We start from the raw sequence: 133,020 nt of genomic DNA on the forward strand, positions 1-133,020 counted from the left end.
GTCTAGGTTCCTTCAGCCAATACAGCCTTCTGGTTACCTGGGACCTGGAGGGAGTGTCTGCAGTTCCCATTCCTTAGGGCAGTGCAGCGACTGTCTTCAATTACCAGTGAGGTATGAGCCAACAACCAGAGACTGTGTGTCCCTGGGGTGTCCTTGGATGAGCAGTCAGTACATAGTAACTCCAGCAAGACTGTCATTTCTCTCTACTGGGTAATCACTTTGCTTGCAAATGTGAAAAGTTCCACTCAAGGTCAAACTCGTCCCTCGGCTGGAGGAAAAGATTCACAGTCCAGTGGCTCACCGTTTCCTTCCAGATAATTCTCAACAGATTCTGAGTTCTTTCCTCTTTAGACTCTCAGGTGTCTTGAGTGGCACAATATACACAGCCAATGCCTCTTAGACTTGAGCAAATGGTTGAGGGAAATGCCAATCTGTAATAGAGATGGGACATAATCAACCAGACACCTGAGCAACTAACCATGAAGCAAAATGAAAACAAGGAACAAAATGAAACAAAAATTAAGGTATGATCATGTGACCTTTTATAACTTGGCTGATGGCCAGTTGTGAGACCTGGTTTCTCCCATCCTGCCTACATGGGGCTGTGAGTGGTTTGCATTTAACTTTTACTCACGTTGATAATTCCCTTAGTTAATACTGAAGATTCGGGTTCCTTGTTATCCTCATTACTCTTTTTTTTTTAAATATTTTTTTTATTTATTTGACAGAGAGAAATCACAACTAGGCAGAGAGGCAGGCAGAGAGAGAGGAGGAAGCAGGCTCCCTGCAGAGCAGAGAGCCTGATGCGGGGCTCGATCCCAGGACTCTGGGATCATGACCTGAGCCGAAGGCAGAGGCTTTAACCCACTGAGCCACCCAGACGCCCCTCCTCATTACTCTTTTCAGGGCTAACGTTAAACATATTTAGACCCTTTTTCTCTTAGAAGGTTTAGAATAGGCATCTTCTCCACCTGGAGTAGCCCTCCTTCTAAGCAGTAATCATCCCACTACCTACCCAGGTGTTCTCCTGAGGTACGTTTTTGTCCTTTGTGTTTCTCTTGTTAGCGTACCTCCTCCGAATTTGATGTTTATAGCCTAGGCCTACAGCATGAACTCTGGTTTGGATTAAATTGTTTTCCAAAATGATTATGTTGACATCCTCATCCCTGATACCTGTGACTGTGACCTTAGGTGGAAAAAGGTCTTTGCAGATGTAATTAGTAAGATGAGGTCACATTAGATCAGGGAAGCCCTGATGTCTGGGGTCCCTCAGCCTGTGTAGCCTTCTGGTCACCTGGTAGGCCCTAAATCTGATGACTGGTTTCCTTACAAGGAGGAGTTTTGGAGACACACCGAGGGAAGATGGTCATGGGAAGACAGAGGCAAAAACCAGTGATGTGGCTGTAAGCCAAGGAATGACATGGATGGCCAGCAACCTCTAGAAGCTAGGAAGAGGCCAGGAAGGATTATTCTTTCCCCAGAGTCTTCAGAGGGAGCATGACCCCGCTAACATCTTGATTTCAAACTTCTGGCCTCTAGAACTGTGAGAAAACAAATTTCGATTGTTTAAATTCACCCTGTTTGTGGAAGTTTGTCACAACAGCCTTGGGAAACTAACACAAACCCTTTGTCTCAGCTTATTTAAGGAAACATATAAGGCAGACTCCTGGGAATGGCTGCATGAGTTATCTAGGTAAGAAACATGCTTAATCAGAACTGGTAGTCATTTATAAAATCACTTGCCTAATAAGCAAACACATGTCTTGCCCCTCAAACACATGTCTTCTTTATACTGTTTCTGAATAAAACAAAGGTATGATTTTTAGAAACCTGAGGGACTCAAATTATTTAGTCACAAAAGAAAAAGTCAAATAAGAAATTAGGGCCACCTGGTGGTTTGGTCGGTTAAGCATCTGCCTTCAGCTCAGGTCATGATCCCAGGGTCCTGGATTCAAGCCCCATGTCGGGCTCCCGGTTTAGGAGAGAGCCTGCTTCTCCCTCTCCTTCTGACCGCCCCCCCCCCCACCATACACACCTCATGCTTGCTCTCAATCTCTCTCTAGTGCTTTCTCTCAAATAAATAAATACAACCTTTAAAATAAATAAAATATTTAAAAAATAAGAAGAAACAATTTCATTTTTCTTTTCTAAGAGATATTGTCAATGTAAATTCTATACCTGAAAGATTTTCTTATAGTTTTCTTGCTAAAGCTGCAATGAAAATCAATAAAGAAGGCTGTTAATTAACAAGGGAACACTGCATATAAATTTAGATCAAACAGGCTGGAATTACAAAGTTTAGAAAGTGTTTGCTCTTTTATCTCCTGAGGTTGGTTCTGGAAACGAGCAAATGCTACCTTCTTATCATTTTCTTTCTTTCTTTTTTTTTTTTTACCTTGGTGGCAATGTTTTGAGGACTAAAGAGTGAAGTGATTGCTGTCCAAAAGTGGAAAGACACAGATTTGAGACCAGAGACACTGGAAAACTGAAAAAATGGTCAGCCTTTATTGACTTGGGAAAGAAAACGGTACCTGAAAATGAGGGATTCATCAATGGGACTGCTAAAACAGGACCAACTAGAAAGAAGGGCTCACTGACTTTTTTTTTTTTTAATATTTTATTCATTCATTTGACAGAGAGAGAGGTCACAAGTAGGCAGAGAGAGAGGGAGAAACAGGCTCCCCACTGAGCAGAGAGCCCGATGCGGGGCTCAATCCCAGGACCCTGAGATCATGACCTGAGCCGAAGGCAGAGACTTAAACCACTGAGCCACCCAGGCGCCCAGGGCTCACTGACTTCTGAGTCAAAGACAGAAGAGGAGGCAAGGCTCAAACTCAGTCTATTCTCTCTCTGGCTCGCTCTCTATCAAATAAATAAAGCTTTTTTTAAAAAACTAGAATTTTAAAAAAAAAGATATCACATATCAAATCTTCTGGGAGGCAGCTGAGAAGTGAATTCATGGCCTTAAATGTGTATTTTAGAAAAGGAAAAGAAATTCAAAATTAACGAGCTGACCATCCAATTTAAGAAGTTAGAAAAAGGAACAGTAAAATAAACCTACAAGAAAAACGAAAGCCAAGAGCAGAAATGAATTTTTTAAAAAGAAAATACAAAATAACTATACAGTAGATCAACAAAACCAAAAGTTGATTTTACAAAAAAAAAAAAAAAAAGACTAATAAAGTAAAAGAGCTCTGGCAAAATCTAAAGAGAGAGAGAGAGAGACAGAGAATGCCCAGAGCCCTATTAAGAAAGAAAAGAGAGACATAACACAAATCCTAAAATCCTTAGAGAATACTACGACGATCTTTATACTGATACATTAAAACCTTAGATTATATATAACATATATAACTTGTAAAATACATAGTATAATTTCCTACAGAATTGCAATTTACCAAAACTAATTGACAAACACTATCCATTTGTTGTCTCTTCAAACAACCATATTTACACACACAGGACTCCAATTTAATTAAGTAGCAGATGAAGATTCCTTGATCGCAGAAAAGATCAGTCCCAAGGCTGGCTGCTGACCCAAATGAAAAGACAAATTCTCCCAGCTTGTCCCTGTTTGGATCCACATGATGCCTAGAGGTGCTGTAGTCAACTTGGGAACATGAAGTGACAAGCCAGCCACTGAAGATAAGGGAGTGAGGATGCTGAAGGAGCCTGTGTCCTTGAGTATCTACTCTGGCCTTGAAATATACCTCCTCTTCACTCTGGGTCTGTGAGGCAGGAAGATGAGAGAACTTCTTACTTACGCCACTGTTACATTTTTGGTCACTTCCTGCCAATAGTATCCTAATACTCTGACACAACAGGAAACAGAAAATTTGAATAGACCTACAACCAAGAAAATCAAATCAGTTATTAAATAGCTATACACACACACCCAGTAGTCACAAATGGGTTAATAAATCATTTCTTTCAAGCATTTAAAGAACATAACATTTTATTCTAATACAAATATAGAAACTCTTCCAGAGAAGAGAGAGAGAAAGCATGCCAGAGAGAAACTCCCAAAATCATTTTATAGATTAAAATAAACTTGCGATTAATCCAATAAAGCTAGTGGGAGAGAGGATAATGGCACACCAGACTCACTGATAAACATAGTACCTGTGCATGCGTGCGTGTGTGTGTGTGTGTGTGTTATGACCAAGAAAGATTTACCAAGGGAATCTAACCTTGGAAAATCTGTTAATATGGATAGCATAGCATATTAACAAACTTGAAGGGGAAAAAATGCATGAAAGCTTTCACAGAAAAAGCAAAAATCAATACAGTTTAACACTCTTATGCAATTTTTTTCAAAAACTGGTAAATTAGGAAAAGCTAACTCCCTTAACCTGATAAAGTGTATGTACTAAAAATTGATAAACATTTATACTTAATCACAACATTGTTTTTGAAGCACTTCCTTGAAAAGAAAGCGAAGTTACATACTTTCTCCACTTCCACTTGACGTTGTATTAGGCTGTTGGAACCGAAGTGCAGGGAGAGGTGACAAGGGGAAGTAGCGGTCATAGTAGGATAAGTGAGAGAACAGCAATCTGAGTTTTGCTTTGTCTTCTCAATTGTCTGAGGACTTTTGCCAATCACAAGATGACTGGAGGCCATTGCTCAGTTGGTATAATTTTTTTTTTAATTCAATTTCATTCCTTCTTCTTTCATCTTCAATACTCTTTTAAGTCTATCTGGTAAATTTTTCACTTTAGATACTATGCTTTTTAATTCTAGAATTACCATTTGATTCCTTCCTAATTTCTCATTCTCTGTTGAATTTGCCCATCTGTTCATTCACTACAATTGTGTTTTTTTAACCCACTTCGAAGTCTTCACCTACTAATTAAATAATCTGAGTTATTCCAGAACTGATTTCTATGAACTGCCTTTCTTCTGGCTATGGATCACATTTGCCTGCCTGTTTGCAAGTTTAGTGGATTTTTTTTTAAGATTTTATTTATTTATTTGGCAGAGAGAGATCACAAGTAGACAGAGAGGCAGGCAGAGAGAGAGAGAGAGAGGGAAGCAGGCTCGCTGCTGAGCAGAGAGCCCGATGCGGGACTCGATCCCAGGACCCTGAGATCATGACCTGAGCCGAAGGCAGCAGCTTAACCCACTGAGCCACCCAGGTGCCCTAGTGGATTTTTTAAAAAATGTTTAATACTGGGCTTTGTAGATGAGATATTGTAGAAAATCGAGATTCTGGTATCTTCCTCTAAAGAGTGTTTATTTTTAGTAGGCACTTAACTTGGCAGGCATAAAATTCCAAATGCTGTGTTCTCTGAGATGGACAGCACCGAAACTTCTGCCTTGTTCTTTCAGCCTCCAGTTGTTTTTTTTTTTTTCCCTCATTGTTTCCTGCTGGGTTTCTTAGCAGGATCCCTGCACAGGTCCAAGTCAGAAATCAGCCAAGGGTTTAGTCAAAGTTTATATAAACCTTGAAAAGGCCTCTCTCAGGGGCACCTGGCTAGCTCAGTTTGTACAGCACGTGATTCTTGATCTTGGGGTCATGAGTTCAAGCCCCACGTTGAACCTCCAGCTTCCTTAAATAAATAAATAAGCAAATAAATAGCAAGCTTCTGTGAACCCTCCCTTTCTTGGATTTCTCTTCTTTCCCATTCTCTGACTTGTCAAACCAGTAAGACCAGCAGATTTATACTTGAATACTGGCCATCACATGCTACATATTCTGCATAGTGCCTTCAGGCAAAAATTTTTATAATCACAAATCTTACCCACTGCCCCTCCCTTCTGCCAATAGTTGACTCTCCACCACTTGCTGCCTTTTTTGTTCTCTCTAGTTTCTTTAAATTGTGTGTGTGTGTTAAGATTTTATTTATTTATTTGACAGAGAGAGAGCACCCATGAGTGGGGGCGGGGGGCATGGGGCAAAGGGAGAAGGAGAAGCAGACTCCCCACTGAGCAGGGTGCCAGATATGGGGCTCAACCCCAGGACCCTGGGACCACTACCTGAGCCAAAGGCAGCCACTTAACCGACTGAGCCACCCAGGTGCCCCAAATTGTGTGTTTATAAATTATGGACTCTGGACAAAATTTTTTTCTCCAGTAGTGATTGAGTAGCCTGTATTGTATTTATAAATTATGGACTCTGGACAAAATTTTTACAAATACAATACAGGCTACTCAATCACTACTGGAGAAAAAAAACCTCCAATTTTTGTTTTAAAACACTCAAGTGAAAATGTTGATTTGTCTGAAATTCAAAGGAAAGACCAAAGCCAGCAATAGCCCTATGGTATTCATTGACATAGTGATGCTGGTTAAAGCCATGAGAAGAGACCAACTAACAGGTGAACATAAACAGAAAAGGATCTAAGAAGGGGCATCTGGGTGGCTCAGTCAGTTAAGCATCTGCCTTCAACTCAGTTCATGATCCCAGGGCCCCCCGGATCTCTGTTCAGCGAAGAGCCAGCTTCTCCCTTTCCCTCTGCCTGCTGCTCCCCCTGCTTGTGCTCTCTCACTCTCTCTGTGTCAAATAAATAAATAATAATAATAAAATCTTTTAAGAAAGAAAGAAAGATCCAAGAATAGAAAGAGAGAGGTTTTTATTAAGTTAATGTAATTCTCTTGAAAGGAACAGTCATTACAGATACCACTTATCGAACCTGGTGTGGGGACACTCCACCCATCTCACTGAGTTTATCCAGCAGGATTGCAAGATGGACACAGGCCCACATCAAGTGGCTTGCCCATGGTCACAAGGAAAGTGAATGCAAAGAGGAACTTTAGGAAGAGATGGGAAGAGAGGAACTAGTGAAGGAGACTACTGAGAAGGAACACAGTTTACAGGTAGAGGAAATCTTAGGGAGATTTTTCAACTCTCAGATACTCAGTTTCCATGTCTGTAAAATGGGAATAATAATTACCTTTCATTAGTGTCAAGATTAGAAATCATATTTTTATGGTACCGAAAACAGTGCCCCTAGAAAACTTGCGGTAGGAGGAGAGCTATGATGCCTATGAATGTTATTGATTGTATTGAGTCCTTTTTGTCATGCAAATAGAATGAAGGTTCCCCCCAAAATCCTTACTAGGCGTGGGTGGACATAGGACTGGAAAAGATTAAGAGGAGCCATAAGGGCAAAGACGGATGAGAGAGGAAGGGCCTTCAGGATGTCCATCCAAGGTGGATTTTGTGGGTGACCGGTATCCAAATGGAAGAAGTGAAAAATGTTTCTCACAGCCCCATGCAATTGTTTGTGCAACTGATGAGTGGGCTGTCCTCCTGGCTGTGGGCAACATCCCCAGATCCTTTCAAAGATCTGGGCTCTATCCCCATGAAAGGAAGAAAACCTACAAATCAAGTCAAAGGTAAAGCTTTTATTATTTATGATTAATTATTTTTATTTTATTACTTTATTTATTATGTGAAGTATAAAAATAAACCAATGAGACCATGCTAATGTAGATAAATGGCTGAAGACGTCTCGCATACAGAACTCTAAATCATTTTGTTAGATACTCTCTCCTCAAGGAAGTGGAGCATACTTCCCCTCCTTAACTGTGGGCTGTATTTAGTGACTTGCTTCCAAAAGGAATAGGAAAAGGGGGTACCTGTCATGTTGCAGTGGGAAATCTGGCAAACACAACCACAGCTAGGCAATCAAGGTTGACTTCAACAGTGATAAATCATGCTGATAGTATGTATGTTGATTTCATGTAGTAAGAACAGCATTTTAGCCCTGTGGCCTTCATCCCCAAGACACATTATCCCATTAGAAAAACATCAGGCAAACCCCAATTGAGAGACATTTACAAACCCCCAGTATTCTTCCAAGTCACTGAAAACAAGAAAAGTTTGAGAAACTGCTGCAGCCAAGAGGAGCCTCAGGAGACGCATGGACATCCTGGCTCGGGCCCCAGAACAGCAAAGAACATTAGGTAAAAACTAAGGGAACCTGAATAAAGTACAGACTTCAGTTAAGAATAATATACCAGTATTAGGGGTGCCTGGCTGGCTCAACTGGAACAGCATGCAACACTTGATCTTGGTGTTATAAGTTCGAGTCCCATGTGGGGTGTAGAGCTTACTTAAAAAGTAAAAATTCTTCAAAAAAAAAAAAGAATTAGATATCAATATTGGTTGATGAGTTGTAACAAAGGTACCATACTAATGTAAGATAATAGGAAAAGTGGATTCCAGGTATATGGGGATTCTCTGTGCAGCTTTTTTTGGAAATCTAAAACTCTTCTGTTATTAAAAGTTTATTTTATAATTATGTATATACATATTTGTATAGGTAAAATACATGTATAGAGAGATACAACACAGACACACAGACACACAGACACACACACACACACACACACACATATATATATATATATTTTTTTTTCCCCCCTCCCCAGCTACAGCTTGATACTGGACACAGAGAATGTTTTTTGGAATCCTTTTATTCCTGAATCTGAAGGAGGTGGCTGAAGTCATAGTTTCACTGTCAAAAAACACAGGAAACAGTGGGGAACAAGCATGGACAAAGGCACATGGATTACCTGGACAAGCAGAGGAGGGTCCAATTAGTGGGAACAAAGGAAAGGTGTCAGAGAGAGGTAGAGAGATCCATAACTCATGCCACCTACTTTTATTTACTTTTAAAGATTTATTTAATTGACAGAGAGAGAGACAAAGCAAGAGAGGGATCACAAGCAGGGGGAGTGAGAGAGAGAGAAGCAGGCTTTCCACTGAGAAGGGAGCCTGATGCGGGGCTCGATCCCAGGACCTGAGCTGAAGGCAGACGCTTAACCAACTGGACCACCCAGGCACCCCCATCCCATGTACTTTTTAAAACTCATGCCTAGCCTGAACATACTAGAAGAAGTAGTGGAACAGTGGGCAGCACTAACTTAAAAAATGCTGGAAGGAAGGGATGGAGAGGAGAAAAATCAAGAAAAAGGAGAGAGGGAGAAAGAGCAAGAGAGAGAAAGAATTTCCTTTTTAAAAATAACTCTCACTTAAAACAACTTTCTGGAATGTTAGCAGTATTTCACAACGCAGAACTCTCAGTTTGGCAGCTTGATTGATTTCCTGATTTCCAGGAAAACTGAGCTGTCATCTGGTTCCTACTGGGCTGTGTAGCCTCATGAATATGCAGTTCTTACCAAATGTGAAACGGTTGCTGAAGAAGAGAAATTTAATGCTTTCTGACGTATTGCTCCAAGCCCTCCACTGTCCTCAAAGATGAAGAAAACCAGTGGGAAAACTTTCCTCCTTTCCACAGAAAGAAGAGAGTGAAGAATTCCTCAAGATCCATTTCTTGGGCAATGTTTACATGCATTGAAGGTTCTGGATCCTTCCATTGGGTGAGGAGTCAAATGGGCACAGTGCAGCTCCATGGTCTTGTGAGATACCTACGCAACCTACCTACTGACATACCTACTGTGGCCTGTGGTTCCTCGTATCCCCAAGAGTACTGCCATCATCATCACCCAATTTTGAGACCCTCCTGGTACAACCATGACCATAGTGGAAAAGACTAACATTAAGGTGCTCCCTGTATGCACTTACCCAACTTGGGCAGGCTATGTGCTCAGTTGTTTGTTTAAACACTAGTCTAGATGATGCTATGAAGAATTTATATTTTTTAAATTAAATTTTTATTTGTTTGTTTTTTAAGTAGTCTGTCTACCCAGTGTGGGGCTCAAACTCACAACCCCGAGATCAAGAGTCCCATGCTCTCCTGACTGAGCCATCCAGGTGCCCCTGCTTTGAAGACTTTTTTTTTTAAGATTTTATTTATTTATTTGAGAGAGACCAAAAAAAGAGAGGAAGAACATAGAGAGAGAGTGAGAGGGAGAAGAAGATTCCCCACTGAGCAGGGAGCCTGATGTGGGACTCAATTCCAGGACCCTGAGATCATACCTGAGCTGAAGGCAGAGGCTTAACCAACTGAGCCACCCAGGCGCACTCAAAGAATTTTTAGATGTGATTAACATTTACAATCAGTTGTCTTTAAGTAAAGCAGATTAGCCTCCCTGGTGTGGGTGGTCCTCATCCAATCAGTTGATGGTCTTCAGAGCAAAGACTGAGGTGTCCCAGAGAAAAAGGAATTCTGCCTCAAGACTGATCCAGAAATCCTACCTGGATTTCCAGCTTGCCAGCCTGCCCTACAGATTTCAAACTTGCCAACACCACCCCCCTCCTCATCAAGTGAGCCAATTCCTGAAATGCTGTTCTCTTTCTTTTAACCCTGGGGCTTTTTGTATGCAAAGCCCCTCTTTTCACCTCCACAGCCAGGAACCACTGGGACCTAGGCTCTTGAGGACCTACTAAGGGAAAAATGAATGCGAAGGAGAGTATGTGAGCCCAGAAAAGTGCTACTTAGGAGGAAGGGAAGATGTCAGGAAGGTGGGGTCAGCAAGGCGGAAGGAGAATGTGGTAGAAAAAATACTAAAAATAATAGTTAATGTTCAGTGATGGATCGGCACTGTTCCGAATGCTTTCCTTATATTAACTTCATTTTACAGGTGAGGAAACTGAGGCCCAAGGTCACATGGCTGGTTCGTGGCAGAGCAGCAGGCAGTGTGCCTCCAGAGCCCAGGGTTTAACCCATGTCACATGCAGGGAAAGGGCAGCATTAGGAACAGGTCCTGCTCTTCTGAGGACAAAAAGGAGATGCTGGACGAAGCTGGATCTTCTATTCTATTGGGCTGGGGGAAATTTCAACTGCAGTCTTCACTGGGCTCTTCCTTAGAACTACACAAAACTTCTGGGACCTTATGGGTCCCACAACACAAGGAAAATGCCTCTGATAACCTGTACCTAAAACCACGGAGATGCTGCATTAGTTAAAAACGTGTGACTTACACATAGGGGAATCTTTGAGTGATGATGCCTTCAGCTATTTTACATAAGAAGAATCCTGGAGGCGGGCAGTCCCCGGAGGGGTTTCACAGCTTTCTGATGTCTCCAAAAAATCGAGATCTTGTTATCCCTATATTTTACCATCCTCAGTGTATGGACTTTTTATCCTTGGGCTTGTTTCCTCATTGTCACAGAATGGCTGCCAGAGCTCCAGAGCTCACAAAACTATCTTTAGGGCAGAGAACAGGAACAGACCACCTGGATCTCCTTCCCAGACTTTCCCTAGGTCCTCTTAGTCAGAAATGGGTCCTAAACCAGTATGTAGCAAAGAGAACATTAGCTCACTTGGTATAGAACAATCATGGGTCGCCATCTGGGGCTGGAGGAGAGGCCCACTTTCCTGTGCAAATTGCAGCCTGAACAAAATATGGGTTCTTTAAGGAAGAAGGGTGTAGAGCTGGAGTGTAGAAAACCAACTGTGTCTGTCACAGAAGCCCTCTGTCCCAGTCCACCGGGCTCTTTCAGGTCCGTGGTTCTCATGCCACATGACACACTTGGGACATAGGAATTTCCGCCAAAACTAGGAGCCCTGTGTCTGGGGTCAAGGCTCCCTGAGCACATTCAGCAGCCTCCTCCTGATTTTAGCCGGGGTGTTGACAGGGAGCTGGTCACAGTCTCACAAGACTATGGGGCTAACAGGCCTTTGCCTCTTTCTGTCCAGGAGAAGCCATACCACTTCTCAAATGTACTTCCCTCCCAACATTTTCTCTTCCCAGAATCCTAGCAAAATATTCCCAAAGATGAGACCTTTGGGGGAAAAAAGATTTTTAAAAAATGTTTTTTTCTGGTAGCTTCTTCTCTTGGCTAGTTAATACAAACTTGTCTCTAGGCCTGGCTCTCTTTATGCCTGTGGTGGCTGGGGGGACAGAGCTGGCCCTGCAGATCTCAAAACATCCTCATGCCATGGTTGGAGCTGGGTAGGAGTTGTGGTGGTAAATAGGAGGCCTGGGCCCCAATCTCTACTCTGGGTCCCAATGTCTTCGTCAATAAAACGGTTTAGAGGAAATGCTGGGGAATGGGAATGGGAGAAGGTTCAAGCAGTTCACAAACTAGATAGACTTCAGCCAAATCCCTAGCAAAATGCCCCAGTCAGACCCATTCCTACCTGGACAGTGAGGGGGGGGAGACACAGGGAAAATGGGGGCTAATACGTGTTGTAGGCTTCCAGGTGCAGACATTATGTGTTTCCATCCTGCCTCTGTGATTATACAAGATGGAAGACAGGGTGCAGGGGAGGGTTCTGGATGGTGGCGGGGTGGAAGGGGTCAGTTAAGAAATAACAGAGGGTACCCACAGTCACATTTTAGGGTTCTTAACTGGGGTGCACAAACCACAGACCACATGTGGTAATTCAGAGTCCATGAACTTGGCTTGAAAGGTATTATCACTTTCCTTCCACTGGCATCCATGCCCTCGGTTCTGAAGACTATGGTTGTTGTAGCGATGTTGGTAGGAAGCACAGAGCTTTCCATCTCCCTTTATAGTTGCTGTAGTTCTCTTGAAACACCACAAAAAAAAAAAAAAAAGAAACACCACATATGCCCATTTCTATTTCAAATTTGTAGTTTATCAGGGTCCCAGCCAGATCTTGTTATTTAATGCGTCCATAAAGAAACCCATGAATTACAACATCACACACTTAAATGTTTTCACAACTATATTTCAACATAACCAGCTTTCCTTTGTAATCCTGTGTATTTCATTTTAGGCATACAAAAATATTGTTTTGAGGCAGGATCCGGGGCACAGAAAATGGTCATGAGTCTCCCCCACATTCCTACCCCTTGCCCAGAGTGGCCTCATGGACCCTGGCCCAGAGCAAGGGCAGAGGTTCAGTTCCTGTGGAGGAACCAGATCAGAATTCCAGCAGGCACTGTCCCTGCTCCAGGAAATCTCCGGGTAGGGGGAGCAGGGGTGAGGCCTCCCTGGGGACGTCTCCCTGAGAGCTTCGATCTGATGGAATGGTGTTGGGCCTCTGCTGCCCACTGTGGAAAAGGAGAAAGTCATGAGCTTCCTATTTAAGTCACAAGAGGATTCAGGGGGGATGAGGACAGAGCCCCAAACATCCCAGCATTGGTTCTTAGGGAATTGTTTCCACTGAATTTAAGGACACAAAAAGCCAAGTGGGGAGAAGAGGTGGGAAGGTCCTTTCGTCCTCAGAAACAAGTCTCCCACACCCTGGTGGAGAACAAAAGCCATGTCTTTGGGCCCCGGACGAAAGCTGAGCCATTCCCCCTTGCAAACAAGGCTCTGGGCTTGCAGGCACTGGGGCACGGATGCACCCCGGACTCTTCCCTGCAAGGATGGTTCCTCCATCTCTACCTCCCATGAGCTGCCACACCTAACATGCCAGGCAAGCCCTGCTGTGGGGGACACAGCGACCAGGCCCCAGCTGAGGCCCCCGTGGTCTTAGGAGAAGAGCAGCATTATCGTACAAGGACTCGGAGGAAATCCAGGACAGAGATTCTCTTACTCAACTGTCCCCTATCCCTGAATTTAGCTTCCTGATCTCTGTCAAGACCTTCTAAGCTTCCCTACCTGCCACAGGGTGGATCCCACCCTTGTCCCCCATCGGGAGCGGGGGATCCTGTCAGAGGTCCTGCAGGCCAACTCCGAGAGTAACTGAGCCCAGATCCCCCAGTCAGCCTAGAGTTAGACTCACTTCCTGTGACTCTGCCCATGTGCGCATAGGGTGAGGCCCGAACCCAGGAACTCCTTCCCACTGCTCAGCAACTCGCCTCCCTACAGGGAACCCTCCCAGGTTTGAGATCATTGTAGGGAAGTGACGTAAAAGATTAATTCCGGGATGGGGGATGGACTGGAGGGACACTGAGGGATGATGAGGGAAAGACCTGGGAGTCTGAAACCCTAGAAATTTTCAGGGGAGCCCCTCAAAGAGACAGGCCAGGACTACTCACTTCTGCTTCCTGCTATGTTCTTCGCTACCCGTGATAGCATGCGTGCGGTCTGGTCAGGGCAGAGAAATGATCGACAGGACCCTGGGACATCATCCATTTATTCATGCATTCATTCATTCATAGATATTTGTTCCAGGCTTGCAGTGTGCAATGGGGATGGGAGGCAGAACCACACATAAAGTAAATGCTGTCCACAGGAGCTTGGGGCAGAGGGAAGGAAATACCCATTCTCGAGGGAGGATTGTGGAGAACTACTTCCTGGATGGCAGCCTGAAGCAAAGCCTTGAAGGACAGGGAGAATTTTGCTGGGAGGAGGGGAATGAAGAGCCTCCCAGGCAGATGCTCTGAAGGAAGCTCCAGGCCCACCTGGAGAGTACTGGAACCTGTGCACTGGGCTGCACTGAGCAAAGAGGACTTGGTGTGTGATGGCTCTCAGGAGCACATGGGGTCCTAGGGTTAGGTACATTTGGGAAGTTCTGGATTAAACAATGTTGGGCAGACCTCTTTGCTGCAGGACTTGTCAGAACCTCTAACCTATTCATATGCAGGGTGAGCCTCATGGTGTGTCCCAGGACGGCGTTCTGGCTGTCTTCACTGGGATAAGGAACATGGGAGGCAGTGGGATCATATGATGTTAGAGAGGAGGCAAGGGGCTTTGAAGGCCAGGCCGACAAGAATGGAATTTGTTCTTGGGACCAGTGTGGTGTCTAAGGAGGCTAAAGGATTTAACTGAGGGATCCTGGCTTGGGACTTGGGGCAGTTTAGTAACCTCGGGAGGACAGGCAGGACATGGCCAGCCCCTCCCTCCTTGACAGCAGGGTCACTGTGTGGGAGACGAAGCAGATTCTATGGACACAGGCAGTGAAGGAGCTCAGAGAGGCAGGCCAGAAGGAATGGAAGGCTGGGCCACCGTTGAATCCAAGCATGGGTTAAGACCACAGTGGTCAAGGCTGCTGGCTTCAAATCCTGTCTACAACCCCTTTCCAGCTGCGGGTAAGTGACCCATCCTCCTGGGGCCTCAAGCTCCTTTTTTTTTTTTAATAAACATTATTATTTAGAGCGATTTTAGGTTTGCAGAACACTGTCAAAGTACAGAAAGTTCCATATACTCCCTCCCAACACGGCTCGTACCCCGCGCCTCACAGTTCCCCCATTATTCACAACTTGCATCAGTGTGGGATATCTGTTACAAGAGCTGAACCAATATGGATATGTTGTTACTAAGGGCGGCAGTTTACTTGGGGGTTCTCTCTGTGGTGGACGGGTCCACTGGTTGTCACTAACGTGTATGTCACGTGTCCACCAGGACAGTATCATACAGCAACAGTCTCACTGTCCTAAAAGTGCTGTGTGGGCCTCAGTTTTACCATCTGTAAAATGAGTGTGAAGCCCATGTGAGCCCCAGACTCCCACTGTCCGCTGCTGATTTAGGCCTCTTGACAAATGGGATGGACGACTAAATGTTTTCCTAAATATGGTCTGATATACATCAGAATCCCTGGGCTTGGGGGAGGGGGTCTTCATTCAAATGTTCTCCAGCCTCGGTCCCATACCCTGCCAAGTCAGAATCTCTGGGGTAGCGCCCAGGAAGCTGGATTTTAACCAGGCCCCTGGCACCCAGGGCCAGAACTACAGGTACCTGGGAGTTGGTTCTACCAAAGCTTTTCACATGAAAACAGAAAAATCCTAGCCATTATCAGGTTAAAGCTCAGGAGAGATGCACCATTCCTGAGGAGGCAGGAGTAGAATTGTTTTTCCATAAAGTCTGGAAAAAGCCCATTTCTGCCTTCTGCAGCTCCCAGCCCACAAGCCCGCTATTGTTTCATATCTTGATTGCTTATCACTCACCCAAAATAACCTGCGTGCCACGGCTCACCAGCTGCAGCTCTCTCTGCAACTCCCTTAATTTAGCAGCCAGACACGTTTGGCTCTGCAACAGAGCCCAGGGCCCAGGAAAGGGGCCCCTCCCTCATGGCCATCTGTAGAGGGTTAAATGGTGTCCTCCCAAAATCTGTGTCAGCCGGGAACCTCAGAATGTCGCCTCATTTGAAAACAGGGTCTTTGCGGATATAATGATTAAGGACGGAGATGAGGTCCTGTTGGAGGAAGGCGAGTCCTCCGTTCAATCTCTGGTGTTCCTATAAGGACAGACGAGATAGACAGAGCTCCATGGAAGGCAAGGGGCCCTGTGAGAACAGAGGCCGAGACTAGAGGGAGGGGGCGACAAGGCCAGGCACACCAAAGAGGCCGGCAGCCATCAGAAGCTGAAAAGAAATGAGGAAGGATTCTGCTCTAGAACCTTCAGAGGAAACATGGCCCTTCCAACACCTTGATTTCAGACTTCTGGCCTTCAGAACTTTGGGAGAATATGATTCTGTTGTTCCAAGCCTAGTTTGTGGTGATTTGTCCCAGCAGCCTCCGCAAACCAATACACCATCACCACACGGTCCCCTGCCCCGGCTCGGCCCACCCCCCCAGCCCCACTCCAGCCCCAAGGAAGGACCTGACATGTGGGCGAGTCTCCAGATGGACGATTTAATGTGGCTGGTTGTGATCAGAGCTATTTTCTCTCAACCAACATCTCTGAATTCTGCAGCTACAAGATCTGTTTCTTACAGCAGGACCAGGCCCCTCTCTCCTCCACCCCGGAAGGGGATCATCCCAGTAGGGCTGGACCTGTCCTAGGTACCAGCAGGCATCAGTCCTAGCGGCAGGATCCCCAGCAGGTGGTGCCACGGGTGGTCCCTGGGCTCAGCCAGGGGTCCGGCTAGACGGGTCACTGCAGCTTCATGCCGCTGCGGCGCCGTGAGTCCCTCCGGGCAATGGGACTGAAGTTCACGATCTCCTTGTAGATGTGTTCTGCAAAACACACAGACTGGCTCAAGGTGCGTTCGGGAGGCCAAGGGCGAGAGAAAGCCCCTCTCCCCCGACGAAATGCAGAGCAGAGGTTAGCTCAGGGAGCAAGCAGTGGGCACAGGAGACAGTATCTGCTCAGAGAGGGGGTGGCAGCAGGGATCTGGCAGGCCAGTGGGCCAGCTGAGGCCAGGTCTGGAGACAGAGGGGGGCAAAGCAGAGACAGACCAGACCCCCAAGGTCCCCTGCTCTTACGCTTCCATTCATCCACCGTGAGTTTCTCGTGTTCTAAGGAATCATCAAATGGCTGTGGGGCCTCTGTCTCCTCCTCGGGGTCTCGGAAGGGCTCAAAGAAGGGGTGGGCAAGGGCCTGCGAGGCCGTCAGGCGCTTGTCCACATCCAATTCCAGAATCTTCTCCAGCAGGTCAATGGCTGCGGCGACAGAGGAGGAAGCTCACACCCCAGGCCTGGGGGAGCCCAGCGGCTGGGCCAGGCCACAGCTGGCCCCCATCATACCAGGCCCCAGCACTCACCCTGGGGGCTGGCACGCGGGAAGAGCTGAGAGAAATCCTTCTTGGGGCTCTGTGGCAGGGCCTGGATGTAGGATTTGGCCTGGAAGACAGGAGCAGTGAGTAATCCCCCAAGGTCAGCCTCTTAGGGGTTAGGCCTTGGGGTAAAGGGCAGGGACTCCAGAAAAGCCCCAGAGCTGGGCCAAAGGCTCACGGCAAAGTCCAAAGTGGGGAGAAGGCAAGAGCACCTGCTGGGGCAAAAGGAGGGGGCCAGTGAGGCCTCCTTCCCATTGGCCTAGAGCCCCACATGACCCCCCAGCTGGCCAAGTGCAGAAGCCTAGGCCAACTTAGACCCATCTGCCACTCACCGCTTTGTCGTTCAGCTTCTGCACAAACTCGGCCCCCGGCACCCCGGTCACTTTTAGGATCTGGGACAGCTGGTCCAGGTCTTGGCAGCAGGTTAAGGCTCGGCCTCACTCTCTGCTGGTGGCTCTCCGGCTGTCCTTCCCGCAAGCCTTCCATCACTCCCCACCCCCACCCCCAGGCACCCAGAGCGCTTTCAGGAGAAGGTGCAGGTCTCTGGGAGGCTTCCCACCCTCCAGGCTGGGTTAAGGGTCCTTCCCCACAGATGCTCCTGGAGGCGCCGCCTTCCAGGCTCCCATCCCTGCCAGTCAGCCACCCTCACATCAGTCTCTTGGTCACCGTCCCCCACCCTCACGCTGAGTTCGGTGCCACAGACCCACATGTTCTCAACACCCGCCCGGCGCACAGGGCTGCTCCGTCAGCACGCACCGTGCCAACACGCGAAGTCTTCCCGACACGGCGGTGGAACAGCAGGTGGCTGCTTTCCAGCAATCCCCTCGGCTGCATTTTAAACCGGTTCTATGGTCGGTCCATGGGGCGGCCAACCCTTGATCTCAGCCCAGATCGTGAGCTCAGAGTTGTGGGTTCAAGCCTCATGTTGGGCTCCAAAAACCGAACAAACAAACAAAATTGTTCTACAGGGAGCGTGTATCACTTTCGCATTAACCAAAAACAAAATAGAGAGAGAGATTTAATCAAGTGTCTGTTGAAGGCGTGCATCCCTGGGTGGAGTTTGGCTTTGCCAGCAAAGGATACAATCTTTCCCCTTGAACAGAGTTTTCCCCGTCAGCATCTCCGCCATGATACAGCCCACAGACCAGATGTCCACTGCAGACAGAGGAGAGGAAGCGTCACCCAAACCAGCGGAGCCGGGGGTCAGTCCACCCAGAGTAGCCAGAACGGTGCTGGAGGGGCAGCCAGAGAAGCCCCCCGGCCCCTCCCTGGGCAGTGGGCCACTGACCAGTCTGATTGTAGTGCATCCAGCTGAGGATCACCTCAGGGGCCCGGTACCAGCGGGTCACCACATAGCCCGTCATCTCGGCGTCCGCATGTCGGGCCAGCCCGAAATCCAAGATCTACGGCTCAGGAGACACAGGGAGAAAGAGTTGCCGCACACAGGAGGCTCCCACCCCAACGCCAGGCTGCTCCTGCCCCCACCCGCTCACCTTCAGCTCGCAATCCTCGTTCACGGCCAGGTTGCCCGGCTTCAGGTCCTAGACGAGAGGAGAGAGCGAGCGCTGGGCTGAGAGGCAGAGCCGGGAGCTGGTCTCCCTTCCTCTCTCTGGGTGTCCGTCTCCTCAAGTGTAAAGTAGGCGGCTGGCCTAGGTGTCCTCTCGGGCCCAGCCAGCTCTAAGATACTCTTGATTCCCGGAGCCTAAGAACCCCAGCTCAAGGCTCGCTTTGTCTGCAGCATCCAGAAAGTTCCCCAGAACACAGCATTCTTCTGAGCAGGCCTTCCTGGGCCAAGGCCGGGTCTGCAAAATCCACATTCCAGGCTCCAGAGGACTTTCACCTCCCCACTCCTTCCTCCTTCCCAGCTATGGAGAATCTCTCCGGGGCGGAGGGCCCTCTGAGGACCACAGCAGAGAAAGTACTCACCCTGTGCACAACTCCAGCTGAGTGGATATACTGCAAGAGAGACAGAGAGAGAGCAGGGTGAAGCCAGTGCCCAGCTTCCATCCCAGGCGCTTCAGGCTAGCTCCAAACCTCTCCCGCCCTGTCCCACTGTGCTCTTCCAGCCCTGACAGCCGGGCATTCCCCCAACCTCAGGGTCTCACCACCAATGCCCCCCTCCCTCCCCGGCCCCCTCCCCTCCCTTTCAGCCCCCTCCTTCTCCTCACACACACACACACACCTTGAGACCCTTGAGCATTTGATACACCAGGTACTGGATCTTGTCCTCACTGAATTCCATCCCCATGATCTTCTGCAGGTCCGTCTGCATGAAGGGCATCACCAGGTAGCTGCAAAGCATGAGAGCTTCTTGCCAGCCCTGGCCCCACCACAGCCAGCCAGACCCCCCACACGGGCTTCCGGGCTTCTGGCTCCCAGCCTGCTACAGTGGACCCCCACTGGCAGAGTTCAGGATCAGCATTTTAGCTGGAGCATGCTCAGGAAAACCAAATAGAGCTGTGTTCCCTCTCTTCAAAGGCACCCCCTCCTTGCCCTCCTCTGCTGCACCCCCTGACCCCAGGAAGCCACAGCTGTGACTTCGGAGCACCTGCCAGCATTTCCTTCTGCTTCTGTCCAACTATTTTCTCCCCCAGAGGGTTATGCCCGGCTGGGAGAGCTCCACAAACCACCAAGAACGTCTGCCCTTCCAAGAAGGAAGTAATTCCACAGCCTCCAGGAGAGCAGAAGAAGGAAGAAGGGGTAGCTGAGCCACAGCACCCTCCGATGGGATTGCAAAACAGGTCAAGGTCAGCAAAATATGGCTGTTGCTCAAGGTAGTAACGGCAAAGTCCAGAACAACAGATGATAGGTTTAAAAAGGAATATTTACCAAAAAAAAAAAAAAAAAAAAAAAAAGGATGTGGTGGAGGCCGTCTCTTTGAGCTTATGATTTTTTTTAAGATTCATTTGAGAGAGAGAGAGACTGAGAGCGTACATGTGAGAGAGAGCACAAGCAGGGCGGAGGGGCAGAAGGAGAGGGAGAAGTAGGCTCCCCACGGAGCAGGGAGCCTGATGATTCAGGGTTCAATCCCAGGACCCTGGGATCATGACCTGAGCTGAAGGTGCCCCAAGCCTGTGATTTTCTGAAGCTTTCTTCTACCTCATCATCCCCTCTCCCCGACGGGGGCCCTGCTCCATGCACGGTCCCCTCCCCAATGCTGTCCTTCACCTCCGCATGGACCCAGGTTCTCTCCTCTTGGCTGACAAACTTGCTAAAGTCTTACTGTGCTTGTATCGCCTTCTCTTGACTTGATTCTTCAAAGAGCCACCCCTTCTCCCTCTTTACCTCCCCCAACCAAACTTCTAGAAAGAGTGGTTCAACCTCTCGACTCTCTGCCTTAACTTCCATCCCCTGACAACCTGACATCTATTCCCACCCCCCCCCCCCCGAAACTGCTCGGACCACTCTCACCAAGGGCTGCCCAGCAGGTGCTCCCACCGCTCCCTTCTTCCTGTTGGACCTTTTGCAAAGTCTGACCCTCCCTCAAGATTTCTCTGTTGATCTCTTCATCAACAGTGTTGCATCGTGTTCTAGCTGAGCCCAGAGCTTCCTGAGTTTCCAGATTTATTTGCAACTGCTGATTAAACATCTGAACATTTACAGCTTCTCAAAAGTTGTGTCCAAAACAGAGCTCATCATCTTTCTCCCAAAATCTGTTCTTCCTTCTCCTTGTATTCCAAGCAGGAGCCTGGCATCCTGACTTTCAGTCCCTCTCCCGGCCACTCCATCTCCCAACAGATATGACCCTTTGACAGTCCTGTCTCCTGATGGTTCTCAGGTCCACTCTCAGCCTCCCATCACCTCCGCCTTAGTTAGATCCAGGTCTGGTATGCTGTTCTCCAGGCTTTCTCTGCTTCTAGAGCTGCTCCCTGTTTCCCCGCCCCCCGCTAAAGTGCACCCCCAAATCTGATCTGACTACTCACCACAATGTTCAAATCCTCTGTGGACTTGAGGCTGCCTATGGGATCGAGTCTGGACTCCTCCCTTGACCAAACCAGCCGTTGGCCTTCACTAGTCACACTGAACTTACCCATATTCCCCTCACAGTCCATTCCCAGGCAACGTGGTCGTTCCTTTGTCCACTCAGTTCCTCCTGCCTGGGATGCCTTCAGCACCCTCCACCTCAGGCGAACCTCTACTCATCCTTCCGGGCTGAGTTTGAGCCTTGCCTCCTCTGTGAAGCCCCAAGGCAGCATGCAGTCCCCCGCACCCGACCATACTTAAGAGCACCCACCACACCTCTGTGAGTCTTCCTGTAGGAACTGTACCCCAACCCTGCCAGGGGGTGGGGGAAACTGGTCCACTTTAAATGCCCAATGCTAAGCCCAGCAGCTAGCTTTATGGGGGGAGGGGGAACCCTCTTCAGAATCACTGCATTAAATTTAAAACAAAAGCATCCTAACAAAGGGACCTTCAGCTGCATCTGAAATAGAGGTTGAGAGAAAAAAACGAGACAAAAAAAGTCCACCTTCCCAAAGGTTCCTACATTTTAGACCAGGCACTGCAGTAGCAAAGCAGTGCATTAAACAACTACATTTGCTGGTTCTGTGTGACTGTCAAACACCCCATCAGCCAGAGGCGGCCAAGGCTTCCTGCTACGAAGACCCCCAAGGTCCAGACCCACACCTGGGCCCCCACGGAATGGCGAGGTAAGTTGGTGCAGATCCTGTGAAGACTGCCAATGAGGTCTTGGTGGTATTAAAGTGCATAATAAGAGAAGCAGAGAAGCAGACGTCTCTTGACAGGCCAGCACCCCACAGAGCCCCTCCCACCTCTTCCTGCCAGCCTCCCCCACCAACTCCCGCCTAGAAACTCCACAATCACACGGGGTGAGGAGTGGACAGCCCAGCACAGGAAGCCTACTGCCCAGAAGAGCGAATCTGGACTCTCCCCCAGCTGGCTCCGGAGCGACAAGTAATGCCTGCAAATGCCCTGGAACCCAGCGCATCCCGACTCACAAGTCATGGAAACTGCGCAGGGAGGAGGCTGAGGTGAAGACATCCAGGAGCCCGATGACCTGGGGAAAAGGTTGCCAGTGAGGCTGGGCAGCCGCCACAGCCCTCTCCCCACTTCGCTTGGGGCCCCAGCCACGCACACAACCACCCCCCCTTTCCTGGTACACCATCTCTGGCAGGAGGCATGTCCCCCGCCTTCTCGGGAACAGTTAAAAGGGCAGAGGCAAAAGAGAGAGCCCCTTAATTGGGAGCGAGCTTGCAGTACACAGTGATTGTCCCCCAAGTCTGGGGTTCAGGGCAAGCGTGCAAACTCACTCTCAATTCAAGGAGGCAACCATAAGTGAGGAAGGGAATCAAGGAGGGAAAAGGGAAGGGGCCTTCCAGCCAGCAGGCTCCCTGCCCTTGACCTTGGGTCTCCCACCACATCCATCCTTGCCTGCCAAAGGGCTGGTTCAGAGACAGGGGAAACGTCACCCTGGGGGAGGCGTCTGCTGAAGAGGAATGGGGCTTAAGATTTGTGCACAATATTTTGAAATCATTATTTTACCAATCTAGGTATCCCAGAGCAAAGACTGGTTGTTCAGCTCAGCACTGGGTGGCTAGTCTTCCCAGCTGTTTCTATCAGATGGGATATTCTAATGGTTATGCACCGAGGCCTGGGGCCAGGCTGCCTGGGTTCAAATCCCCAGCTGGGCCACTGACTAACCATATAACTTATTGGTCTTTCTGTGCCTTGGTTTCCCCTTCTGTCCTTGGGAATAATACAACTCAACTCCTGTGATGTTGTGAGGAGTAACACGCTCGTTTCTGCAAAGCTCTGAGGATAGCACTTGGCACAGAGAAAGTGCCCAAGTACCTAGAGTTATTATTCTTATTATTGGGACCACGTGCGGAAGCTACATCAGCCAGGATGCTGGGCGTCCTAGCTCCGAGATCTAGAACAAATCACAAGTACCTCCACGCCCACTGCTTCATAACAGAGAGGAAACAGTAAGTTTGCCCCTCCCAAAGTTCATTTTGCTCCACCGCCAAAAAAAACCCCTCCTTTGCACCCTTCCTGGGAAGTAGGCAGGGCAGGTCCTGGCTCCTCATTTTAATGAGGTGAGGAAAAGGGCGGGAGGGGCAGGAGGCGATTCCCCTTCCCCTGGCCCTGTCCTGAGCTCTCTGTACCCTCTCAGGCCATCTCTCCCACACATGGGGGTGGCGGGGGGGAAGCTAGTCCGGAGCCTTACGGGGCCCCTCCCCCGCCCGCCCACCTGCTCCACAGTGGCCCCCACAGCCCCCGGGGCCCAGCCTACGTTCTCATGCTGCATGTGCTTCAGCAGCCGCAGCTCTCGGTAGGCCCGCTTGGCAAAGATCTCGGACTGGAAGGGCCGGCTCAGCTTCTTGATGGCCACCTTCTCCCCTGACCGCTTGTCGATGGCAGAGCTGGGGGACACGCACAGGTTGGCAGGCTGTGGCTTTCTTGCCGCCCCAGCAGCCCCCACGCCACATCCCGAGTGCTATCTCCCAGGCCACTCTGGGGGAGCTCAGGCCATCCTCACCAAAATCCCTCCTGGCCAGCGGGCTGGGCTGGGAGGAAGGGAACCCACCACCTGGGAGGTAAGGGAGCAGCTTCAAACGCAGTGAGGGATGGGGGGGCGGGGGTGGTTGCCCGGGTAAAGGGGGCAGTTCTGCATGGGGTCAGACAAAGTTCAGGCCAACAAGATCCAGAGCCTGGCACTGTGTACCTTGGCAAGTCACACTTCCTCCTCTTTGGGCCTCAGGGTACCCGCTTGTAACAACGGGGATTTGCCTGGATGAACTCTGGGGTCCCTTGCAAGGTTCAAGTCCTGGGGAACCAGACCCAGTCCTAACTCAAACTACAAAGCCGGTGAGGACAGTGAGGTGGCTCCCGCCGTGGCCGCAGGCCAGCCTCTGCCACAGCCTGAGGCTTCTGGCTCCCACTCCGCTGTCCCGTCACGGCCTCCCAGCTCCAAGCACTCAGTTCAGAAAAGCCTCGGCCAGAGTCTTCTGAGCCCGTGGGACTCGGAGCTTTGGGGTCCTCGCTCAAGGGGGTGGGGGCGCAGCCCCGAGCGCCCCCCAGGACATGGGGATCCCCCCAACCCCGAGGCGGATCCGGGAAGAGGTGCACTGGCTGGGCCCGGGTCGTCCGGAGGCTCCACCTGCGTCCCGGTGCCCGCGCGCCCGCCGTAGGTCCCGCACGATGCCCCGCGCGCTCCCGGCGCCCCCCAGCGGCGCGCTGTCCCGGGGGTCTCACCACACGGCGCCATACGCCCCGCTGCCTACGTGCGTCGGGGACAAGTAGGTCTTGGGCAGCTCCCAGGCGGTCTTGTTGACGTCCTGCTTGTAGAAGCCCTTTTTCCGCGTGAAGCTCATCCCGGGCGCCCACTCTCGGCGGCCCCAGCACGGCGCCTGCGTTCGCGGCCAGCCGGGCTCCCAGCACCCGGCCCCCAGTCCGCCGGTCGGCCCGCCCAGCCGCCCGCTCCTCCCCCGCGCGAGGGCGGGGTCCCGGGCCCGCGGCGCGTCCCACCTGCCGGCTCGCCCAGGTGCGCCGGGTGCGGCCACGCCCAGACCTGCCCCGACAGCTCTGGCGGTGTGGGGCCCGGGACCGGAGTCGCGGCCCGGGCGTCAGGTGCGCTGCCCCGCAGGAGGGGGTGCTGCGGGCGTTGCCCGCGGCTGGGTAGAGCCCGGGGGCTCCCGCGGGGGTCGTGGCGGGGGTGAGGGTGGGAAGACAGGGCCGCCCCGATCCTTCCGGCCCGGGACTCGGTGGGAAGATCTGCGTGGAGGATCGTGGTGCGGCTAGTGGAGACAATACTGGAGAAACAAAACGAAACCCCACAACGTTTTGCTTACGGGAAGTTTCAAAAGTACCAAAGTAGACAAAACAGCCCGATGTTGCTCACCACTGAAGGTGCCCGCTCCCGGGCTCAGGGGCTCTCTGGACCACATTTTGATAGTGAGGTTCTAGGGAATCTGCGTGACCCCAGTCCCTCAGCTTCAACGATTATAGCAACCCTTAGCCAATTTTGTTTCCATCATTTTGATGCAACACCAGGCATCATGTAATTTCATCCAATATTTTTGCATCGCTTAAAGATTAGGGACTACTTTTAAAACATAACCACAATATTTTTATATCTAAAATTACCAGAAGTGATTCTATCGAATCTGAGTCCAGGCTCAGATTTCCAGTTTTGCACGGTTTTTTGCTGGCTTTCTGATGCCGCATGAGGGCAATGACAAGCCAGGGCCTTCTGCCACCTGTGTCTGGCGGCTGGTGCAGCCCAAGGGAGAGTCTGTGCTCAGATTAAATCACGGAGGCCTCCCAGAAGGGGGTTGGGACAGAGAATGGCCATAAGGGATCCACATGACTGGTCTGACTTATCTGACCCTTCACTGGTGTGGGGAAGGGGTTGTGGAAGGGGCGGGGACCATTGGCTTCACTTAATCAAAAGGAGAGAGAGTGTCTTGAAGAAGGAAAGGAACTTGCTTGTGGCCTACACCAAGGGGGGACCTCACTAGGGAGTCTGCAGGCCCCACACCCTGGGCCCCAGTCCCCCCACACAGTCTGGAAGACCACCACAGGGTGAGGGCAGCAGGGCGATCCCTCAGTAATGCCCAACAGGCGTCTCTTTCAGAGAATCTGCCTTATTCATATCTGGCGCACAGTAGGGTATCAAAAGCTGTATTCTGAATGAATGGAAGAATCAGCCCATTCAAAGTGAAAAAACCTTTCCGGAACACTTGTGTGTGCCATGGACCAGTCATTATTATGAGGGTTTTACATATACAACTCCCTTAGTCCTGGTGAGAGGTCTCTGAGTCAGTGTTACGATTATGCCTAATTTAGGGATGAGGAACCCGAGGTACAGAGAGGTTAAGTAACTTGCTGAAGGTTGCACAGTGGCTAAGGGGCAGAGCTGGGTTGAAGAAGTGAGCAGACTGTGGTTCTAGAGGCGATGTTCTCGGCTCAAAGTCTGTACAATGTCTCTGAGTTGAAAGGCCTTGCCTCTTAAAGGCAATGGTCTGCATTTCACACTGTCCCCCTCACTCACATCATGAGGACATATCTACTGATCAAATTGGGTCTCCCTCTGCACATCCTACATGAGGGTATCTGGAATATTCTCCACCCTCTTCCCTGCCCCTCCCCTGCCTCTAGCCTTGAGACACTGCAGGAGGAAGAGGGAAAAAGGCTGTGAGCCGCGGGGGGGGGGGGGGGGGGGCGCTCTAGGAGTTTGGGACCTTTGAGGTTGGTGGTGCCAGAGGAGGGCATCCTGATTCTGAAGCTGGGGTGAGGTTCTGGGGGCTGGAGGTCAGGCCCTGGGCACAGGCAAGACAGAATTGTCCAAGAGACTCAGGGCTTCCTTCTGGGATGAGGATCACAGTCCTCAGGACAAGGACAAAGCTGAGTTTGGCAGAGGTGAACCCAGAAAGGTGGGGGTACCAGGGAAATGGTCCTGCCCAAGTGGATATAATCCCGCGAGGGCATGAGCTGGCCACTCAGGCTGTGGCTCTGGATGCTTCTTAAGCAATGGTCAGGAAGTGACTCAGGCCTCAGTCCGATGACACTGCCCCCCACCCCCACTCCCACCCCTGCTCCCTCAGGCCTCAGCTGACCCGTGTTTACTCAGTAGCCAGGTGGCCTCGGCCTCAGGAGAGAAATACCTTGGAGGAACTGAGGCTGCCTGGCTACTCGCACATGGGAGAGGAAGCACAGTGGGTCACTGAGGCCCCAGGCTCTTCTTCTTTCAGCTCCAGTCTCCTCCGCACTCCTCCCAGATGCTGGCTCAACGTTGTCATGTTGGTTTCTGCCCTATCAAGGCTGAATCAGGAGATTAGGAAACCCACTTTGGAAGGGGACCTGAGCTGCCACCCTGACTCTGTGCTCCCAGCTGTGTGGCCCCGGGCAAAGCTGCTGCCCCTCTCTATAGAGGTCTCAGCATCCCCGTTGTGAAGTGAGAGTGATAGCATGGCAAATATATCTGAAGAGTCCTGGGAGTATATCATTCCGAGCAAGGCTGATCTGGATTAGATGCTGTCAGGAAGTAGAGGTGATTCTATGCGGGGGATCATAAATCTTACCTAGAGGGAGAGCCAACTGGAAAGAGGCAAGAGCTGTAATTGGTAGAGAAGCAGCCTTTCCTCAGATTAGCTACACGAGGGATGTTTGGTCATTTCTGTGGTCTGGACGGTATTCCTGTTTTGTCTGTTTTCAGGCGTGATTATGGAGCGGTCTTGTTTTTGTCTTGACCCAGCACGGTCACAGATGGCCTTGTCGGCGCTCGGAGGAGTCCAGCAGGAGGGAGCTGTGCCAGGCCTGCTGTGAGCACCACCAAGGTCTGGCTGATGGGACCAGGCATCTCCCGGATGTCAGGGCTGCTCTGCTCTGTCCAGATGGAGAGATCAAGGCCCAGACGTGTTAAGCAATTGGCCCAAAGTCACACATGACCAAAAAGCTGGTGGATGTGGTCTTCCAGAGGCTATGCAGTCAACTACCAAGTAGACAGCCCAACACTCAGCAAGCCCCTGAGAAGAGGCTGTTGTACTGTTGTCTCCCTAGTGATGCCACAGGTGGGGGGCAAGGGCATGGGTTTTGGGGGGATTGATGACTCGTTTCTTACAACAGAGATAAATGCCTCACAGGACAATGAGTCTGGCTGCCCATGTCCTCCATCCTGGCCACCTGGACTCCATCTTGCCTCAGGAATCCAGCCATGCCTCAAACACCACAGACCTCTCTGTCCCAAATACAGGGTCAGCCACTCAAATCCTCACCACAGTTGGCCAGGAGACCTCTACAAAATGAGAAACCGTGATGGGTCTGGGGTCCCGCCGGGATGAAACAGCAAGGGAGCCCCCAAGAACTCGGGCTCCAGCTCTGAGAGTTTCTCTGCTCCTAAGGGGCTTTCAAAACTCCACGAAACAATCAAAATCAAGAGGAGGTAGGGGGAAAAAAGGGGGGGGGGTAGGGAAATGCAGAGGGAAAGCCGCACATGTGTCTTGTTGACTTAGCTAGCCCTGGGCGAGTTAGCCTGCCTGAGCCTCAGTTTCCTCGTCTGTAAACCAGGAGTGGCAATAATACCCACCTCATGGGGCATCACGAGGACTGAGGGAGACGGCAGGAGAGGCGTGTTATTCAGTGGCTGGCACATGGGAGATGCTGTCCAGATGTTCTTCCCCTCCCCCGCCCCCAGTGTTGTCCAGCTTTGCCTCCCAGCACCAGACCCCCCCACTGCTCTGCCCCAGCCCCCACCCCCACCCCTTGCTCCCAGTCCTGCCCCGGAAGCCGCTTCCTGGGCGGCTCCCACTCACATCCAACTCTGTTATCAAGCTTTTAAAAATTTTTTGAAGTTTTCATTTAACTTCCACTTAGTTAACATAGATTATAATATTAGTTGCAGGTGTGCAATAGTGTGTTTCATCACTTCCACACACCACCTGGTACTCATCACGACACACGTGCCCTCCTGAATCCCCATCACCTGTTTCACCCATCCCCCACCCCCTCCCCTCTGGTCATCATCCGTGTGTCCTCTGGAGTCAAGAGTCTGTTTCGGGGTTTGCCCCCTCTCCCCAACCTCTCTTTACCCCAGCCCACAGATTCATTCAGTCAATGTGAATGTGACTCACTCGGTGTTTACTGAGGGTTTACTGAGTGCCCCGGACTGACCCAGGCACCGGGGATGTCACTGAAATGTAACAGATAAAGATGCCCCCCGCTTCACCCCCGCATGGAGCTGACATTCCAACTGTGGAGGCAGATGGAAAACCAGTGAACAAATACGTAGCCTTAGGCTGAGCCACACGAAATTGCTGCTATTTGACCATTTCAGATGATTCGAGCAAATGTCATGTCAGGCAGTATTAAGGCCTAGGAAGAAAATCCCGCTGAGTAAGGCTGTGAAGAAGGACCGGGAGAGCTCTTTTAGACAGGCTGTCAGGGAAGGTTGGTCTGGGAGGCCCTATGTGAGCAATATCTCACTGCACAGGGCAGTGAGCCAAGCAGATCTCCAGGGCAGGAGCAGGTGTCTGCCTTTCCAACTTTTCCACTGAGTTCTGGGCCTGCCCCCCCCACCCCCTCCGGCCCCACCCCCACCTCCCTCCCCACCCCACCAACCCTCCCACCTCCCACCCCCTCCCACCCCCTTCCCCAGCCTCGTTCCTCACTTCAACCTGGCTCTGCTCTGTCCCTCAAGGGACCAGCTCACCACACCTGGGGCCAGGTCAGTGGCCTCAGGGTCCTGGACCATCTTCCCCAGCACCTCTTCCCCTTCTAGGGGGCTGAGGCTGGACAACAGCCTCAGGGCCTGAGCGGAACATCCATCCCAAGACCAGAGAATCTGGCTCCCTCTTCTCACAGGTGCCCCTCGACTATATGAGCTTTTCTCTCTCCGCCCTCCTGGTCCTCTCCCTGCCCTCAGTTTGAGCACCCCCTGGTGGAGGACTGGGTTGGGGACAGCTCTGCGGGAGCGGCCCCTCCCAGCCAACGTTCTTGGGACCCAGAAGGTAAACTTGCCTACTCACATCAAACACAGTTCTCTTCCTTGCTCCCCTCCCACTGCACCCAAACACCCACTTCTCTCTGCCCACCCTTCGTGAGACGGGCCCCTTGACCAAGTCCAAGTCCTGTGAGGATGTGGTCTGTGGTCGATCTGGTGAGATATTCCCATGATGGGGCAAACTCTGCTCCATTTGATCTGCTTTGTCCTCTGTGGCATTCATTGTAATTGTAGTTTTTTTTTTAATATTTATTTATTTGACAGCGAGAGAGGGAGCACAAGTAGGGGTAGTGGGAGAGGGAGAAGCAGGCTCCCCACTGAGCAGGAAGCCCAATGCAGGGCTCCATCCCAGGACCCTGGGATCATGACCTGAGCCGAAGGCAGATGCTTAACGACGGAGCCACCCAGGCGCCCTCATAACTGTGATGAATCGGCACTGTCCTCCATGAAATGTCTACCTCTACCACTGGACAAATGACTCGGTGAGAGCGAGGGCAGTGTCTTGATCACCACCAAGTGACCGGCACTGTGCCTGGCCCACAGGAAGTGCTCAATAAATAGTGAATGAATGAATCAAAGACCTTTGTCTCTTGTTGGTTCAAGAGGCAATGAGAGGAATGAGGTTTGAAGACCCAGAAGGTGGAATGGAGGAAGCGACAGTTGGGGAGTCATGCATGAAGTCGGGTCCATTGTGAGGTGTCTGGGACACGTGGTCCCTGTGGGGTTGGACACGCTCTATCCTGAAGGGTGTTTGGCTTTGCACTATTACTTCACTGCTCTCTGAACCAGGGCCTATGGGGGTCCCCCTCTTGTGGCCTTCCAGCTCCCATGTGTGGTGGTAAAGGACTTTTAATTAAGAACCAAGGGACATAGGGGGCACCTGGGTGGCTCAGTTGGTTAAGCGATTGTCTTCGGCTCAGGTCATGATCCTGGAGTCCCAGAATTGAATCCCACATTTGGGCTCTCTGCTCAGTGGGGAGTCTGCTTCTCCCTCTGACCTCTCCCACTCATGCTCTCTCTTTCTCATTCTCTCTCTCTCTCTCTTAACTAAATAAAAAAAAAATACAAATACAAATAAAAAAGAACCAGGGCACACAACCCAAATTTGGGGGTCTCTTCTTCCTTCACCACGAATTTGCAGCAAACTTGCATGGTAAAGCAAGCCCCTCCCTGCCTTCCCTGCTCCCGCTGGCACTGCAGGTAAGCCAGACCCTCCACCCTTTGGAACTGCCCTTCCTTCCTGATCTTGAAAGTTCAGCTCCAAACCCACCTCTTCAAGGAAGTGTTCCAGAGTGACCTCCAGGCCCGCTTACCTCTGTACCCCAGTATCTACCCTCCCAACCCCACGACCCTGGCTGTTCCCCCACCGCACACACACCCAGGCTTTGTGACAACTGTAGAGTCGTTGTACACTCTGGGGAGCAGGTGGAGAGTAACGAGGACAGGGAGGAAGAGCTGGGTTTGAATCTCTGGCCGACACTTACAGGCAGTGTGACCTTGAGTAGGTGAACGCGTGTCTCTGAGCTTCCTCATCAGCAAGGTGGGAGAACAACACCCACACAGTCGGGCGAGCAGCAGGATTTAATGAGATCCTGGAGGCATGGGTGCTCCCTCACATCCTTCAGGATTGCTCACCTGTCACCTCCTCTGAGTGTCCTCCCTGACCCCATCGCCGGCCACGCCCCACCTGCTTCTCCTGGCCCCATTTTCCTTTAAGAGCTTATATATCTCTCAGTGCACCCATTGATCAGCTACCTGCCTGCCCCCACTAGATCATCTGGTCTGCAGGAAGAGCAGCTTCGACTACTTTGTTCATTGCTGAATCCCAAGTACCTAGAACAGTGCCCTCCCCCCAACCCCGCCACAGTGACTGGCCAGGAGTGGGGGCTCTCAGCAGAAGCTGCTGTTATTACTGTGCCTCTCTGTCCTCTTGGTTTGCAGCTGATAGGTTGGCCCACTCACCTTCCGGCCTAGGGCCATCCCAGCTCAACGACCTGCCAAAGCTTGAGACAAGGCCAGTGTCCCGCCTGGGGTCCTGTGTGCCCTGCCCTGGGCTGAGGAGGCTGTGCACCCCAGAGGACATCTCAACAAGCTGTCTTTCCAGGCCAGAGGCCACCGGGGCTGCCCGTTCTGCCCTTCTGATGTAAAGCTCCAAGGCCAGGACACATGAATCATTCCCGGGAGCCCCACAACCCTTGTCAGGGCCAAAGGAAGCCAGATAAGACTAGCAGGACTGCCTGCCATGGCAGAAGTTTGGGCTCTGATCCCAGCTCTGCTTCACATTTCCTGTGGGACCTGAGGTAAGTCACTCTGCCTCTCTGGGTACTTCGGTTTTCTATTTTGTGTATTTAACAAATACTCATAGAGCATTAATTCGTGGCCAAAAATTGTTCTAAGAGCTTTACGCACATGTAACTCATTTCATCCTCTTAGGAATCCTATGAGATGAGTTCATAGTACCCTCTATTTTTCATACGACAAACCTGAGGCACAGAGAGGCAAAGTGACTTGCCCAAGGTCACACAGCTCACAAGGGTCAGAGCCCAATTCAGGCCCTGGCAGTCTCAACTGCGGTTAGTGCTGGTAACCACTATGCTCACCTGCTCTGCACAGCACCCCTGGGTGCCCAGCCTTTGCCTTTGAGCAATCTGAATTCCTCCTGATGGTGCCCCCATTATTTGGCCACACATTTATCTTCCTAAACGTTCCATTTAGTTTCCTTAAACACCTGTGTGGCTCAGTGGGTTAAGCCTCTCCCTTTGGCTCAGGTCATGATCTCAGGGTCCTGGCATCGAGCCCCACATCGCATCGGGCTCTCTGCTCAGCAGGGAGCCTGCTCCCCATCCTCTCTCTCTCTCTCTCTCTGCCTGCCTCTCTGCCTACTTGTGATCTCTGCCTGTCAAATAAATAAGTAAAATCTTAAAAAAAAAAAAAAAAAAAGACTCTCCCTTCCCATGCTTCTCCACATCTAATCACAGGATCCTCCTTATTTCTAGAAGGAAACAGTCAGTGTTGTCTTGGAAAACTGGCATTAGGTGGGGCAGGGGTGGGATCGGGAGTCCCAGTGCGTAGCACTTAGTGATTTCCGTGGTGTGAATACTTCCGCCAGGCCAAATTCAAGCTATCAACTTGATGTCATCGAACATGGAGTTGAGAAGAGCGACACAAAGTCAGCGGTCAAGAGCCACAGCGCGTGGGCTCTGGGGCTGTCGGCCTAGGCAGAGACGTGACAAGAGGGATCTTTGGGATACTGGGTACAAACCAGGAGCAGGGCCTCTGGGCCCTGGGCACAGTGCCTCTCCCTGCCTCACGGGCCTTCTAGGATCTCCACTCGCTCACACTTCTGTGCTCCTGCTGGGCAGCTGGCCAGAAACTCAGGGCAGGTATGACCGCAGCCCAGCTGTGACTACTCTTCTTGGTTAGGGCAGCCTTTCCCCCTTGGTGCTCCCTGCCCCTGTGAGCTCCCTTTTGCCTCCAGGATAAAAGTTTAGACTTCTTAGCCTGTTGGACAAGGCTTGCCCCCCACCCGGCGCTGCCTCCCTTTCTTGCTAATCAGATCCTCCGCAGTGTCAATGCCCAGATGACCTCCATTCTAACTATCTCACAAACGGGACTTACTCAGCCCTGGCACCACACCTTTGCATGAGCTGTTGTTGCCTTTCTGGAATGCCATTCCTCTGCTTTTCCAAGGATGGGGAGGACCCTTGTGCCTCCAGGCCCGGCTCAGGAGCCCTTCCTGGGGCCAGCTGTGCCTGGCCACTCCTGCCCAACTGCCCCCTTCCCCCTCTGACTTGGATTGTTGGTTAACATTCGAATGAAATGAAACTGACTTTCTTGAGGCTATGAATGTCTTATCTCTGTCCTCTGAATCGACTTAGCAACGTGTCATAAAGCCTTAACCCATGCGAAAAAATTTTAGGATGAAGCACCTAGCGAGACATTAAAGACACATGGACACATGTCACTCAAGAAACTCATACCCTAGTGAAGGAGGCAGAGAGAAAGAAGAAAAGACAACTGTCACCCGCGGGTGGGAATGTAAATTGGTACAAGCTTTTAGGAGAGCCGTTTTAACATGTTATCACAGTAGTGAAAATGTGCACCTTGTTTATCCTGAGGATATTCCTGTGGAATATCCTTATATTCCACAGCTATCAGTGTAGTCGACATGAAACAGACAAGGGCCCTTACACTCATCACTACTGTTCTTCATCTATATCAATAAAGAGACTTTTCCAGCATCGTGAGAAGAAAGTAAAAGGGAAAAAAAAAAAATGCCAGGATGGATTGTTCCAGATTTGCTGAGTGGGTGTGCATTATTCCCATATGTGATTTTTACTTGTGCTATGTATGTATCTGTAAAAATATCAAATCAGTCTGCAACTTCCTTTTCCACTCAGGATTGCTGTCGGGATCTGCCCTTGTTGATTCGAGCTCGCGCGAGACTTCTCAAACTCAGCACCAGCGACACTCGGGGCCTGCTAATTATGGGCGGGGGCTGTCCTGTGTATCATAGCAGCAGCCCTGGCTTCTACCCATTAGATGCTCACCCCTTGCCCCAAGTCGTGACAACCAAAAATGCCTCCAGACATTGCCATTTGTTCCTGGGACGCAGACAGAACCTGGGGGGAGGCAGAGTCCTAGATCATGTGTCCTCATTGCAGGGTAGGATTTTGTCGCAGGGACGCGCTTCAGCTATTTTCCTATCCGCCTATTGATAGACTTTGAGGTTTGCTCCAGTTTTTCTTTTCTTTTCAAGGTTTGTTTTTTGGGTTTTTTTTTATTTTTAAGCGAGCTCTGCACCCAGTGCGGGGCTCGATCTCAACCCTGAGATCAAGAGTCGCACGTGTTACCAATGGAGCCAGCCAAGCGCCCAAGTGTCTTTCCATTACAAATAATTCTGAGTGAAAATTCCCCTGTATTGATTTCCTTGAGCCCAGTGGTAAAGTTTCTCCAAAACGTGGTGTCATGAGGTGTTTATGACGTCTTCTAACGAATGAAAGTTCTACGGCCTCTGCATGATCCAATTCGTTAGCCTTTTTCTTGACGGTTTCTGGCTTTTGTGACATGCTTCAAAAGCCCTTCCCCTTTTAAACGTTTGCTTCGTCTGGAAGTGATCCTGGCTAAAGGAGGAAGGTAACTGTCTATTTGTCTCAATGCCATTTATTGACACAGACTGAATAATCTGCATCCATTTTTATAGAAGTCATGTATTTTTACAGATTGAGAAAAATCTAGAGCTTAAAGCACCCTGTCAAGAACTATTATTTCTGGGGCGTGGGATAATGGAGGTTACCTAGCTCCACTGAAAACGTTTTCAACAATCAACACGTTCTGTGTCATGGAAGACTAAGAGTAGTTAGAGAAAGTAATGTGGTCAGTGCTTTGATGCCGGCAAGCTCGGTGCGGGTTACAAACACCTGCAGTGGGGGGTGTCTGGGCGCTCAGTGTGTGAAGAGTCGGCCTTGGCTCGTCCTGGGATCGAGTCCCGCTCCCCTGGGGAGTCTGCTTCTCCCTCTCCCTTTGTGCTTCTCCCTGCTCATGATCTCTCTGTCTCTCTCTCAAATAAATAAATAAAATTTTAAATTAAAAAAAGAAAAACAGAACACCAGCAGTGGGCACCTGAGTGGCGGCCGGGGAGAGGCTCGGTGGGGTGGGGTGTTTCTAGCTGGGGAGCGAGTAGGGCTTTTCAGTGACAAAATAGCCTCCGGATGAGAACACACCACCACACGCATTTGTCAGCGGCCATGATCAGAGAGTCAGGGCCGTGTCATCCCTGAACAATGGAGTCGTGGGGTCGTGGGGGTGAGTTTTCGGGACAAGGGCCCCGATCACCAGCTGTGTCATCCCTGAACAAGGGCCGAGGGGAAACGGCTCTTCGGGTAATGGCAGCAGGGATGATGACTTGACATCTCCCAACCAGAAGCAGATGACTACCCTGGCAGCCCTGCAAGGGAGGCCAGCTGATCAGGTCACGGACACCCAAGCCTTGGACTCCCGTGACAAAATCCCAATGTCTGTCAGCTGGGTGCCAGGGAGGGGGACCAAAGGCATCCCTGGTCCAGAAATGGCCCCCAGCAATGAGCACTCAGCCGTCCTGTCCTAGGGGTGCCAGGGAAATAGTACACTGTTTGTGACCATCTTCCCCATTAAGAACATCAACTCCGAGAGGGCAGGAATCTTTTATTTTTTTCCCACGTTCCCAGTGGCCTGACACACAGAGGTTACCCAACAGGTGCACGTGGAACGGCCGAACGAGGGCGCAAGACATCATAATGACTTCCGATTTCCCCTTCTTTTCCCCTGGTATTTTCATTCTAAAGTGGCAGATGGATGGGGAAATGGTAGGAATCACCTGGATCACGGCCATCAGCCACCGTCACTAATCTTTTGATTCTTGTTCCAAGTCATTAAAGTGCTGGGCATCCAACTCAAACGACATAGCAAGAGGCAGCCAAGAGAATCGGGATCCAATGGTTCTAACGCTTGTCGCTTCTTAAACCGGAAATTTCCACACAGCACCGATTCTTCGGGTAGATAATTGGTCCATATTTGGTTTCTTTCTTTAGATGGCCTTTGCTTTTTAAGATCGTTGATTATAAGAACAGGAAGCAGTGGACAAGCAGATGGTGTGCGAGTGATTAAAAGAGGAGAGTCACTTACTGACTCAGCCGCCGGGGGTTGGCTGCCCACTGTGTGCCGGGTACCAGGAACACGGTCCTGAACAAGACAGTCTGTGCCCTTGAGGACATACAGTCCTGAACTGACAGGTACTGAGTGATGTATGCCAAGGGTTTACATGCTTCAGCTCAGATAATCCCCACAACAACACTATGAGGTAGATTCAGAAAGATTAAGTAATTTGCTCAAGATTGGACCCCTCCCTGGGAGCTGGAGGGGCTAGGACTTGGACCCACTCAGACTGTTTCCAGAGCCTGTGTCCTTAACGTTTGTATGTTTCTCCTCTGGAGCAGGTGAGACAAACCCCAGGCAATGACAAAACAGTGATGGCAACGGGCAGATGGCATCACCATCGATCAGCGCAGACAAGAACAACAGCACACAGAAGGGATCTCTCATCCAAGCTTGGGGTGGGGAGGGAAGGCTTACAGAGGGAGTGACAGGGATCCGTAGCCTGGCGAGCGAAAAGAAGGTAGGGGCTTCTGCATAGAGGGAATGCCACGCATAAGACCAGAAGAGAGAAGGCTGAAGCCCACGGTAGCCTTCTACATATGGAGCATGGCCCTAGAGAGCGAGAGGCACCGATGGCGGCAAAGGTAGCTGCTGTGGCCCCCCTCAGCCCCACTTCCCTCCTGAGGGCCGGGGGTGCATCTCCAGTCCAGGTAAGCAAGAAGGCCAGGTGTGGCGCCATGGACATTGGTGTCCTTTTCGCTCCTCTCCTCTTTGGTCCAAAACAGCCGGCAAGTCTTTGGGGGAAACTATGCAGACCGAACACATTTTTTTCTTGATTTTCTTTCAAAAACCAAGAGAGGCATGTCTCCTGTCAATGCTGTAAAACTCTGTGAAGCTAGGAGTCCCTCAATGTCGACTCCAGGCTGGTCGGTGGATTCCGGCCTCGGGTGTTCTGTGACTCTGGATGAGAACTTGAGACATGACTTGTAGAGCATACAGTAGGGGTTCAATAAAATAACTACTTTTTAGTAGGGAAGGAGGGAAAGAGAGGGAAGGAGAGGGAGAAGAGGAAAGCAGACCTGTCCTTCAGCGTGGAAGTCTCACTCCACAGCCCCCCGAGCCAGGCCTGTCTATGTCAGCAGTTTCCTGAGGGTGAACTTGGGAAGTCTTGGAGTCATGTACGGTCGTTGCCATGACCGGGGCTTCTGATAATTCGCACACAGGAGGCGTTATGCAGAGTGAGATTCTCAGCAAGAATTGCTTCGTGTGGGGCTCCTGGGTGGCTCAGTGGGTTAAGGCCTCTGCCTTCGGCTTGGGTCATGATCTCAGGGTCCTGGGATCGAGCCCCACATCGGACTCTCTGCTCCACGGGGAGCCTGCTTCCTCCTCTCTCTCTGCCTGCCTCTCTGCCTACTTGCAATCTCTGTCAAGTAAATAAATAAATAAATCTTTAAAAAAAAAAAAAAAAAGAATTGCTTCGTGTAACAAAATACACCCTGCTGGACATTCATGGAAGTGGAAAACCCTATTTATTGTTATCTGAGCCTAGACTGTAACTTGATTTTAAAGATTTTTATTTATTTATTTATTACAGAGAGCACGCACAAGCAAGCAGAGTGACTGGCAAAGGCAGAGGGAGAAGCAGGCTCCCCACTGAGCAGGGAGCCCGACGCAGGACTTGATCCCAGCACCCTTAGATCATGACCTGAGCCGAAGGCAGACGTCCAACCAACTGAGCCACCCAGGAGCCAAGAGTTGAGAGCTTTATCAGAGCTCTTTGTCAAGGGGCTAAGCTACATTTTTTTTTTTACATTTTCACACGCAAAAGTGGTGCTGTATATAGATTTTCTTCACTGCAAAACTGGATTTAAGGTTACTTCCTCATTTAACTTCTTAGAGACTTCTAAATAAAGCACATTCTCTGAACTGAATGAATCAAGAAGGTCGGGAGTATAACAGTGTCCCTCTGGCTATGCGTACTCACACCACAGCCTCTGGCCTCCATAATGGGAATTTTCCAGAAACTACACTGGAGTTAGGCCCTGGACTGTCTCATCCTGGGAGCTCTCCTCCCATGTGATTTCAGGTCACACGATAGGGAGGACACTCCCACACTGCCTCTGATAGAACCACCTCAACACCCAAGGTCAGCTCAAGTGACAAACTAACCAGGGCCTCAAGTGTCCCCAAGATGCAGGGCACAGAGAGGGTTGCTATTTCATTTAACCTTTACAATCACTTGAAAACTGAAAACTATGATCCCAGTGTCACATGCCTGACGAAAGTTTGAGTCGGGATTGAACCTGGGATTTCTGGCTTCAAAACCCAGTATTCTTTCCACGGTAACCCATCACCTGCCTAAGAAAATCCTGTAGCCATACCCCAGTTGAAATAAATGTTCTGGCTGTGGCAATGGCCAACATGCTTCCGAACAAAGAATAACTTCATCCACTCGACACCCATATCCTTTTTCTTTTTTTGAAAAATAGGAGAGCCTCAATCCAGTAATCAAGCATACTTTTTTCTTAAACTGACATCGTCCTTTTCTCTAAAAAAAAGATATACCCCACTCTTCAAAAAGGCCTTTCCCATATCTTTGAGTGAGAACAGGTTAGGTGTTAACCTTCGATTATTACTTCAAAAAAAGTCTTCGTTATTCTGCAAGACTAGAGGTGTCCCAGCTTTATTATTTAAACACCACACACACACACATTTTTAAAAAAGAAAGCTCTAGGCCCAATGTGGCACTTGAACTCACGACCCTGAGATAATAGTCAACTGCTCTACTGACCAAGCCTGTGGGACACTGTGAGAGGTGTCAGCTTTAGACCAGTGGTTCTCAACCAGGGGTGATTTTGCCCCAGGGGACAGTTGGCAGTATGTGGAGACATTTTTGGCTGTCAGAGCTGGGAGAAGGGAGCATGTACGCCACAGTCATCTTGTGAGTAGAAATCAGGGATGCTACTTAACCACCTACAACATACAGGTCAGCCTCCACAAGTACCAGTCCAACTCAAGATGTCAAGAGTGCCCAGAAGTTGAAAAATTTGGCTTCAGATCCATAAAATACATCTTCTGTTGGGGAAGAAACTGCCAGGCGCTCCTAGCTGGGGAGGAGACCATGCTACAATGGAGTGGTGGTGTTCTGCTTGTCAGAGGCCCAACAGCCGGGTGCGACTCCTTCCCAGCAAGTGTTCTTCCGTCTTAGGAAGTTGGGCTCTGATCCAGGCAAAACTGAAATTGGGGAATGGTTCCCCAGGTCACACACACCAAAAACAAAAACAAACAAACAAACAAAGCAAAAAAGCAAAAAACCCAAAAACCTTTCTCATCAGAAAATTTTTTTAAAGTTTTCGGATTCCAAAACAAATTATTGAGAGTTTCATAATAAAACATAACAAATTGCACAAAGTTAGAGCCTCCTATAATCCCACTACCCAGAGATGGTTGTTGAGTTTTGTGTGTGTTCCTCTAGGCTCTTCCTAGCCATATCTTTCTATCTGTTAAAAGAGAGGACAACAGGGACACCTGGGTGGCTCAGTTGTTAATCATCTGCCTTCAGCTCAGGTCATGATCTCAGGGTCCTGGGATTGAGCCCCTCATGGGGCTCCCTGCTCAGTGGGGAGCCTGCTTCCCCCTCTGCCTGTGCTCCCCCTGCTTGTGCTCTCTTGCTCTGTCAAATAAATAAATAAAATCTTAAAAAGTAAAACAAGTAAAAAAAAGAAAAGAGAGAGACTTTTTTCTCTCTGCCACTTTCCTTTTTTTTTTTTTTTAATATTTTATTTATTTGACAGAGAGAAATCACAACTAGGCAGAGAGGCAGGCAGAGAGAGAGGAGGAAGCAGGCTCCCCGTGGAGCAGAGAGCCCGATGCGGGCTGGATCCCAGGACCCTGAGATCATGACCTGAGCCAAAGGCAGAGGCTTTAACCCACTGAGCCACCCAGGTGCCCCTGCCACTTTCCTTTTAATGTATTTTGCACATGTATCCATACCTACATATATGGTGTTTCACTGTAAGATAACCATGAAGTCCTCTTGATAGGTACGTGGGTTACTTCCAATATTTTGCTATTAATAAAGAACAAGACCTTGGAGTGCCTGGGTGGCAAAGTTGGTTAATTAACCAACTCTTGATTTTGGCTCAGGTCATGATCTCAGGGTCATGGAGTTGACCCCCGTGTTGGGCTCTGTGCTCCGCGCTTGAGTCTGCTTATTTCTCGCCCTCTGCCCCTCCCTCCCCTCTCTCTCTCTTTAATAAATAAATAAAGCCTTTTTTAAAAAGACCCTGAATAACCTTTTACTTTTTCATTTGTGCACTTGTGATGCCTCTAAGTCCTGAGAAGTGTAAATGCTAAGTTCAAAGTATATGTATATTAAAGTGTATCTGTATCATAAAATAAAAAAGGTCTTCATTTGCGTGTTTGTGGTCCAAGTCCTTGTAGCTATCAGATTGTACAGAAAAGTGAAAGTTGTCATACACAAACATTCACTAATGAATGGACTACTTATAACATTAGTCCCTCCTTGCTTCATAAGTATCAGAACCTGGAGTGTCTATCTTACCCATTCTAATCTTCTGTTTGTCTCTAACTATAAGCATATGATCAATAACAGGTTAACTGCGATAACTGCAAATCTTGCAAAAGATGGTAGATTTGATAAACTTGACAAATAATGCTAGAAAACTGTTAAGATCTAAAAAATGTGGCTCTGGCAGACTCAGACCAGACAACAATAAAAAGGGAAAGGTGATAAAGTGATCACCAATAGATACTTATAAAAAAGAACAGTGTGGCTCGGATGGTTGGGCGTCTGCCTTTGGCTCCAGTCGTGACCTCCAGGTCCTAGAATCGAGCCCCATGTAAGGCTCCTGGCTCAGTGGGGAGTCTGCTTCTCCCTCTCCTTCTGCCTCTCCTCCTGCTCGTGCTCTGTCTGTCTCAAATGAATGAATAATATCTTTTTTAAAAAAAGAACAATATGAATATTAAAGATTAAGGCCCTTAGGAAAACTGAGAACGACCTCAAATATTTTTGCAAAATTTTCTTCTATGATTATGCCACAAAAATCGGAACGGGAAGGATACTGCAGCCTGAGACACGCTGTCTCTTGAGAAACACTTCATTTGTTCTTTGTTCACTGCAAAAGTGTATCTGAAATTAGGAATATGCTCTTATGCTTTTGTTCAGTTTTCATGACAGTCCCAATCAGACGTCTTCTCTCCTCCAATCCCCAGCACACACTATGCAATTCTGGTCCCCATTTTAAGTGGATGCACTTGAGGTGAGCTTTTTCTGGTGTCAATTCTCCTTAAGCTGATAAGCAGGGCCTCCACCCAGAAGCCCAGGAGGAAGGCTGTGTCACAGCACTCATGCCTGGTATGTGAAGCAAAATATTTCCTACAACTGTCTGATTCTTACAGGGGCTGATACACCACATGTGACAACTGGGTCCCTTTTCTTTTACCCTCTTATGAAGCTAATGAGCACAGGATGAAGAAAAGAGTCTGTGCTTAGTTTGCCTTGTGCCATTATTCCCAGCTGCCAGCCTGGGCCCAGAAACCACAGGACAAAACACCCAGCTGCACGCTCTGGATACCCTCACAAGCCGGGCCTCACAATCCACCCCGGGTCACCGGTCAGCATTCCTAGGCCACCGAGGAAGGAAGCGTACCACCACGGGCCCTGAAAACAGCCATGAGACCTTGCGGCTCTTTAATCCTATGGTACAGAGTAGTTTTGAAGAATATTGTCAAGGGCCGTAAGATAAAAGTCATAAAACACATTTGGTTCGAAGTCTATAAACAATGTACATATATATGTACACATACAACCTTCTCTCAGGCAATTTTCAAATAAAAATATACTTTCTACAGATAGTCTTAGAATGTCAAAGCTGAGAAGAACCCAAACAACCATCTAAACAAACCGCATCTTACACACGAGGAAACTGAAGGCCTGGGCCAGGGGTCGGCAAACTTCTTCTGTAATGGGCCAGAGGGAATAGTGTCGATTTTGTAAACCCTCTGGTCTCTGCTGCAACTGCTCAACTTTGTGTCGCACAAAAGCAGCCACAGACAATACATAAACAAACGTGTGGTTGTGTTCCGATACAACTTTATTTATAGACATTGAAATTTGAATTTTACATTATTTTTCACACACTACAAAAATACTGTCCTCTTGATTTCAGCCATTTAAAAATGTAAAAACCATTTTTAGCGGGCCATACAAAAACAGACGGTAGACCAGATCTGGCTCTTGGGCCGTAGTTTGCTGACCCCTGTCCTAGGCCACTCTGACACCCAAGTGCAGTAACACTCTGCCTGCCGTGTTATACCTTCTTTGCTATTTGCTCTACCCATCTACATCAAAGACTCAGATCTGCTTCACCAGAAAGTGTACCATCTGTTAAAGAGTTTTCTAAATTTTAGGAGTAAATATTAAGATCTATCAGAAACATATGCCAGGCCACAATTGAAAGAACATCAATACAATGCCATATTGTGCACTAAATTAAAAACAGTCGACATAAAAATACAATAAATTTGAGAAACTCACTAAATTTGAAAAATAGGCTTTATTTTAACCAGTGGTATTGTATGACATCCTATATGGTATAACTGATTACAGCCAAGTTCATGAATACAAATAAAATAGCAGTGTCCCTCATTCTCTCTTTTGCTTTCTGTTCAGAGAAATCAGGAGATGGGAGCATGATGCTCAGAAACCAAGGAGCTCTTCCATGGGCTCCAGCTGAGTCCAGGCTCCTGGAACATTCAGCTTCCTAATGCATATACAATCACATGTGCAAAGACCTTTATGAAAAAATATTCAGAGCAGTATTTCTGTAGGAAATCACACTAGCATTTACAACCAAACATGGCTGATAAAATTCATCTTGCTGTGGATTGTGAGGATTTGAACTGTATATAAAGGAGATGAGGCCTTTGCGTTCATCTTCCTTTAAAGAGGGGGAGAATCCCAGGCGAGGCGCCATCACAGTCAGCCTGCCTCCTTCCTTCTTGCTCCAGTTGACTCGGAGGTCCTACCCTGTCCCTCCGGAGCGCACGTACCACTGCGCTGTGATAGAGAAATGGAGACACCTTGTCCAAATACAAGATTCTGTCACACAGCCAATAGTGGAAGTGGCTCTACACATTCTTATTTCACAAGCGGTTTAGATACATAGGCCCTTATGTAGCACAAGATGCCTGCAATTCAGGAAATTATGAAAAAACAACTCTTCTCCACCCCTGAGGATATTTCATCTTTATAAAGTTGAAAATATAAAATATTAGAATAATTTGCCCTTTCTCCCCATCAAAAGGAATCACATTCTCAAAGGATTCCTGCAATATACAAAATTCTGAAACAAAATTATTTCTCCCCAAGCCAAGACCAAGAAGTCAATGTTAAGCTGCCACGAAGACCCTCTTCCAAAGAAGGGTGGAAAAGACACTTCATTACTTTCTTTTTTAATAACCATTTTTAGACAAAGATAGCAAAAGGAGTTTCTGGCCTCATGAGCTTTTATTGTTCACTTTGATTTTCAGCATTTCTTAGCATTGGCTATTGGGAGTGAAGAGAACAATTGTTTTTCAAAGTCTGAGATATTCCCGGGAAAAGCCCTGATCTTTCCCATGACGGCTCCCCAAAAAGAGTTTGTGGAAAACCAGATGGCAAGAATGAAAACGCTGGAGACCCATCTGTTCCATTTCTTCATAGTTTTCACATCAAAAGCACCTGGAGTATCAATTGTGTTCAACACAAAATAGTACTGGGGCTGGAGAGAGGATGATGTCACCTGCCCTTGGCATCAGCCGAGGCGACATGGGCTCTGAACTACCCATGAAGTCTTCACTGGCAAACCTGCCTGGCACCAGGGCCTCCCGAAGGGAACAGACAAGCAGCTGTGCATGCTCAAATAGCAAGACGTGCAAAACACATCGTCACTCTGCTGGGAATAAAGAGTACACAGGAAGTACACTGACAGCAAGAACCGGCTTCTGCCTGCTGGGGCTAATGCGCAAGAAACCTCTGCGCTGGAGGGGGGCAGGGGACGGCGAGCAGAGAAATGGCAGCCCCCGGAGCGGGGGCAAAGAGAGAGAGAGAGAGAAAAGCACGCACACGCATGCGCACACATGCACACACGACGCCTCCGAGGGCTCTCTGGTCACTTCTGGTTCGCCAGCGGCCGTGGGACAAGCCGACTGCTTGCCAGGCTGGGCACGTGGTCGACCGCGCTGCCTGAACTATCTACACTTTCTTCTCTCCTCTTAAGGCACAAACATATTTACAGTTTCGCACATACCTGCTGAGTTCTGAGAATCACACTAAGCAAATCAATCACAGACTAGCGCACAGAAGGCAGTTGGTCCTTCTTGGCCGCGCGCCGTCGCTGAGGACCGGCTTCCGCGGAAGCCCGAAAGTGTGCGCCCCCTCTCTGGGCCACTACGGGCTGTAAGTGAGACTACCCCCACCTCCAGACAGGGCCATGGGAGAGGCCAAAATGGCAAAAGCATGACTGGGATCTGGGCCCTTTAGTATCTTTATTTTGCACGTAACAAACCCGAACAAGACGGCAGCCCTTGCCTGCCTGAGCTGACTCTCCCAAGGGGCAAGCAGAGGCCGCCTCTGAGCTTCTGGGACTGCCGGTGAAGCCACTGTGATCATACCTTCTCCTATTCTCTTACCCTCCCACAGAGACAGACACACACATGCACACGCACAGGAGCACACACACATACATATACATACACACGCGCGTGTGCGCGCACACACACCCCTTCCACCATGGAGGAAATCTTTGCAACAAGAGGCACTTGAATGATATTTGGAGAGTTCCCATGGAAAAGGCCTTCCCCTCACAGTGAAGTGGGATCAACAGAACAGAAACCAGGTTCTCAGGATTCCATCTCTTCTTGGTCAAGGGGTGGCGGCACAAAGCTGATGACTTCATCGTAGGTCAGGCCTAAAACCCGGGAAGGAAAGGTGGGATGTGAGAGTTTAGACTATTCTCTTCGCTGGTAGGTACTCTAACTTCTAGGCTCAAAATCTTTCCTTCCTGTCCAGGCTAGTGGTTTGATGGACTACTTCAAATAACCCCCTCACTGCTTATGTGTGATAGCCTAATGGAACATGTGACCACAGAAGTTCAAGGATACACAAAAAAAGAGCTACTTTTACTTATTTGTTTCACTCAGCAGGGCCTCCTTTCTTAAAGTTCTCTGGAGAAGGTTCTCAAGAATAACAGCTCTTCCACAAGCTACAGCAACAGGTAATTCTGGTTTTGGGGATCCATCTGGAGTTTTGAATGTGTGTTTTATGCAAAGAATCTGAAGCTGGACATACAGGAGACATGGGTTCCATGGATGGCTGTGTCCCTAACTAGGTCTAAGGTAACAGACACGAAATAAACTACCAATCGTAAAAATAAATTCTAGAGTTCTAGCGATTGTAAAACTATAAAAATACCTTATTTCCTACTTATCTCAGACAGATATTGTAAATGCAAATTCTGACTTAAAAACCTCAAAGCTCTATATGGCTGTAAGAGGCTGCGTGCAAAATCATACCAGACATGAGCACCTCAAAGGTCCAGACAGTGTCCTCATGTACATCAGAGGAACATACCCGCTCTGCATCAGAGACACTAGTTACCAGTTTTAACAAGTTGGTTATAACCAGAAATTCTGTTTTCTCACAGCTTTTGGACAGTGGCTCACCTAAGAAAGATTTCTAAATTTAAGTCCTCGCACTAGATGTTAATCCTGCTCTTATGACTTACTTTTCCATTCATCTATAAGGAGGTCCCTGCTTTCAAAGGACTGGTCATAAGGGTCAGCTACTGGTTCATCATCAGGATCATGGTACTGAGCAAAGTAGGCGTGTGCGAGGGCTTGGGCTGCCGTAATTCTCTTGTCTGAGTCCAATACAAGCATCTTCTCCAGCAAGTCGACAGCTTTCAGTCCCACGGATTGGAAGGAAAAAAAGAGTTTTTAGCAAGTTAGTAAAAAATTAGGCCTTATGAAGCAAACACACAGTTTTAAATCTTCATACTGAACAAAGAATACACACATTCTTCCCCCATGTGTCTGCTCTAGGAAATGTTACTCCTTTTCTTCTTTATGTGTGTGTGGATGTGTTTTGTATTAAGAATACATTACTAAAGAGGAATTTTTAAAAATACCTGAGACTGAACAAGCTTTTGTGGAACATCAATGTCAAAGCGTTACCACGTAGTCAAACTGTGTCAAAAGGAAAGCCTACAGGCTCCTGGGTGGCTCAGTCAGTTGGGCTTGGGTCATGGTCTGGGGTCCTGGGATAGAGTGGGTGTCGGCGTCAGGCTCTCTGCTCAGCGGGAAGTCTGCTTCTCCCTCTCCCTCCGCCCCTCCCCCCCACTCATACACACTCTCTCTCTCTCTCAAATGGATAAAAATCTTTAAAAAAAAGGAAGAAAGAAAGAAAGCCTATTACCAAAGTAATCGAGAAAAGGTAAGCAGGGTGGCTTTTTAATTTTTTTACTTTTTTGTCTCCCTGTGCTATTTATTTACTAACATAAGGCAATGAATATTCATCAAACAGATCTCCTGACAATGAACAAATTGAGGGTCTTACATGGGTGTGTGGGCAAGGCATGGTATTTGGATAAAAGAAATATAAAATTTTCACTATGAAAAACTTCAATATACAGAACAGTACAGTGACTACTCATATGCCCACTATCCATATCCAACAATAAACATTATTTATTTCCCTATCTATCTAACTCTGGTTTTTTTTTTGCTGGGCCATTTTAAAATAAAATGATAGACATGATACTTTACCCCTAAATATTTCAGCATAAAGACATCTTTCTACATAATCACAAAACCATCTTATCTGACAACTAAATAATTTTCAAATATCATCTAAAATCCAGTTTATGTTAAAATTTCTCCAGTTATCCCAAAGTTCTCTTTTATACCTGGCTTCTTCAAGCCAGGATCCAATCAAGGGCCACACATTGCATCTGATTGGGCTTCCTAGGGTGAAAAGTACTATGTGCAATAACCAATACCTTGGTGAGGAATAAGGCCGGGGTAAGGACAAGATTCCTCTAAGATCTTGACAGCTAGAAAGACACACACTACATCAAAGGGCAATTCAAGTGCTCGCTTCGGCAGCACATATACAAAGGACAATTCAAGTTTTAATTCATGTTTTGAGAATAATAGTCAAACATGAAGTCGGTGACTGACAAAATACAGCTGTCGTTGTTTACATCGTTGGTGTGTTCCTGCTCAGTTAATATGCTGGGCACAAGTTCGTGGTCAGTAACACCATGTTCTGTCTGCAAGAAGAAACTCTTTGTATGACGTCACTGTTTGGCAGTGAGCTATTAGGCACGTTTAAATTCTGAGAACTGCAGTGCTGAGCACCAGATGGCCCAAAGCCTCCATTCAACTCACTGGCAGTCTGTATTGCTAAGTAGTATCCAGTTCTTTTGAATGTTTAAATGTCATGATTCCAGAGAAGGATGGATGTGACCTAAATAAGCTACTGGGACACATACATGCCCCCCCCGCTGCCCCCCCCCCGAAAAAAGTGAGTTAACAAATCTCTTGGAGTTGGTTAACAGGAAGTCAAACAGTGAGCACTGCCAGGTCTGAAACATGAACTGGCACGATGAAAATACATTCGGAACAGAATGATAGACAAGAAAGCTACCAGCATGCAGCATAATTTCCCAACATCCTAGAGTATTAAATAGAGCTTGTCACAGATCCTTAAACTAGGTAATAGAGTTCAAATAAACCCTACAGAGCCAATGGGAGCATACCAGGGCAAATGCAGACCTAAACCAACTGCCTAAAACTCTGTATATACCCCTGATGAGTCTGTGGACTCATTTTTGGATGTGAGAGTGGCCCAGCTGAGATCTGGCCTACTTACAATCTCCAAGGCTGACACAGACTCACCCGGGGCTGCCCACCATCTCAAAGAATGTGAGCATCTCTGCCATTGTAAGAATTACCACAGTAATACTGAAATCGTTCTCAACGGTCACTGTGAATGAGGTATTTAAAAAGGGAAAACCACTGAGCTCTCACTACAACTTCTGAAGAAGGCATCATGACTATCCGATCTCAAAGGAGAACTAAACCTTTGTTACTAGTTTTTGGGACCCAGCAGAGGGATGACCCACTGAGAGAGTGGAGCACATACCAGTATAACACGATCTTCAGGGAAGGGAGAAGGTTGATTAGACCATTATCATACCATGGCTCCCCTCCCTGTCTCATAGGAAGGCCTGGTCTGATTTTTCCATGTCTGCTATTAAATGGCATGGTCTACCGCACAATCCTTGAATCTGGGAAGTAGGGTCTCAGCAATGCCACTTCTAGGGGCCAACCAAAGCACATGTTAGACCCCAACTTTAAGGAATAAATCAATTCCCTTTTTAGCCAAGGCAGTACATATCCTGCCGCCACTACTGTCCCATCCCTCTTGCCGAGGATCCCAGAAGTGATGGTGGGAGGAAGGAGTATGGAGCCATTCCTTAAAGTCTGCGGTGGCAAATTCACTCCACGAAGAACACAGAATGGTTAACTCCCTGGGGGAAGGGTGGAAAAAGAGGAGAAAGGAAAAATGCACGAAGATGGCGGGATCTGTGGGACTGGGAAGCTACAGGCAGCACAGGGCGCACGGCAGGGAACTCCTGGGGGCGGGTCCTCTAAACACCCATCTGTTCTTCGATTGTTTCTTCCCTTGGCTTGGGACACCACAAAACACCAGCAGTTGTGAAGTCACAGGCTTTCCTCCGTACCTCCTTCTTCCTATGCCCTTCGATCTTTTCTCCCAACATCCCCACCATTTGCTCTCCTTTCTTCACCATAAAATGTCATTTCCTCTACCAAATTCTAGGACCATAGAAATATATTATAAGCATATCAGGTGATTAAAAAACCCAACAACACAAACACAGATAACAAATGGCATTACTTACCACCTTCCAGGACTTAATTAATGGTACCCTATCTAATCAAAAGGAAAAACTCTTCTTTAAATCCCTAATTTATGTCATTAACAATTCAATATTCACACGGTGAGGATATGATCAACTTACCCAAGGGATTGGCACCAATAAATACATTTGCAAAGTTCATTTTCGGCATCTGGGTCAAAGACTGAATGTAGTTTCTTGCCTGCAAAAATAAAACGTTTTCAAATGGCTTTTTTAAATCATGTTACTGCTCCCAGAGAGTCTCGGTCCTGCCAGGGAACAAGCGTTCACTGACAAGGTCTGCTAGCTTCAATGTTTATGACCATGTTTGATATTCAACTAAAAGTTTTCTCTCTTATTGCCATTCTAACTACCTCATGTATGATCAGCACTTTTGTTTATTCTGGCTATCTCTCACGGCGATATTTTAAGTGAACAAGAATGCTAAGCAATTAAGTTCCTTTTCATTAGCTTTCTGATCCAGGGATCAGAAGTTTAAAAAAAAAAAAAATGAGGCCAAGCTATCTAAGAAGTTCCTTTCTGAGACAGCCTTCCTAGAAAGCTAGGGATTGGGACTCCTAAAGAGAGTCTAGGACCAGCAGTTCTGACAGACTGATCTCAATAGGTACTCTCAGTTTGTAAAAAGGGTATCAGTGTTAAACCTTGTTAACAAAGTAATCTTGGTAATAAGAAAGTAAACATAAGCCTAGTATGTTATCCTAAAAGTCTTGAACACATTTTAAAAATACTAAAGCAACTTAGTCAGAGTGACAAAGAATAATGGATTTTTAAGTTACGTGGCGTATGCAGAAATCTTTCCCCTACCACTTAGGAGGTATGTCTTACGCAAGTCTCAACGGACTTATCAGTGACCTCATCTGCAAAATATTAGTATTAGATATTAGTATTTGGCTTGCCTGTGTCATATGGTTATCATATTCAAATAAGACAAGGGTCATGAAAAAGCTTCAAACTAAAATTTTGATACAAACAACATTTATATTACCAGTATAGTTGTTACAAGTTTGGTCCCTATGGTGGAACAGGCTTGAGTTTGAATCTTGACTTGATCACTTTGGGCAAGTTACTTATTCTCGTTAAGGCTTGAGTTCCTCTTCGATAAAATGAGATTCACAATGCCTACTCACGGGGCTGCAGTGAGGACTGTAGATAACAAACCAGTACTTCCTTAGCACAGTACTTGGTGCAGAGTGAGAACTCAACAAACATTAGTTGCTTTCCCTGTTGCCTTAAGAAAGTTTGCTCTCACTCTCTAAGGGTGTTTCAACTTCACAATTTCTAAACTCTACTCAAAGGAACTTAAGGTATCAAATATTTTTAAGGACTGATAGCTCTACCAAGGCAAACCCAAAAACTTGACCAAAAACTAGTCTTGAGAATAATCATATAAATACAAATATAACGTATAAATGTGTACTTCAGATATTAGGTATTAAACTGTTGCTATGACCTTCCCTGTTTCAAAACATAAATCCCACTATCAGTCCATCTGAGTAGTTGAGATAAAACTTCTCTGAATCTGTCTTAACCACTTAAAATTCCTGTTTTAATACAGCTCAACAGTAAAAGTGTGTGTATGTGTGCGCGCATGTGTGTGTGCGTGTGCGTGTGCACACAAAAGCCTAGAAAAATCTCTTGCTACTAGGGCAACTTCACCTTCTTAGTCCTTCTATGTGTAGCAAGAAGGGGAGGTTGCTTTGGTTGAGAATCTCTCCAATTTGAAAAAAAAGTTCTAAGGAATTGAATATCCACATGTCTGTAATCCTTTCCTCCTTGAGCATGTAGATAAAAGGATCAAGGGAAGATAAAGGTAAGAGAGACCTGTCTCATGCAGAGAACAGTCATCCCTCCAATAAGATAAATAAAGGTAAATTTAAAAATTACCTGAATATAGCTGAAGCAGAAACAACACTGCTGGGAAGGGCCTCTGTGAGGACAGTCTGACTCCCAAAAAGATTAAGGGCACTGTGGAAAGAAGTGCCCCAACCATCTCTGATAATAAAACTAGTGTCAGATTAATTAGGAAGAACTGATAAAGATGACGAATAGCCCTATGTAAGTCGTTTGCATTATTCCATATTATTTGTGTATTTTCTTTTAGATACAGTACTTATCAGTGTTGGATCTGTTTTTTAGCTTAAAGGAAGAATCCTCTTTGGGTCATCATTATAAAAACTTGATGACTAGGAAAGCAACGAACGGCCCTCAGTTCAATACCCTTCTACCCTACAGTCATCAGATGCTAACCTACCCTCACTAGAAAACACAACAGCCTCTTGAGCACTAAATTCATAAAACCCAAATATATGTCACTAGGAAAACACAACAGACTCTTGAGCTCTAAATTCGTAAGACCCAAATATAAAAATCATATCACTTTCTATTTACAAGCCTATAAATTATATTCTCAATCCAGAGGACGGGATGACATTTTCTCCCAAATGTCAGCATCCTGCCACAGCACAGAGGTGCTCATCCCCCTTAAGCCCTCAAGGCACGTGCAAGCGCTCAGTGATATTAAAAACCGTGTTGCTTATACAGTGGCAACAGAATGAGGATGTGGCCTTCTGAATTGGATATCCCTATCCAGTCTGTTTGTTCTCACCTCATGGCTTGGCATCCTGTTAATGAGATAAGCAGGGGGGGTCCCCGTCAGACGCATAATCTGCTGAAGCTGGTTAATATCTTAGATGCCTAGTCAAGGGCATTGTTAAACATACAGTGCAAAAAAATAACTTTCAACTCAAGTTCTTAAGAAGGCCACAAAAGCCACCCCAAAACGAACAAAAGAAACCCACTCCCCAGCCCCCGTCCCCCACCCCAGGCCAGAGCCCAAGGCTGCGTGTGAAAGCCTGCTTCTGTGGAATGGCATGAGGGTATTAGGCATGCAGCCCGTAACTGGCCATGCAGATAAGGAAAATTACTTTCCTTTAGTTTTAGCATCATCTTTAATGTTAAATATTTTAGGCTCCCTGGAAAGAGACTGCCCCTTGATCCAGGATGCCAGCCAGAGAATTGTTTTCAAGTACTGATGGCCAAAACCCGCTTGCTTAGGGCAGGGGGTGGTGGTAAATGGAGATGATTCAGAAAATTTTGATTCGGTTTCAGACAAAACAAAATTTTCACTATATCCATTCAAGGAAGAGGTTACATTTTCATGGCACGGGTTCTGGTAACTCCCCAAGGCACCACCCCTTCAAATGTAAGACATGGGTGCGTGTGGGAGCTGATAAGCAATGCCAAGTTTCAAGGACATTAGTAGTGGTACATTTATAAAACATGCCACAAACGCACAGTGGTGATGAAGAAAGGAGACACGGGGCAAAGTCAAAAGCTAACAGCAAAGACAAAATAGGCTGCTGATGGTAGCATAGCATGCCACAGTGATTTCCTCCACAAGTCTCTAACAGGGGACCAGGCCGATTTCACTTAATAAACAGCTGAGAGGAAGTCTGCAAAACGCTCTGCAGTGATCTGACCAGGAGAAAAGTGCTAGATCTTCCGTATGTACAAGCACGTAAGGAAACGGTATTCCATACTTCTCTCTTCTTGCTGCCCCACCAAGTTGAACGCAATCCCCCCTCCCCCAAAATGTTAAATGAACTGTTGGTTTATCATAAGTTCCTATTAAAGGAGCACTGATGCGATTTTTTTTAAATCAATGCAATTCAATTAAAATCTTTCTATATTCCCTTTCTTCTTAAACTATTAATTCCCTCCTCCGGTGGTAGCAGCATCTTCAAGGAGCACCCCGGTCAGGCAATCACACTTCTTTGTGGCTTCCTTCAGTAATTTTTCATGTTAACTCATTCCCTTGACCTCAAATTCTCTCATGGTCAGAGGACGACAAATATACCTGGCCGGCTGGCCGGCAGGACAGAGCTAGGACCACGCGCTCCATCCTGCCTTTCCCAGTCCTTATGCCCAAAGACAGGCAGCAAATTCAAAAGGTGGCATGAAGCCCTTTTAACATTCTCTCAACAAAGTTTAGATTTACCTCGAAACAAATTACATAAAAAAAAGTACTTTAAATGCCAATACAACAAAAGGGGCTCACTAAGTAAACCAGCAATAGCAGAATACCAGTTGGGTTTTAAAATCTTAGAATCCAGCCACCTCTCTCCTCTCTCTTAGGAATAATACTTGGCCGGTGCATTTTTCTATTTTTGTCTCCATTAGTCAAATAGGTTATTATATCCCCTTCCTATTAGGAAGTTAGGAAAAATATATTTCTAGAGAAAAATGGGAGTCAGTGAAAGGGCTTTTGCTGGCTTAATATGATTTTTTTTTGTTGTTCTCTTATGGATTACTATAGGTTCTGGGTCCCTAACTCAAACAGGCCTCTCTCCTTAGCTGCCACGACCTATTTATCCCCTTTCTCGCAGCACGTCCCAACTTGTTCTCAATCAGTGCATCCATTGTTGCATTTCCTTACAATGTCCTACTGTTTATTGATTTGATTTCTAGATAAATGATGGCATCTGTATGTTAACTAGCTAGAATTTAAATAGAAATTTGAAAAGAAAAAGAATGATGGCATCACTACCTTACTACTTTTCAGGAGTAATGAAAATAGCGATTGGCTTGCTTTTATTCCTTTCCTTCGCTAATGAATTTTCTTTTGATTTTTAAAATCCTTAAACAATTTTACTCACCTGGCTTTGTTATTTACACACCATGTGTCCCACACACACCATGTGCTTTTAAGATAAACTGGTACTTGGGCAGTATTACTACCACCAAACTAATCTTGTCTACCATTTAAACCCCTTTTATCCACTTGCCATAACCATGTAGAGGGAAAAAAAACAAAAACCCTTTCTTATTCCTATATTCATTGTTGGAGTACATTCTGTATTCTGATAGTCCATTTTATTATGCCCAACTCTAGAGCTGTTTAAATGTATGATGTGCCCTATATCACATAAGATAACGGTATCTCATTAGGTTGGGCACCTGATGTGGTTTCTTTCTTAAAAATAAATGATGGGGGGCACCTGGATGGCTCAGTGGGTTAAAGCCTCTGACTTCAGCTCGGGTCATGATCCCAGAGTCCTGGGATCAAGCCCCGCATCAGGCTCTCTGCTCAGCAGGAAGCCTGCTTTGCCCCCTCTCTCTGCCTACTTGTGATCTCTACCGGTCAAATAAATAAATAAAAAATCTTTAAAAAAAAATAAATGATGGCTTAATAATAGGTAAATACCATATTATCCATGCTTTTCCTCTTAGAACTTCTTGTGACTAACAGCGCATATCTATAGGGCCAATGGTTGGGTGTGGGAGAGGGGACTGAGAAGGAGCTACTAGTGGCCATTCCCAGAAAGGGAATGAATTTACTGTCTTAGTCTCATTCGTACTATTGGTAAATAAACTGAACCTCCTTTCACCCCCACTGCCTTGCCTCCGTGTGTTCTGTATTGCCAGTCTTTCTCATCAGCACATGCATTTAAAACAAGAAAGTACCATCTTCTCTAAGTAGCATTCCTTATCTTCTTTGATTCATTCTACCCAGCTTCTGCATTTCATAAAGCAAAAGAAAACACTCCTTTGGGTTGACACAGTGGTAACACCGACAATGGCTTTCAAAATAGTGTGCAATCGCATGAGATTAAAGTTTAGAGATCACGTTATCAGAACATCTGAGATGCTCAGCTCTCTCTGCCAAGTGACTCAGTGCATGCCTCAGGCAAGTCACAGCTTTTCTGTGCTTTTCCTTCTTCATCTTAAATAAATAAATGACACAAAATAATAGAGCCAGCACAGTCTCTTACATCCCTCCAAGTGGAAATTCATAAATACACTGGGCCTTGTGGTCTTTTAATGCGTGTTCTTTCAATGTACCAGAAACATGCCAGATGACAATATTCTTTATGTTATAAGGGAGATGATGAACCATTCAAACTCACCTGCTCAAGCCTGCCTCAAGCCACCCAGCAGTCCTTCCGACTGGGCAAAGGGACCCCTTCGGTCAGAATGGTGGGAGGAGAATTCAGGAAGGCACAACTGGAGCGTGGCTCCACAGCTCTTTTTCCCTTTTAGTCAACTGCCTGGCAGCAGACAGAAGGGAAAAGGGAGAAAGGCTGAGCTTTCATGATTTCTCTCTTGTCTCTGGCTCCAGAAAATGACCAACAGCGGGAAATTGGAGCCAAAGTAAGCCAGAGTCACATTCCCATGGCTTCTCTCTAGATCCCTGCTTACAGGCAGGAAAGCATTAGCTCCAAAGCTTTTTCTCAGGTTATTCAACTTGTAATGACAAAGGCAGGCTGTGGGAGGAAGGATTTACAACAAGTCTACTCCAATGGATGTGAGGTATCAGGACTGGTCTGGAGATAGGGTGGAGATGTGGCCCTGTTGGGAACAGACAACTTTTACAAGATGTTGTGCGTTGTCTATTCTAAAACGGTAAAAAGCAGTAACTTCTGGAAAGGGGCAGTAGCGTGGACACAATGCACACTTCATTCTTGTAGTGAAGCTAGACTAATACGTGGTAAAGTTCATGCTCTGAGAACACACACTAACTGAAAACTAAAAAGAACTCAAGTATATGTGAAACTTCTGAGAAAGATGATGTCAGGGCTTGATAACAGAGGCATATTTTCCTTTAATCTCTTGGAATGAGTTAGAATTGCAAATCATTTACTGGGATACTACTGCCCAATACAAGCTCTCATGATCTAAGTACATACTCCAACAGAGAACAAAACACACTCATGCATGGGGGCAGACGAGTGCACATGTACACACACACACACACACAACCCTCATCCGGGAAGTCAGCACAAAAGGGCACACATGCTTACAAACATACCCGGGGCAAAGTACAGATTGATGGAAGGCAAGTGGCAGAGGCTCCCAACAGGGCAGATAATTACAATCAAAGCATCAACTCACAGACTCTGAGGAGATTTTCTTCAAAAGATCAGCCCCTGGGGTTCCAACGAGTCTTAAAATGAGCTTCAACTGATCAATATCTAATGGTGGACTATAAAGGAAAATGTTGGGACAAAATAAAAATAAAAAACAAATGACAACAAACAAAACAAAACAAACAAAATACCCCAATAACAAAAAGTAAAAACCCCAAACCAGGCCAAAACGGTGAATTCGTCTAGATCAAGGCTTCTGCAGGACGGTCACTCCAAGTGGAACACGCTCCTCCTGTACAAAGACTCAGAACGGCGCCACACACGTATCCAATTTATATTCATTTTGTGGATCTGTCAACGTCACTGGTCAGTAAAGCGAAGTGGCTTTAGCTGGGTACTTAGCTGCCGAAGACAGCGGGTGCAAACACAAAAGCTTCACTCAGTCCACACCGACCTCCTCACCTTCCACCAAAGCATTAGTAAGTAGCCAGTTAAGCAAAGAGCACTGGTAAGCAGAGTGCTACAGACAAGAAAAAAGCAGCAGAGCACAGGAGTGAGGGCCAGCCAGGGCCACCTGTGTATACTCCCCGACGGCTTAAGCTAAGGAGCTCCTAATATGACAGGAGCCTTGACTATCCCAGAGCCTAACCACTTGAGCGAGCCCTCTAGAAAACCTCTCTCTCTACACGGCTTCCCTGGGCCGAGAAGAGCGGTGAGCGACGGTCGGCCAGCAGAGGGCGCCACGCCCCCACCGCACGGGCACGTGTTCCGGGAGCGCCATGATGAAGCAGGACTCCAGAGGTTTCCACCTCACAAGTGCGGTGACAAAGCTCACACGACCCCGAGGCTCTGAGCAACAGGCTACAATGTCCAAACCTTTATTCTGGTAGCCGGCTCTTCCATGCACACTCACAGTGTATGCGCATGTATTAACCAGAGGCCAAAAGCTTTGCATTTGTTCTTACTGCCTTAGCCTTGCCTAAAAAGGAAGTTAAAAGGGGAGAGAGAAAAAAAAGTCGTATAAAATAGCTTTTCGTATTCCCTATGAAAATGCGAGTAGTTTATCTCCATGTCTATACTGACATTCAGAGGAAAAGGAGGGGAGGAGGGCTGTCTTCTGATGCCCGTCACAAATCCTGTCAGCAATCCTGTCAGCTTCTTCACCTATCAGGTCCTTCTCAACTTTAGGTCTCAGCTTAAACTTCACTTCTTCAGACAGACCTCGCCCAACACTCTAAATACGGAAGCCCCCTCTTCCCGGTATTCTCTACCACAACACAATGTTTTCCAACATCAAAGCGCTTCTCACAATCTAGAGTTACTTTGTTTGCTTTCTGTTACCTCTGTAGATCTGTAGCTCCCCAGGGCAGGGGCCACCTATCCCCAGCGCTTTGCTGGCCATCTGCTACATGGTGGGCGCTCGGAAGGCTTGAGAAGGTGGAGCAGGATGGAAGGGAAGATAGAAGAAAAGATTTCTGCTTATGATTACACATATAAAGGTAATATGGTGTAACTTAAAAATAATGGCCTCCGCAAACCATAGTTGCTTAAGTTACAGGAATTACTTATGCAATATCGCTGGCGTCTTGCCCTGTTCTTTTTTTCCCCCGGATGAAACTGACTGAAATGGAAGAAAATTCTAGACAGGAGTCAGCAAACCCCAGCCTGCTGCCCGTTTTGAAAATAATGTTTTATTGGAACACAGCCATGCCCATTCGTTCACGCGCTGCTTTCACCCTACACAGCAGAACTGAGCAGTTAAAACAGAAATCACAGGGTCGCCAAACCCTAGAAGATTTACTATCTGGCCCTTTTAAGAAAAGGGTTGTCCAACCCCATCCTAGACCCAGGTAACTTGTGCTCTATAGAAAACAAGGATAAATTAGAAACAAGTCCACTCACACAAATTATTTCTAAATTAAGAATAGTAGAGGGGGTGCCTGGGTGGCTCAGTGGGTTAAGGCCTCTGCCTTCGGCTCAGGTCATGATCCCAGGGTCCTGGGATCGAACCCCACATCGGGCTCTCTGCTCAGCAGGGAGCCTGCTTCCCTTCCTCTCTCTCTCTGCCTGCCTCTCTGCCTACTTGTGATCTCTGTCAAATAAATAAATAAACTCTTTAAAAAAAAAAGAATAGTAGAGAATTTCGTCATCTGCAAATGGCAAAAATCAATGTGTTCTGGAGGTTAAAATCTCAATACTGATTCTTAGTTCAAACTTCTGACAAGAAAAAAAATTTAAATCATGCATTAATGCAGACAGAGTGGAGAGGGCAGATGATTACTGTCTTGCTCTAAAATAATCAAATTAACTATACAACAGTAGAATTTAGTACAGGATCCCCTTTGCCCACTTAAAATGATTCAATAAGTGTTAAGTCCCCTATGCTCTTCAGGAACAAACTGAAGTGGGTAGCTATCCCACATCACAACGCATATCATATATGAAAACCGACTACTGACTACTGAAACCAAAAACTGACTACTTCAACTCTCAAACAGGTATTCTGACAATCAAAAGTAGTTTCTAGAAATAAAGCTGTTGAGATGGGTACCCTCATTCAGGAGACTCCTAGCTACTGAGACTAGAGTCAAGTTTTACTTGACAGGGATGACCGAAGACTCTGGGCTGAGTTTCTTTATTGCCCCAACTTCACTTCAACATACCTGAAGAGTGGGCCACGCCCACTACTCACAGAGCTCTTTACAGCAATGAGCTGGGGGCCCCACATCTCTCTCCTGCTTCTGCCAGCACGAGACAATCACAGGTCTGAAGAATAAAGCTGCAATTTCTCAGCCCCTCAAGGCCCTCCTGGCTTTGGCTTCAAGCTTCTTTTCTGACTCTGACTCTGCCTCAGACTGTTACTTCTTAATGCACTCAATGCTTCAATCCACACCAAATATTCTAGGCACTGCTCAGCTTCCAGCTTCTTATACACCCAAGTCATAAACAGAAATACTGTCCACTCTCCCCTCCTACCAAGCCTTTTCTTATTTATTTTTCAAAGTCCTACTCAACAAGGACACTGCCATGAAGTCTTTCTAGATATCTTAGGTTTGAATTAATCTCTACTTCTTCTCAATAACTTATCTATACCTCTATTCTAGCATTGTTATCACTCTGTCTTATTTTGTAACCAGAGGGGAGGTATTTGTTCCTACCTAGGAGTTCCTAACTCCTAGAACTCACTTTCCACTGAGTATGATCATTCTGTTTTGGGGGACAGCTGCTATTTTATCTCTAGAACCTTCCACAGAGTAGTTTGATAAACACTGGTTGGCCTGAAAAGACCTGCTGTAATATGCTTTCTAACTCCACTCCACCCCTCTGTCTTGCCCTCAAAACCTATAATGACCATACTCTATGGAAAGTCTAACCAGAAAAAAAGATAAGAAAAGTTGTTTCATTTAATATCAGGCCTAACAAAGTTTTGAACACGCCATCTGAAGTGTTTACGTCATAGAGAGTACACAAACACAGGGCCACGAGTGTGTAAGGGCCATGGACAAAGACAGCTGCTTCAGCATGATAGCCAATACTTAGGAGATTAGTGAACACACAATGCAAAATCGAAATCTACTCAGGAGCTAAAAGCACTTGCACGAAGGAAGTCAAAGCATGCAGACCTCGGAAGAAATCACCATAGGTTCTCCAAGAGCTAGCAAATCCACTGAAATACAGGTCAGTCTTCCAATAGTACCGAATACTTTAAGGCCACTACCATTGGTCCAGGCGGTTAAGGCCAGAAGGCACTTCAAGAAGCTGCATCAGCAGAGCAAAGCAAAATTCACGTTATGACAATTAGTTATTTTCACAAGTCATCCCTCATAATTGGTTTAACCCCTTTTCTTCCCTAGACAGAAGAAATTTTCATTATTAGGTAAAAATGTGTTTTATTGGTCATCATCGAACTGTTAAGACTTTAAATCCCAGATCTCCTGGTCCTTTCTGAAACAACCACTGATGCCTAAGCCTACTCTTGGGCTCTCTGTCACAAAAGTAAAAGGGAGAACGAACAGTTAGGGAAATCAACCTACGGGGACTAGGGTAATCACAGGGAAAATGAGAGAGGACTATTCTCTTCACTTCTAAGTGTTCTAGGCAACTCTGAGAAAGCGTCCACAGGCCGGAGAGTCGAAGATGAGGAAGAGGACCAGTGGCAGGACCTCCCTGCAGCGACCACTGTGTGTGAGCTGCGATTTTTAATGAGACAAGACCCATACAAAGCCAGAACATCTGTGTTTGGAGGGTGGGAGATCCTCCTGGTGACAGGATGGACTAGAAGACTCAGCCTACTTTTTTCTCTTCTTGGGTGTCAACATAGTCACTTTCACTGTCACACACAAATTCTTAAGACACTCTAGGTACCTTAAGAAAATTCCAACCTTTTCTGGGAAAAAAAATTTCTGTATTTTCAAGTTGGGACAAGAAAAGGCAAATAATCTAGCGAAATATCTCTCTTCTTCAACATTTATTAGGACACTTGCTTTTAGTGTCTAAAGTGAAACTACTTTTTTTTTTTTTTTTGTGAAACTACTTTTTTTAAACGAGAGAGAACAGGGGCGCCTGGGTGGCTCAGCTGGATGAGCGCTGACTCTTGGCTTCAGCTCAGGTCATGATCTCAGGGTCTTGGGATCAAGCCCTGCGTCAGGCTCTGTGCTTGATGGGGAGTCTGATTGAGGTTCTCTCTCTCCCTCTGCCCCTCCCCCGCTAAAATAAGTAAATAAATAAAGAGAAAACAAGGATGCCTCAGTGGCTCCCTGGTGGAGCATGCAACTCTTGATCTCAGGATTGTGAGTTTGAGCCCCATGCTGGAAGTAGAGCCTACTTAAAAATAAATAAACAAATAAAAAGTCTTTTTTTTTTTTTAAAGATTTTATTTATTTATTTGACAGACAGAGATCACAAGTAGGCAGAGAGGCAGGCAGAGAAAGAGAGGAAGGGAAGCAGGCTCCCTTGCTAAGCAGAGAGCCCGATGTGGGGCTCAATCGCAGGACCCTGGGATCATGACCTGAGCTGAAGGCAGAGGCTTTAATCCACTGAGCCACCCAGGCGCCCCACCCCCAAAAAATGTTATTAAAAAAAAAATGAGATAATATTTGAAACCAGTGACCACAAGTATGGGGTCGATGTGATAGGAAGGAGTACACCAGAAGTTTTTAGCTCTATTGGCATGTTTTATCTCATGAACTGAGAGCTATGAACACTGGTGTTCATTACATTATTCTTTGTCTTTTTATAAGTATTTCATAAAATGTTTGCAAAAATCGAAAGAAGAAATGAATAAAGCAGAATTAAGAAGCAAATTTAACACACTAATGAAATTCATATGGCATAGGCAGCAGCCAATGACAAGTGGATTACCACTGTCCTTTAATTAATATCTTAAGAATACCACTTCTATTAAAATGACAGAAGGAAAAAAAGTTTTACACATTTAGGAAATTCATGTGATCACCTAGAAAGGAAAACCATAGCAAGCAAATGCTGTGATCTCTGGAAGAGAAAACATTATTTGGTGGGTAACAGAGCTGGCTGTGAAATTCATTTTCTCTCTTCCTTTAGGCTACAGACTATTAAGTGTTAGTTAAACTATTTTCTAACTGGTCATGCTTCTCAAAACAATGGCGTCTGAAATAAGTTAGCACTAGACCTGAAGAGAGATTCTGTATCCTCACTCTCTTCTAAATAAGAACTTCTGCCAGCCGTGTCCACTTGCTAGACCTAGTCAATGAGACTTACAAGGCAGGGCTTCATTCTTTAAATAAAAAATACTGTTTTTGAGCTACATGGAAGAAGGGTTCTACACAGTCATGAACGAAAACAGTTTCTAACCTAATAATATATAATGAGCTTTAAGACAAAAATTTGTATTTCTTACACATTTAGGGGAACTCTAAGGATTAATAACAACTTACTAGAACAACCTACTAGAACAAGATTCTACTAAAAGAATCTCTCAAGGAGGAGACTAATCACACAAAAAAAGAAAGAAAATTAGAAAAAGGCAGAATAGAAACAAGACTAGTAGAGATCTAAAACTGCACTATCTAATTCAATACCAATCACATGTGATTGATTAAATTTACATGTAATCTAAATAAAATCTAATAAATTTGAAGCTCAGATTTAAAACATTCATAAAACTATAAATACAAAGGAACTTCTCTGAGCTCTGATACCTCCTCAACATGATAAAGAGCATTTGTGAAAAATACACAGCTAAAATCATAGACAGTGGAGAAAGATGGAAAGCTTTCCCTTTAAAATAAGAAGAAAACAAGGATGCCCACTTCATCAATGCTATTCAACACTCTACTGGAAGTTCCAGCCCGAAAAACTGGAAAGGGAGAAGGAAAACCATCTCTATTTGCAGAGGACACAATCCTATGTATAGAAAATATCAAAGAATCTACAAGAAACCTTCTAGAGCTAGTAAACAAATTGAGTAAAGATGCAGTGCACAAAATCAACAAAAATTAGTTGTGTTGCTATACACCAACAATAAACAGCCTGAAAAGGAAATTAAGAAAACAATTTCAAGGGGGCCTCAGTGGTTCAGTTAGTTAACTACCTGCCTTCAGCTCGGGTCATGATCACAGGGTCCTAGATCGAGCTCTGCATCGGGTTCCCTGCTCAGCGGGAAGTCTGTTTCTCCCTCTCCCTCTACCCCCTCCACCCACTTCTGCCTGCTTTCTCTTTCTCTCAAATAAATAAAATCTTTAAAAAAAACACACACAAAAAGTGAAAAACAAAAAGAAAAAAGAAAGCAATTTCATTTACAACCTTTTATTCTAGAAGAATAAAATAATAAAATATCTAGGAATAAATTAAACATGAAGGTGAAAGATTTGTCCAGTGAAAATTATAAAACATTACTGAAGGAAATTCGGAACTAATAAATGGGAAGACATCTGGTGTTCATGGATAGGAAGACTTAATATTGTTAACATTAATATTGACAGCATATACAAAAATTAACTTGAAATGGATCAAAGACCTAAATAAAGGGGCTAATTCTAAGCAGAAAATATTTTTAGTTTATCTTAGTAGAAAATCATACAATTCTTAGTAGGAAACATAGCAAATATTCACAACCTTCAATTTGGTAATCTATTCTTAGATAGGACATGAGCAACAAAAGAAAAAATAAATTCAAACTTCAAAAAAACCAAAACCTTAGTACATCAAAGGACATTATCAAGAAAGTGCACAGAGAGTCCACAGAAGGGGAGAAAATATATCCATATCTATCTATCATATATCTAATATATCTAATGAAGGTTTAATATCCAGAATATATAAAGAACTAAAAACTCAACAATAAAAAGACCACCCAATTAAAAGATGGGTAATGGGCTTGAGCAGATATTCCTCCACAGAAGATATACAAATGGACAATGAACACAGGAAAAGATGCTCAACATTACTAGTCCTTAGGGAAATACAAATTAAATTCACAAAGAGATACCACTTTGTACCTATGAGGATGGCTATAATTTAAAGAAAGGGAGGAGGAGGAGGAGTAGAGGGAGGAGGAGGAAGAGGGGGAGGGGAGGCAGAAGAAGAGGGAACAAGTGTTGGTGAAGATGTGGAGAAATTGCTCATACTTCATTGGTGGGCAAAAATGGTGCAACTACTGTGGAAAATAGTTTGGTTGCTCCTCAAAAAACTAAATACAGGATTACCACACAACCCAACAATTCCACTCCTAGACACATATCGCAAAGAATTGAAAGCAGAGGCTCAAACAACTGTATGCCAATGTTCACTATAGCACTAATATCAATTGCCAAAGGTGGGAAGAACCCAGGCGTCAATGAACAGATGAGTACATAAACAAAATGTGGTATACACATACAATGGAATAGTATTCAGCCATAAAAAGGAATGAAGTTCTGATAACATGCTACAACATGGATGAACCTTGAAAACATTATGGTTAAGGAGAATGATCAAGAAACAAAATAACAAATATTGTGTGATTCCACTTATAAGAAATATCTAGAATAAGCAAATTCAGGAAATAAAAGAAAGGAAACCAGAGGTTGTGGGAAAGAAGAATGGGGGAGTTATTGTCCAATGGGTACCAAGTTTTGGTTTGGGGGGACAGAACCATTCTGGAAATACGATAGTGGTGATGGCTGCACAACTTTGTGAATGTAATTAGTGCGAGTGGACTGTATATTTAAAAATGGTTAAAATGGTAAATTTTGTGTTAGCCATATTTTACCACAGTAAGAAAAAGTTAAAATGGCAAATTTTATGTTAATACATTTTACTGCAGAGATATTTTTAATCAGTTCCTAAGTTTCACTAGTCACATTTTTTAAGTGCTCACTAGCCACATGTGGTTGGCGGCTACCAACCACCATAGTGTAGCACAAATATAAAACATTTGCAACACCACAGAAAATTCTAATAGCTAGTGCTCATCTAGAAGCTAAAGCCACTAGCTCTAAATGCAAGATGATTGGGGCGCCTGGGTGGCTCAGTGGGTTAAAGCCTCTGCCTTCGGCTCAGGTCATGATCCCAGGGTTTTGGGATCGAGCCCCACATCGGGCTCTCTGCTCCGTGGGGAGCCTGCTTCCTCCTCTCTCTCTGCCTGCCTCTCTGCCTAGTTGTGATTTCTCTCTGTCAAATAAATAAAATATTAAAAAAAATAAATGCAAGGTGATTAATAAATGAGAAGAATGGGGAGAAAACTGCCCTCAAACAAAGAGCATGCTCTAGAGGTTCCCTCGGCATTCAGTTGCACTTAAAAATCATAAACAAGCAGTTGCTCCATGCTTTTGTGGGCAAAAGCAGCATGGTGGGGCCAGCACACTCTCCAGAGGTTTTAAGAAGAGAAGTTCTGGAAATCAGGGGAATAGGGTAACAAATAAAATAATGGAAAGAAACTGTGACCTGAGTTATAAATAACAGTTTGGGATCTATCTTCTCTGGGTCTTGGCTTCCTCACATCTATAAAAAACAGGGGGTTCAGTTAGAGGTTTTCTAACATCCTTCTAGGCTGCCAAGTAGATAAGTCTAAATTCTTAACTTTCTGATCTCATTGGTATCTTAAAAAAAAAAATGAAGAAAGACTGCCTAACTAAATAACTTTTTATGATCAGCCTAAAAGGTTAAAAGTCAAGGTCAACGGGGTTAAACTCTAGTACCTGCTACCCTCCAGAACCAACTGGGACTTAAAAAATATGCCAAAGCCTGTGCTTTGACCCCCACGCTGAATGAAGCTGAGTCTCTGGGGTAGTGCCCAGGCATTTGGAGTTTTTAAAAGCTCTCTAAAGTATTCTGATGAAAAACGGGAGTTGAGAACCACTCTGCTAGTCTATAAGCAATTGCACACTTCAGGCGAGGAAAAATAATAATAGCACTTTCCTCTTGGCAGGCCTAAAGCTACATCCCAACAGATGACAACTGACAAAACGGGGGTTATGTATATTACAAATACAAATCCTTTGAATTTGATTTTTATGATCCAGGAGAATATCTGTTTCAAAAAGAGCCAAGCAGAAAAGAAATGGTGTATTACTAATATAAAATTTTTGAAAAGAATTTGCATGCATTAAAAAAAAAAGTTCATGGTAAAAAATCTAAATGATAGGTTTTCTTTTCTTCTTTTTTTATTAACATATAATGTATAATTTGCTTCAGAGGTACAGGCCTGTGAATCATCAGTCTTACACAATTCACAGCACTCATAATGGCACATAATCTCCCCAATGTCCATCACCCAGCCACCCCATCCCTTCCTCCCGCCCCCTCCCCCCAGCAACCCTGGGTTTGTTTCCTGAGATTAAGAGTCTCTTATGGTTTATCTCCCTTCCTGGTCCCATCTTGTTTCATTTCTCCCTACCTTCCCCGCATCACCCCCCACCTTGCCTCTTAAATTCCTCATATGAGAAAGATCATACAATAATTCTTTCTCTGATTGACTTATTTCACTCAGCATAATACCCTCTAGTTCCATCCATGTCATTATAAATGGCAGAATTTCATTTCTTTTGATGGCTGCGTAGCATTCCATTGTGTATATACAGCACACCTTCTTTATCCATTCATCTGTTGATGGACATCTAGGCTCTTTCCATAGTTTGGCTATTGTGGATAATGCTGCTATAAACATTGGGGTGCACGTGCCCCTTCAGATCACTACATTTGTATCTTTAGGGTAAACACCTAGTAGTGCGGTTGCTGGGTCGTTGGGTAATACTAGGTTTTCCATCTAAAGCTCATAGAAGGAAAAGAAGTATGCACAGCAAGGGAAGACTTCTTAGAAAGTTACCCTTCCTTTATTTTAAGAGTGTGCATGCGTGTGCAAGAGCAGGAAGGTGGGGGACAGTGGGCAGGGGGAGAGGGAAAGAGAATCTCTAATAAGCTCCACGCCAACATAGAGCCTGATATGGGCCTCGATCTCACAGACCTGGGATCATAACCTGAGCTGAAATCAACACTCAGATGCTTAACTGACTGAGCCACCCAGGTCAGGTGTGCATGAAAGTTAGCAATTTCTAAAAGAGTCAAGGCATCAGGGGGCAGGCAGCCATCTGTAGATAAAACCACAGGGCACAACTGCTTTGAAACCTTTCTATCAGTAGCCTGCCAAGGGGATCCATCCTTCGCTACCTGTCATGAAATATAAATAAAACAAACAAACAAAAATTAACCTTTAATGATTCATAGGTAAACAACAGAGTGGGAAGGTAAAGGGAAAAACTTCCCAAAAGTCACTAATGAAGATGATGGCTAACATTTCCTGGCAGGCTCTAAGAACCTTCCAGACACTATCTCACCGGATTCTCACAGCCACCTTGCAAGGTATATACATTTAACATTTTATGGTTAAGGAAACCAGGAGACAGAGGTTAGAAGATGTGCTCACAATCATGCAGCTGGGGGCAAAAGAGGCAGGATCTACACCCGGGAAGTCTCATTCCCGAGTATGTGCTCTCAACTAGTACACCCTGCTGTCTCTCTTGCTTTCCACCACTCTGGTTATCTATGTAGGCAGAAGAGTCTGCAGCCAACTGAAGACAGACAGAGACAGAGATAATAAAGAAGATGAGGGGAGAGGGCAATAGAGCAATGCATCACAGTAGGACTCTTGGCAAGACAGGCTAAAGGATGGGGACTCTGAGATAGGTACCTGAGGAAAGGGGGAATTACAAATTTTCCGTAATTCTCTTAGCCTGGACTGTAACGTATATACCACAATTCTAAGACGAAGACATAAGGTGAATGAAGCAAAGGACAAAAGAGAAACACTAGGTATTTAAAAAACTAAGACTCTGGGAATGAGAAGCAGTAAGTATAGGGAGACAGAGCCCTGTATCAAAGCAGAAATATTCAGAGGGATATAAACAGCTTTGCCTGAGGGGGCAGAAGTGTTTCAGTTCCTTAGGAAAGTACATTTCCTCTAGCAGAAGATAGTTAGAACACATAGATAGATGACATGAACATCACAGTCACCACAGAAGTATATCCCAAACCGTAAGCAAGTAAACTGACGTTCTGGTTTATAAACTCAATGAGTTTGCTAAGGTCTCTACGCTTTCAGGTCTCTAAGCATGAGAGATCATATTCATAGCTTAACTGCAGCATCTTTAAAGCTCTACCCAACCCACTCCCGGGCTACTCAGATGAATTTTACAAAAATCTTCAAGCCTCGTTCGAGACACATAAGTCAACATTCTTTCTCACCTGAATGCTTTCCCCAATAAAAGTAATAGGAGTTCCAACAAACCACATTTTGCTGACATTATTTCTAAACCATGAAATGGACACACAGCAGATAGGAAAGGACCTAAAATAAAAGGGCCATGAAAAACTATAAACTAGATAATAAATCTGGAAGTAAATTAAGGTTTGGTTACACTTTAGATTAAAAACAAAATTGGCTGGGAAAAAAAAAAAGGCACACGGATAAGGTCGGACGACCTTATCACTTCTTGTTTTTATTATTTATTGTTAAACAACAAACATAAAGAGAGTCAGCAGATACATCATCATAGGGACCAAATAATAATCTTTTTAACATGTAAGCCAAACATAAAAGCTAAAGATATCCCTGATTTGTAAATAGGTACCTTGTGCTCATTAAGTGTTGTACAAGCATACTAAACCAGTCATTGAGATCTGGAGCTTCTCAGGAATACGCTCAGGTTGCAGAACTGCTTTTAGAAGATTAATACAATAAGCGACTCACTGCAAAAAGATGACATGTGAGAGATGTAAAGAGTTCTCCGGCTTATGAGGAATTTTTCCAACGCACACAAGTAAATTGAAGCCTCTTTCTTGACAAGGCGAAATACTCAGCCAGAGGGCAGATCTCATAACACATATCTGAACTATTTAAACAAGTAACTGAGAGCCTTCCCTAGAGATAGGTAAAAGCAATATACTCCCATGGACACTGGAATACAGATAAGAAACAAGAATCCAAAACTTTTAAAAGGATACGGTCTGTACCAGGAAACAATGTTCTTCCAGTCAACAGCTCGGCCATTATGCATCCCACTGACCAAATATCAACTGGCAAAAGTAAGGAGAAAAGGGTATACGACGTCACTGTTATCATACTTGACCACAAAGAGAACTGTAACTAGAGGCGAAATGCTGAAATTAGTATATAATACATTCAAGGTTCAACAGTCATACTCTTCTTTCCAGCAGTAAGCTTATTAGCCCCACTAAAGAGCTACATAGGTGGGACGTCAAAACATACTTAAGGCAAGAGAAACTGTTCACAAAGGGGCAGAGATTCTTACTGGCAGAAATGGCAGATTCTCCAAAATAGTGTTGCGAGGTTAAAATTATGACCCCACTGTCTTCAGGTAGAAGTATTCACAGAGTATGTTGGAAATCTAAATAAATAAAAACCCAGCTGCTAAATCACAAAGTTTAAAAGCTGTGTATAAAAACCCCACTTTCTCTATCTGAAATATTTCCTGTCAACTTTAAAAGGACCACTGAGGGGGGAGAAAAAGACGTTTTCTCCCACTTCCATCATCTCCACTTCGGAGAATCCCAGATACACCCAACATGGTGCTAATAAGGTCTTAAGTAACTAACAAAAGCCAATACCTGTCTGGTTGTAATGCATCCAGTTCAGCATGATCTCAGGAGCCCTGTACCACCTGGTGGCCACATAACCTGTCATTTCATCATCTGTATGTCGGGCCAGTCCAAAATCCAAGATCTAAGGGAGAGAAGACAAATTAGGCACTGGAACAGTCAAGCTCCTAAGACTCACAAAGCAGGAGGGGAGAACGCTCTAGTGTCTTGGAAAAGGAAGAACAAGATAGCACTTTCATAAACATACTTCCTCGTCCATGCTTAAAACACATGTTAAACACAGCAAGAATTTTAAAAAATAAAATTACAAAAAGCTAAGCAAAAAATGCTACTCCTAGGGATTTATCCAAGAGCAATGGAAGCATACATCCACCCAAAGGCTTAAGCATGAATATTCATAGCAGCTGCGCACAGCCCCAAACTAGAATTGAAGCAGATGTCTAACAGGTGGGTGGATAAACCAATTGTGGCAAATTCATAAAATGAATACTACTCAGCAATAAAAAGGAATGAACTACTGATACAACACAGAGAGACTTCAAAAATATTATACTAAGCCTAAGTTAGACACACACACACAAATACTGTATGATTCCACTTATATGAAATTCCAGAAAAAATATATCTATTCTGTAGTGTCAGCAAGCAGATCAGTGGTTGTCTGAAGCCAGGGTTAGGTGTAGTGGAGGGCTGGGCGGGGGAGGGTGCTGGCTAGGAAGGAGCACAAGGCGACTATCTGAAGTGACAAACTGTTCTTTATTTTAATTGTGTTGGTGGTTGAATGGATATCAAAATTTTGTCAAACATACACTTAAAATGATGCATTTTATTATATTTAATTATGTTTAAAAAGTAAAGATAAGAAAAAAAAAATTCCAGAGCTGCTTGCTCTCTATAGATTACCTATCTCCTCCTATCTGAATTATTTTGATGAGTGTTTTTGCACTTTTTCTCTCAGGAAACTGATCTAGTAATTATCTCTCCAGGATTGCTTACTTGATATTCAGACTATAATCTTCCTTTACTATAGCTAATATATTAATTTCTAACAACTTTATTTTAGAATGAAAACAAGACACCAGATGCCATCTTCAATGTCCTGTAAATTAAAATTTACTAAGTTTGTGGTTCAAACTTCAGAATCTGATATTCCTAAGGAATGAATTTTCAGATAAAAAGTCATGGTTTTATAAACCCATCTGTTCCATTAGTCTGCCTGGTTAGTCAAACACATAATTACATGCTGAAACAAACAATTACCAGTGTCTCTTCATCTCACCTTCAGCTCACAGTCTTCGTTCACAGCTAGATTACTAGGTTTTAGGTCCTAGGAAGCAAGTACAGAGAGGACATGATCAACTTTATGATATATGGTAGGTTTTTTTCCTACAGGTAATGATGAAGATCCAAACATAAATGTAAGACTACCTAGCTATCATTGATCTCCATCTATAATCACTGGATAGACCTAATCAGCCTTAAGTAACTAAAAACAATACATTTTCTTTCTTTAATCGGTTTAAACCTAGAGCCAAATTACAATCAATCAATACTTGGCTAAATTAAGTTTGGATTAGGATCTTGGCTGAATGCCAGTCCTCTCCACTGCAGTACCCCCCTCCTCCCCAAATAATTTAATCAAAATCACAATACATTACCCTGTGAATTATGTCCGCTGAATGTATATACTGTGAAAGAGAAAAAAGTCAGTTAATCAAAAAGTTATCTCCAACCTCTTACAGTCATATGACATAGTTGAAGTATATTTTCATGAACCAGTAAGAACTGCTAGTATTAAATAATGGGATTAGAAATGAGAAAAAGGGGGCGCCCAGGGTGGCTCAGTGGGTTAAAGCCTCTGCCTTTTGCTCAGGTCATGATCCCAGGGTCCTGGGATCGAGCCCCACATCGGGCTCTCTGCTTGGCAGGGGGCCTTCTTCCTCCTCTCTCTCTCTCTGCCTGCCTCTCTCCCTACTTGTGATCTCTATCTGTCAAATGAATAAATAAAATCTTAAAAAAAAAAAAAAAGAAATGAGAAAAAGTTAATTAACAGTAATCTGTACATTTATCATAACTATGATTTTTATACCATCAACTCTACTCACATGAGTTAAACAGAATTTTCAACCTGTTTTCTGGTGGGTGCTGTGGAGCTCAATTAGGATTCAAAGCTGCTAAAAGTCAAAAATGGCTTAATTTTAAAACATTACTTCCCTGCCCCTCCCACAAATAAACGTGAGGAGGTTTTTAAAGTTTCAACAATACTGACCAGATATTAGATTATATCAAGAAATTATTACTACTCTTTAGATAAAAGAATGAAGTCCTGAGCTCTTGGACATACATACTGAAATATCTATTGGTGGAATGACATTATGTCTGGACTTGCCTTAAACTAATCCAGGGATTGGGGAATACAAAAGAAACAAGATTGACCATATGTTGGTAACTGTGGTCACTGAGTAAATACAGGGGTTCATTACACTAGGATTGTACTTGTGATTTTGTGAGTGTTTGAAATTTTCCATAGGAAAGTTTTTTTTTTTTCTTCCTTTTCTTAAGCCTTGGAATGAAGAAGGGAAGACTCTACCTTGAGACCTCGGAGAATCTGGTAGATGAGGAACTGAACATGGTCATCCGTAAGCTTCTGACATTTCACAATGTTGTTCAGATCTGCTCCCATGAGATGGGTCACCAGATACCTAGAAATTAATGGAGAGTTACACAATAATCCAGAACCCCTATGAAAGCTCTTAGCTTCATAAGACTTCTAAAAGTTTTTTTAATTTTTTTTTTTTATTTCTTTTCAGCGTAACAGTATGCATTGTTTTTGCACCACACCCAGTGCTCCATGCAATACGTGCCCTTCCTATTACCCACCACCTGGTTCCCCCAAGACTTCTAAAAGTTTTTAAGAAAAGGCCATTCCTATATGGCAACCTACTGAGTAGAAGATATTTGGAAATGACATATCTGATATAGGGTCAGTATCTAAAATATATAAACTGAGGGCCACCTGGGTGGCTTAGCCGTTAAGCGTCTGCCTTCAGCTCAGTCATGACCCCAGGTCCTGGGATCGAGGCCCGAATCGGGCTCCCTGCTCATCGGGAAGCCTGCTTCTTGTGTTCCATCTCTCACTGTGTCTCTCTCTGTCAAATAAATAAATAAAATCTTTAAAAAATAAAATATATAAACTGATACAACTCAATACCCAAAAAAACAAGTAATCCAATTAAGAAATTGACAGAAGACATGAACAAGACATTTCTCCAAAGAAGACATACAGTGGCCAACAGACACATGAAAAGATGCTTAACATTACTCATCATCAGAAAAATGCAAAATCAAAAGTACAATTTTTGTATTGTCAGAATGGCTACAATTAAAAACACAAGTGGGCGCCTGGGTGTCTCCATCGGTTGAACATCTGCCTTAGGCTCAGGTTGTGATCCTGGAGTCCTGGGATTAAGATCCGCACTGGGCCCTCTGCTCAGCAGGGAGTCTGCACGTTCTCCCTCTCAAATAAATAAATATCTTTTAAAAAATAAAAAATAAATAAAATAAAAACACAAGAAACAACCAACGTTGGCAAGGATGTGGAGAAAAAGGAACCTTCTTGCACTGCTGGCAGGAATGCAAAATGGTGCAGCTGCTGTGGAAAATGGTATGAAGGTTCCTCAAAAAATTAAAAATAGAACTGCTCTACAACCCAGTAATCACACTATTGGGTATTTATCACCAAAGTACAACACTAATTCAAAGGGATACATGCACCCTTATGTTTACTGAAGCACTATTTACAATAGCCAAACTATGGAAGAAGCCCAAGTGTCCACTGACAGATGAATGAAGATGTTTATATATATATATATATATATATATATATATATATATATATATATGTTGTTTATATATCTAAAATATCTAAAAATAGATGTTTATATATATATATAATATGGAATATTACTCAGCCATAAAAAAGAACGAAATCTTGGCATTTGAACAACATGGATAGAGCTAGAGAGTCTAATGCTAAGCAAAATAAGTCAAAGACAAATACCATATGATCTCACTCATATGTAGAACACAAGAAAGAAAACAAATGAACAAAGAGGGGAAAATAAAGAAAGAGAGAGGCAAACCAAGAAAGAGACTGTTAACTATAGAGAACAAACCGAACTACACAAATCAGACAAGAGGTGAGTGGAGTGATGGGTGAAACAGGTAATGGGGATTAAAGAGTACAGTTATCATGATGAATAAAATAAAATAAAATTAGATAGCCACCTACTAAGTAGCACAGTGAGAGCTAAAAACATAATAACTACTCATGGGGGGGGGCTCGTTTTTAACACCCCTATTCTAACTTTACCACTTACCATCTATTTTCCTAAAAACTTCTATACTCCCTCCTACTTATGTTAGTTAAAAAGAAAAGAAAAAAGCAAAGATGAAAATTAGAACGATGTATGTGTTATTATCAGTATAAGTTTTTCTTTGAGACCTATACAGTGCTACTAAATGCACTGCCATGATAAAGTATCTTGGATTTTGAAATCTATCATTATATTATCACCTCTTTATAAACCAAGTTGTAGATTCTAAGGTACTACCTTTAAATTTTCAAATTGTAATTCTCCTTTTTCAGGATTCACTGGAAAAGGATATTGTTCACTGACAATATTCCTGCATTTACTTTAAAGGAAGGAGGAACATTATCTATAAGCAAGATGGGGCATTCCAGAATCTCTCCTCACAGGTGTGGTGCTTGTTATTAATCCTACGTGGTCAGATTAGGGAACAATTATATTCAAGTCCAACAGGTTCACCACAGATATTCTAGATGCAATACCTTACCCACTTATTACTGTATTACACAGCTATGGGAACATAAAAACCAGATCAGTACTAAAATGGCTGAATTTTTAAAAAGCAGGTTAGGTTTTATCTGTTGTTTAAGAATCACTGCTCATTCCTGAGGCTGAATTATAATGTATGCCAGTTGAGCTATGAAAAAATGTTGATTTCATTTCATTTCTATTTTGATTTTTTATAAATTTGGAGGAAAAGAAACCAGGCTAGTAAATTTAAATCTACTATTAATGTGTTGTATAAATAAAAATGTGTATGACCTCTACACACACACACACACACACACACACACACACACACACCGTAGTATTACTTTCTTTCCTCAGAGAGGAACTGAATTTTTTTTTTCTGTTTCATAATTTCCCTGTTGGGATGATAGGGTCAGTTCCCAATTTCACAAAGATCAACAGAACTTAGCCTAAATGTAAAACTAAGATTTTAGCATTTCATATTTTTAAAGCTTGTACAATTATACTACCTTGAGGAAAGAGCAGACTCCAAACGTAACAAGGAAAAAACTGGACTTTCTGAAATGTTTCATAAAGGCAATTCTCTTGCAAGAAATGTTCCACGCTGAGCAAACCGTAAGCAGATATAGTCAGTGCTTATTCCGTGCAGAGCACTCTTCCTGATGCCTGTGTTTCATGGTCCCTTCCTGACAACTCTGTAAGGTTAAGTCCATTAGCTTTCCCATTTCATTGACGAGGAAAGAGAGACTGAACAAGGATATGTAACCTGCTCAAGGTTAAGAGTGGTAATGTCAAGGATTGAATCGAAAACTGTCTGCTCTCAGGACCGTGCATGATCTTAATCACAGCACATACTGCCTCCAAATTCTTCCAGGTGACTCCAAGTTTAAATCAAGAGAATGATCTTTTCTAAAAAAGTTTTATAAGTATCACCATAATCTGGGAAGCGGTATCTCCAGATAATTTCCATAGTAATTCTCAATACCTACTATCAAAGTTCACCTTTTTTTTTTAAGATTTTATTTATTTATTTGACAGAGGGAGATCACAAGTAGGCAGAGAGGCAGGCAGGGAAACAGGCTCCCTGCTGAGCAGAGAGCCCGATGCGGGCTCGATCCCAGGACCCTGAGATCATGACCTGAGCTGAAGGCAGAGGCTTAACCCACTAAGCCACCCAGGCACCCCTCAAAGTTAATCTTTAACAAAAGAAGAAAGCTGGCAAAAACCTAGCAATGTTCCATTGATCACAGTCACTGAAGTTTTTAACCCCAACTGACACATAAATCTGACAAATATGAGACTGTTGCCAATAATTGGCTAATATTTTGCAATCACGACTTCTCCCAGAAGATCTAGTGTCTGGTCGCCATAACCATAACATCAATTATGACAAATTGCAAGGCTCAAGCTGAGGAAGAGAGAATACAACTTCTATTTTATAAGTGTGCTTTACAAATGATTACATTTTATGACTTTGGATAGTAAAGAATTATTCTCTCAACCTTAAAAAATGATTTTAGAGAGAAAAGGAAAACATTCTAGATGACTCCACTTACAATCTATCTTAATTTGTCTAGAAATAAAACCTAAAAATCTTAACTAATATGTTTGGGCTAGTTCACAAAGATGTGAAGCAGTATTACCAATGTAACCACAGTAATTTCTAATATAACTGCTGTGTTTAAATGGTTACCAGTAGGAGGGCCTGGATGGCTCAGCACGTTAAGCGTCTGCCTTCAGCTCACGTCATGATCCCAGGGTCCTGGGATCAAGCTGTGTCAACCTGTGTCAGGCTTCCTGCTCAGAGGGGAGCCTTTTCTTTTCCTCCCCACCCACCCTCCAACCCATGATCTCTCCCTCTCCCTCTCTCTCAAATAAATAAATAAATAAAATCTTAAAAAAAAAACACACAAAAAAAAACTTGTTACCAGTGACTTAAATCCTACACAGCCAGAAGACCACTGAATGCATAGCCTGAGAAAAAAGAGCATGATTTAATTACAATATTCCATCACTGGTCCCATCAGAGATCACATCCATTTTATCACTAAAATTTCTAGACAGAGGGTGAGACTGTCAAAACATTATTTAAGTATATAAGATTAATCAGTCTAAATAGCAATAACTATCAAGCATTGCTGCCAGGCTACAATTAAGTAAACTAAAAAGCATTATTCATGGCAGAAGTGTCTTGCAACCTAAACACTGTATGTTGTTTCCATGAATCCCAAAGACCAATCCATAGCCACCAACTGTCAAATTCTAACTCATCATATATAGGAAGGTTTCCAAAAATAAATCTTCCAACAGTGGACAAAAGCAAGCATCACACAAAGTTACTGAATGTTTATGGAAGTGGTATGAACTTTTAAATAGTGTACAAGGGAGTGAGAGGAAAATGTAGATCAGCACATTTTAAATAAGTCAATTCCAAAAGAAGCATTCACTGATAACCTCATAATTTCTACAGCATTTGTCTCTGCAAAGCAAATTTAACTACAGTTTAGTGAAGACATAACTACTATTGTCAGTGTTCAGAACACCTCAAATAAATTAATGGAAGTTTGATTTAAGAACAGCTGGAATGCTTTCTAGTTCTCCCACCTTTTTTTCCCCCTCCTTGTTTATTTTTAAGCTAGAAAGGAAAATCAAATGTAGAACAATTATGATGGACTTTTTAAAGGAACAGGTACCACAGATTTGGGGCCCAAGTCTAGTAAGGGTTCTAAAATACTGAGTTTCTTCAACCCTAGTTGGACAAAGAAATATATTGAAAGTTTTCTTCCAGAAAAGGGACATTTGACAATATATAAAAAATTTAAAAAAAAACAAAAACATTTATTTTGGGGTAAGAGAGAGATTTTCCCCAAATAACAGGATGAGTTACAGCTACCCTATTTCAATAATTTATAATTCAGCCAGCCACAAAGAATGAGGACTACATAACCCCTTTTCTCTTTAAATGAGAAGCTGGGGCACAAGTGGTATGGAGTGGAAAAAATATGATAAATTTTTAAAATTCAAATGACAAGTTCTTTTGGCTAGAGAGTGAGACGAGGGATACCACACAAGCTCAGATTGTGTAATCTGTAAAGACAGTTATAAAGTGACTGCTTCACAGATGAAGACAGACAGTGTGCTCTTGGACTTACAAGGGACCCCCTGTGTGTGAGAGGGAAAAACAACATATTTTACAATAATATGCAATTGCATTTACACCTAAAGAAAGGCTATCAAAATGAATACTTGAGCAGTTTTCCGTAGTAACTTTACTGAGTCTACATTTCAGCTCTGTGTACTCAACACCCTTTGCCTACAGCGTAAATGCACACAGCAACTGCCAGCCATGCCCACGCATTCCTGATGTCCCAGATAAGGGCCTCTGCCTCCGAGCTCCAGAAGCCCCCAGCCTGAGGGTGGTTAACCATATCCAAGAGGCTCTGGAAGAGGTCTGCTGGGCAGCAGGACTGCTGCTGCTGCTGCTGCTGCTAAGAAGCCTCTTGTTGGGCTGCAGACCAGGAGCCAAAGTAATGTCTAGAAGCAAAAATCCACTAGTGCATAGCCAAGCAGGACACTCGGCCCGTCAGTGTCATCCTTTCCCCACTGAACTGTTCTGAGGGCTTCCCCCCGCAGCTGCAGGTCACTACAGCAGACGGATACCGTAGGACAATATGACCAGGCTTATGATGGCAAAGAACATCAGGAAGAAAATATCTGGCATTATGGAGTCCTTAGCCGAGGAGGCCTCTGGATTCCGGGCAAATGTGAGCTGTGAGCACAGAGGCTGCAGCCAGTGGAGAGAAATGGCCCCCACTTTTGCCTTCCCTAGTTCTCCCATCTTTAAAAACGAATTAAGTAGGGGCGCCCAGGTGACACAGTCAGTTAAACCTTGGACTCTTGGTTTTGGCTTAGGTTGTGAGATGGGAGTCCCAGGCCGGGCTTCACACTCCTCAGAAAAGGGAGTCTGCTTGAGATTCTCTCTCTCTCTCCCTCTTCCCTCTGCCCCTCCCCTCTCTCTCACATAAATAAATAAATATTTAAATAAAAATGAATTGGGGCGCCTGGGTGGCTCAGTGGATTAAGCCGCTGCCTTCGGCTCGGGTCATGATCTCAGGGTCCTGGAATCGAGCCCTGCGTCGGGCTCTCTGCTCCGCAGGGAGCCTGCTTCCTCCTCTCTCTCTGCCTGCCTCTCTGCCTACTTGTGATCTCTCTCTCTGTCAAATAAATAAATAAAATCTTTAAAAATAATAATAAATAAATAAATAAAAATGAATTAAGTAGGACTTTATTAGTCTAAAGGCTGAAAAGACAATTGTATGGCCTGAACAAATCTCATCTTTCACTTTTCTTGTGAAGATAGTCTCCTTTATTTTTTAAATTTTTTTAGATTTTATTTATTTGTTTGAGAGAGAGACAGTGAGAGAGAGCATGAGGGAAGAGAATTCTGATCAGAGGGAGAAGCAGACTCCCCGTGGAGCTGGGAGCCCGATGAGGGACTCAATCCCGGTACTCCGGGATCATGACCTGACCCAAAGGCAGTTGCTTAACCAACTGAGCCACCCAGGCACCTGAAGATGTTCTCCTTTAAATTTAATCAAACTTAAGAAGCACAAATCACCATTTCTCAAAGTCACTCACAAGTAAAATCTACTCTTCGAGCAAAAAGGCAGAACTCTGTAATAAATGGTTTTTAGTACTGTAGACAGCACCCCATTCTAGAACTTCTTTTATTAAGCACTTCTCGGACAACAAGAGGTCAAGAGTCCTCCCCTACCACCCTTTTTTTAAAGCATTATACAACCAGAAAAAAACCTATCTAGAAAAAAAAAGTCTCTTCTGTATCTGTAGACTGGCATGTTTACTACTGTCAGCCCTATTTGATAAAGCAATTACCAAAAGGCAAAAAACATTTCCACACTTAAACAAAGTATTTAAAATAATCACAGGGATTGACAATTTGTAACCATAAGCCTCCTAAAGACCTCAGATGATCCTTGGGACTTGCTACAGTCTATCTGCAACACAGCAGCAGAGTAATTCTTTAAAAATAAAAATCAGATCATGTCACTTCTCTCCTCAAAAGACTTCCCTTTTCATTTAGAATAAAGATAAAAATTCCGGGGCACTGGGTGGCTCAGTGGGTTAATAAGCCTCTGACTTCGGCCCAAGTCATGGTCTCAGGGTCCTGGGATCGAGCCTCACATCGGGCTCTCTGCTCAGCAGGGAGCCTGCTTCCCCCCTCCCTCTGCCTGCCTCTCTGCCTACTCATGATCTCTCTATATATATCAAATAAATAAATAACAAAATTTTTTAAAAAGATAAAAATCCCTTCAATGGCCAATAAAGCCTTACATAATCCATTACCCTGTCCCCAATTATCTCTCTGACCTCATGCTCTACCTCTCTCCATTGTTCTCATTCAGCTCCACACTGGCCTCTGTACTCCAGGCACACAGGCCTCTTGCTGCAATTCCAATTTAGCATGGAGTTTTCCACCTCGGGACTTTTGCATTGGCTGTTCCTTCTGCTTGGAATGCTCTTCCCCCAGATATCCATGGGTCTAATTCCTCTACTCCTTCAAATGTTTGCTCCAAAATTCACCTTCTCAATGAGGTCTATCCTTGGCTGCCCATTTAAAACTGCATCTCAACCCCTAGCCTCACACTCTTATCCCCTTTCCCTACTCTACCTTTTCTTTTTGTCCACAGCATTACTATCTGCTAATATACTATCTAATTTTTTGTATGCTCATTGTTTATTATTATCTATCTGTACAATATTCAAAGAGGACAAATTTTTTTTTGTTCCCTGTACTAGAATGGTGTCTGGTAGATAGCAAGCACTCAGTTACTACTGAATAGAACAAATGACCCAGGACAACATGTACAGAATTACTAGTAAGACCAAGACATATAGAATTACTAGTAAGACCAAGCAAGACACATCTTATTGAAATACTCATGCCAAAGATCTTAGCTGGTCAGCAGACCAGAAGCTTCTAATATAAGGAGTAAAAGCACCATTTAGCAGCCAAGTAGACAGCTTAGCCAGCTTATTTCACAACAAACTATTCTCTTCTTTGGAAGCAAAGATTACTGAGAGGTACCCTCTACATTACCCACCTCAACCAAACTAGACCCCTTAGATTCCGTATGGCAGAATACTGAGTCTCGTTATATCCTGTATATCCTATGACCGGATAAAAAAACAAAAAAAGCTAGTCAAAAGAGAATGCACCAAGCAGATTACAAGAAAACCAGATCATCAACCAGTTATAAACAAGACAGCACAAGGTTATTTCTTCAGTCTCTCCATCAACAAATATTAACTGTCGAGCACTGGGGATCCAATGATGAAAAGGATGAGAGGAATGCAAATATAAATATAAAATCATAATACAGCATGATTAGAACTATAAGAAGGAACATCAAGGGGCTAGAGAACACACAGGAGAGGGCCCCAACCCAGACTTAGGAAGGAGTTAATGAGGAAAAGATTTACTGAAGGACTGAAACTCTAAATTAGACCCTGAATCTTCTCCACCTTTTGAAATCAGTTCATCTTAGAAGAAAAGGGCATCTTATTGACATGTCAGACAAAAACTCAATGGTACTTTCTTAAAGGATATGTCATTTAGTCAGTTTTCAAGAGTAAGTCACTGAAGGCATCTATAAGGAGCTTCACCTCCTTCATCTTTCTCCCAGACTGATTCTCTTATATTACTATCTTGGACACTCAGCCTGTTTTCAAAGAATGAAAGCATGTCTGTAGGCCCAAACAATGAGGTTGGGTATTTCTTTCACAGTGATGGAGGAAAGCATTATTTCCAAGTAACGCTTATTTGCTAAATTGGGAAAACAATTCTTCTCTGCCACAAAAGTCAATCAGAATTTAGTTATACAGTTTTTCCAAAAACAAACAAAAAAAACAAAAAAACAAAAAAACAAAATACCAATGGTTATTTACCTAACATTCTCCATTCAATGCAAATCTCTTTTTCTGTACACTTTACATGGTTTCTTCATTTCTTTGTCTGGAAAAAATTTCAACCTCTATGCCTCATCCACATTTATCTGTTTCTTCAGATACAGTTCTTACCTTCTTCCTCCACTAAGTTTCTCTCACATTGTGATATCACTTAATACCACATTACAAACTTGACTTGGTTGTTTAGCTGTTTTAGGCAAACATTTATGCTTCGCCTCATTAGTAACAGGAAACACATGCAACTGGAAGGTCTTCAGTTTTGACATCTCACACAGAATTGATCACAGTCTTTACTCAGTAAGAAGGATTTGCAGACTTTCAAAGAATAATCATAGCCCTGGATCAAGACAAACGTGATCAGAAATAGACTTAGAACCGAAAGACTTGAGATGTGTGCAGTTCTGTAGGTTATTATAGAGTTCAGTTCATCTCTCTCAAGTGTCGTTTCCTCATCTGGAATCTCTAAGTACTGAAGATTCGACAAGGAAGGAAACAAACTCCCTACTCTATTAGAGAGTGTAAGCCAGAGAGAGGGAAGACACAGTAACAAACATAGGATGGTAAAGTCTGCTAAGAACCAAGTGGCATAAGGAATAGACACTGACAGCGGAGGCAGGCGCAGCTATGGTGGTGAGGGGGACAGGGCTGCTGGTGAAGAGACCTTTGAGGAGGATCCTGAAAGAAACGAAGGAGCCTGTCATGTAGAGATGCGGGGAGAGTGGTCAGGCCCACATTAGAAACCAGGGCAAAGGTCCTACTGAGAATGTGGATGCCCATACTCAAGGGAGAACAAAGTGGCCAGAGGGGCTGGAATGCAGAGAGTGAATGGAAAGACTATAGATGGGGTCAGAGACTGCACAGGAACAAATCATGTAGGATCTTTCAGAACTGCCCACACTGTCTTTTGTTTGATTATTTATGATTTTCCTGGGTGACTCAGTCAGTTAGGCATCTGGCTTCAGCTCAGATCATGATCCCAGGGGCCTGGGATCAAGTCCTACATGGGGCGCCCTGCTCAGAGGGAAGCCTGCTTCCCCCTCTGCCTGCTGCTCCCCCTGCTTGTCCTGTCTCTCTCTCTGTCTCTCTCAAATAAATAAGTAAAAATCTTTAAAATAAATAAATATTAAAAATGAAATAAAAAAATAAAATTTTCTTCTCTCCCATTAGGTGTCTCAACTCTATCATCAGGGATCATGTTTATCTTATTTACTATTACATTCCCCAGAGACTAGTCCTGTGCCTAGTATATGTTGGGTATTCAAATACGAATGAAATCAGGTTAAATGTAAATCCAGAAACTCGCTTTACCTATTCGGTATGCCCAACAGCTTTTACACTGACATAAAAGGCTACCCTTATTGGTTAAACATTCATTTTTATCAAACACAACTTTAACTAGGTGATAATATGCTCACTGGTTTTCACTCAAACCATGGCTGCTGACTGACCCTGTTGTAAGGTCTTCTGCTAGATCATAGAAGAGTCTATAACCCCACTACCATTTCCTTCTTCAAGAACCAAGGAGAGGTAAGGAACTCAGGTATGAGAAACCTGCAATGTAAAGTTGTAAAAAAATGGAGAAAGCAGTAAACAGTAGGGACAAACTGCCTTCCACTTACCACGACAATTCAGTTTTCCTGAAATTTGAGGAAATACTTCCCCCTAAGTCCAAAAACTCTCCAGTGCCTCCTAAGCTTGGTTAGAGAACCTCTATAACCAAGAAGAGATGATATGGTTGCACAAAGATGCAGCTAACTCACTCTAGGCGTTAGGTTCTGAGACTGCTATTTAAAATTCGGGGACTTCTATTGGGAGCTAAAGATTTGCAGCATGCATATGCATATATATGCCACCTCTTGCCAAATGCTGCCATTGAGAAGCCAACAGAAATGCCCAAATGATTTCCAACCATTTAAAAGGTCTAGCTATATCTCTACAAAATTTTGCCATCTGTGCAACCACCTTATATGGCAGTCAAGTACTCGATACACCCATCTTTTAGTTGCACACTTTCCAAACACTGTTAGATTCAGTACCTGCCCATTATTCCTAATGAACAAAACTCACCACCTATTGTTCCTTTCTCAAAAGTACAGTCTTACAAGTGAAGTATGCAGAATGCCTATTAACCAAGAAGTTAAAAATTCAGTAAAAATTTGAATTTGATAAATGAAAAGTGCTAAGTGAAACATAAAGGCACAGATACACATAACACATAATTCAGTTACTGTAAACATGAAAAGTAACTAGATATTTTATTAATTAGCATGAAAAGTTCACGATCAAAACTAGCACCTGCTCTAAAACTATAGAACCACTCCAGCCTTCAGTGTGTTTGATTTGGCCAGAATAGTGGGTTTTTTGTTCGTTCCCTTGTTTCGTTTTAATGTCAGTTTGAGTGCCTTTAGGAAGTACAAGTACTCTATTTTACCAAAGATCCTACCACTTCCATTTATGTTATTTGTCTGACTCATTTGTGTTATTTGTCTGACCCTAAAGGTATTTAAATTTGCAAACCTTGCAATTATAGGCAAAGACGTTTGGCCTCTTAAGCAAATTCTGAAATGATTTTGGAAAACACTGAAATTACCACTGTCCTGGACAAGCACCAATTTTTTTTTCAGTGAAACAAACATCATAGAAAAATAAACAATGAAATACTTTCCTAAGGTTACCTTGGGTTTCCATTCTATTTCCAGAGATTCTCTAGTATTAAAAACACTTCAGGGGTGCCTGGGTGGCTTTGTGGGTTGAGCATCGCACTCTTGATTTTGGCTCAGGTTATGATCTTGGAGCAGTAGGATCGAGCCCCCATCAGGCTCCAGGCTCTGCACTCAGTGTAGAATCTGTTTGAGATTCTCTCCCCCTCTGCCCCTCCCCCTGCTCGCGTGCTCTGTATCTCTCTCTCTAAAAGAAATAAATAAAATCTTAAAAAACAAAACACTTCAGAAGTCTACCACCCCAAATTTTCATTATTTGCCTACTAGGTTTAATTAGAAAACCACTGGAGCCCAGAGTAGCAAAGTGGCTTGTCAGGTCATACAGCCAAGTAACTCGGTTACAAAATGTTCTCAAGTTTACTCCCTTCTCCTAATAAGATTTTGATTTCATCAAGGGGAAAGATTAGTGTTTCCCATTATTTGGAGACTTTTTCTAACACTCCACTCAGCAAGCATTCAACAAGTGGTACTGAGATTTGCTCCCAAGAGATGAACTCAGTTCTTGTTTATAAATAATCAGATCTCAACTTACACAATGTTTTATGTTAATTATAGCTCAATAAAGCTGGAAATAAATAAACAAATGGCCAGAACCCAGTGATAGTCAAGTAGAGAGAACAGATTCCTACTCAACAGTATTTGTTGAATGAATGAAGAAATAAATACAACTTCAGTTCAGTGGGTATGCTTGTAGTCAGTGGCCTTCAAACGGATAAAGGAGCCAAAGGCGTAACAATGGATAAAACTTCACATTTCAAACAGACACCAGCCTTAAATAAGATCTTTTCACATGGGAAAAAAAAAAAAAAAAAAAAAAAAAAAAAAAAAAAAAAAACCGGTTCATAATCCAGTTCCATAATGCCTTATTAAGCCAAAATACAGCATTTTCCCAGGTCAGTAAATCACCAAACCATGTGTTAAATAATAAACCCATCTTTATGATGCCTAAAATTTTAGGGTAGCTCAGACTTGATTCAAATGCTTTCCAGAGTAATTCACAAACACATTATTTCAGCATTTCTTCCACATCTAGGCAGAATATCAAAACCCACCATTCTTAGGGCGGTGAAAATGCACTGTATAATATTAAATGTTAATATATCACTATGTGCTTGTCCAAATCCATAGATTTACAGCACCACGAGTGAAGCCCAAGGTAAACTATGGACTTTGGGTGAGCATGATGTGTCACTATAGGTTCCTCCTTGGTAAGAAAAAAAGAAAAAGGGTACCATTCTGGTGAGTGATGTTGACAATGGGGGAAGTTATGCACGTGTGGGGCAGGGGCATAATTGAGAAATCTCTGTACCTCCCTCTAAATTTTGTTATAAAGTTAAAGATGCTCTAAGGGTGCCTGGGTGGCTCAGATGGTTAAGCCTCTGCCTTCGGCTCAGGTCATGATCCCAGGGTCCTGGGATCGAGCCCTGCATCGGGCTCCCTGCTCCTCGGGAAGCCTGCTTCTCCCTCTCCCACTCCCCCTGCTTGTGTTCCTGCTCTAGCTATCTCGCTCTCTCTCTGTCAAATAAATAAATAAAATCTTAAAAAAAAAAAAAGTTAAAGATGTTCTAAAAATACTGTCTTTAAAAAAATAAAAATGAATTTTAAAGGAAAAAAAACTACAACATTCTGCAATATTCTTTTCCAAGTATAGCTTACAGCATGGCTCAACAGTTTGAAACACACGTGCTCTTGCCTGGGTAGCATCCAATATTCTTTGGAAGCCTCCACATTCCAGTGCCAAGCAGGGCTGCAGGTTTTTAGTTATTGCCTATTTTTCCCTTTGCTTGTTTCTTTTTTTCCTTTTTTTAAGACTTTATTTATTTATTTGAGAGAGCGAGAGCGAGCATGAGCAGAGGTGAGGGGCAAAAGGAGAAGCCCTCCCAGCTGAGCAGGGAGCCTGAACACGGGGCTCAATTCCAGCACCCTTGGGATCACAACCTGAGTCCAAGGCAGACACTTAACCAACTGAGCCAGCCAGGTGCCTGCCCTTTTCTTGTTTCTTAAACTTCCATTAGCAGGATCAAGGTAAATGTGGGTGGAAATTCTTGCACCTGGACCAGATTCTTCACTTTCATCTTCTATTCTTAGCCATATCATCTTCCAACTAAGCTCACATGGTGGAGAAAAATTTGTTACTTTTCCTGCTTCTTTTTACATTTCATGTTCTGTATTTTTCTTTGACCCTTTCATTAGACAGAACACACAAGCTCAAACACAGCCCCCTGCCTATTCTTTGGGAAAGGAGCAAATGGTGCTTGCACTCAGCCTAGGATAAATAAAGGTGGGAGAAACTGAACACAGGAGAAGGGTGGGGAGAAAGTGGTTAAGTTCAGCACTGGGGAGTAGAGGTTAAGAAAGAAGTAGCCATGATCTGCAGTTCTGTGTTGATTTTCACAACAGTCATCTCTTTCCAGGTTAAGAATGCCAAAATTACAAGAGGACAAAATGTATAACTCTGAATTTAAGGTGTTCCTTTTCTCTACGGTGGAGTATATCTGTGAACTGGGAATGGGAGGGAGGTGGGCTAATTCAGCTACTAGGGAAGCTTCAGTAGATAGCTCCTACGTGCACAAGAACACCTGCTGGAATCGATCTCAAACTCACGCATGTGCAATCTGGGCAGGTGAGGGCATTAATGCCCCCTGGAGCAAACCCTTGCCAACAGGCCAGCAGCCAGGGGATAAATGCTCCCCGTCTGAGGTGTATTCAAATTGCTCCCTAGAAGATCCTGGTAGTTTTCAGCCCAGTTACCCACAATGGTGACCTACTAAACAAATATTCTCACAGCAGCCTTCTCTCCTGTTTCATTTTCCCAAACCTCCACTACTGATTCCAGATAACCTCAGGCTAGCACCGGGAAAACAAGCACTAGGCAGCAGCTTTCTCAATACATGAGGCCCACTGCCTGTCTCAGGACAGAAATCTAATACTTCAAGCAAGCAGGCAGGTCTAGCACCATTTCCACATGCAAGTGGGACAAGGGAGAGAAGAATTTATATGGAACCAGGGCCTGCTTACATTGCTTGATGTGAATGCAATGACATAAAGTATAAAAGTGTCCCTTGAAAACTGCGACAGGCAATTTGAGAACAAAAATCATAATCAAAACTCCCTATGCTCCTTGTTCCATGGAAGTCCTGCAAGGACTCACCACTAGATCATCACAATGTGCCTGGAATGATAAAAATACTAATAGACAGCTGGGCCTTGAGTAATGCAGTGGTTGGGGGCCGACCCCTCCCACAAGGATTTAGACCATACGTGATACACATCTCTGTATCCATCCCCCTCCCCTAGGGGAGTTGGATGGTAGGAATAAAGAATCTTTTGAAGTCTGTATATCGCTAAATGGTGCAGGAAGAGGAGTGGGCTGCTAATCGTTATCATCCAGCTGAGGAAGGCAAAGGCAGAAGATTCACTCACACATCATTGAATTCCTCCAGAGACCTTGCAGGTGTAAAAACATCCAACAGACCGATCACCTACAAGAAAATAGAAAAATCAAGCAGTAAATAAATATAGAACCATAATACCCATCAGGTCTTAACCATTTTAATAGGAACTGATTTCAAATCCCACTACCTTAGTTCAATGACATCACATCATCATACACTTAACTACAACTTATTTTTCTTGACCAAATTATGCTATTGATTTTTTTCCCTCTCAGAACAACATATTTTACCATTAAAAACATCATTTCTTTAGAATTTGCTCACATATAGCCATTAGTTTATCAGGAAACAAAAAGATTTAGGGATCTTGACTTATACATACACTGATAGTCTAATTAACAAGCAGGAAAAAAGTCACACTTCAACCGCTATTACTATAATATCATTTTTCTTTTTTTTTTTTAAAGATTTTATTTATTTACTTGACAGGCAGAGATTACAAGCTGGTAGAGAGGCAGGCAGAGAGAGAGGAGGAAGCAGGCTCCCCACTGAGCACAGAGCCCGATGCAGGGCTCGCTCCCAGGACCCTGAGACCATGACCTGAAACAAAAGCAGAGGCTTTAACCCACTGAGCCACCCAGGTGCCCCTCATTTTTCTTTTTTAAAAATATTATTCCATGAAAGTTTTCCATATGTAGTCTTCAAGACTGACATTTTTTGAGTCCCAAAATACTCTCTTAGTATATTCTTGGTGTTATTCTTATAATATTCTTAATACTCAGACACTTTTCTTAGTCATCGTCAAGTATTTAGATCAGACTATTTAAAAATGAAAAAAAGAAAAGGCCATCCTTATACAAGGATGAAACAAAAACTACTTAATACTCAGTAATCCATGGTTTTTGAGCAGTTTTTCTGGTCATGGACTTACACTTACCAATACGTACAGACTACCACCATTCCCAAACCACCCCCAGTTACTCTTAAGACCAGAATTAAGAATATCTGGAAACGAAACAAACAAAAGCTAAATGGCCTTCAACAACAGACCCACGACTGGGCCACATTAGCATGCTGCTCTAACCTAGCAAGTTAAACGAACAGTCCTGAAAGTGAAATATACCTATGCTGCAAACATTATCATAAAAAAGACCACTCTTATTTAGAATGTTACTCCACTCATCTATCAGACTTTTAAAAGCAATTTCAATGACACAGACGGGACCCAAAAGGGAAGCAAGCCCAAAAAAAGGCCTTGGAAGTCAAGGAGAATAGTTTTTCAAGACTTTACATCTTATTCCAAAGGAAAGGTATAGTTATCTGTACGATCATTACCCAGACAACTGTATACAAGAAAATCAAAGTTACTTAGAATCGCTCTACCTATTATAACTATCATTAACATTTTGAGATATTTCCTTTGATGTTTCTGATGTATGTAAATTAAAGTTGGGGTTATACTCTGCATAGGTTTATATCCTGCCTTGTCACTTACTATATAATGATTATATCTTCAAATATTTTTCATGCTCTACCATTTGTATATATCATAATTTAACCCAATTTCCTATCTTTGGACATTTAAGGACCCCTGCAAGTGTGTATGCACACATATGTGCGTATGTGTGTGTAATATATATTTTTGCACATCTTGTATTTCCTTCCAGAAAATAAGTTTCAAGAAATAGAATTACAGCATCAAAGGACACCAATATATTTAAGGATCAGCATACATTCTCACCAACAGTGTATCCCTGACCTTACGACGGCTCTGAATGGTGCTTTAAATTTAAGTCAAATCATTTTTTTTTTTTACCTTCCCCATCTAAACCATAATCGTTTTCCCTGAGTTTGATATATTGCTGGCTTAAGACCTCTGATCTTCTGATTACTCTCCCCATCCTCACTTGTACTTTAGGTACTGAGATCTAGAAGCCAATTTTATTCAACCGTTCCAATATTTTCTAAACATTGATTCTTGTTATGTGAGATGCCTCATCTCCCCAGTGCAATAGGAAAAGTTTAAAACAATTCACATTGTTTTACATTATTTTAGTGGTGATTGTGAAAATCCTCAGATTAAAGTAAATCACCAGAGATCAATTTACATAGGATTTTTCATGCAAGAGGTACCTCAAAGACAAAATAAAGTAAAACTTAAAAATAAGTCCAAATCATTTTCAAATAACAGTTCCAACTTCAATTTGAAAACACAAGCATTTTGGAATCCAACAGCTTTAAGTCGGAACTCAACAGTCAGTTTGTGATTTCCTGGATCCATGAATTTAGGTCTTCTTCAATCCAATAATCCCAGCTCTTGGAATAGTGCCTGGCACACAGTACTTCAATTAGTATTTGTTAAATAAATGAAAAAAGGGTATCTTCTCCAAGCTTCACTTCCTCATACGGAAGAGAGGGGGGTGCTCATTTTTACTGCATTGTGGGGAAGATTAAGTCAACAATGTAACTGAAGGTGCCTAGTCCAAAGGCCTGACCCTCTGTTGATTACCAAAGTAAGTGGTGATCACAATCCTTAATCCTTAAGTTTTATAAAGAATTACAAAATACAAATCTCAGAAACAATTTGAAGCAGCTACTTCCAGTACAAAATTTGAGACACAAAACTAAGCTAAATTATTCAAATGATTAAGAAGCATGACTGTCAGAAGCACAACAAATTTTGAAAAAATAATAGAGCAAGCACGTTAGTAAACAGCCTATCAGATTTAATTTCCTAAAAAGGACCTATTTTATGAGATTAAAACTACTCATATTACATCAAAGTATTTTTAATTTTTTGTGGGCTTTTACTAATATCCGTTCTCCATTAATAAGTTTTCCAACATTAGAATAGGTCTCGGAACTTTTAGGAATATTCCATAATCTATTCATTTCTATTTTTTAAATGGAAATTTCCTTTTAAATCAAGTTACATTTTAGCCTATTTCTCTATTCCTTTTGCCATTATATGTTTTCAGACACCCAAAAGTAACCCGGGAATCAATTATTCTGAAAAGATATTTATAATAGAAATAATCAGCAAATGTCTCTGATGACTGTCCTACAATGGTCCAAAAGCTGACAGACAAAAGTTAACACACATTTTTACTAACTTGGCACATACTCAAGAAACTTAAGAAACCACCTTAACTCAGTCACTGAAGACAATATCTAATGTATTTAACACAAGTGCACCAAGACAATGACTTGGCCTATCATGGCAGTGTTACATCTAAGGCACCCAGATAAAATTTATTAAAGGATTCCTTGGATGTTTTTAAATCTCAAAATGCACAGATCTCCAGACCCTTAACACTAGGCAGTCTTTGTAGTACCTATCCAGAAACCAAAAAGATGCAACTGGCAGGATGATCCCCTTTGATTTTTCCTTAGAGCAGGTGTTAATGAGATCAAGGTCACAAGTCCAGTCAGGAATGCACCAGCTAACTCTGTGCAGAGAGTAACTCTTACAGGCACAGAGGACATAGCCCTAGCTCCTACTACTCATCTGGTAAGCGTGTATCTGTCATTCGTTATCACTAATAAAAGAAATAAGATGAACCACTGATTCTGAGTCAGGCATTTCTGTGTAAAAGATCACCTGTGCACTTGGCATCTAGAAATTTATATTTGTTACCAATACTTGGTATTGTCAAGAGTCTTAAGCTGCTGCTGTTTCTGGAGGCCTAGTGGCTGGTTAAAAATTGTACAGGGGCCCAAAAGAGTCATTCATTCATTCATTCATTCACTCATTCATTCATTTAAAAGATTTTATTTTGAGGGCACCTGGGTGGCTCAGTGGGTTAAAGCCTCTGACTTGGGCTCAGGTCATGATCCCAGGGTCCTGGGATTGAGTCCCGCATTGGGCTCTCTGCTCCTCAGGGAGCCTGCTTCCTCCTCTCTCTCTGCCTGGCTCTCTGCCTGCTTGTGCTCTCTGTCTCTCAAATAAATAAATAAAATCTTTGAAAAAAAAAAAGATTTTATTTTTAAGTAATCTCTACACCCAACATGGGGCTCAAACTTAAAACCCTGAGATCGAGAGTCCCATGATCTACTGACTGGGTCAACCAAAAAAACCAAAAGTTTTTTTTTTGTTTTTTGGGTTTTTTTCACAATTTTATTTTTATTTATTTATTTATTTATTTATTTGAGAGAAAGAGAGAGAGAGCACATGTGCACAAGTCAGGGGAGGGAGAGGGAGAAGCAGGCTCCCCGCTGAGCATGGAGCCTGATGTGGGGCTTGATCCCAGGACCTCAGCTGAAGACAAATGCTTAACAGACTGGAACCACCTGGGCACCCCCAAAAGAGTCATTTTTTAAAAAGAAAGAGGAAGATGAAGGAGAGGAACTCCTCTTAAAATCCTCAATTAAATTTATTTGGAGGTCTTGGTTCTTCCCTACGTAAAACTATTTTTATAAGTTGGGCTTCTAACAAGTGTTTGTGGAATAGGCTGACATTCAGGAATTTTCCTATATTGAGTCGAAGTCTGTTAGCCCCTAACGGAATAGAGAACTATAAAACATTCAGCCATATGCCTTTTTTTGTTCAAAACCAAATCACCAATATTTAAGTACAGATGACCCTCTCCATTGATACTGCTAAAACCTAAACAGGTTAACATGAAAAGTCCAACTGCTATTAAGCAAACTGCTTATGAAACAACTTATATAAATTAAAATCCTGTGTTCCTATAATATCAGCCCTCCCTCTTCTTTTTCAGATTTATCCATTCATTTTAGAGAGAGAGAGAAAGAGAATGCAACAGGGAGGACCAGAGAAAGAGAGAGACAGTTCTAAGCAGACTCCCCGCTGAGCACCAACCCCCCCCCCCCCCAACACAGGGCTGGGGCCCATGACCCCAAGATAACGACCTGAGTGGAAACTGAAAGTCAGATACTCAACGGACTATGCACCCCCAGGCGTCCCATCAGGATTCTTGTACCCTTCCTAAATTAGAACAATCGTATCCCATCATCGTGGCCTCTTCATTTCTACAAATGTAACCAGCCTAATACTAAGACACATTGTGAAGTATCTCATTACAGACAATTAGCATAATAAACTAAATAAGCTTGTTTCTTATGATTACCAGAAAAACTAAGGCATGGATCAGTTAACCCAAAATAATCTTTGCCCTAAACACTGGCTTAAATGGCCTATGAAGAGAAGCAGAACAATGAAGTGTAGTGCTGGTAATCTAAACCAGATGTTCAAAAATGAGCACTGGCAACATCAGTGGGATCCCAGGGCCTCCTCAAAGTGCTTTGGAGTTCCATAAATGTTTCCTTTGCATTCTATTTTCAAAGTTTTCTTTATTTAAAAAGATATGATAATGTCTGTCACATTTATTAATGTGTAATGAAAAGCAGCATACACACTCAGCTGTGTTAAAAACTAAATGTAGGGGCGCCTGGGTGGCTCAGTGGGTTAAAGCCTCTGCCTTCGGCTCAGGTCATGATCCCAGGGTCCTGGGATCGGCCCCCGCATCAGGCTCTCTGCTCTGCGGGGAGCCTGCTTCCTCCTCTCTCTCTGCCTGCCTCTCTGCCTAGTTGTGATTTCGCTCTGTCAAATAAATAAAATATTAAAAAAAAAAAAAAACTAAATGTAAATGCATCAGTTAGGCTGCCAGGCCACCTTGATTATATGCAGACCTTGGAATAAAGCATCTCCTGGTAGCTTTTTCCATATATCTCAACTTCTTGTAAACATGTCACTGATTAGGAAGGCTGCAGCACTGCACTGAACTTTTTAAAAACACAGCTTTGCACATGGATGCTCACAAAATTTATGCCTAGGAATAGAGGCTACCTGGGGAAAACAGAATTTGCTCAATAGTATGCAATTAAAATAAACCATGAAAGTAAATAAGCTATAGCTGTGACTATAAGAGCACTGGTAATCCAACTCCAAATTCAAGTCTCAGTGCTCCCAATTTAGAAAAAATTTGTATCCTGTGAAACAAGTATATATTAATAAAGTATCACAGATCTATAATTTAAGAAATTTTCTTAAAGTTCAATTATTAAAACAGAAAAGGTCTGAAGAGCCAAATAATAAATTTATACATTTTGAATTTTTTTTCTACATAGTAACGATCAATACGGTCAAATGACTCTAAATTCTATGGCCATTGTTTCCACAATGCTACAAATTTTACAGTTCCTTTCATATGGCAATCACACACATTCCCTTTAACTTGATTTTAAAATTTAGGAAAATAAGTATCCCCCATTAATTATTTTTCACTTTCAGCTAATAGTCCAGTCACAACCTTTTATTTACTGTATTAGGATTTTGAAGCACTCCTTTGCAGGACGGCATTGCTCTCAAATTTCCAAACTGACAGGAAAGAAAAAGTTATGTTTAACTTAAACAGTGTGTTTGTCACATTTATTAAAATACCTGAATCTGGAAAAGCTGTCTTGAAAAAGATTAAAAAGGAAAATTATAATATTAAATTATCCATAAATTAATAGTCACCTTCAATAGGACATTCAGTGAACGTAAGGCATGCTGCCTCAAACTTCCCACTGAAATAACCCATAATACAAAATAGCCTCGGCCTCCCATATTCGGACACTACAGCCTTTAGTAAACCCGATAAAGAATGCAAAATTTGTTTGTAATATTTTCTCTTAAATATCTTTTTATTTTAAAAAAGGCAGTTAATGCTTTCACTCTGAAACTGTCTAAGTAACACTTGAACTCGAGGAAGATGTACCCATTGACTCCCAAGGCTTTGGGGGGCTACCAGGTGTAACACAGCGACCACGAACACTCTGGTACCGAGGATGGTCCAAAGTCTGATGCATTCTCATGTGTGCCCATCTGTAGTAATTAAAACCCAATTTTTTCCAGTCCATTCAAGAACAGCATTTACTCCTTGCATGAGTAACTTACATTTTCATGTTTCATATGTTTAAGTAACCGCAGTTCTCTGTAGGTCCTTTTGGCATGAATAATAGACTGAAATGGTCTGGAGAGCTTCTTCACTGCCACACGTAACCCGGTTTTTGTGTCAAAAGCAGCACTAAGAAAAAAACACATAAAGGTTTCATCATTGAATGTGCTTCTAAATACTTCAAAATTAGTACTTATAAGGAAGGCTATTTCATTTCCAAATTAAATGGGTCTATAACAAAACACAAAGTATAAACATAAAAACTAAAATGACCTATAATCTCACTATCCAAGTAACCTTTTATTTTTGGTGTTTCCTTCTCATTTTTTTTCCTATGCATCTAAATCAGGGATCAGAAAATTTTTTCCTGAAGGGCCAGAGAAAAAATAGTTCAGACTTTGTGAGGCTTAGGATCTTTGTCACAACTACTCAACTCTGTGGTTATAGCCAGACAATAAATTTGAAAATGGATGTAGCTGTGTCCCAATTAGCACAAAAACAAGCAGCCTCTTGATCTACAGGAGCCAAAAGACTGATCTACAAAGAGCTGGATTCTGTCCTCTGTGCCTTAGGCCTCACTGACACCTTGGCACCAAATGCTGCCTGATCAGAGTGGAGGGCTTGGAATGATTTCAGGACAATGAGTTGGTAGAAAAATTTCTTGAGCACCTACAAAGTATCTGCCACTCTTTAGAAGCTGAGATATAAGAAGGACAAGTCAACAAATCCCTGCCCTCAAGGGATGGGGGAGAGGGCATCAGCAGAATACCCAGTAATTTCAAATAGTGATGAAGGCTATGACTAAATAAAACAGAATAATGGGACAAATGACAAAAAGCCAGTGGAGTTTTGCTACTTTAGGATGTCTGAGCAAGTAGGTTCAAGCTGAGATAACTGAATGATGAGAAAGTAGTAACCATGTAAAGGTATATGGAAAAAGAGCTTCAGAGAGAAGAAAAAAGTTCCATTATTTTTTATTTACTTATTTTTTTAAAGATTTTATTTATTTATTTGACAGAGAGAGAGACACAGTGAGAGAAGGAACACAAGCAGGAGAAGTGGGAGAGGGAGAAGCAGGCTTCCTTCTGAGCAGGGAGCCTGATGCAGGACTTGATCCCAGGACCCCGGGATCAAGACCTGAGCCAAAGACAGATGCTTAATGACTGAGCCACCCAGGTGCCCTGAAAAAAGTAGTATTATTAACATTTGTTGAGTCTTTATTGCATACCAGTAACTGTCCCAGGCCCTTAACGTTAATTTTTGTTAAAACTAAAAATAAGTTTTAATCCCTAACACAGCTATGAAGTAACTGCTATTATCATTCTCCCACTCAGAAATGAGGAAACTGAAGCACAGAGATGCTAAATAACTTGCCCATGATCACAAAGCTAGAAAGTGGCAGGAGGGAATCAGGATCCACAGCTCATGCTACTAACCACTTGCCATGCTGCCTCTCAGAAGAGCAAGTGCAAACAAAGGAAAGAAGACACAGAGGTAGACAAAATATGGCATGCTGGAGGGCATAAAGATGGCCTCTGTAGGTGGAGCAAGGGGAGAGGAGAAAAGATTGAGGTCAGAGGTACCGGCAGAGGCTAGGTCATGAAGAAACTTGATGTGTATTTTCATTATTTTTAGAGACTGGGCTAATCCGATCATGCCTCATCCTCCTGTTTCTCTCAGTCTCTAATAGGCATCCAAGACCTCCGGATCATCTGTTGGGACCAAACTTTTTCCCATGTGACTCTGTACTTTTTCCAGAAGTTCCCCCCACTTCCCTCCCAAATCCCTAGACTAAGTCCTTGCCCTTCAACTCCCGATTTGTTACAAATTCCTACAAATCTTCAACCCCCTCTCTGAGCCTCCCCTCCATCTCTTTATTTTTTTTTTCCCCTCCATCTCTTTAATTGAAACTAGGCTCTACCTTGAAGACACTACTCTTACAGCCTTGCCCTTGGAGGGGATTCTCTCTCGTACCCCATGTACCTCATGGCTAACAGGTGGGGCAGATGTCCTCCTCACCAACCATTCCCACTTCCAGACTGATTCTCCATTTGTTTTACAAAAGCCCCCACTCACAGCAATTGCTACCTCTCTGTTGCTGTAATCCATTGACCCGGAATTTTCCATTATTCACTGAAAAGTTAGTTCCTATCTCAAAGTCTCTCTCCACTCCCAACTTCTGTCATCATTCTTGGCAGCTTCAACATCCAGGTGGAGGACACATCCAACATCCTGGCCTCTGTTTCCTGACCTCTCCAGGAAACTCCACCTCATTCAGCCTCCTCCATGGTCACGCCCTGGACCTCTATCACCGCCAAAAGCTGCCCTGCCTACACTGTTTTGAATGCCTGCACCCATTTTCTATCACAAACCTTCTATGCCTTTTAGTTTACTTCTTGTTTACTTACTTCCTGACTACAGTGATTTGTGGACCTAATCACGGTTGGCTGATTCTATCCTTCAAGCCCTCTCCCATCTTCATTTCCCTTCTTGCCTGGCTTAGACTACATGCTCCCTTTTGGTCTTTCTCTCTGTCTCCTACACTCACCTGGATAAAGTCTAACTTTGGGTGATCTCAACTATTTAATTCTTCTTGTCTGAATCCAAGAACCAATTGTGGTTAAAAAAAAAAAAAAGAATGTACAATCATATAGACTGGTTTCATTCTCAATTTCTGCCCTTAACCTCAAATAAGGCTCTCAAAACTGTCACTTTTTTCTAGGAAGTGCACTTTCTTACTCAAAGTCACCATTTGACACTGTCTCTCTCCTCAAACCTCCAATTCACCCTCTTCCTTCAAAAGTTGCCCCAGCCTTCATCAAGAAGATAGAAACCAGGAAAGGAAGCTCCATCTCCCTACGGGTAAATCTATAAACCCATCTGTACTTGAACCTATCATCTCTTCCTATCTTCCTCTCTTGCTGTAACAAAGTACACATGCCCTTTCTTACGAAAATCCAAAACCTCAGTACACGCTCTGGAGGCACCTCCGTCATCCCCTCAAGGACCTCACACCTTCATTCCCTTCCTCTCTCCCTTCTGAGTTTCTCCCTATCTTCTGGGTCATTCTCGAAAAACAAAAAAATTTCCCTTGAATGCTCTCAGAGTTAGAATTCCCCATTGGTTCTCAACAGTGTGGTTCCTAGACCAGCAGCATTTGTATCACCTGGAATTTATAAGAAATGCAAATTCTCAGGTCCATTTCCCAGACCCACTGAATTGGAAACTGAAGTGGGTCCAGTAATCTGTATTTTATCAAGCCCACCACATAACTCTAACAAATGGTGACGTCTGAGAACCACTCATCTATGCCGCTGCTCTTCCACAGACTAGCAACATCAGCATTATGGGGGAGCTCTTTAGAAATGCAGAATCTCCAGAGACCTGTACCCCTGGGGCTAATAATACATTATAAGTTTATAAAAAAATAAAAATAAAATAAAATATATGATAAAAGGAAAAAAAAAGAAATGCAGAATCTCAGGCCTTAAAATAGAATCTACATTTTGACCAGACCTCCAAGTAATTCATATGTATCTTAAGTTTGACTCATTTCCTCAGCTCCCATTCGTTCCTCAATCCATTACACTGAAACTACTCTTTTCAGGTCATTAATGACCTGTTACCAAATTCAATGGCCATGTTCCTGGATCACCAGTTGATCCAGGATCCAGTTCATCCATTTCCCCTTTCTCCGAACACTCTCCATTCTGGAGTCCATATCAGCGCATTCTTTTTTTTATTATTATTAATATATAATTTATTATTTCAGGGGTACAGATCTGTGATTCATCAGTCTTACCAGTACTCACCATAGCACATACCCCCACCATGTCCATAACCCAGCCACCCTATCCCTCCCCTCTACCCCAACAGCCCTCAGTTTATTTCCCGAGATTAAGAATCTCTTATGGTTTATCTCCTTCTCCAGTCTATCTTGTTTCATTTTTCCCTCCCTTCCCCCTAAAAACCCCCACCCTGCCTCACAAATTCCTCATATCAGAGAGATCATATGATAATTTTCTTTCTCTGATTGACTTAATTTGCTTAGCATAATACCCTCTAGTTCCATCCACATCATTGCAAATTACAAGATTTCGGGTTTTTTGGTGGCTGCATAGTATTCCTGTGTGTGTGTGTGTGTGTGTGTGTGTGTGTGTGTGTGTGTGTATCACATCTTCTTTATCCGTTCATCTGTTGATGGACATCTAGGCTCTTTCCATAGTTTGGCTATTGTGGACATTGCTGCTATACACATTCCAATGCACGTGCCCCTTTGGATCACTACATTTGTATATTTAGGGTAAATACCCAATAGTGCGATTGGTGGGCTGTAGGGTAGCTGTATTTTCAACTTTTTAAGGAACTTCCATACTGTTTTCCAGAATGGCTCCACCAGCTTGCATTCTCACCAACCGTGTAGGAAGGTTCCCCTTTGTCTGCATCCTCACCAACACCTGTCGTTTCCTGACTTGTTAATTTCTACTGTTTTTCTGTGACCTCTAGGGTAGCTCCCTCTCTGACTCCACTGCCTGTGGTCCCTCTACTTGGAACTCTCTGTTAGCTCCTCAGGGCATGACACTGGACCCTATTCTCTCTCTTACATTCTAGATGTTCTCATCTATACCCAAGACTTTAAATTAAATGCCGTCTTATGTTGAAAACTTGCAAATCTATGTCTCTCACTGAAATCTCTCTTTTTGAGTCTGACTACTTACCTAACATCTCCACATGAAAACCACATAAGCACCTTAAAACTTAACAAATTCAAAACATCCAGAACTATTCTTCTCCCTGTTTCCTATGTCTCAATAAATGGACTTTCCATCCAATTGCTTGAGCTAAACATTTGATTATCCTTGATTTCCTCCAGCCTCCTGGCCCCCATCCAAATCTATCAGCAAGTGTTGTCATTTCCTTCTCCAAAATACATCTCTAATTCAACTTCTCTTCATTTCACTGCTACCATACTAGTCCAAATCATCCTCATTACCAGCCTGCCTTCTTATACTAGTCTCCCTGTTTTGTTCCCTTCTTACTACTCTCCATAAGCATCCAATTCAATCTTTTAAAAATATAAATATAGAGGACAACACCCACTTCTTCAAATCCTTCAAGGAATTTCCTTGGCATATACAATAAAATGCAAATTTCCTATCATAGCCTACCAGGTTCAGGTGATCTGACCACCAATAACCACTCCATCCTGCTCCTGTGCTTTTCCTTCCTTCCCTTCAGCCACTATGTTTTGAACATGCTGGCTCCTTTCAGTTTCTTAAATTCTTCAATGGGTTGTTTCTGGTTCCTGAGCTGCTCTTCTCTCCCATGTCCACTCCACCTCACAGCAGAACACTTACCCTTCAAGCTCTGGCTTAAATTGCTATCCCCCCTTGAGATTATCAACAGGTCTCAGTCATTCTGTCACAACACCCTCCTCATTTCTTTTCTTATCCTACATAGAGGGGGAGTTCACCTCTCTCCCCCTCCTTTTCCTACAAACCCATAAACTAATTACTTCTTCCCTCTTGGAAGTACCAGGTAAATATATACTCTTCTCTATACCCCTAAATGGCTCAAGTGAGACTGAAAATGGCCATTGCCATGTGACCCATCCTCCTCAACTCTTCACCTCAGTTTGCCTGCCTACCTGCACGTTCCCCCTCCTCCACTGATAAACCCTTTGGGACATCCTGGAGCAACAAATGTTATCAGGTTTCTAGCTGAACTGCCCATGACTGAACGTGCAAGTTCAATTCAGTGGGGAAGAAATAAGCAGCCCATTTGAACTGCCTGTCCAAGTCATTCTCCATGCCAGCTTTACAGTAATAAAGTACATATTTTTATCTCTGACTCCTGTATCTATTTAGAGAAAGGCAGGCTAGGATTAATCAGTACCCTACCCCAGTGATCACAATTTATTACTATATCTTTATTTACCACCCAGCAGAGTGGTTAAATAAAGGCTGGGGTTTTGGTATTGCACTACCTGGTTTTAATTTCAGTTCTGCCACTGAGTAGTGCCTAACCTTGAGAAACTTAATTAAATTCTCTCAGCCTCACATATAAAATGATAAGGTATATATTTTTAAAGACTCTTTTTTTTTAAATATTTTATTTATTTATTTGACACAGAGAGAGAGAGAGAGATCACAAGTAGAGCGGCAGGCAGAGAGAGAGGGGGAAGAGGCTCCCTGCGGAGCAGAGAGCCCGATGTGGGGCTCAATCCCAGGACCCTGAGATCATGACCTGAGCCGAAGGCAGCGGCTTAACCCACTGAGCCACCCAGGCGCCCCAATAAGGTATATATTAATAAGGAGAATAGTTGTTAAGATTAAATGGGTAACTGTTGTAGAAGTTTTAGCAAAAGGGCCTAGCCCATAGTCAAGCTTAAATACTGGATGTTAATAATGTCTGCTTTTCCCACTCATCATAAGCACCTTGAGGGCAGTTAGTGTCTTCTGCTTTATTCACCACTGTGTCACATAGGACTTAGCATCATCATGCCTGGCTCATACATATTCTCGAAAAAGGCTTTACATAAGTATTCTGTGATGTAGTTATCTGAAACACGTAAGAAAAACTTCAACTTTATTAGGTGGCCCTCAATTTTTATAAATTCAATAGCATCCAGGGGTGTCCATCTGGCTCAGTCAGTGGGGCATGCAACTTTTGATCTCGGGGTTGTAAGTTCAAGCCCAGACTGGGTGCAGAGAGTACTTAAAAATAAAATATTTTAAAAATAAAATAAATAAATTCAATGGCATCCAACAAGGAACTCATATTAATGTTAGAAACCTATAATCACTGAGTGTTTACTATTATAAGGCACCGTTTTTAGATCTTTACATGAATGAGCATCTGTATCACAACTTTATAAAAAGACATTATTATGATTTCCATTTTACAGATGAGAAGACTGAGGCACAAAGAGTAATGGTGCCTACAGTATAGAAAGAAGATCGCAGAGCTGAAACTCAGATTCAAGTGGTGTGTTTTCAAGCATCAACTTTTTTTAAAAATTTTTTTAAATAAACATATAATGTATTTTTAGCCCCAGGGGTACAGGACTGTGAATCGCCAGGTTTATACACTTCACAGCACTCACCACAGCACACCGCCCCCAATGTCCATAACCCCACCACCCTCTGCCGACCCCCCGACCCCCAGCAAACCTGTTTGTTCTGCGAGATTAAGAGCCTCTTATGGTTTGTCTCCCTCCCGATCCCATCTTGTTTCATTTATTCTTTTCTTACCCCCCAAAACCCCCACACTGCATCTCCACTTCCTCGTATCAGGGAGATCATATGATAGTTGTCTTTCTCTGACTGACTTATTTTGCTAAGCATAACACCCTCTAGTTCCATCCACATCATCACAAATGGCAAGATTTCATTTCTTTTGATGGCTGCATAGTATTCCACTGTGTATATGTGTGTGTGTGTGTGTGTGTGTGTATACCACATCATCTTTATCTATTCATCTGTTGATGGACATCTAGGTTCTTTCCATAGTTTGGCTGTTGTGGACATTGCTGCTATAAACATTCAGGTGCATGTGCCCCTTCGGATCACTACATTTGTATCTTTAGGGTAAATACCCAGTAGTACAATTGCTGGGTCATAGGGTAGCTCTATTTTCAACTTTTTGAGGAACCTCCATGCTGTTTTCCAGAGTGGTTCCATCAGCTTGCATTCCCACCAACAGTGTAGGAGGGTTCCCCTTTCTCAGCAACCTTGCCAGCATCTGTCATTTCCTGACTTGTTAATTTTAGCCATTCTGACTGCCATGAGGTGTATCTCATTGTGGTATTGATTTGTATTTCCCTTGTCTGTTGGCCATCTGGATGTCTTCTTTGCAGAAGTGTCTGTTCATGTCCTCTGCCCATTTCTTGATTGGATTATTTTTTCTTTGGGTGTTGAGTTTGCTAAGCTCTTTATAGATTTTGGATACTAGCCCTTTATCTGATATGTCGTTTGCATATATCTTCTCCCATTCTGTCAGTTGTTTTTTGGTTTTGTTAACTGTTTCCTTTTCAAGCATCAACTCTTAATGGATACTATTGAATGGATCTTCAATGGATCTCTGACTAGAACTCTTAATGGATAATCAAGCTCAACTTTGCAAAAAGTTTGGTCCATTTTGAATATATTCTAATTGTATAAACTCTGCTTTTCTAAAATTTTCCTACTATAATTAATTGCATTTCACATGGAAGAAGCTCAGGATAGTATTAATGAAAAGTATTTCATAAGAAATAACCTTTGCAAAAAGAAAGAAAGAAAGAAAGAAAAAAAAAACCTTTGCTCTCTTTGTATTACTTAATTTAGGGGAAGTTTTTCAATCCCTAAAATTCTACTACTCCCTGTGAATCTAGAATACCGGAGGAGGCAAAGATGTGGAATTTTACAAATGACAAAGTATCACTTCCTGATTATTTACTGAAATATCTCCTTCATGAGAAGCTTTGTGAATACAAAAGAAACATTAAACATTGTACCTGATGTCACAGAACCTACCATTTAACTGGAATGATGAAAACAAACATGAAAGCAAACAATGCCCAATAAAATAGTGCAACTATAAACACTTGACTACTTTTTTAAACCTTAGATTCAAAAATATATAAATTGGGTTTAAAAGTTTACATATAAAAATATATAAGTTGGATTCACAATATATGTGTTTATTGCAGCTTGTTCAAAAGAAGGAAACCAGAAATGACCTTAATGTCCAATAGGGGAGAATCTAGATTATGGTATTTTCTCCCATATATATTGCAGCCATTAGCAAGAATCTCCGTATAGTACTAACATGTACATGTTCTATTATTAATGGGAAAGAGAACAAGTTTCAGAAGTAAAGAATGATCCTATCTGTGGGGGGGGAAATGTATACTCATACATGTATATATAAATATACACAGAGAAGAAATGTCCAATATATTCAGAATTTTAACTTTTTTGCTTATTTTATATTTCCTGATTTTTTTAAAAAATGAGCTTGTATCTTTTAATATTAGGTATTAGTAAAATTAGAACCTAAGTCATCTGTATTGTTGTTACTATAAAACAAAAAATAGGTACTCTCTAACTTTAATAAAAACACTATTAACATTATATTTCCTTCAGGGGCACCTGGGTGGCTCAGTTGTTGGGTGTCTGCCTTCAGCTCGGTCATGGTCCTAGGACCCTGGGATTGAGCCCCATGTTGGGCTCACTGCTTTGCGGGAAGCCTGCTTCTCCCTCTCCAACTCCCCCTGCTTGTGATCCCTTTCTGGTTGTCTCTCTCTCTGTCAAATAAATAAAATCTTTTTTTAAAATTGTATTTCCTTCAAATGATACTTACATAGCTATACTCTTGGTACATAAATTTAGGCTCTATCCCAAAGGCATAAGCATTTTCCATTTTACTAAACATTTATAGTAATTTCATTAAATATCTGCACCACAATCTACTCAACTATTCTCTTTATTGATGGGCATTATAGCCATTCCATTCATTCATACATACAAATATGATAAATACTATCATTACAGTGGACATCTTAATTCATATTGCTTCTACAATAATTGTGTGATTTCCTTAAAACAGATGATTTTTACTTCAAAGGACATACATTCTCACTTTTTAAAATATTTTGCTTACAAAAGAGAATAAGCAGGAATTGTTCAGAGAAACTGCTTTCTGCTTATCAATGATTCCTATAACAAAGCTGCTGAGGCAAAGAATATAATATCCATCCTCAACCCCACCTCTTTAAGAATTTACTGCTCTGTCTGACCTAGCCTCCTGTTATTATCACTAATTAAAGCAGTATTTAAAAAGAGGAGAAATTTCACCCCAAATCAAACACTGATTACCAAAAGCAAAAATTACTGATAATTTTTAAATTACCTGATAAAGTCAATTAAATCAAAGGAGAAGAAATTCAAATTTACTGAATATCTGACTATGTCATATATCATTTGGGAAATATTTGACTTAATCCTTTTAACTTTTTACGATAGTTATATTGGCTTTCCAAAATAAGAAATTAATGGTCAAAGACATTAACAACTCATCCAAGGGCATATAACTCCTAGGCAGTGGGATTCAAACCCAGATTGCTATAATATCAATGTGCACTCTTTTTCCAGAATGCCAAGCTGCCCAGGATAAGGGCAATTCGTTTTGTCTTTATTATAATGGTTCACTTACTAGTATTACCAGTTGGGCCTCTTAATCACATTTTTTAAAATTATAGCTACAAATAAAATCTTGTTTTCATGAACATCATAAAACGGGATTATCTTTACAATGATCAGGTTTCCCAAACTAAAATTAAGGATACATTGTTTAATAAGGTTTTCCTCCAATTACAAATTCACATGAAGTCTCCCACAGTTATAAAGTTAACTCACATTTTATAAAATCGCTGATATGGTAAAGAAAAAATTAAAGGAAAAAATATAAAATTCATTAAAAGCAGTGATTATAAATGTAGGATGTCATACTCACTCATCTACTGCTGTGAATCCAGTGCCTAGGACACAGTATTCAATAAAACTGAATGTTTTGTTACCCATTCAAATTTGCCTCCTCTCTCCCCACCAAAAACAGGATTAGATTCTTTTTTTTAAATATTTTATTTATTTATTTGACAGAGGGAGAGAGCGCATAAGCAGGAGGAGCGGCAGAGGGGTGGGAGAAGCAGGCTGTCCACTGAGCAGGGAGCCCAAAGCAGAGCTAGATCCCAGGACCCTGGGATCATGACCTGTGCTGAAGGCAGACTCTTATCCAACTGAGCCACCCAGGTGCTCCTGGCTTATTAGATTCTTAACATATCCTAATATATCCTGTTTAACTTCAAAATTTATTTATCCCACTCAATTCCACAATAGATTTAAGGCAGTATGGAACTATACATACATAACTTGAAATAAAGTGATTATGGGAAAATAAGAAATTCTGTACAGATGAGGTTAACATACTAATGATTACTATGAGGTCTTTTCTAAATACGCTTTAGAGTGGGTTTTTTAAGTGGGCTCTGAGCCCACTAAAGTCATCACACAAGAGAACACAACCAGTTAAGACATGAGTCACAGGGACCATATAATAAAAACAAACTAGGTACTCAGGAGAACTGAAGAGAGGCATAATTAATTATTCCTGTAATAAAACCAGAGAAGAGTTCCTCCTGTGTATGTTTATGAAGGAGACACTGTATAATGTGGTAAAAATGTCCTAATCAACATTCTTGGACAAATATAATAGTGGGTTTCAGATGGTTCTTTTCTTAGAGTATCTTTATCATTGGAGACTGTTTCATAAAGCCAAAATACCGTTCATTATTAGCAAAGGTGGGGAAGAGAGAACATAATTGCATGCATGCTGCTGTTCTCCAGCGGACTTAACCTAAGAGGAAACCTTAAGTGTGTTGAGAGAAAAAGGTAAGCTCCATGCTCCTCAGATAATCCTTTAAAGATGATTTCCATCAACTGAGCTTTTGATAGGTACAGAGACACAGAGCCTCTGTGTTTCTCCTCCATGACTCGCACCTGGCTTGCAGATTTTCTATGCAGCAAGGCAGAGGCAGATCAATATGCTCTAACACTCAGGTGAGTTGCTAGGTAGAGTAAGAGAGACAACCTCTTAAGAAAAGCGAAATGCTAGGGCGCCTGGGTGGCTCAGTGATTTGGGCCTCTGCCTTTGGCTTGGGTCAGGATCTCAGGGTCCTGGGATCAGCCCCGCATCGGGCTCTCTGCTCGGCAGGGAGCCTGCTTCCTCCTCTCTCTCTGCCTGTCTCTCTGCCTACTTGTGATCTCTGTCAAATAAATAAATAAAATCTTTAAAAAAAAAAAAAAGGCGAAGTGCTGCCTACCTAGGACAAATGCTCACATTAACAGAGCATGGGAGGACAAATGACCGTGCGAGGTTTTTCCTCAAAAAACAATTTTGGTTTTCCCCAACCGAATGAAGAATAAGCAATCACCTGACAAGCCTCTAGGTAATTTGTGAGGATCAGAAGCGGTTTTACAATTTCTTTCAATGGTCATAGATGACCTCTCTAATCCCCGCATGATGTTAATGAGAAAAAAAAAAAATGAACCCTCAATAATGTTTAAAATGACAAACCACAATTTTGTTTATTTTTGGAAATTATGGGAAAAATTTAAATATATTAAAATTTGTAGTTACACTGAACTAAAAAAACTCCCATTAATGCATCAAATTAAATGCATCAAATTAAAGTATCTAAGGTGAAGGAAATAAGGCAAAAACATGACATCTCCACATTATATAATTTGAGGCTTTTTTCCAATAGAATGAGACTAACTGCTAATAGCCTGCAAAATGAGCCTTCTAAATAAGTAATTTATACTACTAACTTGGAATTTCCTCTTTACCTATAGCATCTGGTACAAATTTCAATAAATATCACACTAGAAAGATTTTTCAGCACACACCTCCCTCTATTATGGAAACTTTTTTTCTTCCTTCTAAATTCAGACAAATATGCAAGTATCACCATAGTTTTTTTTTTTTTTAATTTTTACGGTCTATCCCTCCATTTTGGAAATAATGCAATGAAAATAAGGCAAATTTATGCAAAAACTAGAACTCGAGTTTTGATTTAGGAACCTCAAAAAATATCCTTCAGAGCAGCAAGGGACTTAAAACTGATTCTAAAAACTCATCACATTTGAAACATTGTTAGCTTTCTTTTAATATTTTCACTAACTCTCAAATACCTTGTTTTAATGTTTATATAACACTTTTTAAAGAATCACAAAATGATTTGACTATTTGCAACTATATACAGTATTTTTAAGTGGAATTTAGTTTCTTATAATAACACTTTCATACTTATGGGACAAACATCAAATGTCATTAACACAACTGTTACAAGTATGTACAATGTAACCAATCCCCAACTTTTCAGGTTTTAAATATTACTCTCAAAGAGGCTCAAAACACAAATGACGTATTAAACACTCTAACAATAGATTAATACACTGAATGGAAAAGTCATTTAACTGACCATATACTTTGCCTTACACAACTTAATAGTTTAAGAACTTTTATGCAAACTGAGTATTTTCATGAAAATCGCATTCAGACAGGAAAAGTGTATTTGAGACAGAATTTATTTGGGACACTAGCTATGTGGCTGGAACTCAAGAGCATAGAAACACATATACAGGATACCTGCCATTCTTGATCAGTCTAATTCCTGCTGCAAAACTTCTAAACTACTAGAGCAAAAATTTTTTTCACAATTGCTTTAATTTTTATTAGCCCAATGAAAACTAAAATGCAAACAATGTAGAAATTCACTTAGACATGCAATCTAAAAATTCAAACCGATTTGTGATTAAAATGTGAAATGCAATTAATCTTCATTTGCTGTAAGCCCATTTGAAAAAAGAATGATTTTGTAACATACTTCTTCACTGAAGCTTTAAAAGCCACAGTGGTGTCAGTTAACATATTTCTTTGATTGCAAATGCAGTCAATACATCAGTATCAAGAGCAATAGTTATCTCATACTGATTACAAAAATATTACATGTGGATTATTTTATTACATGTGAAATTATTTTCCCAAGCCTCATTAGAATGTTGTCACCATGGATCTACCTTCACTACTTTTGTGTTTGAAAATTTCAGTAGCTGGGGCGCCTGGGTGGCTTAGTGGGTTAAGCCTCTGCCTTCAGCTCAGGGTCCTGGGATCAAGCCCCACATCAGGCTCTCTACTCAGCAGGGAGCCTGCTTCTCCCTCTCTATCTGCCTGCCTCTCTGCCTGCTTCTGCCTACTTGTGATTTCCTCTCTGTCAAATAAATAAATTAGAAATCTTAAAAAAAAAAAAAAAAGAAAATTTCAGTAACAAATGTTTTTGAAGTTATCATTAACTAGTTTTTAACTCCTTTCAAGCAAATACAAAATAAATGAATCCTATATTACATTTTAACTATTTATGATTACCATCAGTCAACTTTGCTTGCTGCTCCAATTAAAAGGCTTTTACAATAATTGTGTTCATAGGCTTCATATCCAGAAAAAAAGCCCCCTACAAACATATCCTATAAACATGACTACAGATGCACATAACAGGTATACTACTATGTCTTCACAATCTTTGGTTTGCATAGTCTGTGACTCTCCATCTTATATGGCATACACATATATTTTACAATAACACTTAGTGTATTACTAAATAATAAATTACCCCCAAGTTTGGTGGCTTCAACAAGATTTATTATCTCACAGTTTCTGTGAGTCAGGAATTGGGGAGCCAGATAGTTCAGTGGTTCTGGCTCAGAGTCTCTCAGGAGGATGCAGTCCAGATACTGGCCTTCGCTACAGTCATTTGAAAGCCCAACTGAGGCTGGAAGATCCGCTTCTAGGATGGCTGCCTCACACGGCTTTGGCAGGGCCCAGTTCTTCATAATGTGGGCTTCTCTGTAAGGCTGCTTCTGAGTCTTCTCAACAGAGCTGTCCCTAAGGCAGTGGTTCTCAACGAGGGCAGTTTCCCTCCAAGGGGTACCTGACAATGTCTGAGTCATTTTTGGCAGCTACACCTTGAGTGTGTGGAGTGTGTGCAGTGGGCACTGGCATCTAGTGGGTAAAGGCCAGGGTTATTGCTAAACATCCTTCACAACAAAGAATTATCTGATCCAAAATGTCAATAGTGCTGAGGCTGAAAAACTGCTCTAGAGCAAATGATTTCAGAGAAACATTCAGAGAAAGAGCAAGATAGGGGCCATATATCTTTTATGACCTACCTTCAGAATCACATTCCATGTTTACTACCACATTCCATATATTAGAGAAGTAAGTACCAACTTCACTGAAGGTGAGGATTATTAGCTCCACCTCTTTAAAGGAGACGTATCTAATAATTTATGGTCATATTTTTAAAACTTTGCAACATGCTTTTGTTGTTGTTGTTGTTTTAAACAAAATACTGAATTTTTCAAGATATTTCAATTGCTTTTGGGAATGCTATTTAAGAATTTTTTTACTGCTCTGGAAAAATCACTGGAATTCCATTTAACAAAGCTACTTTTGCTTCCTAGTGAATGGTCTCTGCAGTATTTTGATGACCTAATCTCAAAAAATTCTATTAAGCATAAACATATGCAGTCTGGTACAGAGAAAAATAAACTAGTAGTCAAAAGACTTGAGTTCTAGTTTTGGTTCTGGCACTTCCTAGCAGTGTTCTGAGGCAAAGCTTCTATAAGCCTGTTTCCAAATAAATAAAATGGGTGTGTCACCAGCTCTGCTTATCTCACAATGCTGTTTTGAGGCTTAAATAAGATAATTATGTGACAGTACTTTATGAACTATAAAAGGCAGGTAGTTTTAAGTGTTCTAGGTTGAAATAACATGCTATTATAAAATAGTTTCATGACAGCTTCCAGCATGGGGTTTACCACACAGCAGATTCTCAACATATATATTTAGATCTATTACTCTCAAATTTGAAGTTGAGTAAACCTCTGAAGTAACAGTAAAATAGGGAAAGTAAAATATAATTGAGGGACCAAATGCTTGATCATTTGTTTTCATACTATGGATAACGAACATGTAGTTTCTACAAGTTAAAATGTACAAGTAAGGGGCATCTGGGTGGCTCAGTGGATTAAGCCGCTGCCTTCCGCTCAGGTCATGATCTCAGGGTCCTGGGATTGAGCCTCGCATCGGGCTCTCTGCTCTGCGGGGAGCCTGCTTCCTCCTCTCTCTCTGCCTACTTGTGATCTCTCTCTCTCTGTCAAATAAATAAATAAAATCTTTAACAAAAAAAAAAAATGTACAAGTAAAATTATTCAGCAATTATTAGACAGGATCTAAGACTACAATCAGCAACATAATGTAGCCAATACTTTATAAACAGTGAATTTAAAAAAATCCCTTTATTATTTGTTTCCAAATCCAAATTCTAAGGAAGAGCAGAAGCTATAGGTGATCTGCATATCCTCAGAATCTAGCCCAGGGCCTGGAACATAATTCAAGATTAGTAAGTATATACCAAAGCAGATAGTTCTTGACCTCAAGGAACAGTGAAGTCTCACTGGAGACTCAGAATAAACAGACACTCACATAAACAAATTACTGAAAACTTTTAAAAGCAATACATTTGCTTCCTCTAATCCATTCTATACACTTCAGTCAGATCCGTTTTAAAACACTTTTCCTCAGTACTTTAGAAACTCAAGAAATTTTAACAGCTTTCCATGGCCTAGGAAAATGCAGTGCCTTAGCCCTACTCCACGGGTACTTCTTCATTACTGGGTGTAGGATCCAAGCATCTGTATTTAAAAACTCCACGCTGATTCTGAAGCACAATCAGAATAAGAACCACAACTGGGTTCAAGCTACCTGAGACATTCAGGCCAGTCCATCTCATAACTAATTCTCTTAGTTGTGTTTTCTCCTGCTCCCTAAAATATGTTCCCTTTCCTCTTCTCCAAATATTATCCACCTTCAAAATAACCTTCAAATCCTTTTTCTTCCATGAAACCATTCTAACTACTATAGCCCACAATGCCCCACATCTCTACACACATCAATACCTTTTTATATACACAGTTCACTTCGATTTTATGCCTATTTCTTTATTTGTTTGTTTTAATAGGCTCCATGGCAGGGCTTGAACTCATGACCCTGAGATCAAGATCTGATCGGAGATTGAGAGCCGGTTGCTTAACCAAGTGAGTCACCCAGGTGCCCCTTTTGTCTATTTTTTTTAACACTGATAGGCATTTAACACTGATGGATGACCAACAGATTTTCTTCACTACGTTAAATCTAAAGCACAGGCAAATACATATACACGCACATTTCAAATTTTCAAAATCATGTTGCCTTAACAGAGTTACAGAAAGTTACAGAAATCTTCAGGTAATTGGCTTGTTCCCTCATTGTAATTTTCATGACCACTGTCATTCATCAGTGCTAATGAAAGCTTTTTTCAAATATCACACCTTCACAACTCTAAGCCTGAATCATACAAGTTTATAACATCAATCTATTCCCAGGGTAATTAGTGCTACATCTGAGATCATCCTCAAACAATGTTAAGAAAAATAACCAAGGAAAAGCATGAAACATTACATCTCAATAGACCTTAAAACCAAAGGGTTAGATATTCTTGAGATAAGGTTTAGAAATACAAATTTGGACACACAATGTATGAACAAAGCCCCTGCTGAGACTGTATCATATGATGAACTGTGCCTAGGTGGCACAGTTGGTTAAGCAACTGTGACTCTTCGTTTTGGCTCAGGTAATGATCTCAGGGTCCAGGGATTAAGCCCTGAATTAGGCTCTGTGCTCTCAGCATGGAGTCTGCTTGAGACACTCTCTCTCTCCCTCTAACCCTCCTGCTCATGCTGTATCTGTCTCTCTCTCTCTCTTTAGGGTTTAATAAAACCTTAAAAAAGAAGAAGAAGAAGAAGAATACACACAGAAAGTATTGTTTTTCTATCTTTTTGCTAGTGGAAGATTCAAGTTATCCTATCTAGGTTTTCCTCAGAGCCAATCGACCCAAATACATAGGGTTATATAAGTAGTTCTCAACAAGGGTGATTTTGTCCCCAGGGGACATATGGCAAATGTCTAGAGACATTTTTGGTTGTCACAACTGGAGGTTACTCCTGATATCTAGCAAGTAGGGTACAAGGATACTGCTAAATATCCTATGATCCACACAAGACAGTCAGCCACCCCAAACAATTATCCCACCAAAATGTCAGTAAGTTGAGTAACCCTAGGTTATATTATATTTGGAACTTGATAGATGTTCATAATACTTACTGTTTTCTTAATTTGCTATTTTCCCCTTTTGCACCCTTTAGCATTGTTACCATTTAACTTCCTGAGATTGCTAATTTCGAAGCAGATTATTCAAAGCATAAGGCACATAACATCTAGTACACATAACATTTTGTTCCTGAATTAGGAACAAAAAAATGAAGCAAGATAAACTTAAAATGTCAAATGAGAAAATTATTAGAAGTTTATCAATATAAGATGCCAATATCAATATTTCACTTGAGTTTAATACAAAAATCATTAAGAAGCTGAAGAAGATAACTAAGATTTTCCCAGCATTTGGTTGCCTGGAGAAGAAAACATAAATTGAAACTTATTATGCAAAAGTCTAAGTTCGAGAAGGCTCAAGCTAGATGAAGCCCTATATGGATTTGATAGAAGTCAGGGGAGAAATACCTTTTGGGGGATATTAAGAATAATGCAATTATTTCTCTAAGTAAAGTTACATACTACAAGGATGATGAAATACAAGAAAGAATTCAATATACACGTGCGTAAATCAGACACTTCAAGCTGAGTGTCACAGGACAGACTAAGGGCACGATTAAGGGCACTTAATTTGTAGGTGAAGAAGACTATCACAGCAGAGACACCGCCCCAAGTGGAATTATAGGGCTGGGTTAAGGCTCTAAAGGACCCTTACCCTGACAGTCCCCTGCTTCCCCTAACACATAGCCTCCGTGAGTCCTGGGCAGATCAAAAGAAGAAGTTCTGACCTGTTGTGGGCACATGCTGATGTCATCACTTTCTAGATCTGAATCATCAGATGGGAAGGCTTCTCTGACACAGATTTCCAACATATATCCTTGCACAGGGTTTCCCTAGATATAAAGTAACCAGTGTCACTAGTCAAGGGAGACAAAAGAATCTAAAAGAAAATTTCAAAGGAAGCCATTAGAAACATAAAGATAGATGTGAAATGGCAACTTAAGTGAAAGAATGCAGAAAAGAAAGCTACAAAGAGATTACTTACAAAGTAATCTCTGAGGAAACAAGGTAACATGTTCCTAGACTGATACTTTTGAAAGCAGTCATCCTTCCAGCCTTTTTATAAATATAACATCTAGTAAGTGCTTAATACAGGCAATACTGTATGAACTTAAGAAAACAAAGAGGACAACTGGTATGCTTTTTGCCTTTTTTTTTTTTTGACATAGTTGTGTTGTGTGATGCCTCCACGTGGGATCATAAGCTTGGAAAAGCATACTTGTGGGTAGACTGACAGTAAGACACACATACATACCTCCTTCATGTCACAGGCATAGTGACAATACCACCGAGGCCTAGAGCTTTTGAGGAAAACAAGGAAATCTATAACAACATCATTCAAAGTAACAGGAGCCAACGTGTTCAGGGTCTAAAGTTACTCAGACAGCAGCTAGACAAAATAAACATTTGTTCTATTACCTTTTTGTTATGTTACCATGGGAATCTGTGTTTAGGAACACTTATTTTCCCCAACTAGATGATAGAGCAGTAAAAGGGGGAGAGCTTTCATGAAAGAGGAGAGAAGCCTGTGTATCTATAAAGGCAGGTAAGACTATAAACCCTATAAGATTTTATAGAGTCACGTATATGTAGAATTGTTTAATTATAACCTATTCAAGTTAACAGAGAAGCCCTTGGAGCCTCACAGCCAAAACATTAGTAACAGGTAACAATAATCAGACCTCTACTAAAATTACTATAATGGGGTAAGGTGGAGGAATGTAAAGCAGATATAGGGTCAAATAAAATGCAAAATAAATGAGATCTTAAATGCTGAAGGAAGGTAAAAATGTCTTTCAAAATATGACCCAATTGTAAGAAAAAAACCTAGAAGCCCAAAGAAGTTAGAAAACATTCAACCTGCCAGCAGGCTAATCTTCTTTTGTCAGCAGAAGTCTAGAGCTAATCTCTTCGTTCCCTTCCTTTTGGCAACAGAAACCTGAAAAAGTGAAGTAAGCCCATGTTATTTAAAGAGCTGGACTGGAATACCCTGAATTTCTAGGGCCCAACAGAAGTACCAGCTCTAGTATTCTGAGCCTTCTGGAATGAGAGTTGTGCACATGGGTTGGGGCTGTGAACCAATTCATCAGACTCCCCCATTCTACCCTAAACTACAATTAGCACCTCTAATAGGTAGGGAATAGAATTGAAAAAAATAAGAGACCCCAGAGAAGAGTTATCTGTTAAAACATAAATTAGATCATGTGTCTCTCCTCTGGTCCTCCATGGCCTCCCCTCTTGCCCAGAGTAAAAGGCACAGCTCTTAGGAAAGCAAGGCCCTTCACGATCCCTGCACATTTGCAGCCCCTCCACCCTCTTCTACTACTATTTGGCCCCTGGATCATTCAGTGCTGGCCAGGGCCCTAGCTATCCTGGAGAAAGAGGTCTTTGCCTTGAGGCCTTTGTACCTCCTGATCCCTCAGCTTGGAATGTTCTTCCCTCCCTCCCCACCCAAGTCCAACCGGTGCTCTACATCACCTCCTTCAGGTCTTTGCTCAGCTGTCACTTCATCACTGAGGCCTACGCTGACTAAAAGGGCATGCTTAAAAGGACAACACAGGGGGCCCCTGGGTGGCTCAGTGGGTTAAAGCCTCTGCTTTCAGCCAGGTCATGATCCCAAGGTTCTGGGATCGAGCCCTGCATCTGGCTCTCTGCTCAGCGGGGAGCCTGCTTCTCTTCCTCTCTCTCTGGCTGCCTCTCTGCCTACCTGTGATCTCTGTCTGTCAAATAAATAAATAAAATCTTTAAAAAAAAAAAAAAAAAAAAAGGACAACACAGCCATCCCAGTATTCCCTCTCCTTTCCTGGCTTCATTTTCCCCATAGCAGCAATCATCTGACATACTATAAATTTTATTTATTACCTATTTCCACTTTCATCCGCCTTAGAATATAGCTTCTTATGAAAATTCAGAAATTTTCATCTGTTCTTACTCCATCTCCAAGACCTGAAGAATGGTGCTCCAAGTATCCATATAACACACAGTCCTGTCCTCAAGGACGTTAGCATGAATCCCTCTTTTCTCTCCATTTGCTTTCACAATTCTTACAATACTCCAAAGTTCAGATAGTGGTACTGAAATAACCATTTGTCCAAAACCAAAACTTAGGGGTCATCCTAAGCTGCTCTTTTCTGTATTCTTTCTCCCCTGACCTTCAGCCTAAGAGTCATATCAAAAATCCAAGACCTATTTGTCAAAACTGCAGAATTTACAGACCACCATTTTCCTCTTTGCTATAATAAACTCTTAACAGGCTGAAATGCTAGAAACTGGTTCATTTTATAAATTCTTAACACACAAGCACTTAATTTATGGAAACCCTGTGCAAAGACAAACTTCTAATACTGAAAGCTTTATTTACATAAAAATTTAAAAAAAAAAAAAAAACCTCAGGTTTAAAGAGCTTTTTTTGTTTGTTTTTGTTTTGGGGGTTTTTTGTCCTGAAGAAATATGTGCATGACTTCCAAGTACATGGTGACCGTAATACAAAATTCCCTAGGTTCCCTAAGCCAGGAAAGCCACTTTACGGTGAGGTTTTTACTAAGCATTATAGTAAGGATACCTCTTGTACAAGAACAAATCAATAACAAATTTCACAATAAAGAGCAAAAATCTAATGTATTTCAAAGGCCTGGAGAGGCAATTTTTTCCTATTAATATTCTATACTTACATAACACAAACATGTACAGATAGTACTAACTTCACAACATGAACACTGAAGGATTTCAAACCAACATGATTCATAAATTCAGAAATTAAATATTTGCACTGCCTAATAATTACTGGGGGAAAAATGTGATCTAGGTAGGCAATGAGTTCATTTTTTGGTCTATCAATTCTGAGGAAGAGGTATACTTTTAACAAGTTAAGTCACTACCCCTCAGATTAGCTAGGCAATGACGTTGGTGGGATTGGTTCTGTACAGTCATAGCTCTATTGCAAGTGACCCAGCAACCCCTTTCTTCACAAAAAGAGGGATAAATGCAAACAGCACAAAAGAAGGTACTATCACACAAACTCAACAGCCTGTATATAGAGAAAAGACAACTTCTAAAGTGTTAAAACCCCAGAACCAAATCCAAAGTACCACTGACAAGTAAGCCATTCCTTCTAGAAATGAGTACAGTTCTTCTTCTACATAACTGGGTTAATAACAGAAAATCAGTAAAGACTGAATGATGATGCTTTCAATGAAAATACTTTATAGTGTAAAATCCCATAAAAAATGCCAATTTATACTAAAATGAGAATGATCTAGCCCAGTGAATTCTTCCACCTTTTAATCCAAAGCTTCAGGGGTTCAGCACCATCTGCACTATTGCCCATGCAAGTTCATGAAAGAGTCAACATACAAATCATCTTTAAAGCTGAGTTAGAGGGAAATAAAAAAGAGTACTCTTCAGTATCAAGAAATTAAAATGGCAGAACTGAGAAGCCAGAGGTTCAGAATACCTTATTTTAAAATGGGAGCCAATAGGGGCGCCTGGGTGGCTCAGTGGATTAAAGCCGCTGCCTTCGGCTCAGGTCATGACCTCAGGGTCCTGGGATCGAGCCCCGCATCGGGCTCTCTGCTCTGCAGGGAGACTGCTTCCTCCTCTCTCTCTGCCTGCCTCTCTGCCTACTTGTGATCTCTCTCTCTGTCAAATAAATAAATAAAATCTTTAAAAAATAGAAAAAATAAAAAAATAAAATAAAATAAAATAAAATGGGAGCCAATAGAAAAGCATCAGTAAGAAAATGGGATTCGATAAGTAAAATATGACTTCATAACAAATCTGAGGGTTTTTTTTTGTTTGTTTGTTTTTTAAAGATTTATTTATTTATTTATTTGACAGAGATCACAAGTAGATAGAGAGGCAGGCAGAGAGAGAGAGAGGGAAGCAGGCTCCCTGCCGAGCAGAGAGCCTGATGCGGGACTCGATCCCAGGACCCTGAGATCATGACCTGAGCCGAAGGCAGCGGCTTAACCCACTGAGCCACCCAGGCGCCCCTGAGGGTTTTTTTTTTTTTAAGATTTTATTTATTTACTTGACAGAGAGAGAACACAAGTAGGCAGAGAGGCAGGCAGAGAGAGAGGGGGAAGCAGGCTCCCTGCTGAGCAGAGAGTCTAGTGTGGGGCTCCATCTCAGGACCCTGAGATCATGACCTGAGCGGAAGGCAGAGGCTTAAACCCACTAAGCCACTCAGGCGCCCCAAATCTGAGTTCTTTTTTAAGAATCTTTTACATCGGGGGTGCTGGGTGGCTCAGCCTTTAAGCGTCTGCCTTCAGCTCAGGTCGTGATTTCAGGGTCCTGGGACTGAGCCCCACATTGGACTCCCTGCTTGCGGGAAGCCTGCTTCTCCCTCTCCCACTCCCCCTTCTTGTGTTCCTGCACTCACTATCTCTCTGTCAAATAAATAAATAAAATGTTTTTTAAAATCTTTATATATCAATAATATAAATATTTGTCATTGAATCTAAATATTTATTAGTACTGGTGACATGCAGCCAATCATCTTGCTTTTGGTTACAAAGAAAAGCAAACGGGAAGAAAGATCAGTACGGGCCTATTATCGCCACTAGAAAAATAAAGGGCAAGCCCCTCTTACTGATCAGGAGTCAAGAAAGTCATCTTTGCATAGTCAACAATGATGTTTTTTCATTTATCTGTGCCCTGGCTCATCCCAAAAGGAAAAAAAGATTTAAAACTATAAATGGCTATTAACACTAAAACTTAGCTTTGTTTATTTATATTACATTTACATCTTATACAATCTTATTACACAAAGCATTTAGGAAGCTGGATTTGATTTCTTAGTAAATTTTGCCATCCTCTTACTAAAAATCATGTATATGCTTTATATACTGATGATAAATATAAACTACACAGCAAAATGCCTAGAACATAGTAAGTAATCCATAAAATATAGTTATTATTCGCATTAGGCTATAAGCTTGAGGAGAGAATGGATTATCTCACTCTGTCTTGCTCAGCGCTCTAGCTCATGAAACCTAGCCGGTTATCTAGTCCATAGCCGGTACTCAATACTGTAGAATAAACAAATGACTATGACTTAAGAGTAATTCTCAACTCTCACCTCTTTTATGGCGACCAGGGCCCCACCTCCTCTAATCAACAGCAAGGGTCTGGAAAAACCATACCCAGAGGAAAGGCATTTAAGTTCCTGTTTGTATTTCCTTAAATTCACCACAAAGAGTCCCCCCTTCTGTCCCAAAACCAAAAAATCAATGCTTTGCAACAAAGTATTCTTAAACAATACTTTTGCTTCATTTCCCCTCACAGACAATGCACAAAGTTCCTTAAAACTGCAAGACTTATTTAGTTCCCTTTACCCCTTAAAAAGGAAAGGCATATTTATAAAACCTTATCGATTCTCAATTTCTAGTCTGATTCCTCGATCTTGGATTCATAGTTGGTTATCACACAGGATGCTATTTGCTTTTCTACCATATACTTAGCACAAATTAAAATAATGAAAATGGGCTTAATATTTAAAAACTTAAGTTATACATCAAAGCATATCACACTTTGGAACAATCAAATTAGGAAACTGACACCTATTTCAGTGAGGTTGCATTCCTTAAAATGCTTTCAGAGATTCTTTTTTGGAACAGACTTCAGATCCAGTTCTACAAGTCACACAAGAAATTCGGTCATTACTTTATAGTTACAACTCCTATTTGACCTAAAACAGTACGACCAATTTGAATGCCTAATCTTTTTCACCAGACTTGAGTACAAGTTCTCTAAATTATTTGAATTCAGTTTGATTGCATTATTTCCTAAAAATCAAATCTGTTCTCAAAGGATGATGGCAGTGAAAAATAACAGAGGCTCCAGAATGGATACTAAGAGAAATTTAAAAGGAAAAAAAAAAAAAAACTACCAAAAAACTAATTGAAAGAACACTTCAAATAATTCTGAATGAGATACCACTTAATTGTAAAACTAAATTCCAGTATTTCCCATCCAAAGTCAGTTACATTTGTTTATAGTCAATTGTCACATAATATCAGATGTATTTTCCTCCATCATTATACCATAGGTTACAATTTAAATCCCTTAACAGAATTACTACTAAAACAAAGATACATAAGAAACTGAATAGTGGTTGTCTCTGAGGAAAGGAACAGCATGGTTGGAGAACAAGAAGGAAAGGATACCTTTCATTAAATATCCGTTTATGCCTTCTGAATTTTATACAATGTGAACACATGACCTATTTTTAAAAATCTGTTTGGCAAAATTACTTCCAGGTGTCAGATACTGCTGGCTTCTGTAAGCCAGAAAAGTATAGTACTAAAGAAATGTAAAGGTCATTTTAATGACACTTCACTGTAAATCTGCATCTTCAGTTCCAGTGTAGAGTTATTCATACCAACAGCAGGAAAACCTTAGAAGCATTTCTTTTCAAGTTCACTAAACTCCCCAGAGTTGAGTTATTCTGCTGTATCATTTCATTAAAGTTTAAACATCATTGGAAACAAAAACCTGGTACTATCAAAATTAATGTCAACTGAAAAATGAAATATAAAGGTAAAAAAGTAAGCTATTAAAGGAGCAATGATCTAAATAAATCTTTGAAAATTTGCAAATCAATCACACACACATATATATACACATCTATAGCAAAATGTCGCAAATTCCCTTAAAATCTAAAATGCCATATTATAAAAAAATGGAGAGGTCAAGCATGGAGCCATCAGCAACATTAACTCACACAGCTTGAACTAGAAGATGCAACATGATCTGTTTCCTGACACAATTGCATAATCTCAATTACCCAGAAGATTCTACCAAACAGGAAATTCATGATGTGACTTCAAGAAACACGGGAATTATAAAGATTAACGCATCCAAAAGTCTGGAATTAGTTCCAAAACAATAATAATAATAATAATAATTATTATTATTATTATTATTATTATTATTTTATAGAGCCCTTTTCAAATGATGCATGCACATGAATACATGAATTAGTCTCAAATCAGCAGCTCTCAAGTTACAGTAAATCTAAAATCGAGTGTGTAATACCTAAATTAGTGAACTACTTCAGATCCAGAAATTTTATGGTATCAATTTAATTTAAAACACCCAGTGTGACTTAAAGGTGAGAAGTGTCTCTTCCTTCCTTTGCTTTAGACTATTCCTTCCTTTGCTATAGATCTTTACGAAAACCATCGTTTACCTCAGGCTACAAATGCAGATAAGTCCCCTGCAAACTCTCTCAGGGACATAAAAAAAAAAAAAAAAAAAACCAATATTCACAAGATGTACTGCAATTAAAAAAATATTTACAATACATCCCAGCATTGTTGGTAACTTCTTGCTCTTGAGCGCGTCCAACGGATCTGAATCTCACTTGCTCCAAAGGGGAAAATTGTTTTGCCAAACAATACTTAAATGAGCAGTGGTATGTGACTAATCAGTGAGGCCGCCAGCTTCTCGAGCTGCAGTGTTCTTGCAGGCACTACCACCCACCCCCACTCTGCAAAAAGGAAATACGCTTTCAACCGAATCGGAAACACACCACTCAAGCTGGCACTGTGCTGGCCAAGATAAAGTCGGTATTTTAGGTTCCACGGGTCGCTACTAATGCAAGTGCGAATTCAAAATGAATGCTTCTCAAAATGAGATTTCGAAAGAGGTTTGCAAAAAAAAAAAAAAAAAACGGACAGAACGCCCTTCGTCGTCAGTTTTGTTCGGACAACCGCAGTCTCCCGGTCGAGCTTTGCCCTTCTGCTTCTCCCTGCAGCTCCCCGGGCTTGTCTGCTTTGAGGGCGGGCTTTGGCGCCCAAAGTGGACGCACCTCCCGAGAGGATCTTTCCGCTCGATGCTGTCAGGGAGACCCCCGAAGAGTCACCCCCGCCCCTGTGCCAGCCCCCGGAGCAGCAACACCCACAAGAAGGGCTTGAGCAAGGTGCGAGCCGGGGCCGAGCTCCAGCACCACAACTCACCGTGGACCTGCGTCCTGCACACAGCTGACCGCCTAGCTGGGGGTGCAGAGTGAGGGGTGCAAGGGGTACAGGGAGTGCAGGACAGGGGTCCAAGAGGCAGCGGTGCCCTCCCCCAAGGAAAATTCCTGCCGCTTGGTGCATCGCTGAGCTATGGGGGCAGGCCTGGCTCTGGGGTATTAAGGGCCACTCAGCCCACCGCAGACCCAAGCCCGGTGACACTCACCACACGGAGCCATAGGCACCAGAGCCCACCGGGGAGAGATTCTGGTAACGCTCGGGCACCTCCCAGATTGTCTTGTTCAGCTCCTGCCGGTAGAACGTGGGCCTCTCCTGAGACATCTTCCAGCGGCGGCCGCGGGGCTAGGAGGTGGCCCTAAGGGGCCCCGCCTGCGCCCGCTCCCGCTCCCCGGCCCTTGTAGCCCGCCCGGCCGGGCGGGGACCTGGAGCTGGCAATCGGCGCAGGTGCGGCAGACGCGACCCCGCCGACTCCCGCGCGCGCGGCCCCTGTCAGCCGCAGCTGCTGGACGCGCCTCAGCGACGGGAGAGCCCGGCTAAGGGCAAGGGCACGCTCCGGAGCTCAAGGCTGCGCCCACCACGCTCTCCCTGCACCCTCTCCCAGACCAGGCCGACTCCCGGCTGCGCCGCAGGACTATCGCTCCAGCTGCAGCGCCCGCTGAGGTTCCAGTGGTCGCCGTTCTAGAGCCAGCGAACAGGAGCCTCTTGTCCTACTCTCGCGAGAGCAGCTCCCGGGACTCTCCGCGAGCCGAGATTTTACCCAATATGGAACCTGCCCACGGGAGGGGGTTGACGACGGGAGAGGATGGGAGGAGCACTTCTCGCGAGAAAAGAGCAACAGCTGGACACCAGAGGCAAGAACTCTCCCGGACTTGGGGGCGCGAAGGCGGACCCGGGAAGGAAGGGATAAGCTGGCAATGTATGCCGCGTGCGCCCCACCGTGGTCGGCGGGGTAAGTGCCTGGCTCCGTGACTAATAAGGTGTCGGGAAAAGAGCCAAAAGATCTTTGAACTGCCTGTAGTTACCAGCAGTCGAGCATCTGCTAAGCAGAACCCCCAATTTCCAAGAAATATTTACATTAAAAAAAGGAAGATTCTGGCCAGAAAGCCGTTGTATTCCATCTGCTCAAGGACATACGGCTTAATCCTCGGAATTGTGACGAACTCTATCCCAAAAGCAAATATTAGCTCTGCATTAAGGCTGAGGTTTTCTATCCAAACTCTCCTAGCGGCTCTTAAACTTTTATGTGCAGAAGAATCACTTTAGCTGTTTAAAAATGCAAAGTCTCAGGACCCACAGGGAGTCTAAGTGGATAGGTCCGCGACAGGCTCCAAGAATGCGCATTTTTACGAAATGCCCCAGGTAGTTCTGATTCAGGAAAGTCTCTGGTATCTCCCTTTAAAAAGGGTTTTGAAACATTACTCTGAGGGTTTGAAACTGATTTCTGCTCTGAAGCTTCCAGTGAAGACGATTTTAAGCATTTGACTCATGCCTCTCAGATTCCTTAGGAGAGCAAGGCAGAGAGTGGTCTTCTGGCAGTGTCGCATCAGGCAAGTCGATTGACCTTTCTTAGACCTTCGTTCTAGTTCTGGAAAAATAATTCCTGCAAAAATAATTCCTGCCTTGCATTCCCACCTAATAGGGTCATTTATAAAGCTGAACAAAATAAGTGTGATTGAGCTAGAGATTATAACCCCATACCTACCCCCACTTTTAAGCTTGTCACAATCTCTCTTAGAAATAACTGGGTCCAAGCCAGGACACTTCTCAACACTTACCATGATTATTCTCTTTGGTGTTATGCATCCCTTGGAGTGCTCCCATTTTGCCTATCTTGTCCCAGCATCTTGCACAGTGCCTGAAACATAACTGGTACACCATAAGTATTTATTGGACTAATTATGAATAATGACCATGATCTCAGTTTAGGAGGTAGTATAGGATCCTCAGTTCTCCTTGAGGAAAAACAAAAACCAGAATCATGGATGATTTGTGGAAAGCTTTTCTTTGGGGGATTCAGTGTGGCTTAGCCTGGATTCTCTTGCCTATGAAGACATCCTGCTTGAAAATGTTCCAAAATGCGGGTTAGGGAGCTCTCCAAGAAGTAACGAAGGTTGAAGGAAGAAGTAAGAGCAAGAAATATGACTGTGATATGGCAGGTAGGAGTGGGGAATCAAGGTAATGAGTGCATTGATAGAAGGGAGGAAACTCGGCAGCAGGAATCCTAAGGAATTCAAAAAATTATCCAAAAAATTGGGACAGTGAGGTGAGTGACTGAAAGGGCAAAGATGAAGTAAGCAGTACATTCAGTCACTCATTCAACAATTATGTACTGAATACCTACTGGGTGCCAGACACTTCTAATTAAAATCGATTCAAAAACAGAGGCAGTTGCTGCTTACATAAGATTTACAATTTATTGACCTCTAACTATATCCACATTGTTTATGCACTGATAATACAGCAGTTAGAGATAAAAATCCCTGCCTTATGGGGGTGACAATCTACGAAAAGGAAGGACTAGGTAAAGTGAACGCGTTAGACATTAATACAGTAATCGAGCAGGTGTAAAACCGCTCTGAGCCAAGCAGGACTACAGGGCATAGTTAGAGACAGTGACAGGGACTGAATCAACTTCAGAAGGTCAAAGGGCCGGGCTCTGGGGAGGAGCGCAGCAAGAGACCTGCGTAGAAGAGCGTCCTTCAGTGGGAGGAGCCAGGCTTGTGGGCAGAGAGCTAAGGTTGGAAACCTGAATGACCTTCTAGCCTCCAGTTGCCTCCTTCGTCTTCTGACCTGATGAGGTCGTAGGGTGACTTAAGTGAATGACTGTAAGTGAAGTGCAGGGCACAAGGCCTGATATCTGGAAGGCCCCCAGCCAAGAGCAGTCAAACCCCAAAGCAAGTGGAGGCCTGGATGCCACAGGTGAAGGGGCTTCCCCAGCCCGGGTACCTACCCACCCCCACCCTCCTCTCCTGGCTCCCTACTGCAACTGCCCGTGCTCCGGTTACTCGCCCCATCTCCGGTCCCCCGCCCCAGAACGCCCGCGAGTTCGGCCGCAACGGCTAGGGAACGGCCGGCGTCCGCGTCTACAGCGCGGACAGCCGGGTCAGAGCAGCGTCCGACCCCAGCGCCGGCACTCGCGCCACGCTCCGGGAACCAGCTGGAGCCGCGGCCGGGAGCTGCAAGGGGCCGAGGGCCGCAGGTTTGAGCAGGACGCGGGCGTCCGGGTGCGGGGCACCAGTCCTTGTTACCCTTCGAAGTCCCCGGGCGGGGGCTGCGTCCGTCACTCGCTTGGTCGGGCCCTGTCGCGGGCGTTCAGTCAATATTTGCGAAATGAATGAATGACGGTGGTCCTCGAGAGCTTATCTCTCGGAGGCATCATCTCTACTTGTGAAAGGCAAGGACTAGAGGCAATGCGTGCGATTTGCAACCGAATCCTTGCAGACTCATCGGTCTGAGTTGTCTGCAGCCGGAGGCCTCTCCCTACCACCTCACCGTCTGTGCCCAGGAGCGCCTTCTGCTTTCAGACCTCACTGCTCGGTTCATTTGTTCCTTCGGACTGAGCCCGCACTGCCACCTGCTATGGCCCCTTTCCTTTAACTCTTGTTAATGAATCGGTATCCCCTTTTGAAGCCTTCTCCAACATCCGCACCCCATGAGTTTCTCTCCAACACACCCCACTGGTAATAGTCTCACCAAGTCGCATTTAAGGTAGTTGTTCATGTGTCCGGTGGTCAGTTCCTTGAGGGCTGTCGGCTTAGTATTCATCCCCAGCCACCGGGCAGTGTGACTGAAGGATATTAAAAGCGATGCACCTCGCTCGTGCCCTTGCTGTATTCCAAATACATTCCCTATAAAAATGAGGTAGTAACGGGCAAAGGGCTGTTGTGTTTGATGGGGCTACAAATGCGTATTTGAAATTTGGGAAGTGAATTTTACCTTAGTATGATTATAGAGGATATAGGAAAGATGACGCTATGGGGCAAAAGATACTTGCAACTAAGGTAAGGTTCAGGATTTCATATCTATCAGGTCAATAGTCAGAAAATTGGGTTACATTTAAATTTTTCTATGCTTGGCTTTTTAGGGGCGCCTGGGTGGCTCAGTGGGTTAAAGCCTCTCCCTTCGGCTCAGGTCATGATCCTCAGCAGGGAGCCTGCTTCCTCCTCTCTCTGCCTGCCTCTCTGCCTACTTGTGATTTCTCTCTGTCCAAAAAAAAAAAAAAAAAAATTCTATGCTTGGCTTTTTAAAATACTTTCAACACATCATGTAAATGAAGCAGTGGATGGCTGGATAGACAGGAGTAGTATGGGAGATGCAGGGACTAGGTCAAAAGTCCCTCTTTTTGACAGTGCTCCCAAAGTTAGCACAGAAAGACTAACCAAGTAAAGATAATTGGCTGCTTTTACAGTGGCCCCCATACTTGACTGTGTATCTGAATCACCTGGAGCTTTTCTTAAACCAGCTGTTGGCCCATCCTCAGAGTTTCTGATAATTAAGTCTTGCTAGGTAGGGCCTGAGAATTTGCATTTCTAACACATCCCCAGATGATGCTGATGCTATTAGTGTGGGCCCTCAGTGTGGACTACATAGATTAAAATAATTTGTTAATTACTAGGGAAGCATGATGCCCAGAATGACATTTGTAGAATAAGAAAATGAAATCTTAAAAACTTTGGACCTGTGGTCATCCCACCTAAATATTTTGTTTGATGTCAGGAAGCATCAGGGAATTGTTTTCTTTTTCTTTTTCTTTTTCTTTTTCTTTTCCTTTTGTGAGAGAGTACACGAGCAAGGGGTAGGTAGGGGCAGAGAGAGAATCTCAAGCAGGCTCCATGCCCAGCACAAGCCCAACACGTAGCAAACCAAGAGTTGGGAGACTTAACCGACTGTGTCAGCCAGGCTCCCCCTGGAATTATTTCTTAAGTGGACACTTAACCTTCAGGATTACGGGTAGAGCTCAGCATGTTGTTGATCACACTGTGGACAGGGGCCCATCACACTGATGCCTTCCGGAGTCAGTAACAGAGACTCCTCCCCCACCTGGCACTGCGTCTCAGCCGACAGGTACATTATTCCATCAGTGTGGTTTGGTGGCTTTTTTCTGAAATGCGCCACCTGCTCCACATCAAACTACATCTGCCTCTTGTAAATAGGAGCTTCTTGTCATCATACTTTGTCACAGGTGTCCTGCTAGGACATGTAAATGAAGCACTAGGGTTTCTAGGAAATCCACAAAGACATAATGAAGCTGGACAAACTCCAGAGATGACACACCCCAGACAACAGCAAAAACCAATAAGGAAATCATGCATTTTACCTCACTACCTTTCGCCAGTCGTGTGACAAACCCTGAAAGACAGCTTTCCTGAAGCCCCTGCTAGCTATCCTCACTGTGGTCCCTCCCCCGAGTTATGACTTGATTCCTTTTGCCCTAAAGTACAGTAATACTCATCGTCTCCACTTGGACTTCTTGCCTCAGTCTCTCCTGTCCAATAGAACTTTCTGTGATGATGCAAATGTTTTATACTTGCATTGTTCAGTAGGGTAGCCTCTGCCGCATATGGCTGTTGAGCACTTGAAATGTAGCTAATGCAATTGAGGGACTGATTTTTTCATTTTAGTTTATTTTAATTACATTTAAATAGCCACAGGTAGCCAGTGGCTACCATATTGAACAGTATACCTCTAGACCATACCGCTGACACCATTCATCCTCCCAAAAAACCTCCTTGTGCCCATGACTAGTCCTGCTCAAGCACTTTTTTCTTTCCATCATGGTAAGTGTAGACTTTGATCCCCGTCCCCTTTTTCACCCATTCCCCCCACCTCCCCACTATTAACCATCCTCTTACTCTCTATAGTTAAGAGTTTCCTTGATTGTCTATCTGTCTCTCTCTCTCTCCCTTCCTTTGCTCATTTGTTTTTTAAAATTCCACATAAGAGAGAGATTATATGGTGTTTGTCTTTCTCTAACTTACTTCCCTTAGCATCATACTCTCTAGCTCCATCTATGTTGTTGCAAATGGCAAGATTTCATTCTTTTTATGGCTGAATAATATTCCGTTATATAATATATACCACATCTTCTTTACCCATTCATCCAGCAGTGGACACTTGGGCTGCTTCCATCGTTTGGCTATTGTAAATAATGCTGCAATAAACATAGGGATACATGTATCCCTTTGGATTAGTGTTGTATTTTGGGGATAAATACCCAATCGTGCAATTACTGGATTGTAGAATAGTTCTATTTTTCATTCTCTGAGGAACCCATATTGTTTTCCACAGCAGCTGTACCAGTTTGCATGCCCACCAACAGTGCAAGAAGGTTCCTTTTTATCCACATTCTTCCCAATACTTGTTTCTTGTGTTTTTAACTGTAGCCATTCTGACAGGTATAAGGTGATAAACTCATTGTGGATTTGGTTTGCATTTCCCTGATGATGAGTGATGTGGAGCATCTTTTCGTGTGTCTATTGGTCATCTAGATGTTTTCTTTGGAGAAATGTCTGTTAAAGTTTTCTGCCTATTTTTAATTGGATTAGTTATCAGTAATTAATAATAATAAGTAACTAATAATTAATATTAGTTATTATTAGTTATTAGTTTTAATTGGGTATTGAGTTGTATCTGTTCTTTATAGATTTTGGACACTAACTCTTTATTAAATATGTCATTGGCAAATATCTTCTCCCATTCTGTAGGTTGTCTTTTAGTTTCGTTGATTGTTTCCTTCACTATCCAGAAATTTTTTATTTTGATGGAGTCCAAATAATTTATTTTTTCTTGTATTTGCCTTGCCTTAGGAGACATATCTAGAAAAAATGTTGCTATGGCCAATGTCAGAGAAATTACTGCCTGTGCTCTCTTCAAGGATTTTTATGGTTTTAAGTTTCACACTTAGGTCTTTATTGCATTTTGAGTTTATTTTTATGTATGGTGTAAGAAAGGAATCCGATTTCATTCTTTTGCATGTTGCTGTCCAGTTTTCCCAACACCATTTGTTGAAAAGACTGTCTTTTCCACACTGTATATTCATTCCTCCTTTGTCAAAGATTGATTGACCATATAATTGTGGGTTTATTTCTGGACTTTCTATTCTATTCCATTGATCTATGTGTCTACTTTTATGCCAGTACCATATTGTTTTAATTACTGTTGCTTTGTAATATAACTTGAAGTTTGGAATTGTGATACCCCCAGTTTTGCTTTTCATTTTTAAGATTGCTGTGGCTATGTGGGGTCTTTGTGGTTCCATAGAAATTTAAGAATTGTTTGTCCTCATTCTGTGAGAAATGCCGTTTCAAACACTCTAAATAGCTAAAAAGTCCAAGTTCAACCCAGATATTCAAGACCCTCCAGGAATAGGCCTCAATCGACTTTTGGGGGCTTGACACTGACTTCATGCAGATCTTTTTTTTTTTTTTTTAAGATTTGTTTCATATATTTTAGAGAGACCGTGCCTGTGAGCAGGGGAAGGGGCAGAGGAGGAGGGGCAGAGGGAGTAGGAGAGAAACTCAAGCAGACTTTCTGCTGAGCGCAGAACCGAAGACAGAGCTCCATCTCACAACTCTGAGGTCATAACCTAAGCTGAAATCAAGAGTCAGACACTCAACCCACTGAGCCACTCAGGCTCTCCTTTACTCAGATTATTAAATTACTTGCTTTATGTTATCTTTGTAATTTTATCTTGTTCTCTTCCTGCAGTACATTATTCTCTTCTCTGCCCCCAGTTTAGACAGAACGGAGGTCATCTCTCCCCAAGGAGGCCTTTCTCATCTCCCTAGGTTGGAATTGTTAATCCTACTCTGTAGGAGATCACATGGTATTAGGATGTGGCATGATTTTAGAATCAGAAAGACAGGGTTCAGGTTCTGGCTCAGCTATTTAAGCCTTTTATGACTCTGAGAAACCACTAAACTCATCAGTAAAAATGGGTATCATCATCATGAGGAAAAGAGTACCTCTCTTGAGATGATGTGTGAGAAGAACCTGGCATAAGGCAGAGCAGCAATAAATGCTAATATTTCCTGTATTTCCCACCTCTCAAGTTTTACAGCACTATATTTTGGAATTTTTAGTCTACTGAACTATGGAGTCTTTGTCCTTTTTAATCCCCGTAACACCTAGCATTCAACAAATGTTAGTGGAACACTAAATTAATTGAACACAGATGAAATAGCACATGAATTCTGAAGCAGAAACAAATGAAGACCAAGAGTACATATGGTAGAAATTTATAAAATTGTGAAAATAAAAGCAGATAGACTTACCAGAACTTAGTCTGGTAGATGGGTGCTACCTCTCAAAATGTAAATGAGGTAGATTGAAGACAATAGAATGAAATCCTACTTTCTGTAAGTGAGCTAGTGGGATCCAATACCTCCAAAGAGCATGACAACAGAAAATACAAATACTTTCACTTGGAAAGAGAGTTAGAGAAATTCTTAGGGGATAAACTATAATTTGTGAGGGTATTTCATGGCTTCGACAATAAGGCTCTTGGTACAGAGGTCACACACTGATGGCCCACAGGCTGAATCTGGCCTGCATAGGGGTTTTGTTAGATATGCTCTGTGCTGAAAACAAAGAAAAAAAAAGGATAAAGTAATTGACAACATTTCAAAGTTAGAGGACTTCAGATAAAAATCTGCAAATGTCACTCATCTTGAGAAAGATCAGACCTGGCCTGGCTGGGCCCCACTTGCCCCGTGCAAGGAGCTGTTGCTGCCTTCATCAGTCCCACTGTTCCCTCTGTGCCTCAATGTCTATATGTTGCCTGCTTTATGCCAACCCTGCCTTGGTACCACTTTCAGAAAGAAAATGCTAGATTTGAAACCCTGGATCCAACCCAGGATGGCAGTTTTTATAATCTCAGTATAATTGGCAGGTTAATTAGGCTCTCTCAGTTGCCAAGAACAGTTCTCTTCCAGCAATGGAAGCTTATTTTAAGATTACACAGGAAAAGTAAGGATGACTGGATGAATAGTCCTATGGACGGGGGAAGAAAAGGAAAAATATTACCCGTTTTAATGTACAGTTCTGTTTTTTCTGTGGAAAACACATGTTACTAATTCTCTTGAGTGATACATTGTAAAATACCTCTTCCGTCCTCTTCTATATTCCCCAATCACATGCCCACTTTATTGAATTTGTGATCTTTAGTTCATAGCTGTTATACAACACATGAATGCTTTGAGGGTAAAAATACAATCTATATCTACAGCCCAGTTAGTTAATTTCTCAAAATGTATAAAGTAATTGACTTGGTTCTATCACCCATAAAATGAGCATAACAGTAGTATTAGGATTGTCATGGAAATTATGTGAAATAACTCATGAAAAAAATCAAGTGCAATGCTTGGTATATAGCAAGTGCTCTATAAATATTGGGGCTGCTGATGATGATACTGATCCTTCTGAAGGAAAACAAAGCTGCTGGTACATTAAACTTGTTTTCAGCCTCACTTATAAAAGAACTACTTGGGTAATCTACATATGTTGCATGTTCACCCAGGTATGTGATATATCTACAGATAGATACATAGATATATATGCTTTTCCACATTTACGTGGAAGCAATTTAGTTTAAGCTTTTTTTATTGTTCAAAAACATGATGAGGGACACCTGGATGGCTCGTTCAGTTAAGCATCTGACTCTCGATTTCTGCTCAGGTCATGAAATCAGGGTCATGAGATCAAGCCCAGCATCAGGCTCATGCTCAGTGAGGAGTCAGCTTAAGATTCCTTCTCCTACTCCCTCTGTCCCTCCCCCTGCCCACACTCTCTCGCATGATCTCTCTCTAAAATAAATAAATACAATCTTTAAAAAATAGACAAACAAACATAGATGATCAAGAATGATTATACTTTCTCCCAGAAATAGACCTGTAGCCAACCTCAGTAACTGCCACTTCTCATTTTCTTAAAAGAGCAGAATGATACAGATTTTTAAAACTTAATGTGCCCCAGGGCACCAGGGCATCTGCCTTTGGCTCAGGTCATGATCCCAGGGTCCTGGGATCAAGCCCCACATCGGGCTCCCTGCTCAGCGGGGAGCCTGTTTCTCCTTTTCACTCTCCCTCTGCCACTCCTGCTGCTTGCGTTCTCTCTCTCTCTCTAGCTCTCTCTCTCAAAAAAATAAAATCTTTAAAATTTAATGGTCTTAGAGACCACGTGTTCCAACCATGTTATTTTATGCATGAAACCAATGCATGAAACTGACCCTCAGTTTCTGAGACACTTGCTCCTAATCATATAGCTAGTTAGAAAAACAGCTTGGGCTGGAACCCAAGTCTCTTGATAGCCCATGCAATGTTTTTTCTGCTACACCATGGTGCCACTAGCTGGTACTTTCCAGCAATATTCTGGCACCTGGGGATGTAGCAGTGAACAAAGTCCTGCCTCTTGGGCTTATATTTTAGTAAGGGAAACAGACAATGGACAAATATCGTATCAGGTCCTGACAAGTGCTATGAAGAAAAGGAAGGGATAAAGGGAAGAAGATACTGTATTGACTGCTTCACCTTCAGTGTTTTTGGTGAAAATTGATGGTTCTACTGACTTTTACCTCATAATCATTTCCTCCGCAACATAGCAATATAATTGAACATAAAGACAACTAGGTTTCCTAGCAAGACGTTTGGGTTCTAGTCCTGACTCTAATTATTAAACAACCAAGACTGTTGAAACTTTTAGGTCTCCCTGTTTGGAAAATGAGACTAATACACACCTTGCAGTTTTTGTAGATGGCTTTGAGTATAAAATTATACAAGAGAACGTTTTTATTAAGACAGCAATATGGAAAAAAAAAAAAGACAGCAATGTGTTGGGACGCCTGGGTGGCTCAGTCGGTTAGGTGTCTGCCTTTGGCTCAGGTCATGATCCTAGGGTCCTGGGGTCGAGTCCTGCATCCAGCTCCTTGCTTAGCGGGGAGCCTGCTTCTCCCTCTGCCTCTACTGATCCCCCTGTTTGTGCTCTCTCTCTGATAATCAATCAATCAATCTTTAAAAAAAAAGACAGCAAGTGTTATGCAAATACCAGATATCATTGTATGGAAATTTTATTTCCATAAGAATGTGCCAAGAATCTAGATTTTTTTAAAACTGTTTTTTGTTTGATCTCTTCCCACTCAACCAGGAATGTTGCAACCAGAGAGGAACCCCCAGGGTTTTGGCTATAAATACAGGCAAAATTCTTTCACATATGATGTCAAGCGAGATGTGTACAATGAGGAGACCTTTCAACAGGAACACAGAAGGAAGAGTATTTCCTCTGGGAACTTGGACATCGACATCACCACGTTCAGACACCACGTCCAGTGCCGGTGGGTGTGGGGGGTCATTCAGCTGCCTCCAAGCTAGCAGCACCAAAACCCCACTTTACTCCTTCAGTGCCTACTTCTGTCTTCTTCCTCTGAATTCCTATCTTCAGGACCCTTAGTCTGCTGTGTGATTTTTCTTCAGTTGGTTTGCTTATGGTTTGTCCTGTAACACCCTCTTGATTATAAATTTCTTGGATGTCCCTGACAGCATCTATGGATGATATTTAATAAATACATCATTTGATTAGCAACTATTACCAGTCTCCTAAAAACAGCCACAGAAGCAGCGATGGTCGACTAAGGAGTGGTAGCAGAATGAGATCCTTTTAACCTCATAGTCCACGGACCCTAGGCAGTACTTGCACAACCGTGCAATGTAGAACTCACTGTCTCTGATAGTCACTGGGACTATGTGGGTCCTCCAGTTCAGGGGCCCTTAGCCTGTTTTTGTGCTATCAACCTTGTAGCAGGCTGGTAAAGCTAATGGACATCTTTGCAAGATAATTTTTTTTTACTTAAAAAAATTGTGGTACAATACATATAACAGAAAATCAGTCATTTTAACCAGTCTTAAATGTACAAATCAGCAACATTAATGACATTTCATGATGTTCTGCAACCACTGTTTTCAAAACTTTTTCGTCACCCCAAACAGAAACTTTGTACCCGTTAAGCAATAATTCCCCATTGTCCCCTCCTCCTCACCCCTGGTAACCTCTCCTCTCTGTTCTGTCCCTATGTCTCTTCTAGATAATTCATTTAAGTGTAATCATGCAATTTTTGTCTTTCCTCTCTGGTTGATTTCACTTAGCACAATGT

The 133,020-nt window shown here is 43.1% G+C and overlaps 3 protein-coding genes across 4 annotated transcripts in view; 1 reads left to right on the top strand and 2 right to left on the bottom strand.

The window, feature by feature from the left end:
- Nucleotides 1–16,328: 16,328 nt before the first annotated feature.
- On the bottom strand, nucleotides 16,329–24,649 carry MAPK13 (mitogen-activated protein kinase 13). The gene is made up of 12 exons (XM_046006423.1): nucleotides 24,423–24,649; nucleotides 23,461–23,590; nucleotides 22,166–22,224; nucleotides 19,390–19,498; nucleotides 19,134–19,163; nucleotides 18,701–18,748; nucleotides 18,496–18,610; nucleotides 18,291–18,362; nucleotides 17,540–17,619; nucleotides 17,196–17,274; nucleotides 16,918–17,094; nucleotides 16,329–16,668 (listed from the first exon to the last, which is right to left on the bottom strand). Exons 1-12 carry the CDS (start codon nucleotides 24,539–24,541, stop codon nucleotides 16,586–16,588), a joined length of 1,101 nt encoding a protein of 366 aa, XP_045862379.1. The 5' UTR covers nucleotides 24,542–24,649; the 3' UTR covers nucleotides 16,329–16,585.
- Nucleotides 24,650–42,859: 18,210 nt separating this feature from the next.
- MAPK14 (mitogen-activated protein kinase 14) lies at nucleotides 42,860–121,554 on the bottom strand. 2 transcript variants are annotated; one of them, XM_046006498.1, is made up of 12 exons: nucleotides 121,084–121,554; nucleotides 94,092–94,221; nucleotides 87,219–87,277; nucleotides 71,838–71,949; nucleotides 70,906–70,935; nucleotides 70,527–70,574; nucleotides 69,257–69,371; nucleotides 68,633–68,704; nucleotides 51,913–51,992; nucleotides 49,410–49,488; nucleotides 46,089–46,262; nucleotides 42,860–45,272 (listed from the first exon to the last, which is right to left on the bottom strand). In XM_046006498.1, exons 1-12 carry the CDS (start codon nucleotides 121,197–121,199, stop codon nucleotides 45,205–45,207), a joined length of 1,083 nt encoding a protein of 360 aa, XP_045862454.1. In that variant the 5' UTR covers nucleotides 121,200–121,554; the 3' UTR covers nucleotides 42,860–45,204. The 2 variants fall into 2 exon arrangements, with proteins under 2 accessions (XP_045862454.1, XP_045862453.1); XM_046006497.1 differs by lacking the exon at nucleotides 51,913–51,992 and adding an exon at nucleotides 56,199–56,278 and having other exon boundaries at nucleotides 121,084–121,552.
- Nucleotides 121,555–123,644: 2,090 nt separating this feature from the next.
- The window catches only part of SLC26A8 (solute carrier family 26 member 8), a 77,633-nt gene continuing 68,257 nt past the window's right edge, over nucleotides 123,645–133,020 (top strand). Inside the window, exons 1-2 of the mRNA XM_046006496.1 lie at nucleotides 123,645–123,797; nucleotides 132,018–132,204. Coding sequence (XP_045862452.1) covers nucleotides 123,698–123,797; nucleotides 132,018–132,204 — 287 coding nt within the window. The 5' untranslated portion in view covers nucleotides 123,645–123,697. The remainder of the gene's footprint in view (nucleotides 123,798–132,017; nucleotides 132,205–133,020) is intronic.

The sequence above is a fragment of the Meles meles genome, chromosome 5 (assembly GCF_922984935.1).
Source record: "Meles meles chromosome 5, mMelMel3.1 paternal haplotype, whole genome shotgun sequence".
Classification (NCBI taxonomy): Eukaryota; Metazoa; Chordata; class Mammalia; order Carnivora; family Mustelidae; genus Meles; species Meles meles.

Coding starts and splice junctions, on each gene's coding strand:
- MAPK14 (XM_046006498.1), bottom strand. CDS start 121,199: ATGTCTCAGGAGAGGCCCACGTTCTACCGGCAGGAGCTGAACAAGACA. Junction 87,278..94,091: donor AACATATGAAACATGAAAAT/GTAAGTTACTCA, acceptor ATTTTCTTGTAG/GTGATCGGTCTGTTGGATGT. Junction 68,705..69,256: donor GATGCATTACAACCAGACAG/GTATTGGCTTTT, acceptor TACTTTTGCCAG/TTGATATTTGGTCAGTGGGA.
- MAPK13 (XM_046006423.1), bottom strand. CDS start 24,541: ATGAGCTTCACGCGGAAAAAGGGCTTCTACAAGCAGGACGTCAACAAG. Junction 18,749..19,133: donor CAGCTGGAGTTGTGCACAGG/GTGAGTACTTTC, acceptor CCTCTCGTCTAG/GACCTGAAGCCGGGCAACCT. Junction 18,611..18,700: donor ACGAGGATTGCGAGCTGAAG/GTGAGCGGGTGG, acceptor CCTGAGCCGTAG/ATCTTGGATTTCGGGCTGGC.